The sequence below is a fragment of the Mesoplodon densirostris genome, chromosome 15, assembly GCF_025265405.1.
Source record: "Mesoplodon densirostris isolate mMesDen1 chromosome 15, mMesDen1 primary haplotype, whole genome shotgun sequence".
NCBI classification, from domain to species: domain Eukaryota; kingdom Metazoa; phylum Chordata; class Mammalia; order Artiodactyla; family Ziphiidae; genus Mesoplodon; species Mesoplodon densirostris.
The window spans coordinates 51,253,733-51,397,911 of NC_082675.1; the positions used below are offsets into that span (position 1 = coordinate 51,253,733).

The following is a 144,179-nucleotide window of genomic DNA, read 5'->3' on the forward strand; positions in this document are numbered from 1 at the left end:
TCAATGCAGGGGACACAGGTTCGTGCCCTGGTCCAGGAAGATCCCACATGCCATGGAGTAGCTAGGCCCATGAGCTATGGCCACTGAGCCTGTGCGTCCAGAGCCTGTGCTCTGCAACGGGAGAGGCCACAACAGTGAGAGGCAAGTTGTTAAGATGATAAATTTAATGTTATGTGTTTTTACACCCCCCCACACAAAAAAAAGAAATCAGAAGTGGCTATATTAATATTTGACAAAATAGACTTTAAGACAGAATATTATTAGAGATAAAAAGGGAAATTTCATAATTGTAAAAGGTCAATCCAGACAGAGAAAAACAAATACTGTATGATATCACTTACATGTGGAATCTAAAAAATACATACTGAATATAACAAAAAATAAACAGATACAGAGAACAAACTAGTAGGGAGAGGGAAGGGGGAGGGGCAATATAAGAAATTAAGAGATAACAAACAATTATGTATAAAATAAGCTACAAGGATATACCGTACAACACAGGGAATGGAATATAGCCAATATTTTATAATAACTATAAATGGAGTATAACCTTTAAAAATTGTGAATCACTATATTGTACACTTGTAACTTATATAATATTGTACATCAACTAAACTTCCAGCTTAAAAAGGGGTTAATCCATCAGAAAAACTTAACAATTATAAGTTTTTATGCACCTAAAGTCAGAGCTTCAAAATAACCTTAAGCAAAACTAACAGAACTGAAGGGAGAAATAAGCAAACCCACAATCACAGTGAAAGATTTTAAGACCCTGCTTTTGATAATTGATTGAATTAGACACAAAAACTCAGTAAATATATAGAATATCTTCAAAACACTATAGTCCAGGGATTGGTGAACTATGGTCTCTGACCAAATCCCATGAATAAAGTTTTATTGGAAAATACCTACATCCATTTGTTTATGTACTGTTTATGGCTATCTATGGCTGTTTTCATAGAACTGAGCAGATGAATCAGATCCAAATGGTTTGCAAAGCCTAAAAATATTTACTACCTAGCTCTTCATGGGAAATTTTGCTGTCTTTCTACTTTTCAAGAGTGTTCTTGTTGAAGCATTTGTACTATAGGTACTTTAAAGTCTTTGTCAGATAATTCCAACATCTGTGTCAATCTCAGCTTTGATGTCTGTTGATTTTTTGGCCATGTGAGTTGAGAATTTTCTCGTTTTTCTTAATATATATACCAAGAATTTTTTTACTGTCTCCTGGAAAATTTTAATACTGTGCAATGAGACTCTAGGTCTTGTTTAAATTCTATGGAGAATGGACATATTTTTGTCTTAGGCAATAGACTTGCTTAGGTTTGGGCTACAAGTTCACCCTGCCTTCTGTGGGTTGTGGGTTCAAATGTAAATTCAGTTTTCAAAGCCCTTGCAGTACCGTTTGGATAGATCCTGAACATGTGACACTCAGTCATCTGGAACCTGGTCGATTGTCTGTTAGTTCAGTTTTCAAAGTCACAGCTATCCTGATCAGACCCATGTGTGCAGAGCCTAGTGGTGAGCCCAGAAATTCATGTACAACTTTATGAGATTTTTCTATAAAATTAAGAAAGAGCACCTCTTTCTACACAATCTCCCCAGTACTGTGCCATTTTCTACAATTCCCCTTTTGGATCCTATGGCCAGAAAGTTACTTCACTCTGTGTACTCCTGTGACTGCTGCTATCTTTGGCCAAGTGGCAGAAGACAGAAAGAGGACAAAGAAGCAATAGGGGGCTTCCCTGGTGGCGCAGTGGTTGGGAATCTGCCTGCCAATGCAGGGGACACGGGTTCAAGCCTTGGTCTGGGAAGATCTCACATGCCGCGGAGCAACTAAGCCCGTGAGCCACAACTACTGAGCCTGCGTGTCTGGAGCCTGTGCTCTGCAACGGGAGAGGCCACGACAGTGAGAGGCCTGCGCACCGCGATGAAGAGTGGCCCCCACCCGTCGCAACTGGAGAAAGCCGTCGCACAGAAACGAAGACCCAACACAGACAAAAATAAATAAATAAATAAACAAACAAACAAATAAATAAAAAAGAAGCAGTAGGGCTTGGTCAAATTGGGGAGGAATGTTCCCCTTCCTCAGAGTTTTGGCTCCTGCTGGTTCTTGTTGTGGCCTTTGCTGCTGTCACCACAGGTAGGCTTGGGGGCTGGGGCTCCAGAAAATTGGGAGAAGAAAAAACATGGAGAATTCCCCACACACTCTCTCTGAGTGTTAGGAGTTTCCTGATAATCAGCCAGAACTAAAGGGCATCCCCTGGAGCTCCCTCTACCTGCATCCCAGGCTACATTGCATTCAGGTTAGTAAACACCAAAGGAACAAAAATGATAAACTCACATCTAGCTCACTGGTACTTCAAGTTGTCTTCCCATTTAGCCTGCTACTATTCACTTTTCAGTCTTCCTGTAGGTGCCCTATGCATTCTGTCCAGGTTTTACAGTTACATTCAGTGGAGGGACAGAATGGAGTGCGCTCACTCAATCCTTACCCAGAACCACAATATCAAAGATTAAAGCAGGATATCACTACAGATTTTACAGACATGAAAAAGATAATGTTAGTATTATAAATAATTTTATGCCAATAAAGTTGACAGTTTAGATGAAACAGACAAATTGCTTAAAATAAAACTTACCTAAAGTAACACAAAAAGAAATGGAGTATCTGAATAGCCTTATATTTTTTTAATTAAAGTATAATTAACTTCCAATATTATATTAGTTTCAGGTGTACAACATAGTGATTCGATATTTTTATGCTTACTAAATGATCACCACTATAAGTCTAATTACCATCTGTTACCAAGTTGTCACAATATTATCAACTATATTCCTTATGCTGTACATTATGTGCCCATGATTTATTTATTTAATAACTAGACGTTTGTAACTCTCTTAGAACCCTTTACCTACTTCACCCATCTCCCCATTCCTTCCCCTCTGGCAACCACCAGTTTGTTCTCTGTAGCTATGGGTCTGTTTCTGTTTTTTTTTTTTTTTTTTTTGCGGTATGCGGGCCTCTCACTGTTGTGGCCTCTCCCGTTGCGGAGCACAGGCTCCGGATGCGCAGGCCCAGCGGCCATGGCTCACGGGCCCAGCCGCTCCACGGCATATGGGATCCTCCCAGACCGGGGCACGAACCCGTATCCCCTGCATCGGCAGGCGGATTCTCAACCACTGCGCCACCAGGGAGGCCCTGTTTCTGTTTTATCTTTGTTCAGTTGTTGTTTTTTAGATTCCATATAAGTGAAATCATAAGGTATTTGTCTTTCTCTGTCTGACTTATTTCATTTAGCATAATACCCTCTAGGTCCAACCATGTTGTCACAAATGGCAAGATTTCATTCTTTTTATGGCTCCGTAATGTTCCACTGTGTGTGTGTGTGTACCACATCTTCTTTATCCATTAATCTATTGATAGACACTTAGTCTGCTTACATATCTTGGCTATTGTAAATAATGCTACAATGAACATTGGGGTGCATTTATTTTTTTCCAATCAGTGTTTTTGTTTTCTTTGGATAAATACCCATAAGTGGAATTGCTGGATCATATAATAGTTCTATTTTTAATTTTTTGAGGAAACTCCATATTTTTTTCCACAGTGGATGTACCAAATTACATTTTTACCAACAGTGCACAAGGGTTCCCTTTTCTCCACACCCTCACCAACATTTGCCACTTACCTTTTAGATAGTAGCCATTCTGACAGGTGTGAGATGATACCTCACTGTGTTTTTTATTTGCATTTGCCTGATGACTAGTGATGTTGAGCCTCTTTTCATATACCTGTTAGCCATTTGTATGTCTCCTTCGGAAATATGTCTATTCAGATCCTCTGCCCATTTTTTTAATTTGCTTGGGTTTATTTAGGTTGTTGTTGTTGAGTTGAATGAGTTCTTTATATATTTTGGATATTAACCCCTTATCAGACATATCAATTGCAAATATCTTCTCCCATTCAGTAGGTTGTCATAGATTAATATAAGCATGGGTTCACTTTGGGCTCTCTATTCTGTTTCATTGTGTGAAAGACACATCTGTGTCTATTTTTGTGCCATACCATACTGTTTTGATTATTAAAGCTTGGCAGTATAGTTTGAAATCAGGGAGCATAATACCTCCAGCTTTGTTCTTCTTTCTTAAAATTGCTTTGGCTATTTGGGGTCTGTTTTGGTTTCATATAAATTTTAGGATTGTTTGGTCCAGATCTGTTGAAAAATGCCTTTGGTATTTCGATAGGGATTGCACTGAATCTGTAGATGCCTTGGGTAATATGGTCATTTTAACAATATTAATGCTTCCAATGCATGAGCCTGGTATATCTTTCCATCTTCAAATTCTTTGCATCATCTTCAAATTCTTTCATCAATGCTTATAGTTTTCTGAGTACACATCTTTACCTCCTTAGGTAGGTATTTTGTTCTTTTTACTGCAATTGTAAATGGGACTGTTTTCTAATTTCTCCTTCTGATAGTTTGTTATTAGTGTATAGAAATGCAACAGATTTCTGTATGTTAATTTTGTATGCTGCAATTTTACTGAATTAATTTATTATTTCTAATAGTTTTTTGGTGGAGTCTTTAGGGTTTCTATATATAGGATCATCATCTGCAAACAGTGACAATTTTACTTCTTCCTTTCTTATTTGGATGGTTTTTATTTCTTTTTCTTCTCTGATTGCTGTAACCAGGACTTCCAATCCTATGTTGAATAAAAGTGTCAAGAGTGGGCTTCCTTGTCTTGTTCCTGATCTTAGCAGAGATGATTTCCATTTTTGACAATTGTTGACCATTGGGTATGATGTGTGCTGTGGTTTTGTCATAAATGGCCTATATTATTTTGAGATATGTTCCCTCTATGCCCACTTTGTTGAGAGTTTTTACCATAAGTGGATGTTGAATTTTGTCAAATGATTTTTCTCCATCTATTGAAATGATCATATGATTTTTATCATCTTGTTAATGTGGTGTATCACACTGATTGATTTGCAGATACTGAACCATCCTTGCATCCCTGGAATAAATTCCACTTGGTCATGGAGTATGATCCTTTTAATGTATTATTGAATTCAGTTTGCTAATATTTTGTTAAGGATTTTTGCATCTATTTCATTAGGGATATTGCCCTGTAATTTTCTTTTTTTGTAGTGTCTTTGTCTGGCTTTGGCAATGCTGGCCTTGTAGAATGAGTTCAGAAGCATTCCTTCCTCTTCAATTTTTTGTAGTAGTTTGAGAAAGATAGGTGTTGACTCTTCCTTAAATGTTTAGTAGAATTCACTTCTGAAGCCATCTGATCCTGGGCTTTCTTTTGTTGGGAGTTTTTGGATTACTGATTCAATTTCATTACTTGTTTTTTGTTTTTAATTTATTTATTTTATTTATTTTTGGCTGCTTTGGGTCTTGTTGCTGGGCACTGGCTTTCTCTAGTTGCAGAGAGTGGGGGCTACTCTTCGTTGTGGTGCATGGGCTTCTTCTTGTGGTGGCTTCTCTTGTTGCAGAGCACAGGCTCTAGGTGCACAGGCTTCAGTAGTTGTGGCTCATGGGCTCAGTAGTTGTGGCTCATGGGCTCAATAGTTGTGGCTCATGGGATCTAGAGTGCAGGCTCAGTAGTTGTGGCGCATGGGCTTAGTTGCTCCGTGGCATGTGGGATCTTCCCCGACCAGGGCTTGAACCCATGTCCCCTGCATTGACAGGCAGACTCTTAACCACTGCACCACCAGGGAAGCCTCAATTTCATTACTTGTAATTGGTCTGTTCAGATTTTCAATTTCTTCCTGATTCAGTCTTGGAAGACTGTATGTTTCTAGGAATTTAGCTTTCTCTGGATTGTCCAATTTGTTGGCATATAATTGCTTATAGTAGTCCCATGATTCTTTGTGTTTCTGTAGTATCAGTTGTAATTTCTCCTTTCAGTTCTGAATCTATTTAAGCCCTCTATCTCTCCCTCTTTTGATAAGTGTGGCTAAAGTTTATTTTTTCATAGTTTCAAAGAACCAGGTCTTAGTTTCATATATCTTTTCTATTATTTCTTACTCTCTATTTCTGATCTTTATTATTGCCTTCATTCTACTAATTTTGCAGCTTTGTTTCTTCTTTTTCTATTCCTTTAGGTGTAAAGTCCAGTTGTTTATTCAAGATTTTTCTTGTTTCTTGAGGTAGGTCTGTATCAGTAGGAACTTCCATCTGAGAACCGCTTTTGCTGTGTCCCATAGATTTTGGAAAAGTGTGTTTCCACTTTTATTTATCGCAAGGTATCTTTTATTTCCCCTTTGATTTCTTCATTGATTCATTGGTTGTTTAGCAGCATGTTATTTAGTCTCCACATATTTGTGGATTTTACAGTTTTCTTCTTGTAAGTGATTTCCAGTTTGATATCATTGTGGTCAGAAAAGATGCTTGATATGATTTCAATCTTCTTAAATTTTTTGAGACTTGTTTTGTGGCCTAACGTGTTCTATCCTGGAGAACATTTCATGTGCACTTGAAAAGAATGTGTATTCAGCAGTTTGGGGATGGAATGTTCTGTATATTCCATCTAGTATAATGTGTCATTTAAGGACAGTTTTCCTTATTGGATGAGTAGATGATCTCTCCATTGATGTAAGTGGGGTGTTAAAACTCCCCTTCTATTATTGTATTATTGTCAATTTCTCTCTTTATGTTTGTTAATATCTGCTGTATATATTTAGGTGCTCCTCTATTAGGTGCATATATGTTTACAAATATTATATCCCCTTCTTGTATTGATCCTTTATTATTATATAATGTCCTTCTTTGTCTTTTATTGTAGACTTTGTTTTAAAGTCTACCTTGTCTGAAATGAGTATTGCTACCCCAACTTTCTGTTCATTTCCATTTGCATGGAATATCTTTTTCCAACTCCTCACTTTCAGTCTCTGCGTGTCTTTAAATGTGAAGAGAGTCTCTTGTAGGCAGTATATAGATGGGTCTTCTTTTTTTATTCATTCAGCCACCCTACGTCTTTTGATTGGAACATTCAGTCCATTTACATTTAAAGTAATTATTGGTAGGCATGTACTTTTTGCCATCTTGTTAACTGTTTTCTGGTAGTTTTCATAGTTCTTCCCTGTTATTTTCTTCTCTTGGTCTCTCCCCTTTCTATTTGATGATTTTCTTTATTGTTATTTTTGGCTTCCTGTCTCTTCATTTTTGTGTATCTATTGTAGGTTTTTCGTTTGTGGTTACCATGAAGTTCCTAAATATTGACTTATATGTATAGTTGTTTATTTTAAGCTGATAGTCCTTAACTTTGAATGCATTCTAAAAGCACCTAAGGTTTTACTCCATCACCGCCACAGTGTTTTATTTTTGATGTCTTATTTTATATCTTTTAATTTTGAGTATCCCTTAACTACTTACTGTAGTTATAGTTGATTTTAGTACTTTTGTCATTTAACCTTCAAACTAGCTTTTTAAGTGGCTGGTCCATTCCCTTTACTGTATATTTGCCTTTACCAGTGAGATTTTTTCTTTCACATATTTTCTTTTTTTTTTTAACATCTTTATTGGAATATAATTCATATATTTTCTTATTTCTGCTTATGGCCTTTTCTTTTTTACTTAAAGAAGACTCTTTAACAAATAGCTTAAAAATACAACTTACAGGGCTTCCCTGGTGGCGCAGTGGTTGAGAGTCCGCCTGCCGATGCAGGGGATGCGGGTTCGTGCCCCGGTCTGGGAGGATCCCACATGCCGTGGAGCGGCCAGGCCCGTGAGCCGTGGCTGCTGAGCCTGCGCGTCCGGGGCCTGTGCTCCGCTACGGGAGAGGCCACAACAGTGAGAGGCCCGCGAACCACAGAAAAAAAAAAAAAAAAAAATACAACTTACAAAAAGTAGAATATCTGAGTAACTTTATATTTATTAATGAAATTTAATTTATTACCAAAAACTCTCAGAGAAAACCTAAGCCTAAGATGGTTTCACTAGTAAATTCTATCAAACATTTAAGGAAGAAATAGTATCAATCTTAAACTCTTTCAGAACACAAAGGATAAAGGCACACTTTCCAACTTGTTTTATGAGATCAGCATAACCCTGATACCAAAGACCTTATAAGATATGAATACAAAAATTATTCACAAACTATCAGTAAATCAAAGATAACAATACATAAATCCATCATGAAAAAGTAGGGTTTAATCCTAGGAATACAAAGTTTGTTTAGCATTCAGAGACCAATCAGTGTAACCCACCATATTTAGGTAATAAAGAAAAACATATGACTATCTCAACTGATGCAAAGAAAGCATCTGACAAAATTCAATACCTGTTCATTACGAAAAAAATGTTTTTAACTCTCAGTAAACTGGGAACAAAAGAGAGTTTGTTTAATTTGATTGCAGATATCTGTGAAAAACCTACAACTAATTAATTCTTAATGGTGAAACACTAAACACACTTTCCCTAATAATAGAAAGAAAGTAAGGTTTTCTGCTCTTGCCAATTCTATTGTATTGGAGGTCTTTGCCAGTTCAATAAGGGAAGAAAAAAAACAGAAGGCACGTAGATTGAAAAAGAAGAACTATATATACCCCTATTTGCATGTGGCATGATCATTTGTATAGAAAATCCTAAGGAATCAACTATAAAACAAACTTTCTAGATCTAATACATGAGTTTAACTAGGTTATTCGTAAACTAATGTGTGAGTTTAACTAAGTCAATATATTAAAATCAATAGTATGTCTATATTGGGAAAGTGGAATTAAAGAATAATCTTGGGGACTTCCCTGGTGGTCCAGTGGCTAAGATTCTGTGCTCCCAATGCAGGGGCCCTGGGTTCGATCCCTAGTCAGGGAACTAGATCCCACATGCGGCAACTAAAGATCCCACATGTCGCAATGAATATCCCACGTGCTGCAATGAAGATCCAGCATGCCGCAATGAAGATCCAGCATGCTGCAACTAAGACCCTGTGCAGCCAAATAAATGAGTAAATAAATAAATAAATAAATAAATAAATAATCTCATTTACAATACTGCCAAAAGCATAAAGTATTTGGAATAAATTTCATAAAAGACATGTAAGCCCTATACACTGAAAACAACAAAACATTGCAAAGATAAATTAATGAAGACCTAAATAAATGGAGATATATACTACATTTATAGATTTAAATTCAACATTTTTTAGCTGTCAATTCTCCCCACAGTGGTCTCCCTACAATTCAATGTCAATAGGCTCCTTTTAGAAATTAGCAGGAAAATTCTAAAATGCATATGGAAAGGCAAAGGATGTGGAATAGCCAAAGCAATCTTGGGAAAGTAGAACAAAGCTGGAGCACTTATACTACCCGACTTCAAGGTTTATTACAAAATTATAGTAATTAAGACAGTATGGTATCTACATAAGGGTAGACAAATAGATCCATACAACAGACTAGAGAGTCCAGAAATAGACTCACAGTTAAGTGATCAACTGGTTTTGACAAAGGTGTTAGATAAATTCAATGGGGAAAGGCTAGTCTTTACAACAAATGTTGCTGGAACTACTAACACCCTGCCTTCACACTACACAAAAATTAATTTGAGATATCTCATTGACCTAAACATAAAAACAAAATTACCAAGCTTTTAGAAGACAATATAGGAGAATATCTTACAATCTGGGGCTAGATGAGCAACAACCATACAAGAAAAATAACAAAAATTAACAAATTAGATTTCATCAAAATTAAAACTTCTGCTCATCAAAAGACACCATTAAGAAAATGGGTAGTCAAGACTTTTATTAAAAATATATAATGGGGGGGCTTTCCTGGTGGCGCAGTGGTTGAGAATCTGCCTGCCAATGCAGGGGACATGGGTTTGAGCCCCGGTCTGGGAAGATCCCACATGCCGCGGAGCAACTGGGCCCGTGAGTCATAACTACTGAGCCTGCACGTCTGGAGCCTGTGCTCTGCAACAAGAGAGGCCGCGATAGTGAGAGGCCCGCACACCGCGATGAAGAGTGGCCCCCGCTAGCCGCAACTAGAGAAAGCCCTCGCACAGAAACGAAGACCCAACATAGCCAAAAACAAATAAATAAATTTATTTTTTAAAAAAGAAGAATATATAATGGGAAATTCCCTGGTGGTCCAGCGGTTAGGACTCCACACACTCACTGCCAAGGGCCCAGGTTTAATCCCTGGTCAGGGAACTAAGATTCCATAAGCCGCGTGGTGCGGCAAAATGAAATGAAATGAAATAAAATAAAATAAACTCCTACAATTTGATAATAAAAACAAACACAATTTTTTAAATGGGCAAAAGACTTGAATAGACACTTCACAATGGAAGTCACACAAATGACCAATAAGCACACGAAAAAAGTGCTCAATATCATTATTCACCAGTCAAGTGAATATTGAAACCACAAAGAGATATCACTCCATACCATTACAATAGTTCAAAAGTTAAAAGACTGACAACACCAAATATTAGGAAAAATGTGGAGCAACTGGAACTCTCATACATTCTTTTTTTTTTTTTTTTTTTTTTGCGGTATGCGGGCCTCTCACTGTTGTGGCCTCCCCCGCCGCGGAGCACAGGCCCCGGACGCGCAGGCTCCGGACGCGCAGGCTCAGCGGCCATGGCTCACGGGCCCAGCCGCTCCGCGGCACATGGGATCCTCCCAGACCGGGGCACGAACCCGCATCCCCTGCATCGGCAGGCGGACCCCCAACCACTTGCGCCACCAGGGAGGCCCTCTCATACATTCTTGATGAGAATCCAAAGTGATCCAAATACCTTGGAAAAATATTTGCCCATTTCTTATAAAGTTAAACATGCTCATTTGACCAAGAAATTCTACTGTTATTTACCCAAGAAAAGTGAAAATATAGGTTACAAAAAGACTTGTGTAACAATGTTAATCACAGCTCTATTTAAAATAGACAAAAACTGGAAACAGTCCAAATGTTCATCAACAGGTGAATAAACTAAATGTAGTATAACCATAAAATGGAATGCCACCCAGCAATAAAAACAGTAAAAGAAGTACATACTATTTCAATCCATTAATGTGAAGTTCTAGAAAGTCATAACTAATTTATGTGAAAAGTGTATATCATATGATTCCACTTGTATGAAATTCTGGACAGATGAAACTAATATATGATAGAAGAAAAGAAGAAGGAGGAGGAGAAGAGAAGGAGAGGGAAGAGGAGGAGGAGGGGGAGGAGGAGGAGAAGAAAAGTGGTGCCTCTTTGAGGGGCAGGTGACTGGGAAAGATCACTACGGGCGGGGACTTAGGGGATGAGGAAAATCTTGATAGAGTGTAGTTCCTCTTCCAGGGGGTTGGAAATGTTCTATATCTTGATAGGAGTATACTCACTTTTTAAATTGTACATTTAAGATTTGTACATTTCAACATAGGTACATTTTTCCTTAAAAATGTTTACAATTGTTATCATAATTGAAGGGGAGTAGGGAGAGTTAGAGATGAAACAAGAATGCCAGGATGCTGAGAGTTGCTGTGTGATGTATATATGAAGGTTCATTATATTATGGTGATTATTCTGTATATGTTTGAGATTTTTCATAATAAAAGGTTTATAATAAATAAATAAACATAACAAACTCACTGCCAACAACTGTCAACTCATGGCCAATCTAGTTTTATTTTCAACCCCTTCAACTTCCTTTCCTTCCAGTATGATTTTGCAGCTCCTTATTGAGCCCCTGCTCTGTTGCCAGGCCCTGGGCTGGGGTCCACGTAAAGAGCAACAAAAAGGACAGACCAAGTCCTGCTGCCAAGGCATTCAGGAGGAGAACAGGAGGAGAACAGGTAAACCATGAATGAATAAGGCAATTTCAGATAGTGAGGTTACTATGACAACAGTAACAACTAGTTATGGCAGAGAGTGACTTGGCGGGTGGGCCAGGAGCAGTTCTTTATTGGATGGTCAAGGAACGCCTCTCTGAGAGAGTGATATTTGAGCCAAGATTGAATGAGGAGGAAAAGTAGCTATGGAAAGGATCCTCATTCAAAGCCAAGGCCCTGGGGTGGGTCTGAGCAGGATATGTTGAGTGACAGAAAGAAGGCTGGCAAGGCAGGAGCAGTATGAGTATAGGTAGGTGAGACAAGGTGAAGTCTGCGGTGGGGCAGTGACCAGCCACATGGGGCCCTGGAGAGCAGGGCAAGGAGCTTGTGTTCCAAGTGCAATGAGGAGCTTGCAGAGGACACTCCATGTCCCCCCAAATGATTTACATTTTAAGAATGCCACTTTGTCTGCCCTGTGAAGAATGGACTGGGAGAAAGGAAGCAGGAAAAGAATGTAGGAGCCAAGGTAGGGATGCAGGCAAAAGAAGAGAGGATGGCCAAGGTGTGAGGAGAAGTGGGCAGAGTCATGATTTGCCTCTGATTGGGAGCCCACAGAGCTTGTGGGTGGAGTGGCTACAAGGGGTGGGAAGCAGCAGCAGTAAAGGCTCTTTGGTGGGGGAAGCCAAGGGTGCTATCTGGGCCCCACGGCGTCTGAGAAAACAAGTTGTGATGCAAGTAGTGGTGCTGACGAGGCATCTGGATATAGGAGTGCAGTGTTCAGAGCAGATAGAAGGAAACAGCTGAAGGAAAGTGTGCTGGGGGCCAGGGGAGTATGTACACATGTGTATACAATGCGTTTCTCCTCTTCTGCTTTACTGGCTAGTGAAACAGAAAAAAAATCTAGAAGTAGATGCAACTTTATTTTAAAAAAACTTATATAGATAAACTGACATTTCACCTATGCCACAGGGTTATGAGGATGACGTGAATTAATACAAGTAAGACACTTTAAAAAGTGCCTGGCACATATGCAGTGTTCAGTGCATATTTTTTTTAACTTCAATTCCAGTAGAAAAAGACTAGTTTAGCTAGTAAAGGATCTTTGCATAACTTGCTGTCCATCTGGAAAAAATTCCAGTTATATGTTCTACCTCATATTTAAGTGAAAATACAGTTCATATGGTTTAAAGATGTACATGGAAGAGGGACTTCCCTGGTGGCGCAGTGGTTGAGAATCCATCTGCCAATGCAGGGTACACGGGTTCAAGCCCTGGTCCAGGAGGATACCACATGTCATGGAGCTACTAAGCCCCATGACTACTGAGCCTGCGCTCTAGAGGCCATGAGCCACAACTACTGAGCCCACGTGCCACAGCTACTGAGATCCGTGCACCTAGAACCCGTGCTTGGCAACAAGAGAAGCCACCTCACTGAGAAGACCGCGCACTGCAACGAAGAGTAGCCCCTGCTTGCTGCAACTAGAGAAAGCCCACACGCAGTAACGAAGACCCAACGCAGCCAAAAATAAATAAATAAAATAAATAAATTTTTTTAAAAAGATGTATATGGAAGAAACCAAACTAGAAAAGTATGAGAAAAACATTTGGATGAATAGTCAGTTGTCTAGCTTCAGCATAAACGAGGCCTTTTAACACTATACAGAAAACCCAGACCCAATCGTGCAGATTTTGACCACATACAAAATCTTGTGTGGCAAAAATGCTATAAACCTTGCCAAGGATAAGAGTTAAGTAAGGAAACATTGTGTCATAAATGACAAGCAGAGGATGAATTTCACCAAAATACAAAGATTCCTAGAAATTGATAAACAACCCAGTGAAGATTTCTTTTCACAAAAGAAAATGCAAACCATCAAGAAATAATGAATAGAGGCTTTATCTCACTGGTATTTAAGTGAACTAATGACCTTCGCCTTTTCACTCATCCAGTTTGACCCAGCTCTCTCAGATATTGATGCTGGGAGTGTGAATTGCTACAAACTTTTTTGAATGATCTAGCAAATTAAAATATGGATATCATTCCACTCAGTGATTTCTCTTTTAGGAATTCAGACAAAAGAAATAAAAAGCATTAGCATATACAAGATATTTGCTGGTATACTAGTTGAACTAGCAAAGCACTGAAAAAAATCGAATGTTCATCAATAGGAAAATAAATTATGGTTCATTACATTTTGTAATATTGTCAGCTATTAGAAAGTACATGTGAGAACTGTATATACTGGAGAGATGTTTGTGGCCTGTTGTTAAGGAAAAAGGCAAGTTATATCGTAAAGGACTAACATTCTATTTTTGGTTTTTGGTTTTTGTGTATGTCTTGGTTTGTTGTTGTTGTTGTTGTTGTTTGTGTGGTGATGGTAATTGGGGATATTTATACATTCATACAAGTGTTTACATGTGTAAGGTCATAGAAGGAGAAGAGACCCAACTGCTAATGTTGATCACCTCACAGAAGCAGGATGGAAAGGTGGGAAGAGCAGACGTAATAACTTTTCTTCTGAAAAATTAAAATATGTCTATATAGGGGTAAATATATAGTTTCTCTTTACAAACTTTTGCATCATTTGACTCCTTCCTGAACTTAAAAATGAAGGATAAATAAGGGTCTAGTATCCAGAATATATTTTTTAAAAACTCTTAACAACTCAACAACAAAAGGCAAATAATCCAATTTAAACATGGGCAAAGAAGTGGAACAGACATTTCTTCAAAGATATACAAATTGCCAACACATGAAAAGATGCTTAACATCATTAGCCCTTAGACAAATGCAAATCAAAACCACAAAGAGATGCTACTTCACACTTACTAGGATGGTTAGAATTAAAAAAACAGAAAATGAGTGTTGGTGAGGATGTGGAGAAACTGGAATCCTTGCTAAAAATGGAATTACAGTATAACCCAGCAATTTCACTGCTAGGTATAAATCCAAAAGAATAGAAAACAGATACAGTAGCAAATACATGTTCAAGTTCATAGCAGCATTATTCACAATATCCAAAAGGTAAAACAACTCACATGTCTATCAATGGATGAATGGATAAACAATACATGGTACATACATACAACGTAATATTACTCAGCCATAAAAAGGTACGAAGTTCTGATATAGGCTGCAAAGTGGATGAACCTCAAAAACATTATACTAAATGGAAGAGCCTCACACAAGAGATTCCATGCATGATTCCATTTATATGATATGTTCAGAATAGGTAAATCCATATGGACAAAAAGCAGACTAGTGGTTGCCAGGGGCTGAGAGGGAGGGAAGAATGGGGAGTAACTGCTAATGGGGTACCGGTAGGCTGATAGAAATGTTTCCAAACTAGTAACAGTGGTGTTTGCACAACACTGCAATTGTACTAAACATCGCTGAGTTGTTCACCTAAAATTGGTTAACGTTATGTCATGTGAATTTCAGTTGAAGGAAGGAAGGAAGGGAAGGAAGGAAGGAAGCTCGAGGCCTCGCTTCTCCCAGCTGCCCCCCTGCGGACCGCGCTTCCGTCCGCCGCGGCCCAAGTCAGTACCCCAGCACGCAAATTTAGAGGGCGACGGGGGCTGATGAAATGACAACAGGGGTGTGGTAAAGGAGGCTACCAGACAAAGACGGAGAGGCGGGCGGCACCCTCGGGTCCTGACGCTGCCACCCCTGCCCAGTCAAGCTGCTCCGCCCAGACTATCGCCTGAGGTGATCGCCGGACCCGGGGCGGGGCCAACGGCAGGGGGAGGGTCGCCTGCGCGCCGGACCGGACGCGAAGGCACCGGAACCCTTCAGCCTAGGGCACCTGTTTCCGGAAGGAGCTCTTATCCCGACGTCAAAGTCCGCCACGTTGGGAAGCCGGTTTCCGGAGTCTCTTTTTGTCACCGGGTCTCAGCGGCGCAGAGGTGGCGGTGGCTATGAGGCAGAAGCATTACCTTGAGGCTGCGGCGCGGAAACTGCAAGATAGCTGCCCGGGCCAGGCCCGCTATCTCCTGTAAGAGAGGGAGGGAGGGGGAGCGGGAGGCTAGCCGCTAGGGGGTGCTTCCTCGTCCCTTATGAGTCTCTTTCTCTTTTGCAGGTGGGCCTACAGTTCGTCACACGGTAGGGAGGACGCCCGTTGGTTGTGGGTCAGGCTGTCGTCGCCCCGCTCGCCTTCATTCCCCACAACGCTCAGGATGATCCAAAAGAATCGGATCGATCCACTGCCATAATAAACCCCCTCTAGAGGCTTCTCAGTTTCGTAAAAAACCCAAATTCCTTAACGTGTCTTATCTTGCCTGCCCTATTAGCGGCATTTGACGCATTGATTAGTCTACTCGGAATAGTTTCCTCACTTGGCTTCCGGACCATCACAAAGTTCACCTCCTAGCTTTTTAGCCAGTACTTCTGTTTTGCTGGTTTCTTCTAATTTCCCCAACTTACAAATGTTGGAGTGTCCCAGGACTCATCCCTTGGACGTCTTTTCTAGCTACACTCAATTCCTTGGTGACAGTTTTTCAACCACTCTCATGGCCTTTAAATTCTGCATACTGAGGACTTGCAAATTTATATCCCCAGTCCAGACCACTCCCGCGAATCCTAGACTCACCCAGATACGTTGACAACTTTTTTTGAATATTATGTTAGGCGAAAATTCAAGCTTTATCCCCCAACACGACAACCCACTTCCTCCAGTTATTCCCATTTCAGTAAATGGTAACCCCATCCTTAAGAATTAGCCCAAAAACCTAGGAGCCACTCTTGACTCACTAACAGCCTTCTTCCCCAAGCCAGTACGCCAGCAAATCCCACTGGCTTTAAAGTATATCCAATATCTAGCCACTTCTCTCCACATCGAACTTACCACCCTGGTCCAAGCCATCAGTTTCTCTCCTGGATTATTGGCAGTAGCTCCCATGCATTTCTACAGTCCAGTCTCAATCCAGCAGCCAACGTGAGCCTAATAGAAACCTAAGCTAGATCATGTCACTTCTCTGCTACCAACTCTGAAATAACTGCCCATCTCAGAGTAAAAGTGAAAATCTTTTAAAGGGACTCCATGGCCCTATGTTACAGGTCTGCATTACCTCTCTGACCTGCTCTCCCTTTTGTTCACTGAACTCCAACCACTGCCAGGCCCCCGTGCTGTTTCACGGCCTTTTCACCTGCCCTTCCTTCTACCTGGAAATCTTACCTCACATATCTCCTTGGATTCCTCCTTCACTTCCTTCTGGTCTCTTGCAAATGTCACCCCACAAAGCCTTCCCTGGCTGCCCTATTTAAGATTATAGCAGCTCCATCGCTACGCCCCATTCCCCTTTTCCTGTATTTCTTTTTTCTCCCCAGCACTTAACATTTGGCATTGTTGTATTCATTGTCTCTCTGCATGAATTGTCCTTTGTTCACGGTGGTATTTCCCACACCCAGATCAGTGCTTGGCACTTAACTGTCACTCAGTAAATATGAATGAATTTTACATTTGGCAGAGCTAAGTTACAAACATGGTCTTTGGCTTTTTGTAGTGCTGTCTATCCCTAGCACTTAACACAGGGCTCACCAATAAATATTTATTGAATAACAGATAGTGTGCCCACCTTCCTTTCCAGCAGCATCACCTTCACACCTCACCTTTCCCTAAATAACCATGCTTGCTTTTTCACTGTACTTGTACCTGAAAGCCCATTACCAATAATAGATGCCATTTCCAAATACAGATAAGAGTTTACAATCACCTGTGATGACTTTTTTCAAGCCTGTTGGAAGTGTTTCTGGCTAGTCTATGCAGAGTTTAATAATTTTCAGGGCATTTTAATCATATTCTGTTGCAGTTTTTACCAGTCTTATCTTTATTTGTTTAGGGATCCCCAAGAGCGTGAGTTCTATAAAGATAGCAACTCCTTTACTTCCATATTTATGTCTCCACAGCCTAGCATGGTAGATGGTCAGTGAATGCTTTCTTGATTGCATAAAGATCCTGGGACAAGTCTGTTGTCCTGTTACCTTGTACTGCAGACAAAGCCCAGCTCACAACCACAAAATTGTGCTAATTGTTTAAAAAAGAAAAGTCACAATATAATTTGTTATTTTGTGATAAATGTGTTTGTAAAATTGATGAGACATACAGCCTTTTTTACTTGGTAGCAAGTAATGAACAATGTAGCAAAGGGTGGGGACTTACCTATCTGTTGCTAAAAGGAGTGAATGGATAGAATTATAGTGTTTTGTAAAATAAATTATTGCTGATTTATGTTTTTGTAAATTCTCATATTTTGAGTGTGCTTAAGGAAAATGTATATTTGCTTGTATTAAATAATATACTCTTTTGCATTTATAATATTGATAGTTTGCAGTAACAAAATATTCTGTGTGCTGACTCGTGAGTTTCATTTGTATAATTTTAGATGATAAAAGCACTTTTGAAGGAACATGTCCATACTGTTTCCAGTTGCTGATTCAGGATAAGTCTCGAGTACGTCTCAAACCCAAATCCAAACTGACACCCAAAATACAGAAACTTCTTAATCGAGAAGCAAGAAGTTATACACTCAGTTTTAAAGAAGCAAAAATTTTGAAAAAGTACAAAGACTCCAAAAGTGTATTGGTAAGATTTCAATTCCAGTATGTATAAATAAACCAGAATTTTCTTTTCTTTCACTTAAGATGAGGTTAAGAATTAGCCTGAATATAACTCAGAGGTTTGTAGTAGTATATTTAGATTGTCAAAATATACATAGAATTTCTTTCTAGTGATTACTGTTTCATCAAGAGTACCGCTTATTTTTGTTTTTCACAATTACCTAAAACCAAACATCGTGAACTCTCAATTGCCCAGATCTTATTGCTGAGCACAGTTATTTTCACAAAGTTGAGAATTTCTTGAGCTCACCAGTGTGACTTCACCTGAACTGCAGTTACCACTAAATTATTTTTTCAGCTAATGGTTTTTTTCTTCGAACAGCAGTATGTATTAGGTATACCTAAGGCTCTTGCCTTATGTATTAGGTACCAGTGTTACTTCTTCAGTCACCTCTGCTCCATGTCACAGTATGTATTTAAGTTTATGCCCAACAAAGGTAAGTGCGTCTTACATTCATTCATCATTTATTGAGGATCTATCTTATGCCAGACAGTGCTGTGTATTGGGGATGTTAAGTGCAGTAAAACAACCAAAAGCAAATTACTCTGGTTTACTGTATAGAGATCAGTATCAGATACACTTTATCTGCATGTTTTGTGTTAACACTTATCAACTATTCGAGTGCTTGCTTACTACCAGGCACTGTGCTGGGCATTCTGGACATTATGACAGATTATGTCTGGCCCAAGACTACAGTTGGTAATAACTTAGACTAGAACTGCCATATTTAGGAGTTTACCATAATTGGACAGGTAAATGAATTTTGCTTTGTCATAAAGTTGATTGTTTATATAAAGCAACTTAAATAGACCTCTGTAAATGCATTTTTACCTGCTCATGAACATCAGAGTATTTCTCAGCTAAACTAGTTTCTGTTAATTTTGTTGAGGCCTGGGCTGAATCCTGTGCCTTGTGAGTCAGATATGTAGAAGAAAGGCATTTAGCTATTATAATAAACTGAACCATGTGTTGAAAAATGAATCCTGAAAAGAAAGTCAACCTCTATCGCTAATGAAGTGAAGAAGTATGAGAATGTGAGGATTCATTTGATTGGTTTTATAAATTGCTTTAGACCTGTATTTACAGAATAAAGGTTTGAAGGAGTCAATTAAATTTTCAGTGATATTTTGCCATGTTTTATTGGGAAAAGGCTTGGAGTTTGTCTGCAAAAAAATGCTAAATGTCTACTATTGTTATAAAGAACAACTTTCCAGATGTTAAAGAGTATCATTCCCAGTCTCCTCCATTCCCCCCTGAACACGATTTTACATTGAGAAAGTAAAGACTTTATCATCTTTAAAAAGGTGTTTTAAATTATATACAGGTGTTTAGCCATTAACTTTTTATTGAAGATTTTCTTTTAAATTTGTGTCTTGTCTGATTCCTGCTGCTAGTTTACAAGCTTGCTGAGGGCAGCCTTTGTTACTCACCCTGTAGTACCTGGTTTAGTACCTTATGTATATGAATTTAATGAACATGCAGTTTATTGGATTAAATTATAAGAGAAATCAGACCCACTATTTCTTCTTTTTATGGCAGTTGATTACTTGTAAAACATGCAACAGAACAGTTAAACATCATGGTGAAAGTAGAAGCTTTCTATCAACATTGAAGAGCAATCCTACCACTCCTGCAAGTAAACTCAGCCTAAAGACCCCAGAGAGAAAGACTCTAAGTTCTGCAAAGATAAATCATGATATGTCTGGTTCCAAAGCCAAGAGCCCATCATTGATTTTCAGGTATCAATCCACTAAGCTATTTAAATTACCAGTGTTAACCCATGAGTTCTAATTTCTCTGTTAATACACCCCCTGAAATTGCCATGCAGTTGAGGAAGTCATCACTGCACTGACTCCCAGGTGTGTTCCTCTACTTCCAGTCTCTCCCTGGGCCTGTTCCCAGCTGCCTATTAAATATATCCACTTCCCACCCCTACATGTCCCCACAGGTAACTACTCAAACCCGCCCATCCTCCTAAGTTCCTTATTCTATAAATGAACATGCCCTTCTAGACATTCTGACCTGAAATGGTGAGTATAGTTGACAATCCTACTCCCTCAGGCTTAGTCCAGTTAGTCGCCAGTTTCTATCCATCCTGCTTCCAAGGTGTCTGCAGCTATTCTTTCCTTTTTCTCCCTGCTGCTGCTATATGTTCAGGTCATTATTCATTCTTTGTCAGGACTACTACAATAATTCCCTGAGTCTTCCTGCTCCTAGTTTCAAGCCTTCTAGTCTGATATTTTTTATTTTTATTTTTTATAAATTTATTTATTTGTTTACTTATCTTTCACTGCGTTGGGTCTTCATTGCTGCATGCAGGCTTTCTCTAGTTGTGGCGAGCAGGGGCTCCTCTTCGTTGTGATGCGCGGTCTTCTCCTTGCAGTGGCTTCTCTTGTGGAGCATGGGCTCTAGGCTTACGGGGTTGTTTCTCTTGTTGCAGAGTACGGGCGCTGGGCGTGAGGGCTTCAGTAGTTGTGGCACATGGGCTCAGTAGTTGTGGCTCATGGGCTGTAGAGTGCAGGCTCAGTAGTTGTGGCACTTGGGCTCTATAACACAGGCTCAGTAGTTGTGGCGCACGGGCTTAGTTGCTCCACAGCATGTGGGATCTTCCCGGACCAGGGCACAAACCTGTGATGCCTGCATTGGCAGGCGGATTCTTAACCACCGTGCCACCAGGAAGTCCAAGTCTGATATTTTTTAAAAGCACAGTTCTGATTAGAAGCTTTAGCACCTCACTCTGTAGCATATGGAACAAATACTCCAGCATGGATTTCCAGCCCCCACTACCCGGCACCAATCTGTCTGCCTCTCTTGCTTGCCTTAATTCATCTTATGTGTCAGCAAAACTGAACCACTCACAGTTTACTTTCCTGCTCTAAACCTTTGTTCTTGCTGTTTCCTGTATCAGAAATTCCTGTGGAAATCTAACTGAATAGGGATTTGTAAAATGATACTAAGTTAACTGTGTGACTGGGCACATGTTTTATTTTTAGTAATCCTCAATACACTCTTCACTATGCTGATCAATAAATTTAACTCCATAGAAACTGTGAAAGGAATTTTTAAACAAACATTTTGTTACAAAAGAGTCTGGTAGTTTCTTGAAAATCAATAACAAAATTCAGCAAGGACTGGATTACTTGTTTTTACTGAATTGAGGTGTTTTGTTTTTTTTTTTTTTTTGAGGTACGTGGGTCTCTCACTGTTGTGGCCTCTCCCGTTGCGGAGCACAGGCTCTGGATGCCCAGGCTCAGCGGCCACGGCTCACGGGCCCAGCCGCTCCGCGGCATGTGGGATCTTCCCGGACCGGGGCAGGAACCCGTGTCGCCTGCATCGGCAGGCGGACTCTCAACCACTGCGCCACCAGGGAAGCCCCTGAATTGAGGTTTTTTATATTGGGTTTGACATTTAAATTTTCAAGTCCAGTTTTCTCTATATTCCTAGTTACTTTGATGTTTGGTACAATAGGAATTCATCATGGAAGTTTCTACTTTATTGGACATTTGCAGATAAAAGAACATTTGGCATATTTAAAATAATTCAGTTGCATTTAGGCCAGACTCCTTCTTAGATATATGCAGGAAAGAGAAAGCTATTTCATATTTATCATGGATGGGGAGTCAGAAGAGGGATGAGACTGACAAACCCCAAATATTGTTTGGGGGGATGAACACAATTAGAAGGAAGGAAATAGAACGAGGCATAAATACACACATACCAGATGGGGAATCATCTATTCAGTGGGTATTTTTAGAGGGCATCCTCTGTGCTTGGCACTGTTAAAAAGCACTGGAATATACAGCTAGTCGTACAAAGTGCCCCATGGAGCTTATATTGTAGGGGCAAAAATACAATGGAATGGTACCTATATGTGTAGGTTGATATTCTTCACTTTTGAGAAAGAAGTGGTCTTGAGCTTTGAAGAAAAAGTATGTTTTTAAAGTCCTTGCTTAGAACTGTCATGAATCTTGGTGTCAGACTTACAAGAACTCAGACCTGATGACACTTTGCCTTTAGCTTTCTCTTTCAGGTGGTGATAGAAGCTTCCAGAACCACCCATTATACCTCCTAAATGTTGCCTGTAGCCTGTTTAGTGAGGAGATTTTTTTTTTTTTTTTGCGGTACACGGGCCTCTCACTGTTGCGGCCTCTCCTCCCATTGCGGAGCACAGGCTCTGGACGCACAGTCTCAGCAGCCATGGCTCACGGGCCTAGCTGCTCCGCGGCATGTGGGATCTTCCCAGACCGGGGCATGAACCTGTGTCCCCTGCATCAGCAGGCGGACTCAACCACTGCGCCACCAGGGAAGCCCGTGAGGAGATTTTTTAATAAAATGGGAATGACTTTTCTGGGTACAGCCACTGCTCATATATGGCCATAATTATGGAAGAGTAGAAAACGATTCTAGTAGCAGGTATCTAGGCTAAGAAGGAAGAACTGTTGTTTGTCAGTATACCTAAGTGTGGCTTTATGTTTCTTTTCAGAACAGCTACATCTGGACACTCAACACCCATTTGCTCCTCAAGGAATGTGAGCAAAACAAAGAAACACTTCTCTCAACTAAAAATGTTGCTTAGTCAGAGTGAATCTGAAAAGAATCCAAAGGTGGACTTCAGAAATTTCTTATCTTCTTTGTAAAGGATCGACTATGAAAATAAGAAATGTTTAATGTAATTTCTGAAACTAAAGTTAGTCAGAAAACCTGCTTTTTTTTTGCTGTACGCGGGCCTCTCACTGTTGTGGCCTCTCCCGTTGCGGAGCACAGGCTCCGGACGCGCAGCCCCAGCGACCACGGCTCATGGGCCCAGCCGCTCCACTGCATGTGGGATCTTCCCGGACCGGGGCACGAACCCGTGTCCCCTGCATTGGCAGGCGGACTCTCAACCACTGCGCCACCAGGGAAGCCCAGAAAACCTGCTTTTTAAAGAACTTATTTATTCTTAAAATACATGGAAACTAGGGTTCAAGAGCAAACTTTTCTTGTCATTCTTCAGTGTTTATGGGGAAAATACCTCATTAGAATGAAAAACTGAAACCTGCCTACCTCACCAGGTGATTGTGAGGATCAAAAATATATGAAAGATCCTTGTAAGTAGTAAAGATATGTATGGAATTGAGTGGTTATATTATTATTTTCTCCTCCCTTAAGTTTTCATTATGTCATTTTCTTTCATAAGGAAATTGAGACCTTTGTGAGAGGTGTGCTTACTCCTTTCTAGGTGTCTGTAACCTTATTGATAATTGAGAAAAACTATAAAGTATAATATTTCACCATAAGTGGCATTTCATTTGCTCTGGTGAAGACTTATTTTTAGGTTAAAATTTACATCAGAACATAACATGGGAAGGCAGAGTCAAGATGGCGGAGTAGGAGGACGCAGAGTCCGCGTCTCCTCACAACTAGGGCACCTACCAGATGCTGGTGGGGGACCTCGACACCCAAGGGTATGGGAGGAACCCCCAAAAGACAAGGCGGAACATGGGAGGTGGAGCGATGGGGGAGGAGAAGTGGAGGTGGATTGAGACTGGCACCCCTGAGGGGTGGTGGTAGGGGAGGGGTTCCCACGCCTCGAGAGGCCCACTCACTGCAAGGGGATCAACAGGGATGCGGAGAGACCCTCGGGGGTTCAGAGGATTGGAGAGGAGCACAGCTAGCATTTCCCCTGCCCACTTGGGCCCCAGGGAGCCTGATGGGGTCACGGGCCTGGTCCTCCACCCTCAGGGGCCCCCTCTGGCTATGTGGGGGCATTGGAGGATGGGAGAGGAAGAGTAGAGGTGAATGGGGAGGGACCCTTGGGGGTATGAGGATTGGGGGTGGAACGTAGCTAGCATTTCCCACACCCACTTGGGCCCTGGCGAGCCTGCTGAGGTCCTGGCCCTGATACTCTGCACTCCAAGGCTGGTGGCACTCCAGGGCCCCATCCACGCCCTGCCTAAGCCAAGTCCTTTTCTGGCTTTTTTTTTTTTTTGCTATTGTGGCTCTGTTTTACCTTCCAGTTGTTTCATTTATACTTTTATTGTTTCTAATATATCTGTTAGTTTTCTAATTTTATTTTATTTCTTATTCTTTGTTATTGTTCTGCGCCACGTTGGGTTGTTTTTTTTTTTTTTTTTGCCATGTGGCTTGTGGGATCTTGGTTCACGGGCCAAGGGTCAGGCCTGAGCTCCTGTGGTGGGAGCACTGAGTCCAAACCACTGGACTAACAGACCACCTCAGACCCCAGGGAATATTCCTCGGAGTCAAGTCTCCCAGAGTTCCTCATCTGTGCACCAAGACCCAGCTCTACCCAACTGCCTGCAAACTCCAGTGCTGGAAGCCTCAGGCCAAACAACCAGTAAGACAGGAGCACAGTCCCACCCATCAAAAAAAATGAGATGACAAAAAAATATACTACAGATGAAGGAGCAAGGTTAAAAACCTACAAGACCAAATAAATGAAGAGGAAATAGGCAAACTACCTGAAAAAGAATTTAGAGTAATGATAGGAAAGATGATCCAAAATCTCAGAAATAGAATGGAGGCACAGACTGAGAAAATACAAGAAATGTTTAACAAGGACCTAGAAGAACTAAAGAACAAACAAATAGAGATGGACAACACAATAACTGAAATGAAAAACACACTAGAAGGAATCAACAGGATTATAACAGGCAGAAGAACAAATAAGTGAGCTGGAGATAGAATGGTGGAAATAACTGCCAGGGAGCAGAGTAAAGAAAAAAGAATGAAAAGAATGGAAAACAGTCTCAGAGACCTCTGGGACAACACTAAACTCACCAACATTCAAATAACAGGGGTCCCAGAAGAAGAAGAGAAATAGAAAGTGTCTGAGAAAATATTCAAAGAGATTATAGTTGAAAACTTCCCTAAATTGGGAAAGGAAATAGCCACCCAAGTCCAGGAAGCTCAGAGAGTCTCATACAGGATAAACCATAGGAGAAACACACAAAGACACATATTAATCAAACTAACAAAAATTAAATTCAAAGAAAAAAATATTAAAAGCAGCAAGGGGAAAGCAAAAAATAACATATAAGGGAATCCCCATAAGGTTATCAGCTGATTTTTCAGCAGAAACTCTGCAAGCCAAGAGGGAGGGGCAGGACATATTTAAAGGGATGAAAGGGAAATACCTACAACCAAGATTAGTCTTCCCAGCAAGGATCTCATTCAAATTTGATAGAGAAATCAAAAGCTTTACAAATAGGCAAAAGCTAAGAGAATTCAGCACCACCAAACCAGCTTTACAACAAATGCTAAAGGAACTTCTCTAGGCAGGAAACACAAGAGAAGAAAAAGACCCACAAAAACAAACCCAAGACAATTAAGAAAATGGTAATAGGAACATACATATCGATAATTACCTCAAATGTAAATGGCTTAAATGCTCCAACCAAAAGACACAGACTGGCTGAATGCATACAAAAATAAGACCCATATATATGCTGTGTACAAGAGACCCACTTCAGACCTAGGGACACATACAGACTAAAAGTGAGGGGATGACAAAAGATATTCTATGCAAACGGGAATCACAAGAAAGCTGGAGGGCTTCCCTGGTGGCGCAGTGGTTGAGAGTCCGCCTGCCGATGCAGGGGACACGGGTTCGTGCCCCGGTCTGGGAAGATCCCACATGCCGCGGAGCGGCTGGGCCCGTGAGCCATGGCTGCTGAGCCTGCGCATCCGGAGCCTGTGCTCCGCAACGGGAGAGGCCACAACAGTGAGAGGCCCGTGTACCGCAAAAAAAAAAAAAAAAAGCTGGAGTAGCAATACTCATATCAGATAAAATAGACTTTAAAATAAAGCCTGTTACAAGAGATAAGAAAGGACACTACCTAATGATCAAGGGATCAATCCAAAAGAAGATATAACAATTATAAATATTTATGCACCCAAAATAGGAGCACCTCAATACATAAGGAAAGTGCTAACAGCTATAAAAGGGGAAATCGACAGTAACACAAAAATATTGGGGGACCTTAACATCCCACTTACACCAACAGATCATCCAGACAGAAAATTAATAAGGAAACACAAGCTTGAAATGACACAATAGACCAGATAGATTTAATTGATATTTATAAGACATTCTACCCAAAAGTGGCAGAACACACTTTCTCCTCAAGTGTACACAGCACATTCTCCAGGATAGATCACATCTTGGGTCACAAATCAATCCTCGGAAAATTTAAGAAAATTGAAATCATATCAAGTATCTTTTCTGACCACAACGCTATGAGATTAGAAATCAATTACAGGAAAAAAACTGTAAAAAAAACCCCACAAACACATGGAGGCTAGACAGTGTGCTGCTAAATAATCAAGAGATCAAAGAGGAAATTTAAAAATACCTAGAAAAAAATGACAGTGAAAACACGACAACACAAAACCTATGGCATGCAGCAAAAGCAGTTCTAAGAGGGAAGTTTATAGCAATTCAATCTCACCTCAAGAAACAAGAAAAATCTCAAACAATCTAATCTTACACCTAAAGCACCTAGAAAAAGAACAAAAACAAAAAACCCCAAAGTCAGTAGAAGGAAAGAAATCATAAAGATCAGAGCAGAAATAAATGAAATAGAAACAGAGAAAAAAATAGCAAAGATCAATAAAACTAAAAGCTGGTTCTTTGAGAAGATAAACAAAATTGGTAAACCTTAGGCCAGACTCATCAAGAAAAAATGGGAGAAGATGCAAATCAATAAAATTAGAAACGAGAAAGGAAAAATTACAACTGACACTGCAGAAATAGAAAGGATCATAAGAGACTACTACAAACAACTACATGCCAATAAAATGGACAACCTGGAAGAAACTGACAAATTCTTAGAAAGGTACAAATTTCCAAGACTGAATCAGGAAGAATTACAAAATATAAATGGACAAATCACAAGTAATGAAATTGAAACTGTGATTAAAAATCTTCCAACAAACAAAAGTCCAGGACCACATGGCTTTACAGGAGAATTCTATCAAACATTCAGAGAAGAGCTAACACCTATCCTTCTGAAACTCTTCCCAAAAAATTGCAGAGGGAGGAACACTCCCACTTTCATTTTACGAGGCCACCATCACCCTGATACCAAAACCATAGAAAGATATCACAGAAAAAGAAAATTACAGACCAATAACACTGATGAACATAGACGCAAAAATAATCAACAAAATACTAGCAAACAGAATCCAACAACACATTAAAAGGATCATACATCATGATCAAGTGGGATTTATCCCAGGGATGCAAGGATTCTTCAATACACGCAAATCAATTTATATGATACAGCATATTAACAAATTGAAGAATAAAACCCATATGATCATCTCAATAGATGCAGAAAAAGCTTTTAACAAAATTCAACACCCATTTATGATAAAAACTCTCCAGATAGTTGGCATAGAGGAAACCTACCTCAACATAATAAAGGCCATATATGACAAACCCACAGCAAACATCATTCTCAGTGGTGAAAAATGAAAGCATTTCCTCTAAGATCAGGAATAAGATCGGGGTGTCTACCCTCCACTATTACTCAACATAGTTTTGGAAGTCCTAGCCATGGCAATCAGAGAAGGAAAAGAAATAAAAGGAATCCAAATTGGAAAAGAAGTAAAACTCACTGTTTGCAGATGACATGATATTTCTAAATACATAGAAAATCCTAAAGATGCCACCAGAAAACTACTAGAGCTAATCAATGAATTTGGTAAAGTTGCAGGATACAAAATTAATGCACAGAAATCTCTTGCATTCCTATACACTAACAATGAGAGATCAGAAAGAGAAATTAAGGAAACAATCCCATTTACGATTGCAACAAAAAGAATAAAATACCTAGAAATAAACCTACCTAAGGAGGCAAAAGACCCGTACTCAGAAAACTATATACTGTATAGCACAGGGAACTCTACTCAGTGCTCTGTGGTGACCTAAATGAGAAGGAAAACCAAAAAAGAGGGATATATTATATGTTTAGCTGATTCTCTTTGCTGTACATTATAAACTAACACAATATTGTAAAGCAGCTAGGCTCCAATTAAAAAAAAGAAAACTATAAAATACCAATGAAAGAAGTCAAAGATGACACAAACAGATGGAAAAATATACCATGTTCTTGGACTGGAGGAATCAATATTGTGAAAATGACTATACTACCCAAAGCAATCTACAGATTCAGTGCAATCCCTATCAAATTAGCCATGGCATTCTTCACAGAATTAGGACAAAAAGTTTAATAATTTGTATGGAGACACAAAAGACCCCAAATAGCCAAAGCAATCTTGAGAAAGAAAAAGGAACTCGAGAAATCAGGCTCCCCAACTTCAAACTATTACACAAAGCTACAGTAATCAAGACAGTATGTACTAGCAAAAAACAGAAATACAGATCAATGGTACAGGATAGAAAGTCCAGAGATAAACCCACATACCTATGGTCACCAAATCTATGACAAAGGAGGCAAGAACATACAATGGAGAAAAGACAGCCTCTTTGGTAAGTGGTGCTGGGAAAACTGGACAGCTACCTGTGAAAGAATGAAATTAGAACACTCCCTAACACCATACACAAAAATAAACTCAAAATGGATTAAAGACCTAAATGTAAGATCAGACACTATAAAACTCTTAGAGGAAAACATAGGAAAAACACTCTTTGACATAAACCAGGGCAAGATCTTTTTTGACCCACCTCCTAGAGTAATGAAAATAAAAACAAAAATAAACAAATGGGACTTAAACTTAAAAGCTTTTGCACAGCAAAGGAAACCATAAACAAGACAAAAAGACAACCCTCAGAATGGGAGAAAATATTTGCAAAGAAAGCAAGGAACAAAGGATTAATCTCCAAAATATACAAACAGCTCATGGAGCTCAATATCAAAAAAACAAAAAAAAAACCCAATCAAAAAATGGGCAAAAGACCTAAATAGACACTTCTCTAAAGAAGACATACAGAGGGCCAAGAGGGACATGAAAAGATGCTCAACATCACTGATTATTAGAGAAATGATATCAAAACTACAACAAGGTATCACCTCACATTGGTCAGAATGGCCATCATCAAAATATCTATAAGCAATAAATGCTGGAGGGGGGGTGGAGAAAGGAACCCTCTTGCACTCTTGGTGGCAATATAAATTGATACAGCCACTGTGGAGAACGGTATGGAGGTTCCTTGAAAAACTAAAAATAGAACTACCATATGACCCAGCAACCCCACTCCTGGGCATATACCCTGAGAAAACCGTAATTCAAAAGGACATGTGCCTCAGTGTTCATTGCAACACTATTTACAATAGCCAGGATATGGAAACAACCTAAATGTCCAATGACAGATGAATGGAAAAAGAAGAGGTGGTACATATATACAATGGAATATTACTCGGCCATAAAAAGGAACGAAATTGGGTCATTTGTAGAGATGTGGATGGACCTAGAGACTGTCATATGAGTAAAGTAAGTCAGAAAGAGAAAAACAAATATCGTATATTAACACATATATATGGAATCTAGAAAAATGGTACAGATGAACCTATTTCCAGGGCAGGAATAGAGACGCAGATGTAGAGAAGAAACATGTGGATGCAGTCAGGGAAGGGGAGGGTGGGACCAACTTGGAGATTAGGATTGACATATATACACTACCATGTGTAAAATAGCTAGCTAGTGGGAACCTGCTATAAAGCACAGGAAGCTCAGCTCTGTGCTCTGTGATGACCTAGATGGGTGGGATGGGGGATGGGGTGGGAGGGAGGTCCAAGCGGGAGGTATGTATACATATAGCTGATTCACTTCATTGTACAGCAGAAACTAACACAACATTGTAAAGCAATTATACTCCAATTAAGAAAAAAACATAGTAACAGTTTATCTTAAGTCTTTCCTGGAACATAGATAAACATTTTTTAAATGATAGGCTAGGACTGTATTCAACCTTTTAAAAGCTCTTTAAATAAACAATTTAGATACTTTATAATACGTTTCCAAGCCTCTTTGCTGCTTAAAAGTTTAAAACTTAAATTTTCTTAAGAACAGACAATGAAGAAAGGTTAGTTTCTTCAATAAATTGTGCTAGGAAAACTGGACAACCACATGCAAAAAAATGAAACTACCATTATCACACCATACATAAAAATGAACTCAAGGGCTTCCCTGGTGGTGCAGTGGTTGAGAGTCCGCCTGCTGATGCAGGGGACACGGGTTTGTGCCCCGGTCCGGGTAGATCCCACATGCTGCGGAGCGGCTGGGCCCGTGAGCTATGGCCGCTGAGCCTGCGCGTCCGGAACCTGTGCTCCGCAACGGGAAGGCCACAACAGTGAGAGGCCCGCGTACTGCAAAAAAAAAAAAAAAAAAGAACTCAAAATGGATTAAAGACTTGAATGTTAAGACCTGAAACCACAAAACTCCTAGAAGAAATCATAGACAATATGCTCTTTGACATCAGTCTTAGCATTATCTTTCTAGATATGTCTCCTCAGGCAAAGGAAACAAAAGCAAAAATAAATGGGATTACATCAAACTAAGAAGCTTCTACACAGAAAGGGAAACCATCAATAAAATGAAAAAACCTGAATGGGAGAAGATATTTGCAAATGATATATCTGATAAGGGATTAATATATAAAGGACTCATATAACTCAAATACAACAGCAAAAATAACCTGTTAAAAAATGGGCAGAGAAGCTGAATAGACATTTTTCCAAAGAAGACATACAGATGGTCAACAGACACATGAAAAGATGCTCAACATCATTAATTATTAGGGAAATGAAAATCAAAACCACAATGAGATATCACTTCACACCTGTCAGAACTGTGAGTATCAAAAAAAGGCAACAAAGTGTTGGCAAGGCTGTGGAGAAGAGGAAAGACTTGTACACTGTTTGTTAGTAGGAATGTAAATTGGTGTAGACACTGTGGAAGACAGTATAGAGATTTCTCCAAAAATTAAGAATAGAATTACCACAAGATCTCCCTATCCCACTTCTTGGTATTTATCCAAAGAATACAAAAACACTGATCTGAAAAGATACCTGTACCCCCCATGTTCATCGCAGCATTATTTACAATAGCCAAGATATGGAAATAACCTAAGTGCCCATCAACAGATGAAGATAAAAAAGATGTGGTAAAGCTGTTATTTAAAAAATGAAAATTAAAAATTACCTAAAAATATTACAGCGTATGTTGACGGCAATGTAAATTGGTGCAGCCAGTATAGAAAAGGGTATGTAGGTTCCTTAAAAACCTAAAAACAGAACTACCATATGATCCAGCAATTCCACTCCTGGGTATCTTCTGGAAAAAATGAAAATACTGATTCGAAAAGATACATGCATCCCAATGCTCATAGCAGCACTATTTACAATAGCCAATACATGGCTATTGTAACATGGCATTGCACATTTGAGACATTGCTCTACTTTTAAGCTGAGTTCTCTCACTTTCTCACCAGTGCCTCTCTTGCTTCCCCCCTGTTCCAGAAGAGGCAGCTTTCCTCCTCCCCAGTAAGGCCAGTCTGGCCATCGATCCTGGATTTCGCCCCTTCTCTGAACCAGGGCCGTTGGCCAGTGGAATAGCCCTGCCTTCTTCATCTCCCTCTACTTGATCCTTACTCTCAGCCTTTTTAATTTGCTTTTAGTAAGCCATTTATTGATGTATAACACAGAGAGAAATGCTCAAAGCCCCGATCACAAGCCTTTGCACAGCTCTTCCCACACAGGAGCCTGGTGAGACTTGTGCCTGTGTGCCTCCCAGTCTGAGCTGTGAGGGCTGTAACCCCCGGGTGTAACTCAGCTAGAAAGTGTTCAATATGCTTCCATCTGTCCTGGGACTAAACATACAATTAAATATAAATAGGAATTTTTATGAATAAAAATCAATTGTATATAATACTAGTTATTTGAAAAGAAAATCCCAATTTTTCTATAGACTACTTGTTTTAATTAAGTACAGTTTCTATTTTGTATTTTGATGCTTAAATTGTTACATCTTGGCCAATGAGAGGCCCTTTTAAGCTGACTTCTTTTTTCTTTCAACCCCATCAGAACTTTGAAAGCATCTGCCTTGCTTTCTTGCAAAGAAAAGTTCCAGACTATCTTCATTCTCTCAGTCATAAGATGTGGAAGCAGTCCCTCTCCAAGAAAGGCTGCTACTTTTGAGCACAAATTAGTAGTGATGCCAGAAATAGGATGTTGGTGATACTTCTACTGAGGAATAGTAATAGTACCTAGACCACTGCAGAGGCAGAGTTGGAAAAGATAAATTCTTAAAAATCCTGAGTTCTTATACTTAAAATTTAATTCTAATATTACCAAATGCCTACTTGAATGTTTTAATGCTGCAACCAAATATAAGTATCTTTTCTTTTATAATCTGACAAGCCATATATTGTTCATTTAAATAAAATTAATTCTAAGAATTACTTGTTTGTTCTTAAAAACAAGTACGACCTTCTGGTTAAGACTGTAGTCTTTATGGTCCTGCCTTGCAGAACCTGGCTGTGCCATTTATTAACTGTGTAATCTTTTGCAAATTCTTGATTTCTCTGAGTCTGTTTCCTAATATGTAAAATGAGGGTAACGATAGTACTTACCACATAAGGGTGCTGTGAGGACTCCATGAGATGGTACGTGAAAAACACCTAAAAGGGTGGATGGCATGTTGAAAGTGCTCAAGAAATTTGTGGTATTATCATAATTGATCAAAAAAATTGAAAAACTATGAACACCAACAATAAAACCACTAGATGAATAACAAGATCTAGCATTACCCTGTGGTGGTTGTCCTTTGAAAGCATCTCGTTAATGATGTAGGCAAATTGTTTTGAGGTATTTGTAAACATTTTTTGGTTTTACTTATATGGACAAAGACCCTCTTCTTGACCAAACTTTAGACAAGATTCTCTGAGCCCTCTTTTTGACTAGGCCTCATCCTTGGGCTTTGTATTTGGCCGGCCTAGCCCAGTTTTAGCAAAAATCCTGCTAACTCTGTTTAGCAAGAATTTCCCCACCCTCAACATCTCCTTTTAGTAATTTTCCATCCACCGATCCTCTTACTCTGCTCCTTGGCCATAAATCTCCAGCTGTCTTTAGCACAGAGTTGAGCTCCAACTTTCTCCCCTGTTGGAATAGTCTTGATACCTATCACAAAGGTCCTGAATAAAGTCTTTTAACAAGTGTTAGATTGTTTTTTTTCTTTAACAATATCAACACTTGTCTAATATATCTTCAGTCTAAGTTCAGGTTCAATTCAAGGCAATTTGGTGTTCTAACAAGTTACAGATTTACTTTGGTGACTGCTTTCTTGAGGTGGCATGTAGGTAGTGGAGGTTAATGGAAGTCTGACCTATGAATTCATTTCATGAAATGCAGAAAATCCAAGTGGTTCTATCTCCAGAGTTATGTACAAGAGGTCCTTACAGCCTCAACTGGGTCTTCCTGTAATGGCTCTATCCAAAGTTGTAAATACAAGATTTATATACATGTCTCCTTGGAATAATTGCAAATCATCTTTTACTTTTCTCAAGGACAGAAACTGTAGCAACACTTGTGGAATCAACATATTCTTTTATATATTGTGCACCCCAAAATGTTGGTTATAAATCTTGAGGTCAATTATCAATTGTCATTAAAGTTAACAGACAAAAGAGAACGCAGTGGTACAGGTGTTTAAAGTATATAGTTTTTGATATATTCAATTCAACCTAAGTCTTTTTAACCTTTTCTTGATATGAAATATTTAAAGTTTATCTTTTTGGAACTATTAGCTTTTTAGAGAATATTTTCTTACTATTTTAATATGCAATCACACACATACATCAAATATACATATAATTTACACTATTTAAAGTATGTCTTTGAATCCTTAACTTTTAAAAATGTAAAATCACCAGTCATAGCATTAGATCTTATTCATTTCAGATTAGTTATTACAAAATATCACTCTGAATTTAGGGAAACTTCGCACAAAGATTGGGTAGTGGTTGGAATCTTAAATATCTGTATTTGGGATTTTCGTTTCAGTATCTTGGAATTACATTTACAGTGTATGGATCTAAATAATTCTCCCTGTATAACTAGCTAGCTATAGTACCAGCTACTTTTTTTCATATACCCTCAGGGGCACACCAGGCACGATACCTGGTATTTAAATATAATTGATAATTATACGATTAATGAAAAGAGATGAAAGTTTTTTAGGTAGGTAAAATTTAACTTTTTAATTTTGTGGCCAAAAGCAGGACTATTTATTTAATAGTGACAGTTTTGGGGAGGTTTAAAGCAGTTTTTGTTGAACTCCCAAGTCAATACAGGCAATGCTTCTGAATTTTAAATATCTCCTAAACTTCTGCTGTTGTCTTGATGAAATACATGACTGTTTGACAAATGGAATATAAAGGAGCAGTTGGGTGGCAGTATAGCTGACTTCAAACTTCTGTTTAAAAATCTAACTTGGGGGAGTTCCTGGTGGCCTAGTGGTCGGGATTCCAGGCTTTCACTACTGTGGCCTGGGTTCAATCCCTGGTCAGGGAACTGGGATCCTGCAAACCGTATGGTGTGGCCAAAAAGTTAAAAAATAAAAATAAAAATCTAACTTGACTTTTGGGTTTTGGGGAGAGCACGCTCCACGGCTAAGATTCCAATCAGTGCTGTGTTGCTCCCTCACATCAATTCAGTAAGAATTTCACGATTCCCCTGAGCTTCAAGTATCTCTCTCTAAGGTGCAGCATCTTGCCTAGGATAAAAGTGCTCAGAGAGGATGGTCTACCTAAACTATTGCTGGCATACCAATTCTATTCTAAAGAATTTACAAACTTTCTAACCACAGTCTTATATACACACATCAAATATGATAATACTCCCTCTAGGCACTTCCTTGAAAATTATAGTACCTAAATTCTGACAAGAGAAAAACACTTACTTACTCAGATCAGTAAGCCTAATGAAACCTGAGGCTATGAAACCTGGGGGAGTTTCATAACCTCAATTAAATATGTAAGCCTTTAGGCTCATGCAGGGGAATTATTAATCCAATAAAAGCAGAAAAATATAGTAGATTCCAACAAATCAGTCCTTAGATTAATCGGTGAACAGAGCCCTCACTTGAGTCTTTAACTTAAAGGTCCAGGTCTGAGAGACACAGCCAAAGCTGGATGAGGGATGCTCCTCCAAGGAGAATTCAAGTATTTTACCTCAGCCAGTACGTAGTTCTGGCTGTTGCCTCAAATCCTTTACACAGTCAGAAACGGCATCCCTCAAATTATGTGGTTAAACAAACTAGCTGCTGCATTTACCCAAGAGTAAATCTAGCTAGTTAGCAGCAAGAACAAGTGGCATGCTCCTTGGTCTACAGTTCAGGCAGATAGCTGCAATCTGTCCCACTCTCCCTGTCAGATAGTCAATCCCAGTCATGACAATATAGTGAAAGAAATCAGACTGCACATCATGTTTCATTTTTATATGCTACAGTCTTTATTTTACTGGTCCATACTTTAAAAATTGTTGCAATTCAGTTCAGACACAGAGTTGGGTTTTATGAAACTAAACATCATGTTCTATCTATTACAGAATTTCCAACAACATGAATAGAATACAAAAACTGAATCACCTTTTTAGCCACAGAGAAATGTGTGTGTGTATATATACATACAAACATAGGTGTACTTACACATATAGCTGTGGCTTGGGGTAGGGGCTGGGGGGCAAGGAACAATCCTCAAGACAGCTTCTCTCATTTGGCCCATGCAGCACATGCTTGAAATCAGGTAACTACGTTCTTCCTTAAAATCTTACCCTTCTTTCTAGTAGACCTACCCTAAACTTAGCCATGTTATTCAACATGAGTAAGATCTAATGCCTTCAGATTTCCACTGAGCAAAAGGTATGTTTATATATACTATTTCATTTAGTTTAATTTTCATTTAATTCATCAGTATTGTTGTGTTCAGGTACAGAACACATTAAAAAAAATCTTTTTCATTGCTTATTTGACCCATGGTTAGTTGACAGAGATGAATTCAAATGTCCTTCATCTTTTCTATTAAGCTCTAGCCAACGGTTCCCCATAGACATCAACCATTCTTTTCTCAGTGTTCCACAACATTTTTCATACCACTTGTGTAGAACTTATGACATTATAATATAGTCAGTATCTGTTTCCCACATTAGATTCTGAGTTCTGTAAGGGCAGAGCTGCATCTTACTCATGTTTGAATTCTCTCAGTTTCTGGTGTGGTAATTTCCATATATTAAAGGCTCAACACATAGCAACTACATTTGCTGTATTAAATGGAAAGGAGGTATTTATTTAGACACTATGCATCCCTATTAATTGGGCTTCTGACAACTTAGGTCAATGAAATCTTGAAAAGCTGGACTGGGAATTTTGGACTGGGAAACTACAGTTTTCTTGGGAATCTACAAACTCTGAGACCACCTTCCTCTTACTAGTCACTACAGTTTAGTTGGCGCCATTTTTGAAACTGTAAAGAACTCATTACACTTCTTCCTAGACAGCAAAGAAACGTATTTCAATCGCTGTTCCAACTCCAGCTGAATTTTGTTGGCTCTTGATAGTATGTCTTTCGAAATAGAAAGCAAGACTGCTTAATTTTTTTAATCTGAAGACCTCTGCAAACAATTACTGACAGTTTTCATCCTTTAGAAAAGTACACTGTGCATTCTTAGAGGACATAAAATACAAATTACAATTTCACTAAGTGACATACAATGAAACAAGTCTATATATCCTTAATACTATACTTTAACAACAAATGAGATTTCTACTACAGTACCAAGAAATTATAAAGTGCCTACAGAATGCTATCATATCCATGTAGTGTACTCAGTAATATAACAAAAATGGAAACCAAATCAATGTTCAAAAACAAATATGAAATAGAGGAATATTTTAACCAAATGATGCTTAACACTGCCTCTAACTTTTTATAATGAAAGTAACTGTTTAGAATTTCTAAAATGACAGCAAACAAGCACTTGGGAAATCTCTTCATTATATCTAACCTCATCAAAGTATTCAAAGGTAACTATTAAGCTGCAAAATATATATCTAGTGAACATTTAATTTCATATATGACTATGATTAAGTAACATCTAAAAATAAAATTGCATACCTATTGCCCTGGGTTATTTGAAGTACCAATTGTTACATTGTATAACTACAAGGATTTTTAAACTAATTTAAATAATATGGAGCTTTTTAAAAATGACCTTGGGGCTTCCCTGGTGGCGCAGTGGTTGAGAGTCCGCCTGCCGATACAGGGGACACAGGTTCGTGCCCCGGTCTGGGGAGATCCCACATGCCGTGGAGCGGCTGGGCCCGTGAGCCATGGCCGCTGAGCCTGAGCGTCCGGAGCCTGTGCTCCGCAACGGGAGAGGCCACAACAGTGAGAGGCCCGCGTACCGCAAATAAAAAACAAAACAAAACAAAAAACGCCCTTAAAAACACTTCCACTATATTAAAATAATTAGGTTTTCTGTTTAAATATTATTTCTAAAACACTTCCACTATATTAAAATAATTAGGTTTTCTGTTTAAATATTATTTCTAAGTCATACATTTTGAAAAACATACTAGTCTTAAAAAAAAAAAAAAAGCTCTAAGCCATGTTGCAAAACCTGCTGGTTAAGAAAAAATTATATTTTAACCAATCAATAAGCTCCATCATTAGTAGTTTGCTTCTTATTGGTTCCTGGTGGGAAAATTACACCCAACTAGAAAAAGAGCTTTATTCTGTTGATGTAAAACTTTACCACAATTGTAATTGCTCTGTCCATCAATGGACATAAAAGCAAGGAAGAAAAGACAAAGGAACTAGAAAGAAGTTAGTCTTTCTTCCTCATGCTAGCCAAGGTAGGGAGAGACTAGTAACTCTAACAGGGAGAATGCTAAGCACTAAAGACTAGGATAGGGTATCAAGAGCTATCAATTAGATAAAGGTACAAGGAACTGGGCATGGACATGAAGTGTGCCCGAGGTCCTGCAGAGCTCAAATACCAGCTCAAAAAGAGGAATGAAAACTGAATTTCCCTCTGTTAAGCACACTTCAGCTGCAGTCTAACAGTTCAAATCACAAAACCACAACCAAAACCACAACCACCTTATGGCAGTTAACACTAAATTATGCAAAGACCCTTAAGAATCAAGTAGCATTGTGAGCTCTCTGCTAGTAACTCGATCCCATAAAAGTACTACAAGATTTTATAACATAAATATCAAGAGCTGGAAAAAGGAGACACTAAATACTCATGTAATAATGTATTAATATATGATTTAAACCTCTTAGAATTTCTTGTTTAACTTGTATTTCCATAAATAAACACGTTTTATTCTAAAAAAATATTTCTTTGTATATTTGAAATATGACTTTAAGACAATCAACCAAACTAAACAATACCAATACAATTGAATTTATCTAGATACATCTGAATAAGCTAATGGCTCTGCATAACAATTTCACTTAAATTAATTCAAAATTTCAATTTTTTACCTTTTCCATGATGCATAGAATTCAAATGTGAAATGTGTAATTCTAAAATTCACTTTAGTCATTCCATTTTAGTCAGTGATCCATTTATAAAAGGGGCAGTAAAATACAGTTTTCATTTTTGATGGCATCCAACAAGTTGGAAATAAAATCACAGGGACTTCAGCAATTAAAATGGCTAAACCTGTGGCGGTGTAATTATACCAAGGGCTAATCAGTCTTTTAGATAAGGCAGATGATGGTCAGAGCCCAGACTGCATTACTGTTCCTCCTTCACTCTACCACCCTCAGAAGAATGACAAGAGATGCACTAGACAGAGAAATGAAATAAGAAAATACGGAGAAATTTGCCAGGGTGGACAGAGTGGGGCTCCTAAGAGTAGAAATAAGGCAGATAAAAAGCATTCCTTGGCTTGTCAGGAAAAGCACACTTTTTTACAATTGCTTTTGTTGGACCAAGTCCTTTTATTCCCTCTAAAGTTTTCCCATACTTGAGAATAAAGTGTTGAGGTAAGGTGTTGGATGCCTAGAACAGTGGTACACAAAACAAACCTGGAACTTGCGTGTGCATCAGAATTACCTACAGGGCTTGTTTAAAAGATACATTGCTGGTCCCCAACCTTAGATTTTCTAATTCAGTAGGTCTGGAGCCTGAGACTTCAGCACTTCAAAGAAGTTCCCAGCTGAGGCTAATAATGCTGGCCTATGGAACCACTGGCTTGGAAGAAATATGCTAGTTTAAAAATAAAAGCAAGCTTTGGTCAATTCTAAAAATTGTTACTGTATCCATTCCCACTAGATTGTAAATTTTTTGAGAGCAGCCATGCAGTTGAATAATCTCTGTATATCTCACAAGATTTAACACCATCCCTTAAACATAGTAGGTATTTATTAAAATGTTGTCTAGACTATCCCTATCAAGTGTTCATTCTAACTCTACTTCGTTGATACGAATACAAATAATTGCTTTGAAAAAACCAATTGGAAATCAAAGCAGGGACTTGCACAGATACTTGTACACCCATGTTTATAGATGTGTTATTCACAATAGTCAAAAGGTGGAAGCAATCCAGGGTCCATCAACAGACGAATGGATAAACAAAATGTGGATAAACAAAATATCCATTGGATAAACAACATATTCCATTCTATATCTAAACAATGGAATACTACTGAGCCTTAAAAAGGGAAATTCAAGGACTTAACCACTGCTGGTGACGCAGTGGTTAAGAATCTGCCTGCCAATGCAGGGGACACGGGTTCGAGCCCTGGTCCGGGAAGATCCCACATGCCGCGAAGCAACTAAGCCCGTGAGTCACATGTACTGATTCTGCGCTCTAGAGCCCATGTGCCACAACTACTGAGCCCGTGTGCCTCAACTACTGAAGCCCGCGCGCCTAGAGCCCGTGCTCCGCAACAAGAGAAGCCACCTCAATGAGAGACCCGTGCACTGCCACGAAGAGTAGCCCCGCTCGATGCAACTAAAGAAAGCTTGAACAGCAACAAAGACCCAACGCAGCCAAAACTAAATAAATTAATTAATTAAAAAAAAAGTCTGTGGTGAGAAACTTTTAAAAAAAAAAGGAAATCCTGACACATGATACAACATGAACGAACCTAGAGGAGATTATGCTAAGTTTAATAAGCCAAGCACAAAAGAACAAATATTTTATAATTCCACTTATATGACGTACCTGGAGAAGTCAAATTCATAGAGACAGAAAGTAAAATGGTTGCAAGGGGCTGGAGGGATAGGGGGTTATAGTTTAATGGGTAGAGTTTTAAATGGGGAAGATGAAAATGTTCTAAAGATGGATGGTGGTGATGGTTGCACAACAGTGTTAATCATCAATGTATTGAATGCCAGAGTACACTTTAAAATGGTGAATTTTATGTTACATACATTTTACCTCAATAAAAACAACACACAACTGCGTATAATATCTTTTCATGAGCCCCTCTCCTTCACCACACTTCTAGCTAAGATGTTACTTTTTAATTTGAATATTTGCATGTTATAATTTCACTGTAACTTCACATGTTATGCAAAATGTGGATATGGTGATGATGGAGCTGCTACACAACATATCAGTATAACAGGCAGCACTATGTAGTGGCAGAAGCACAGGCTCAGAGTCAAACTTGGAGCTGGGTCTGAATCCCAGCTTCACCATTTGACTTGCTCAGGGTCACACAGAATTTACACTGTGCCTTAGCTTCCCCATATGTAAAACTAGAATAATCAGAGCATCTATTGCAAAGGATATGTGAAGTGCTTAGAGAAGCCCTGGTGTACAGTAAGTACCATAAATGCGTGACCTACCATCATTGTATGTTATAGACCATAATTTGCTTTGCAGGGCATTGTTTCTCAAAGTGCAGTCAAGAATAACCTGCATCAGAATCATCTTGGTAGCTTGTTTAAAATGCAGATTTCCAAATCTATCCCAAATCTTCTGAAACAGAATCTCTGGATACAGGTCCCACTGTATAAAACCTACTGCTGCAAGGGGGGGAGATTGGAATGAGAATGGGAAGCACCCAGATTCAGATAAAGTGACCAGAGGCCATCCAGGAATGGAGAACCAGGGGCACTAGCCTAAGGACTAGAACTCCCAGACTTTCTAGATAAGAATCACAGAGAACTCTGATTCAGGAGGTATGTGCCCTTTTTGCAAATGTCCCAAGTGAGTCTTATAAAAGGAGTTTGGCAAACACTGCCCTAGAGATTCCCTCAGATTTCTAGTATTTTCCAACTCTGCTTTAAATTCGAGATGTGGTGAGAGGACCTGTACTCCAGGGATTTCAAGGTACCAAGTGAATCTGTTCACTCAAAAGCACTACTTCTGTGCAGTAGGTCACAAAACAAGATATGGTCTCGTTCTCTGCCCAAAGGAACCTGCTATATGCGGAACTGTAAAACCCATACTTTATTATCTTATTACTTGGAATTGCCTGAAATTACCTGGAATTTTAAATCATGAAGCAAGTCACGGACTTGAAAGTTACTCTAGAGCAGTGGTTGTCAAAATGTGGTCCCTAAACTCAGTGGCATTAGCATCAAATTGTTAGAAATGTAAACTATCAGGCCTTATCCCAGAACCTCTGGGGGTGGGGCCCAGCAACCTATAATTTAATAAGCCCTCCAGGTGATTCGGATGTTCGCTCAAGTTTGGTTCCCATTGACCGAGCAAATAGAATCTCGTTTGGCAGTTTCTCCACGGTAACATTGCTGGACACTTCCAGTACTTTGGTTCCCTCCCAGTCCATCAATGTCTCCTTCCCCACCCCATATCCAATTAAACAAATTCACAAAAATAATCTACACATCTCAAAAAGAACGTAAAACTTTATTAAGAACATCTTATGTTGTCATCAGATACTACCAAAGAAAAAGGGGTAAAGAAACAGGGAAACTTCATCTTCCCGTGTGCTACTGCGGCCTCAGAACAGACTCGTGTGTGGCTGGAATTACAGACGGCAACAAATGCTCTGTATAAATAAATTCAGTAAGTAACACAATGCTCCCTTTCTATACAGAGAAGAACTGGATTTACACTTTAAAAAGCTTTGATACAGTGCAACAACTATTAAACAAGACTACATCTTAGGAGCTACTTCTTAATAGAATACAAAGCAGTATAGAGCTTTATGTTATTTCATATAATATAAATTTTTTGAATGGAAAATTCAGAAAGGACATTCTAACTTTCCTAATTAATTTGTACTTTTGAGTGTTTTCTTTCTAAAGATTTCTCAGAACCAGTTCAATAATGATAATAGATGAGTTGCTCATCTACAGTGACAATTGACAACCTAGGTTTATTATTTTAATTTTGCAAGTCAGGATGACAAGGTCATCCCAGCTGTTGCTGATCCTGAAGGAGTTCTTACAGAAAAACCCTGATTCAGAGTGCATGTGAGAAGAGGTACCAAAATAGCTGCACCTGGACTGGTTTTCCTAGAAAGGGAGGTTGGCTATTAAGCACAGCTCATTTTCTCGGACTCCCGGGTTCCCCCATGTGGTTCTTTTACTTACTGTAATGATGGAAGGAGCAGAGGGAACACCAGGGAATCTGTTCTGCCACTCCAGACAGCTCTCTGCGCTGTGTGTGGAGAAAAGAGTGATGGTATCCATTCAAACCAAAATGCCCCTACTGCAAGTATGGTGACGTGCTTTTCTCTTGAGGGGCCAGGCCAAGCTGCACTCAAAAGTGCGTGATTTGCCTCACGTACACAGTGAAGAAAATGCTCATGATTCAGAATCTGGTATTATAATACCCCCAGCTAGCCCCATTTCTTGAGAAAATGTAGTCTCCCTTTTAGAAAGGAAAGCTGTTTACTGCTAAGGCTTACCATGTTAATTATCATAAGGCTGAAAACAGAACTTCTAAACCAGACCATATCATTTGTGTTTACAGTCAGTCAATCAACCAACAACTGAAGGCTTGTGGAGGATTGGTCAAAGGGTGAAATTGGGAGTAGGATTCAGGTTGAGTACTATCTCTTATCACAAATCGCATCAAGCTCTTTAAAAAATAATGCGTTTTTATCATAAATATTTAGAGCAGATACTGGCATTAAAATCAGTATCTAAGTCAGAAGTCTGTCTTAAAGTCTGTCTTAAATTTTGTTGAAAATATTTCAACAAACTTCTAATAGGTTTCAAATCTTCCCAGGAGCACACAGTTTATAAATTAGTTTTAAATGGAAAAAAATGCATTCTGAATAGATAAATCAACACTTCAGCAGATCATTAATAAGGTCAAGATGCTGAAAATAAATTAATACACAAGTTTTTGCTTTCACTTTAACAAAAATTAACTTATGTGGCATACTTTTACAACAGGTATAACCAGGTTTTAATAATTGTGCATTGGTTACACCCTCCACCACCATGCTGAATCTTTTTCTTACAAATCCTACACCTAGGGACAGAAGTACACAAGACAGACATACACTCCAATGTGTAAGTCTGGCTGCTACACACCATTTTCTTAGTGACGTTACAAATGTTGGTCAGGATCTACTACCAGTAATTTGTCAACCACATTACAAGTTAAGTACATTCATGGTTAAGTGGATTAGATTCCTGGGTGAGCTTTCTGTGGTAGTGTTCACAGGGAATCTAATTACTACCATTCCTGTGAAAAAATGTGCCCCGAGTCCCAAAAGTTGACTAAAAAGCTTTGGAATATAAGCCATATGTGGGAACTACTTCTCTGTGTGTCTGTTTCGGAGAGGTCAAACTGTTAAAAGCACTGTTCCCAGAACTACTGGCTACTAAAAATAAATATTTGTCTTCTCCTTCACATATAAATTCATTTTAGCTATAATCTCTAATACTGAGAAAGAGTGAAGCCATTCAGACTAGTGAGACATAACTGGCTTGCGGGATCTAAAAGATGTTTTATTGACTACCTAAGTTGAATCTTCTTACAACGAAAAGAAAAATGTCTAATATGTAAAGTAATGAATGAAAAAAATGTTCATCCTAAGTCATCACTGAGTACAAAATCCACAGCTTAACAATGTGATTTAAAGAGAAAGCAGGAGAGCATGCAACTGCTCTAACACACAGGGTTAGAAATAAAAGGTAAAAAAAAAGTACATTTGTTTTGGTAATTCTAAATATACAAATATAATATTTATCAGATCTACCCTGTAGTGTAGCACTGCTTAATTTCCAAATATACAGTCATTCAAAAACCTTAAGGAAACATTAAAAATGTTCCAGGCTACTTTACTGAACATTAATAAATATTGTGTTCTTGAGATATTAAAGCTAAAAATACTATTGTTTTTAAAGTTAAATGGCTAAGAGAATAATAAAGTATCATTATTTTACACTTCTTTTAATCCCACAGATGGCTTTATGTTAAAGGGATCAATTATGTTAAAAGGAGCCTGATTTGACAACTAGAAATCAGTTCTAGAATCAGAGTTGCTCTCTTGGTACAATGTCAAAATTTATAACATTTCCAAAGCATTTTCATATTAATCTATCCAAATAATAATAAACAGTTTATTCAAGGGGGTCCCTATTTTACACTCCTTTTATTCTACACTGTGGCAGTTGGAATGGAACCCCTATAGTGCTATTGTGGAAAAGTTCTCTAGGTTCTGATCTGACTCTCAAAATGACATCCATGTTTACTGTTAACTTACTGACCTCTAGGAAACAGGAACCAAAGGCATTGAGAGGCACAGAACTGATACTTTGGTTGGGGAGAAGGGTGAAAATTAAGTTGGAACACTTAGTCCCTTCTACAATCAAGTCCTAACTATACCATAATAAATTCTCAACGAACTCCCGAATAGTTCTTACTCTTTAGGAATTACATACTATACAGTGATTAGATACTGAAGAAAATAAAGAAAATCATTTGAAAATACATGAAGAAATAGAAACATGGAATTTCTCACAAGGCCCTGAATCAAAAAAATTTACAAAAAGATCTTTTGAAAATAATCACTATTTGTGAGCTTATTAATACACAGAGATTCACTTTGTTTAAACTAAGTCATGTTAACTTACCAATAAAATAGTAAACAAACCAACATTTTAAACAATTTTATAAATTACTTATTTCTTTCTGTTAATGTCACTCTCTCAACAATATACAAAAATAACACTACAGGACTATCCACCTAACCTGTCTCCATCTCTTACAAAGTCCTGGGCCCTGGAAAGAGACTGGTCATCAATCTTCACTGTAGATGTCCCCCGCAAAGGGCAGGTGCATGTGGCTGCCAGTGACATTGGGCAATCGAGATAAGTCCGGCAGGCTCTGGATCCGGGACCTGAGTTCTTTTCGCACCAGGGAAACTCTGGCTAACTTGCGCTTGTATTCCTGTAACATCAAACCACTCTCATTAGCATTTCTGGGAGTTCAGAGAAGAGCTATCTAGCTTATCTAGCTAATGCTCTACATTAAATCTGGTAAAACATTCAGTTTATGCTGAATAACAAGATTATAATGTGAGCTTTAGGATCAAAAGAGGGACTTGGGAAATACTCAAGTAGGTAAACTCATTATTATTATTATTATGAAAAACCACAATCGTAAGCTCTTGTTTCACATTTGTAAAGAGAAGACTAAAATATTAATATTCTTAACCGCAGCATATAAGATTTTCAGGTATACAGGAGCTTGGATATGAAAAAGTATATATTTATTTTCACAAACAAACTGAAATTTAGCACTGTTTTCAATTCTGAATGTTGGCAGCAGACCACAGGAGCATTATCAGTATCTGTGAGTTTAATAGAAACCAGTTGCTTCAATATTACTTTACAGTTTTTCACATCTATCTTAAAATATTGTTTATATTTATGACTACTTTGAAATTATTAGACCAACTGCTACATGTAATTTAATATATCAGTAAAGAAGCATATATTACTGTACAAATTTTATCATTTCAATAACTCTACTTCAATATAACTTGTTTCCATTGTAATGCTATGCATTTTATTTTCTACATTTAAAATATTTAACTTGAGAAGGGGTCCAAGGCTTCGCCAGATCACCAAAGGATTACAATGGCACCAAAAAAAAAAGTCAGGAAACCCTGCAAACAGCAGCCTAAGGAGTCAGAGACTGGAAACTAATTAAGATCATGTTTTGCTTAGGGGGGAAACAGCCCATTCTCTGTAGTGGAAATATCTTTTAACTGAAGTTTCCAGACTTCAACAAGGAGAGAGGAACCTTCTTTACTCCATCACCTAGTAGAGGTGGGATGTGAAGAGGGGAACCTAGAAAGTGGGTTTTATTCCCTCTATAAAGCCTACAACCCTCTCCTTCCCTCTGACCAAGGGTGATCTCAAACAAGACAGACCAGGTGAGTGATAAGCTTTCGTCTGGGGTAGCAGGTCTATCCACAAAGAGCCCTTCTTCTTTAGCTGTTTCTCTGACTGAATCACCTAGGAAATTTTTGAAGAAACTCAGAATTTTCAAGAGAACTCCAGCCTCACTATCTATCAATTAAATGAGAATCTCTGGCAGTGGATCCAGAACTCTCAAATTTTGTAAAAGCTCCCCCAAAGGATGCTAATACACAGCCAACTTGTGAGCTACTTCTCTACAGTTTTTCTGTCTAAAATGAAATCAGTTAGCGAACTTTCTTTGTGTTACTGAGCCTCCTCTTTTAAAGAATAACTACACCTGGGGAAAGGAGTTTGTCAGAATTACTATAACCCAACTGCTCTAAGGGAATGGGGGAAAGGAGAAGATTTCTGAAGCATGGGGAACTGGGCACAATGGCAGACAAAGCAGACAAGGTTGAAAGCTGGACATGTTCTAGGATAGCTTTGGGCACATAAGAGAGGGGTCAATCTTTGCCATGTCTGCTTGTTCCTGAATTTCTAATCCATCATGAAGATCAAGGTTGAGTAAAAGAGAGTTTAATTGGGATCTATAACCTCAAGGTAAGATTTTCCTGTTCCCTTTTCGCCTTTGCCAGTGACACACTGGAACACCAGGTAGGTTTCAGCATAACAGCTCAGAGTGGCAAACAAAAGAGAAGCACCAGAGTATTTCATTCTAGATGCATACTTTCCAGTCGGATCTCCACACACATCTCATTTAGCTCACGTGTCTTCCTCAGAACATGCTGATAGGGGGGCAAACACATATTTCCATCTGTCCCTCTGTTCTTACTAAATCATTCTTTAATAAGTAACACCTAAAGTACTCTAGGGTCAGCATGACATATCCAGATGCTGTTCAAACATGCTCAAAACTAATTATTCTCTGCTCCTCTCGAGGCTAGATGTTTTGAGAAGTGTCTTATGTGCCTTTAGTGGTCATTACTGCTCACCCTAATTTCTAGTTTCTAGCATCCAGATAGGCTGTACTTCAATTATTAAGGTTTATATTAATCCTTTGATTCAAAGGATCTGTGGCAATTATTGATAAAAGCCTTCTACCAATTGGCAACACTGCATACAAAAAAATTGGTAAACATAATCAAAAGCTGCCATTTATTGAATGCCCATAATATGCCAGGCATTAAAGTATGAATTCATTTAATCCTCTCAATAATCCTGTGAGAAGAGTGATTATCCTTCATAAGCGAGTAAAATTGTGCTTTACTATATTAGGAACAAAAGTAGTAATCAAAAGCTTTCTGCTACTGTCAAAGGCAGACTTTCATCTGAAAGACAAAAGATTTAAGTAGCTCTGGTTAACTATTTGATGTTAGCCTGAAGAAAAAACCAGATGAAACCTGACGAACTACCCAATTCTATGATCCAGGCCATAGTCCCAAAATTTTTCAATTGCCTCACTGGTGGTCTAGAAAGAGGCTCCAAGATTCCACAAGTTGGCTTCCTATGGCAACGATGCTTACAATAAGATGTGAATATTGTTTTGATTCTGATGTACAATAATGATAGTAATTCTCTTAGGTCAGAATCATCACAGCACCACGAATGCACTCTCCTCTTTCACAGCACCTTTAGAAAAATGTTGTTGACTGTCTATTTACAATCCTCCTCTCTGCCCTACAAGACTGCGAGTGTTGTGATGGCGGTCCCCAGCATATGGCCAGTATATATTTATTAAGCACTGGAGGTAACAGTGTTAAACAAAACAGATGAGGTCTCTTGCCTTTACAAAGCTAACATTTCAGGGGGAAGGAGGCATAAAATTACATAAATATCAATATTATTTCAGGTATAAATACAATGAAGAAAATAAAGTTGGGCAATAGGAGAATAAATACGGCAATGTGGGGGGGAAGTCAAGGCTACTTTACAAGTAAACAAAAAAAGAAAGGATTAAGTGTTCAAAAATTTTAAGTTTAAGAGCCTGAGGGCGCCCTTCTGCTCAGCCCCACTCCGTGAAACAGAGGCTCTACCTTAGATGCAGAAGCTGAGAATACTGGGGCACGGATAACCCTTGCCCCCGATTCAGGAGGTGGTGGTCTTCACGAGAAGAGGCAAGCCAAGAGGAACACAGGCTCCTGCACCCCTTCCCTTCACCAACAGCTCAGCTCCTATAGCAGGGGCATCACTTAAAGAAAAGCTTGCCATTGTCCCACTCCTAGTTCCACAGACCTGACTCAAAGATTTTGCATGAGAAACAGGTAATAAAACAGCGCCCTCCTGGTGTCAGAACAAATATCTAACACTGACCTCAAAACAAAATCAGTGTATGGAAGAGATATCTGCACTCCCATGTTCATCGCAGCATTATTCACAGTAGCTAAGATACGAAAACAACCCAACTCTTTGTCAACAGGTGAATGGATAAAGACATGGTACATATATACAATGGAATATTCAGCTATGAGAATGAAGGAAATTCTGTCATTTGCAACAACCTGGACAAACCTAGAAGACATCACGTTAACTGAAATTAGCCAGACAGAGAAAGACAAATACTATATAATCTCACTTATATGTGGACCCTTAAAGAAAAGATGAACTCACAGAAATAGAATAGAATGATGGTGACCAGGGACTGGGGTGGAGGGGGGGTGGGAGATGGGGAGACACTGGTCAAAAGGTACAAGCCTTCAGTTATAAAATGAATATGCTCTGGGGACCTAATGTACAGATGGTGATTATAGTTAATAATACTGTGTTGTACACTTGATAATCTGCTAAGAGAGTAGACCTTGTGCTCTCATCACCAAAGTAATCATGTGAAGTGATGAATATATTAACCTGATTGTGGTAATTATTTCACAAATACATGTGTTAAATCATCCCGTCGTAGACTTTAAATATATACAATTTTATGTGCCAATTTTACTTCAATAAAGCTGGAGTGGGAGAAAAGAAATATCTTTTTATTCTCAGTAAACCAAAAAAATTACCCTAAGCATGAAAGAGAAAACACAAACGTGGATCCAGTGGCATGCATGTATCAGGGAAAGTCTAAGGTGTGGTGGTCTAATCTGATAAACGCATCAATAGGTAAGGCCACTACATAAGTCCCTTTCAGTTTTCTCATTCTTTTTTTAACTAAACCTGCATCTTGCAAAAACAGCTTTCAAAAGACTTATTTTGTTTTAACCTAAATAACCTTTTTTTTCCCTAAAAGAATTTAGCTCTGTTCCAGCCCCAAAGAAGGGGAAGGACCTGAATTTTAAATTAAAAAAAAAAAAAAAAAAACTGCTGAAAAGCCAAAGCATTAAAAAATTAAGCCCCTTCCCTCAGCAATAAATACTGAACTGCTTTTACTGCAAAGGTATAGTGTTCTGACTATTCTGTGTATTTAAGTCTTTTTTTAATTTTTATTTTTTAATTGTAGTTGATTTACAATGTTTCAGATGTACAGCAAGTGGTTCAGTTATATACAATATATATTTAAAGAATATATCTATATATATTCTTTTAGATTCTTTTCCACTATAGGTTATTACAAGATATTGAATATAGTTCCCTGTGCCATACAGTAGGTCCTTGTTATCTATTTTATAGTCTGTATCTGTTAATCTCAAATTCCAAATTTATCCCTCCCACCCTGTCCCCTTTGGTCTCTTTCTTCTTTTGTTCTCTTCTCCTGTGATCTGATGACTATTTTTAGTATTGTTTGGACTCATTCTTTTTTGTGTTTATATCTATTATAGATTTTCTGGTTTGTGGTTACCTTGAGGTTTTGGAATAGCAGTCTATATATATACGTGATTGCTCTAAGTTGCTGATCTCTTAATTTCAAATGCATTTAAAATACCCTGCATTTGTACTCTCCTCCCCTCACAATTACTGTTTTTGATATAATATCTTACATCTTGTTTTGTGCATCCCTTACCTCCTTATTGTGGATAATTTTACTACTTTTGTCTAACTTCCCTACTAGCTTTGTGTATGGATGATTTCCTACCTTTACTGTATGTTCGCCTTTATCTGTGAGCTTTTTCATTCTGTAATTTTGTTTCTAGTTGTAGCCTTTTCTTTTTTACCCAGAGTTCCATTAACAGCCGTAAAGCTGGTTTGGTGGTGCTGAAATCTTTTACCTGTTACTTGTCTGTAAAGCTTTTGATTTCTCCATCAAATCTGAATGAGCGTCTTGCTGGGTAGAGTATTCTTGGTTGTAGGTTCTTCCCTTTTGTCACTTTACATGCATCATGCCACTCCTTTCTGGCCTGCAGAATTTCTGCTGAAAGATCAGCTGCCACTTTGGGAGCCAATGCTTCACCTCATTTCCTGTTGACTGTTTACATGAGTCATTTTACTTCTCCCTCACTATTCCCTCCATTCAACAAGGTCTGTATTTTTGTTCTTAATTTACTTGCCAGTATCACCACCATCACCCTAAAACCGCAAACCCTCGTCTGACTATATTTCAACATTAATGAATCAGGTGTTATCTATCTTGTGTGCAGTTAGAGTGGGTTAGAGCTAGGTTGAAATCTGAACCACTAGAAAAGCTTTTCTTTACAGCTAATGTTGAGTATATAGTGTCCAAATCTCCATTTTACAAGACCTATTTTAAGACCAAACTTTGCCATAGAAACTTTTCCCACTTTAGTTTCACACTTCCTATGATCTGCTACTATTCAAGTTATTTCTGAACTTAAATACTACTATACTGTTTTCTAGTTTTCATAATTAGGGGGAAACACACTTTGTGTGTATCTATATTCCTTACAGTGTTCAGCAGAGCACTGGGTGTGAACAGGTCCCCCGTCGATTCTCCTGGGCATTAGGTCAAAAGATCTGGATATAAGTACCACCTCCTCAATTTACTACCTGTAATCTTAGGCAAGGGCACCCTAAGATTATCTAAGCTGCTTCCATTGTAAAATATGGGTATCTATTTTATTGGGCTGTGAGGCTTAAATAAGTTAATGTGGAAGTTTTCAAATTATGAAGTGCCATAAAACTGCAGTTATCATTCTGGGATGGTATCAGAACCATCTTGCACCAAAAACAGCTAAGAGGATAAATTTCCTAAAATTTGGAGTTCTTATTCATTTTAGAGCTGATCCAGATAGTTGTTCTAATATTTCAGCTGCTTAAAATAAATAGCTTAACTATTTCTGAATTTAAATATATAGGGCTTCCCTGGTGGCGCAGTGGTTGAGAGTGCCCCTGCCGATGCAGGGGACACGGGTTTGTGCCCCGGTCTGGGAAGGTACCACATGCCGCGGAGCGGCTGGGTCCATGAGCCATGGCCGCTGGGCCTGCGCGTCCAGAGCCTGTGCTCCGCAACGGGAGAGGCCACAACAGTGAGAGGCCCGTGTACCGCAAAAAAAAAAAAAAAAATATATATATATATATATATATATATATATATATGGGCTGCCTTTATCTTGCACATGCTACTAATAATTCTGCTCTCTTCCTTCATACATGACTCTGACTTAAAAAAAAATTTGGAGAAGTTCAACTGTACCCACATGTGCATCTTTAGTGGCCATTAAGGGCTGTGGTCAACAATTTCAAGCATCATGCCTACCATATTACAGCCCCTTCCTTCCTACCCACTTCCTGAGAGACAACTGCTGCAGCAGAAAAAGGAATATATCAAGTTAGGAAGCCCAATCCTGATTCTAGTGAGTAAGCTGTGTAGCTTTTGTAGGAATCAAGTTTGAGTGTAATCCAGATTCCAGAATGCTCTGAAAACAAGGCTCTGATAATGCATTCTCTCTCTTTTCATTTGTGAAATCAATGTTTAGGGTGCCTTTCAAGTATAACAATATGGGCTGGACAACCCCCCGTTTTAAAAGACCTATGAGGATATTTTTTTCAGCCAAAAAAAATGGACATCCTAGCATTAAAGACTTTCTCCACAATAGCATTTCTTAAAGATGGAGTGATGTAGTATTTCCACACGACATCTTATTTCCATAGTATTCCACAAGCTGTACGTATGCAAACACCTAAGCAATTTAATTTCTCCCTTTATATCTCACTGTATGTATTCTTAGTCTGAAATCTGGTTGATTCAGTTTGGGCTACTTAAAATTTACCTGTTACATCATTTTTAATCAGTCGTCATAGTAACTACATATTTGAGAATAAAATAAGTTGATCCTTGGGTCACAAAAGCACAAATTAACGTTGAAGGTGGAGCTAGTTATCTTCATTCAAAATAGTATCAAGACATAATCTTCAGAACATATTATAGAACCCCTTAGGTTGATGGTAATCTTCATAATCCTGGTTCCTTTTATTTGTTCTTCTGCAGACCCTTAAATGGTTTTGTTCTTTGATAGGTATTTCATTACGTCTTCTGCCTCTCTTTAAATGTTAACAAGTCTTTCTTAAGTGACTTTCTTCAATATAACTATTTAGAAGCTCTGATTCTCATTTTTCACGATCCACCATAATTTACTTCATTTTGCATACCCTGGGGTTGGGGCTCTTTGCTAGATTAGACAGGAAAAGTTAATTGAACTATCAATCAATATTTTTAAAATACCACTTATTTTCTTAAAGGCGGCCAAGAAATTCCATGATGTCGGGGAGATGTCAAGGCTGTTGCCATCTCCAGGTAACAGTGTAAAGCAAGTAAAGATCTCAGTGGTTTGCCCTAATTTGTCTTCTAGAAAACAAATACCCAAACTTAGCTTGGGAATCTAGTCCTGCAATTGTTAAAAACTATTGTATATATAATTAAAATATTTTAAAAGTAAAATATCAAATCCTTTCTCATCTCTTTTCACATTAACCCACACATCTCTGATGGAACCATTTTTCCTTGACCATCTGCAGAAAAGTTACCTTTTAGTGGGAAATACTTTAGTGTAAATGAATGTCATCTAACAGACTGTCTTATATCTTGCAGTTCCTTTGAGGGCTTACTATCATTCTCTTAAATAAATATTCTACAATAAAAGCAGATTTTACTTCTAAAATATTCTTGGAATAGGTAATTCCCACCTGTTAATAAATTATAATTCTATTACCATGAAGGCTCATCAGCCTTCTGGATTAACAAGCAGAAAAAAGATTTAATATTTTCTCAGGGACTTAGTTTTCTGCAAGGAACCCAATGCCTACCTGGCTATCGACTGGGTTTTAAAAAATCAAAAATGCTAAATTGTAATGAGGGTAGATACTGTTATAAATAAGCTTTATACATTTCTAGATTGTGACCCTAACCAAAATTTTGATGTGCTTACTAAATGCCAAATGCTGTTCTAAGTGGTCCATTTAATCTTCATAGGTAGAGACTCTTATTATCCATGCATTACAGATAATAAAACTAAAGCACAATTAACCACTAATTAAGAAACTTCCTCTTAAGTCAAAAGACAAGGTCAAAAAAGCTTGAAACCTAGACAGTCTGGCTTCAGAGTCCTCATGCTTAAACATTATGCTATCCTGTCTCTCGTATCTTGGAATTGTTATTGGGATGGGTATTCTTTAGAAGTGTGTTAGCCAACTGAAATCTACCTTACATGAAATATAGGATCACTACAGTCACAGGACTAACAGCTATGTCCCTAAAACTCAAAATCCAACATGTTTAGGAAACAAACTGTGACTTGTATTAGGTAGTCTAATTCTGGAATCCCCAGTAATGGAGAGGAGCTGTCATTTTCTCATGAATAACAGCATATGGGCCTAGAGACTTAAAAAAAAAAAAAGACTAATAATAATAGCAGCAACATACAGAAGACACAAGGGAAAAGAAACAAGAAAAGGCAAGGGGCTAGTCCAATCAGGAACGATGACCAATATTCCAGGAAAACTGAACCTATCACTAATCATCAGTTTTGACCTTGGAGAGGGAGGGGGAGCCAGGAGCTGATAGGCAGCATATAACTGAGGTCATTTATCTGTAAGCAACTTCAAAATCAAGTGGGAAAAGGAATTTAAGGAAGTGAGATATAACAAATTAATTTTTCTACTTGTCTGATATTCAAATTAGGAAGTAGACTTAATTACGCTTTCTATAAATTTTCATTTTGTGTGACCTTTTAGCCTATTTTCATTTTCTGTGTGACCTACTAGTCTCACTCCCTTAGTATGTATTACTCAGTTACTAAAGAATCACACTATTTCAGGGTCATGGAGGTCAGCCAATTTGATATTTCCCAAATTAGGTGTCCCATGGAACACTGTTACACAAGGCTTTAACAGGCAGGCCATAAATCAGAGGTTCTGGGCTGTTTGGGAGCACACATAGTTTCTCTGCTACATCCCTGCTCCAATCTCCAATATGCTCATGTCCAGAGTGAAGCTCCAAGAAGGGAATCAGGCTTGTAACACTCCTCAAAAACCTGAAATACATGTTTGCTGAATATATACTACCATCTCCCAGAGCCAGTTTATATATAGAATACAGTGAGGCAAACATTAAACCCAACATTTCTCTTGTCCTTGTCATTCAACCTCTTCTTGACCACCTTCAGTAACAGCAAACACTACTTTATCCTTCACTTTTAAAGAACAGTTTCACTGGATATAGAATTTTAGGTTGGCGTTTTTCCTTGAACACTTTTCACCCCACTCCCTTCTTGCTTGTGTGATTCTACTGAGAAGTGTACTGTAATTCTTAGCCTACACGTAAGATGTTTTTTCCCTCTGGCTTTTTTCAAGGTTTTCTCTTTGCCTTTTGTTTTCTGCAGTTTGAATATGACACGCCTCAGTGCAGACTAGATTTTTTGATATCCTGTCAGGTGTTTGTTCTGCATTTCCTGGGTCAGTGGTTTGATGTCTGTCATTAACTCTGGAATTTCTTGGCCATTATTACTTCAAATATTTCTGCTTCATTTGTTCTTCTGGTATTCCAAGCACATGTATGTTACACTTTTCCAAACTGTCCCACAATTATTGAATGCTCTGTGTTTGGTTTTTGTTTTGTTCGGGAGGGGAGGTTGCTGCTTGTTGTTGTTCTATTTTCTTTTTGCATTTCAGTTTGGAAAGTTTCTACTATCAAGCTCATTGATTTTTTCCTCAGCAGTGTCCAGTCTACTGAGGTGATCATCAAAGGCACTTTTCATTTGTCAGTGTTTATTTCTAACATTTAAAATTTGCTTTTGATTCTTTCTTAAGCATGTTCACCTCTACTTAGATCTGTTCTTGAATGGTGTCTACTTTTCATTAGAGCTGTTAACATATTAATCAGTTATTTTAAATTCCTGAACTGGTGATTCCAGAATTTGTGTCATACAAGAATTTGTTTCTGATCCTTGTTTTGTCTCTTCAGGCTGTTTCTTGCCTTTGGCATGCTTTGTAATTTTTTCAGAAGCTGAATGTGATTACCAGGCAATAAAAACTGAGGTAAATAATCTTTATTGTGAGGTTTTACAATAATCTGGCCAGGATTGGGGCTGTATTTAAGGTTTGCTGTAGATGTAGGTAGCTGAGGCTGAAACATTAAGTAATCCTTTCACATTGGGCCAGTTCTAATTGCCAGAATGGTCTTGTCACCTGGAACATATCCACTGGTCCTAGGTTCTGCCTTCTTATGTAAACCCAACTCTTCTCTTCGGATAGCTTTCAAAGCATCTGAAGACAGGTAGCACATAAATTATGCCTGTCCTCAAGTCTGATCTCTGATATCCCCATTTGTTCAACTGTTCTCCCATGTATTTTGTTTCCATTTCCTTTGCCATCCTGGCCTCTGCCTCTGAGTAAACACTGTGGTCAGTTAATTCCCTTTGCTAACGCAGAATCCAGCCTGAGTTCAATACATAAATCTGGCTGTTGTTTAACCAGCATCCAATAAAATAGAATGTCCTTTCCATATTCTGAATTTAGTGTAGCTTAACAGTGTTTATGTTACCACAGCTGTATCACCATGCTGACTAACAGCTACATGACCGCTGCTTTCTTCCATGAAGTGATGCCAAGCCAGGTCCTGATCATGTTGATGCAGTTAGCTTAGAGGAATCTAAATGAAGGAACTGACAGTAGAAATTTTTAAGCAGAGAAAAGTGATAATGAAAGCAATGCAAGATTCACACTGATTCCCATTCAATTTGCACTAGTTATGGACCAATGGTTATTAAACTGTGAGCCAAAGATGCATATTAGAGGCAGCTCTAATTCAACTGAAGTTGTAAGCAAATTTGTGCACGTGTGCATTTTTCAAACCTGTTGGCAACTCAAAAATGATTAAAAAGGGCCATGTTCTCATATTTCTGCAATCTTCCTGATGTTTCATGAATACACCTTTTTAATCAAAGAAAACTGAACACATTTAGCTATGGTCTCAAAAGTCAAAAGGTAACTTAAATCTCATTAGGAATTAGAATATAAAGCACATTACTGTAGCATAATGTGTTTAGCATCTAATAAGTTATCAAAATTTATCAAATTTACTGATAATTACCTAAGTTAATATATGTGTATTTTCATTGTATGTAAATTACCTCAATTTAAAAATGTACTAAGTTTACTAATCCTAAAAAACACCCAAGACTATTACTTTATATTGGAATAAGATCACTGGTATTAGAAAGATTCCAAGAATGGAACTGGCTTTACTTTGAAGCAGTGCCTTTCTCCATAACCTGATCTAAGCATGACCAAATTTGGCAGATGCTTTACAAAGAATTTTTGCTTTAGGAAGTTATGCCTGACAGAATTCTTTCTGTGAGATTATTAGTGTGAATGACATAAGGCACTCCTTAAAATTTTGATTAACTATCTAAGAGGTTCACATTTTACTTTATCAAATCTTATGTGTGCAATGATATCAAAATTACCAAGATAAATTCTAGTTCTAACATGAATCTTACTTCAAAAGTAAGGAGTGGATAAATTAGAAGGTATAGCTATCAAAAATACCACTCCCCCAATAAATTAAAATGGTGTACTGAAGGACTGAACTTAGAGAGGCAATGAGGACTTGTAGTAAATAGATAACTTCCAATATTCTTGATAGTAAATATCCCCCCCACCCCAATCTGTCACATGGACCTAGTTCTTTCAGTAAATCCAGTAAGTACAACTTATTTATCCTGATGTGGATAAATGGACCTTTTTTAAAGTTTCACCCCTGTTTGAAATAAAGGAAACAAAAGATACAATAAATGCTAGCCACCTACAATGTTGTTAAAAAATCACTTCCACAAACATTTTTTAAAAGATGAGACTGAATATACACAATTATTTAAAACAAACAAAAAACCCAGAGTGGAGTGAAATACATTAAAATATTAATAATAAGTGTTTTCAGAGGTTGGTGTAAACTTTTGAGTTGGGTTTTTTTTCAGTATTTTCCAAATTTTCTTTAATAAACATGTATTGTTTTTATGATGGGAAAGTGTTTTAGGAATAAAAGGCAAGGAAAAAAGTTTAAACTCTGCATATTGCTTTCAAAAGATGAATTTCTAAAGTACTCAGAAGTTTCTAACTATAAGAAGGGAATAGGGAAAAGTCAAAAGCACTGAATTTTAGAACTTAAATAGATCTCACAAATCATTAGGTTTGATATCTACATTTTGAAAAAAAGGGCCTGATATTGCACAATTTCTTCAAGTTCACAATTTAAGTTCTAGAACCCATAACTCTCAGTTCATTATTCTAATCCATACTCCATACTCACTGAAGACTAACCAAGATAAATACCTGAGTTGGATGTAAATTTGTACATACAGTATGGCTACAACTCTTTAACATTTTTTATAATTATGCTTACAATGGTGTTTTTAATCTATGATTTTTATAAGATTAAGGAAATACATTGAAGTGTTATCAGGAGCTAAGTGGTTTTAATGTATTCATTTTAATGTAATTAATGTATTTTTCAAATTTCCTTTGAAGATAATGTTAATACTTCTGTGCCTCAGTGTTCTCATTCATAAAACAGGTATAGTAATAGTAATCCACCTCATATAGTCACAAATAAAAATACGATCAGTACCTAGAATGGTACCTTCACACAGAGTAAATGCTAAGTATCAGTTATTATTTTATGATAAAAATTTAAATTATCTCCCTTACAATGGAGTTTAAGTGCAATAGCAGGTATCAGGTTAGGCACTGGTAATTTTTCACCCACATAATGTATGGAAATGTTTCCCTTATGCAGGATTGGGATATTGCATTCAAGAGGCCAAAGAATTCTGGGTATCTAAAAACTAATCATCTCTAAGAGGCTTCAAGAGCAGGGTTTCTTGATGAATAGGAGTTTTTGTTGTTGTTTTCATTATGAGTGTAGACACTCAAATGAAGGAAAATGGTGCACACTGATGAGTCAGGAAGGAGTAACACCATGGGATTGCAGAGAGAATGAAATCTAGCAGGCAGAGCCCAAGCTGACGTCCTAAAAGTCAATCTACCTCACTAGCACTAATCATCTAGATGCTCCACTCCTTCCTACAGATAAATTCTCGGACAGGTCTAGGTAGCAAGCTGAGGAAAAACAGTCATCTGGCAATACCAGCTGCTGGATGAGAACCAACATTAAATTCTGGCAGGTGTGAAGAAAGCTGTACTCTTTGTTCCTATCTTCTTTCTTTTTCCCAGTTTTCCTTCTTTCCATCTTTTTTTCTCTCCTCTGTTTTTGTTCCTTTGCCTCATGCTGAGTTCTACTGTCAAAGGAAACTCTTAACTCTGTTATCATTTACAATACAAAGTTCATTTTGTGTGAAATGTATATATACTATATACCAGTAAACCTAATACTCACTATGTATATACACTATATACAGATAATCCTAAACAGCTTTTGTGACACCAAATTCAGATTTTCACACATTCGTTAGCAAAGAGGTCATAGCTACCCTATCATGATACTACTGTCAACATTTCAGTTTTGTACAGCAGTCTGAGGAGGTACGTGGGTGCTAATACTTGTGATAAAAACAAACAAAAAAAATACAAGGATAGAAATCAGACATGCTATGAGTGGCAAATACTTGCCACACAGATACTCCCTGGACTTTGGCTGGCTTGCTGTATGTTCCATGCTAAAAGATAATGAAAACAGAATTTTACTATTCTGAATTGGGATTCAACATCAAAAACTCCAGTGATCTAAAAGTAAAGGGAATTTCACAAATCCAGAGAGAGGACGATAATGCTTCTTTACATTTCATAAGAAAGCAAGAGAAGATGGCAAATTGTTACACATCTTTTGCTTGACAGATTGAAGTTGATGAGACTGCTGTCAAAATGTCAAAATCAGCACTGCAATATCCAGTTCAATAAAAACGAAATCCTTCAACCTGAAGATCAGTTCTTCCTGACTATATTATTTTTAAATTGCATTGTCTATAATAATTAATTAATGTCCTTACTAACTTTATATCTCAAATAATACATGGGGGCTTAAAAAAATCAATAACTACAGCAAGGAAGTTTGTAATTTAAAAAAATCTCTGGGCAAAAATTGTCCCTCTTAATATATGCTTTTGTTGCTAAAATTTAGTATAATTTATTTTTATTCATTTTTAGGAATGCATCATGTGCCAACAATGGAGCACTGACTTACTAAACTACGTTTAAACTTCATCAGCACAATTTTAGTTTTTCAAAAACTCACAAAGTATCTCACTTGTTCGACTGTTCCACTCTCACCTACTCTCATTTCATAGCCATTGAGGTTTTTCTGTCATTGCTTACATTGTTTCCTTGCTTACTTGCCTAGAATTCCCAAACATTCCTTTGTTGATCAGAATAAAACAGTACAGAGCTTTTCATAACATGGCTGTGAGGACACCCTGTTTTCTGATGAATACCAATTAGGGATGGGACAGGATCTCGAGGTGTTTAGGCATTTTCAGTAGTTTACATTACTGTGCTGAATTCTCTATCAACTATTTCCTAGGGGAAAAGTTCTTCCCTCTGAATCTGCTGTCTTACGTACTGTCCTTTCAAAAATGTTTGATGGTTCCAGTGATGTTACTATCTTTATGTAATTAGACTGTATGTACAACCTACTTGGGTTGTCAGTAAAGTGGACAAGATCCAACATGAATTATCCCAGGGAATGGTTTTCCAGATACAGATGATCCCCATCACTCCTGGGCTTCACCAGCCTGGAGGAGACACTACCCGTTTCCCCTGTTCCAAGCTCCTACAAAGACACAGACACCTCACCACTGCTACCTGGCCCAGGAAGGGGGAATGCACAGGAGTCGACCTTCCTGATTGTTTCCACTGCAACACCCTTAGTCACTGTGTGTTGTTCCAACCTCCTTCTTCCCGGTGTTCCACTTTTGAGCATAGAGCATTTGTGTAAATGAGGTGCTCCCACCTTTAAGAGGGCACATGCCAGGATGTGGTTTATTTCTTCAATTCCTGTCAGTAATCCACCTTCTAAGAAGACTGCCATTTGAGGGAGGGGGTCACCTACAGCATTCCTTCTATTAGAGTGGAGTTATTACATACCTCATATGTAATAAATATAATTTCCCCACTTTATCTACATCTATTTTTTAAGCTATCTTTATCAATCATTATGAATAGAACTGTGACAATGGAAATGTTCCACATCTGCACTATCCAACAGAGTAGCCAAGAGCCACATGTGGCTACTAAGCATCTGAAATATGGCTAGTGCTGATAATTTAAATTTTACTTAATTGTAATTAATTTAAATATCACTGTGGCTAGTGGCCACCTATTGAACAGTGCAGCTCCTTATCTCTCTACATTTCAACTCAACCCTCCCATTTCATCTCTCCATTTCATTTCTCTTCCTGTTTCATCTCCCTCTCTTCATTATATCTTTATATTTATGTAATATATATGTAACATAAGATGTATACATCTTTATTATATAATTATATGATAAAGACAGACTACACTAGGTTTTATAATTTATTTTAATATATATTATCTTTTCTATAAGTTCTAGGAGGTGGGAAAAGCTGCCACTCAGTCTAACATCGTAAAAAGAAATCTATTCTGCTTTTGTTTTCTCTACAGAATAGAGTGAAAATCTAAATTAGGCAAGGAAATAATGTGAACACCACACTTTAATTATGTCCAAGTCTCTTAACAGAATCAATTACATTCCAGAACGCTGGGGTAAAAGGTAAAAAACACTTCAGACCAACTTGATTTCTGAGACAATTACATCTCAGATGTCATGAAGAACTACCAAGAAGGTACACACCAGCAAATACTGTACCTAATTCTGAAAAGAGGTAGACTCTATAAACAACAGAGAGGTAGGCCTGGTGCAGATTAAGTCAGAATCTTAGAAAATGATTCAACGTATTGTTTAAAAGAACTTAGGAATCCAGCTGCCATCACTGAGATGCTAAGAATATAACTAGGAATATAAACACTTCTTGAGAGGACTATAAACGCTTTTTGAGAGGACTATAGATATAAAAACATTGCAGACATTTTATACTCTTTTTAGAGTATCCCTATAAATAAAACATAAATTCACTGGTTAAATGATAGAACAGATAGAAACTAGTTAGAAAACCTCCAAGTCTTTTTGTTTTGGGCTGAAACTTCTGAGGTACTTCCTATATGCTGGGCAGTTTAGCACCCAACTCATTTAAATCTCATGATAACCATATAAAGCAGGTGTAATTTTTATTATCTCTATTTTACAGACAAGGAAACTGAGGTACAGAGAGGTCAAACGCTTTGCCAAATGGCACTCAGCTAGTAAGTGGTGAAGCCAGAATCTAATCTCAAGTAATCCAGTTCCAGAGTCCTTACTCTTCAACACAAGGCTAAGCTGCCTCTCTATGTGTTCACTAATCAAAGACCAAGTCAATTAACGGAGAAAAATTTCTAACCACAGGCATGTTTTTAGCTTTATCTCTTGAACACATAAAAAAGATTTTTATCTATAATTTAGAATATATCCTTAAGAAATCTGAAGAAGAAACAAAACCAAGAGAACCAAAACAAGAAATAACAAAAGTCAAGTTTTAAAAAAAACTCTACAGGCTTAAACATTGACTCAATTAATTAATATAGACATACATATTTTAAAAACTAATTACGTAAGAATCTGACAAACAACTCCAAGATTAAGAATGGCTGACGTGGGTCTTCCCTGGTGGCGCAGTGGTTGAGGGTCTGCCTGCCGATGCAGGGGACATGGGTTCGAGCCCTGGTCCGGGAGGGTCCCACGTGCCGCAGAGCAACTAGGCCCGTGAGCCACAACTGCTGAGCCTGCGCGTCTGGAGCCTGTGCTCCGCAACAAGAGAAGCCACAGCAATGACAGGCCCGCGCACCGCAACGAAGAGTGGCCCCCGCTCACCGTAACTGGAGAAAGCCTGCGTGCAGCAACAAAGACCCAATGCGGCCAAAAATAAATAAGTAAATAAATTTATTAAAAAAAAAAAAAAAAAAAGAATGGCTGACGTGGACTTCCCTGGTGGCGCAGTTGGTTAAGAATCCGCCTGCCCTGCAGGGGACACAGGTTCAAGCCCTGGTCCGTGAAGATCCTACATGCTACGGAGCAACTAAGCCCGTGGGCTTCAACTACTGAGCCTGTGCTCTAGAGCCTGCGAGTCACAACTACTGACCCCGTGTGCCACAACTACTGAGGCCCACATGACTAGAGCCTGTGCTCCACAACAAGAAAAGCTAACACAATGAGAAGCCCATGCACCACAACGAAGAGCAGCCCCTGCTTGCCGCAACTAGAGAAAGCCGGTGCCCAGCAACAAAGTCCCAATGCAGATGAAAATAAATTAATTTTTTTAAAAAATTAAAAAAAAAATAAAAAAGAATGGCTGACGTTTAAGAAGTTAGAGGTAGTCCCAAAATTAGCATAAGCAAAAAAATGCCAGTGCTATATTGTCAAAAATATACGCCACCGGGCCTCCCTGGTGGCGCAAGTGGTTGAGAGTCCGCCTGCCGATGCAGGGGATACGGGTTCGTGCCCCGGTCTGGGAGGATCCCATATGCCGCGGAGCGGCTGGGCCCGTGAGCCATGGCCGCTGAGCCTGCGCGTCCGGAGCCTGCGCGTCCGGAGCCTGTGCTCCGCAACGGGGGAGGCCACAACAGTGAGAGGCCCGCATACCGCAAAAAAAAAAAAAAAAAAAAAAAAAAAAAAAAAAAAAAAAAAAAAAAAAAAAAAATATACGCCACCAAAAAAAAAAAAAAACCCTCAGAACCTAGAAAAAAGTTTATATGCAGCCAAAAAAGCTCTACATTATTTATGTTGTAATAAATATTTTATTTACTGGAAATAACTTAAATATTCTTTAAAGAATAAAAAATATAAGGACTCATTATATATTTACTTTGCTTACTGAAATGATCCTTAAGATCCTTTCTCAGAGCCCATTTTCACCAAACATATACTTTCAAATACCTATTTACTTGCACAATTCCTAAACCCATGGATTAGGAAAAGTAATCTAAAAGCAGGGAGAGATTGACCCACCTCCCAGAATAACGGAAATAAAAACAAAAATAAACAAATGGGACCCAATGAAAATTAAAAGCTTTTTCACAGCAAAGGAAACTATAAATGATGAAAATACAACCCTCAGAATGGGAGAAAATATTTGCAAACAAATCAATGGACAAAGGATTAACCTCCAAAATATATAAACAGCTCATGCAGCTCAATATTAAAAAAAACAAACAACCCAATCAAAAGATGGGCAGAAGACCTAAATAGACATTTCTCCAAAGAAGACATACAGATGGCCAAGAGGCACATAAAAAGCTGCTCAACATTACTAATTAGAGAAATGCAAATGAAAACTACAATGAGGTATCACCTCACACCAATTAGAATGGGCATCATCAGAAATCTACAAACAACAAATGCTGGAGAGGGTGTGGAGAAAAGGGAACCCTCCTGCACTGTTGGTGGGAATGTAAATTGATACAGCCACTATGGAGAACAGTATGGAGGTTCCTTAAAAAACTAAAAATAGAATTACCATATGACCCAGCAATCCCACTACTGGGCATATACCCAGAGAAGACCATAATTCAAAAAGACACATGCACCCCAATGTTCACTGCAGCACTATTTACAATAGCCAGGTCATGAAAGCAACTTAAATGCCCATCGACAGACGAATGGATAAAGAAGATGTGGTACATATATACAATGGAGTATTACTCAGCCATGAAAAGGAATGAAATTGAGTCATTTGTAGAGACGTGGATGGACCTAGAGACTGTCATATGAGTAAAGTAAGTTAGAAAGAGAAAAACAAATATCGCATATTAACACATATATATGGAATCTAGAAAAATGGTACAGATGAACTGGTTTGCAGGGCAGAAATAGAGACACAGACGTAGAGAACAAACGTATGGACACCAAAGGGGAAAAGTGAGGGGCCGGTGGTGGTGGGATGAATTGGGAGATTGGGATTGACACATATACACTAATATGTATAAAATAGACAACTAATAAGAAGCTGCTGTATAAAAAAATAAATAAATAGGGACTCCCCTGGTGGCACAGTGGTTAAGAATCCACCTGCCAATGCAGGGGACACAGGTTCCAGCCCTGGTCTGGGACGATCCCAAATGCCGCGGAGGAACTAAGCCAGTGAGCCACTACCGAGCCTACACTCTAGAGCCCGCGAGCCACAAGTACTGAAGCCCATGCACCTAGTCTGTGCTCCACAACAAGAGAAGCTACTGCAATGAGAAGCCTGCACACCGCAACGAAGAGTAGCCCCCACTCACTGCAACCAGAGAAAGCCTGTGCGCGGCAACGAAGACCCAATGCAGCCAAAAATAAATAAATAAAATTCAAATAAAAAATGAATTTTGCTACAAAAATAAAAGTAGGGAGAGAAAATGCTTTAAGCACTCATTGCTAGCAATAAAAAATATAAGAAGCTAACCTACAAAGAAACACATATGAAGGTTTATAAAAAGTAGACAGCAAATTAAGCAGTATTTTACATTTACATTGAATAGGTTCAAACACTCCTGTAGACTTCACAAAGCTCTGGAGGCAGGACTATTTTACAGTCGTTACAGATATTTATACTGCAGACTCTCGTATGTGTCACTTTAACAAAGCAACCTGCGCCCATGAGGACTCCAGCAGCATGGAGGGGGCCCAAGGACCACAATGACTAAAGACGTACTGGATGGTGCAGCTGGTGGGCTGGCAAAAGAGAGGCAAAGCTCCAGTGAGGTCTGGGCTGACTGGGCAAGCTCACAAAACTCTGGCCCTAACATCTCCTCTGACTCTGATTTCCTATGCACTTGCCTCAGAGTTGCAGAATCTGTGAACTGGCCAAGTAAAAAGCTGTAATAAATCTCTTTTTTTCAATAGAGACCGATAAAAAACTGACAAAACTCTCCACTCCCACCATCAGACAAGCATGCTGCGAGGAAGGACAACTACAACAAAAACAACAGCAACATCAACAAAAACTCATGGGAAAAACTGAAGGAAAATAACAGAAAGGAGAAAAAATGATGAAAAAAGATAAGCAATGTGGAATAAATATTAGCAATGTGGAATAAAGATTCAAAAGATTCAATACATATGTAATAGGAATTTAAAGAGAAACTATAAAAAATTAACAAAAAGAAAAGGCAACATGCATTTTTCCAATAAAAGGGCATATCAATGTCAAGCCAAATTAATGAAAGGCCAATATCCTAGACATATGATAGTCAAACTGTTAAATGTGTATGAGAAAGGAAAAAATACAGTAATTAGGCCAAAAGAAAAAAAGTGACCCAAGAATTCTATATTCAGCCAAGCAGATATTCACAGGTGAGCAGAAAGGAGAGGCACTCTCAGACACGCCAGGACTTGCACTATTTTGTTATTTTTCATGACTTCCACATCTCTGTCCTTTATTTTGACATAGTTGACTGGAATAGCTTTTCAAGTAAATTTTTTAATGACAAATACTATATGAATAATGTAATAAAATCTAAAAATAAGAAAAATATGATTCTCTAAAGACCACTAAAAGGATCTAGGATTCTATAAATAAAACTGGTCGGTAAGGAAGAAAGAGAAGAGAGGGAGAAACTAAAAGAGGGCTACTATTTCAAATTATGCAGTTTCAATATCAGTAGTAGGTTGTGGTTTTTATCTACCATTCTGGATTTCTGGTATATTCCACGTTTTCCCCAACGAATAAATGTGAATGTACACACACACACACACACAGGTGAACAAATACTTTTGTGAAATTTCATAAATAAAAGTATATAATAAATTTCTAGCAACTGTCCAGAAAATGGAGAAGACTACTCTCAAAACCGTATGCTCCCTTCACATCAGAAACATTCAAGCAGATAGATTAATCTATCTTTTGGGAAGAAAGATTAATCTTTCTTCTGGGAAGAAAGATTAATCTATCTTTCAGGAAGTATGCTAGAATAATTTCCAGCACTGGGTAGGTTAGATGATCTCCCAACTATTTTGAGTAACAAATATCAATCTAAGACTATAACCATCACTTTTCAATGAATATTGAAAAGTGATGTCGTTTAAAAAATGGACAAAGGGGGCTTCCCTGGTGGCGCAGTGGTTGAGAGTCCGCCTGCCGATGTGGGGGACAAGAGTTCGTACCTCGGTCCGGGAAGATCCCACATGCCGCAGAGCGGCTGGGCCCGTGAGCCATGGCCACTGAGCCTGCGCGCCTGGAGCCTGTGCTCCGCAACGGGAGAGGCCAAAACAGTGAGAGGCCTGCGTACCGCAAAAAAAAAAAAAAAAAAAAAGGACAAAGGATTTCTCCAAAGGTGGTAGACAAATGGCCAACAATAGGAAAGTGCAAAGCAAAACCACAGTGAGATACCGCCTCACATCCATTAGGATGGCTACTGACCAACAAAAACAGAAACAAGTGTTGGCAAGGATGTGGAGAAACTGGAACCCTGTGCATTGTTGGTGGGAATCTAAAATAGTTGTCATTATAGATGGTATAGTATGGTAATAACATTTTCCCAGAAAAATGGAAAACAGAATTACCATAATATCCAACAATCCCTTTTGGGTACACACCCAAAAGATGTGAAGCAAGGACTCAAAAGAGATATCTGCTATGAACCCATGTTCACAGCAGCATCATTCACAATAGCCAAAAGGTGGAAGCTACTCAAGTGTCCACTGATGGATAACTGGGAAAACAAAATGTGGTATTATACATATTATGAAATATTATTCAGCCTTAAAAAAGAAAATTCTGGCACATGGTATGACACAGATGAACCTAGAGAACATAATGCTAAGTGAAATAAGCCAGTCACAAAAGGACAAATACTGTATGATTCCACATATATTAGATACCTAACATAGATAAATTCATAGAGACAGGCAGCCGGGGCAGTAGGCAATGGGGAGTTGATGAATGGGTATAGTTTCAGTTTTGCAACATGAAAAGAGTTCTGGAGACTGGTTACACAAGAACATGAATATACTTAACACAACTGAACTGTACACTTTTAAAAATGGTTAATATGATCAATTGTATGTCTATCTTAACTACAATTTTTTTTAATGTAAAAGAAAAAAAAACTATACCATCACTTTAAGTGCTCCCAGAATTTTTCCCACTAACTACTTTTAGAGTACTATGCAATTTAAAATGATCTGGTAGAAGGCCAAAAGCAGAAAAAAATCATTATGTAAAATAAGGGCTCTGTCCTTCACATAGAATGGGTGATATACGAATTTGTATCAATGCAAGAGTCCCCACTTCCACCTTCCCTTGCCATCGCAGAGGACGTTCATTTCATTTTCTTAAACTGTAGCTGACTTGAGCATGAAAATCACATCGCTTACTTTTTGTTTTCCCCTACTAGGAATTAGAGAAAATTATCACAGATAAGCAAAGATTTTTAGCTAAAAGGTGATTCAAAACAATGTTTTTCAATGGCAAGAAACTGGAAAATACAAATGCTAAACAGGTAGCTGGCTAAAGAAATACTTCTTTAAAGCAGAATATGATCTAGCTATTAAAATGAGAATATCTGTAATCATGGGAAAACGTTTACAGTAAATGTGTAAAAAGAATAATGTGTAAAAATGTCATTAGATGCTCACATAATAACTGATTCCATCTTCCAAATCTCGTCAAGGGTTATTTAAGGGGTAATGAGACTTTTGGGGGCCTCTGTACTTACCAATGGTTTCTAAACCATGAGGAGCACATACTACTTCTACACTTTTTAAAAAAGAACTAAAATTTATTGACCTACTTAAAACCAAAACCATCCTCCCCCCCCAAACTAGTTCCCTAGTTTAATATTTAATACCCTCTTAGTCAGTGCCAGAATTATGTGCCCCATCGTTTTCAATATCTCATTTATCACTGATTCCTCCTAGTTCTCAGACTCAATTAACACATTATGGTGATTTAATTGTTCCCCATACCTGCCCATTCCTTTATTTTCTCACTGCTATCATCAACTATGGTTCAGGCCTTCATTACACACAATATAAAATTTACCAGTCAAGTCATATCTTGGTCTCCCTACTGTAAATCTCTCGCCATTCTAATCCACTTAGCAACTATAACCAGGTCTCCGAACACTACTACTACCAGTCCTCTTTGTCCTCTGGACTATTATAACCATCTGCTCGGCCAGCCATTCACTGCCCTTCGCAATTTGGTTCCAACCTACTTATCAATCTCATCTCATTCCTAGTAATTCTCAGCTGCTACAGCAATAACAAATATAGTAGCTGTCAGTTACTGAGCACTTACTTTGCCTCACACAGGGTGCTAACTGCTTTATATGCATAAATTCCTTAATCACAATGCCTCTCTTGAAGGATATTACTATTATGAGTTCTATTCCACGAAGGAGTTAACAAGCAGAGAGCAATTAGAGCCTAGTGAACAAACACAGGCTTAAGGACTGATTTTATTTGTAGCTCCAGTTCTTCCACCAGGTAGCACTGTGACGCTTACAAATTCTGCACTTATGGACTCATGAGTACTACTGTTCATTTGTCATTCATGTTTTCTAACATGTTGTTAATGTGTTATTCTACTAAAGGGAAAAAAAGGGCAAACTGGTAAAATAATTTTAAAGTTTCAAAATGGTCATTCATTCTTTTGTTCAAAATGCTCAGCTGCAATTCTAGAATTCACAGTCCTTGAACACACAACCACTTTTTTTTAAGTACTGGGCTATACTAATATGACTTAAAATTAGTTAACCTATTTTGTGCTGGATACGACTTTCTTCAAAAACCTCAAGTATCTTTAATCATTTTATCAAAGCATCATTCTTTTGTAATTTAATTACAAAAGAAATCACCAATTTAAAATATAAACATTACATACTCCTTGCAAACTACATTTGTACTAGCATTCATTCATTCATTCATCATTCGATGGCCAACTATCATTTACTCACTCAACAAAAACACCTGCCTACCAGGACAAAAGTACTGCTCCAAGCACTTAGGATATAGCAATAAACATGAACAATAAAACAAAGTTCTTCTTCTCACGATGCTCACATTCCAGGCAGGTAGAGATGATAACTAAGTATACAACGTTTTAAATTTCAAACAGTGGTAAGTTCCATGAAGAAAAAATTAAAAAAAACAAAAATGACAATGTAATACAGTGGTAGGGAGCAATGTACTGGCATGAATCAGCAATGTAATACAGGAGAAGAGTAGTACGTGGAATCAAATGAAATGGATAGAGAAGGGCTCTAAAGAGGTGACAGAGGAACTTAAACCTGAATGAAAAAAGGAACCAGCTAAGTAAAGATTAGGAGAGAGCACTCCAGCCACCTTGTTAGCAATCAGCAAAGCAAAAGCTCTGGTGTGAGAACTTGCTTCATCTGCTTAAAGAGCAAAATGGATGCCTTTGAGATGGTTACAAGATGAGGTTAAATGGAGACTCAAGACTAGTGATCTCATAGGCCATATATGGAGTTTAAAATAATATCCAAAAGTGTAATGGGAAGCATTGGAGAGTTTTACATAGGGGAATGATGAGACCTGTTTTCTTAAAAGATCTATCTGGCTCCAGTGATGTAGATAGTTAAGAGAGGGAATAGGAATATCAGTTGTTAACAATCCAGGCAACAGACAAGAGTAATTTGGCAGGAGTTATGAAACATATTATTAGTTCTATTTAATTAGACACAAAAGGTCTTCCATTTATATAACAAACTGAACTCATGTTTATCTCCACTCCTCCCAAAAAGTCACTAAAATAATAAAACAATTTATAAGGGCAGAAACCCACAAAGACAGAGAAGAGGGAACCACAGTACACAAATGTCCTGAAATTTTTGGAAAATGGAAAAAAATGAAACAGGGATAATGACCAAAAATAATGTAATTCATCCTGAGTCATTTTGGATACTCTCAGGACTTTGGGGCATCAACCGCCTTGAAACGTAATGGTGAGTCTTAAGGTTGACAATGAAGATCAAATAGATATCTTTACATCAATCTGTTAAAACTCATCCTATAGAGCCAAAAAATGAGGGATAAGAAACTAAGCCAAAGATCTGCATTTGGAGATTCAAATCACACAGATAAGAGGTGAGGCACTGTTCTGAACACGCATGCCCTATGTTAGCTACCCAGCAAATTTAAAACATTTTCTCTAGAGAAAAGGAATGGCTCAGAAGAGAAGACCTATATAGATAACGATTATCTGGGAATCACTGAAGACAATGATCTAGAATAATCTTATTGAAAGTCTTTAACATGAATCAGCAATTTCATCTTTAGGGATTTATCATGAGATGATATAAGTGAGTAAAGGGGGCTTCCCTGGTGGTGCAGTGGTTAAGAATCTGCCTGTCAATTCAAGGGACACGGGTTCGAACCCTGGCCCGGGAAGATCCCACATGCCACGGAGCAACTAAGCCCGTACACCACAACTACTGAGCCTGAGCTCTAGAGCCCACAAGCCGCAACTACTGAGCCCAAGTGCCACAACTACTGAAGCCTGCATGCCTAGAGCCCGTGCTCCACAACAAGAGAAGCCACAATGAGAAGCCTCCACTTGCCACAACTAGAGAAAGCCTGTGCTCAGCAATGAAGACCCAACACAGCCATAAATAAATAAATAAATAAATAAATAAATAAATAAATTTATTTATTTAAAAAAAATAAGTGAGTAAAGGGTTAATAAAAGAGACATTAACTGGGAATTCCCTGGCGGTCCAGTGGTTAGGACTTGGTGCTTTCACTGTTGAGGGCATGGGTTCAATCCCCGGTCAGGGAACTAAGACCCCACAGGCCGTGTGGCATGGCCAAAACAAACAAAAAAAAAACCCCAAAAGATGTTCACTGCAATACTGTTTATAATACCAAACCAATGAAAGCAATTAGTCATAAAGAACAGATAGCTATGATACATCCATACATTAAAAAGGAAAACACTGACATGATAAGATGAACATAAAATATTACATGAAAAGGACAATATGCAAAATAATACATGGACCCAATACATGGCGCTAAGCCTTTTGCGTATGTAGTTTTCTTATGATGAAAATAGCTTATTTGCATAATTAAGATTACATGATTCTTGAATAATGGATAAATTAACCATAAAAAGTTTTTAGACTTAATGATATTTCGATCTCAAAAAATTATCTAAGAAATCATTAAGAAACTAGTAACATTTGCTTCTTTAAAAAATCCATAGCTCCATCTTATCAAATTAATTTTAAATTTAAATGAAACCAATATGATTTCAATGGAAAAACAAAGTAAAATATAAAGAAATAACTGAACCACAGATGAAAGATTCCATAAGCAGTTCTCCATATTCTTCCTACTATCCCCTTGAATGATACTTGTAATTTGATAAATCAATAACCATCAGAAAAGCTACATGAAAATAACACCTTCAGCAACCGACTTTAAATTTGCATTTTCAGTGCTATATATTTCAAACATTCTTATATCCTATATTGGGAGATGACATTAAGCATTTCTAATCACTAATGTCTCAGGCAAAACAAAATTGATCTTTAAGCATTTTTTAAAAATGGAAATTAAACTTTTTGGAAAACAAAATTTTATAAAAGCAAGCACTCTTGAAAAGACCAATTAAGAAATGTCTACTGGGCTTCCCTGGTGGCGCAGTGGTTGAGAGTCCGCCTGCCGATGCAGGGGACGCGGGTTCGTGCCCCGGTCTGGGAAGATCCCACATGCTGCGGAGTGGCTGGGCCCGTGAGCCATGGCCACTGAGCCTGCGCGTCCGGAGCCCGTGCTCCACAACGGGAGAGGCCACAACAGTGAGAGGCCCGTGTACCAAAAAAAAAAAAAAAAAAAAAAAAAAAATTCTACTTAGCAAAATGTCATTTAAAATATTAATTATGAAGGCAAATATATATAAGATAATAAGTGGGAAGAAAATATAATTCATATGCACAATAATCATGATTAGCTAAAATTACAGACATGAAAAATACTGAAAATAAAAACAAAAATCTACCAAGTGGCTAAATGTGGGTAAGACAAATGAGCCAGTAGAACAGAAAACTGACCACAATCATGTATACACATGTATATATAGAAATAAATATGACAAAAATGGCATTTTACAATATAGTAAAATATAGACTGTCATTAATTGACTAATCGTTAATCAATAAATGACGGGACATTTACTATCACTTTCAGATAATTAGTTATATCCCTACATCATATATACCATGAACAAAAAAATCTTAATGGATAAAATTATTAGGAAAAAAACTATAGAAAACTTGTATTTTTGTAGTTATGAATTGAGAAGGTGATCTTAACTGTATCCAAAAAATCTAGAATTATAAAGGCAAAGACAAATATTAATTTGTCTTAGAACCATAAACTTAGAACCAAACAGAAAAGTAGCCAAAGGATATAGGAAATTTGCAGCAGAAATAAAAAGGCTAATAAATATTTTTAAATGACCAACCTGAGTGAATAAAAAAAAATTTTTTTAACCTATCAGATATGCAAAAATTTTAAAGATCACTGACATTCAGTGTTGGGTGAGGTTGTGCAGGAAAAGATGCACTTATACTTCAAGGAGTTTAAAAAGGCAAAACCTTTTGGAGGGCTTGAGTACATTATCAACATTTAAACACATTCTTTTTGACCCACCTATTCTACTTCTGAGAATCAATCCAACAGATATACTAGCACAGCTGTACAAACCTGCATCACCAGGACGTTCTCTCTGGTACTACCTATAATGCACAAAACTTCAAGCAACTCAATGGATGCAATCTGACACCATGAGAAGGGACTGACTTAAACAAACAACATTCATACATTGATTATGCCCTTTTTATTAAATGAGGTAAATTTGAATATACTGATGTAAGACTACAAAAGATAAACACTATCCTTTCTGACAGCTGTCCCATCCTGACTTCTAGAACTTGGAACTATGATTTGATTTCTCCTTTTAAGAGCCATCAAACTTTTCAAATTTTCTATGGAAGTCTAAATTGGGATTTTATAAAAGCATATTTTCTTATACCAATTGTATCATGAAAATAAGTATTAAAAATTGAGCAACGAAGATGTTATCATGGCGAATGATTCCCATAGCAATCTATGAAATAGATTTTTAAACATAAATTAGGTTTATTAATTAGGTTTATTAGTCTATTTTAAGCTATCTGCTTTAATAACCAGCTGAAGGTAGTTACAAGTTTAAAAAATGATTAATAATTTTCAAAAAATTTTAAAACACTTCATGTTTTCATTCATTACAAATGCTTTAACAGTGGCTTCCTTAAGAAATATGAAATAGGGCCTCCCTGGTGGCGCAGTGGTTAAGAGTCCGCCTGCCGATGCAGGTGATACGGGTTCGTGCCCCGGTCTGGGAGGATCCCATATGCCGCGGAGCGGCTGGGCCCGTGAGCCATGGCCGCTGGGCCTGCGCATCCGGAGCCTGTGCTCCGCAACGGGAGAGGCCACAACAGTGAGAGGCCCACATACCGCAAAAAGAAAAAAAAAAAAAAAAAAAAAAAAGAAATATGAAATAGCCAATTCCTGAACTGATACTTTAAATTTACATCCTTTTTTTTTTTAAAGAGCAATTAATGACATGTCAATACCTAGTCAGTCACAGTTGATGTTCAAAGATGCCTGCTAAGTGAAAACTATGTGATGCTATCACAGCTGATATGGTAAGTATAAATCCTGACCTCTCAGCCTCAACTTCAAAGGGATGCCACCTACTTGGTACAAAAAAGTGTCTAAATAACTCATTTTCACATCTCCTGACACAAGAATCACGTAGTTATAAATGATAATTTACGAAGAGTTCTATGGAATAACTTCCTAGTTTATTAGAAATCTAAATATCTTTTACTTGTAAGAAACGTTTGACATAATTTAGGTGGTTTATTTATAATATGAAAATCCAGTCATGCTAAAAAACAACAAAAAAGTTCCTAGAACACTTTAGTTTGAGAAAGTGATTACCTCCGAGGAGGGAGGAAACAGAGTTGGAGAGAGGGCTTTAGCTGTTGCTGTAATCTTACATTTAAGCAAAAACTGAAAGCAAAATTGTCATTTTGCAGGCAGACTCCCTAGGTTCTAAACAACTCACTAACTCTTTGTGACCTTTAGCAAGTTATTTAATCTCCCAGTACCTCAGTTTCCTTTATCTGTAAAATCTGGATAATAACATTTCCTGCTACATAGGATTAAATGAGTTGATATATGTGAAGTGCTTAGAATAGTACCTGACACATGGTAAATTTTACTGCCATTATTATCATCAGCCTCACCACCTATAATTATCAATCATGAACTCTGGCTGGAAGGCACTGGGAAAAGAGGGGGTTAAGGTGGGATGGTATCTGATCTTTTTTCTACACGTTTCAAACATAAATGCTATTTTTGTAACGAGTGATAAACAGTTTAAGTGAGAAAGCAGTATGCAGTAGAATAACAAAGCTTCAGTCTTCAATTTTCAAAAACATGAGACAATTCAGGCTTTGGATTTTGATATTTATTTTTAGCAGGAAGAATATGCTAATGATGATGACATCGTTAGAAGATACGCCCATGTCCAATACCTGCAACAGAAGCTCAATAGAAGTTAAAGAAACCATACCAAAGACTAAAGACAAAAATTGTATGACATTACTTACCCTTAATTCTGCTAACAATAAAACAAGGAACAGTATGTTTAGGATTGAAGTTCCATCACAAGATCAAAAACTGGCAAGTTAACTATGAAGTGTATTTTTTTTGAAAAATTCTATCTTTTCCTTTCTATGTAAAATTGGGCAGCCTCTCTAAAGGTAGAGTACAATGCCAACAACTATGAGTGTGTATACGTGAGCAGAGTGGGGGCAGACTGAAAAGGTGCAATGCTAAACAGTGCTACAATTTGGGGTGGGAGAGCTCTGCTGCTGATACTGATTAACTGCTAACACAGGTAGAGATGGCAATCATCTTTGGCACAATTAGAGACTGCTGAAACAAGAACTAAACTCTAATAAATAAAAGCAACTTAACAGAGGCAGCATCATAACATACCTACAAATTTAAAGAGAACTGTCTTAAAAAAGGGATCCAGACATATGAGAAATTCTCCTACATATTATTAGAAAAAGAAATTGCTACAGCAGCAAACAATTTAAACAAGAACTAATCAAATGAAAGATTCTTTTAAATAAAACCAAATCTGGTTCATCCACCCCTGACAACGGCTACTCTGCTCAAAGGCAATTTGAGAGTGTTTCTTTTTTTAACCCCTGCACCTTCCAGGGGTGTCCAGACTTCCACCTGTCCAGGTAGAAGTCCACTTGTCCAGACTTCTCATCAACAGTATCAATCATCATTCAATTTAAAGAAGCAACAATAACTTTCTACCTAAGGGTGTGTCTGAGCCAAGAGTGGGGTAGGAATATGTTAAGCATCAGAATCAGGGATGAGAATAAAGGAGTAACGTGAAGACTGCCTTCCCAAACAAAAATGATGTTCAGGAACAGGGAGACTGGGGATACTCATAACAAAAAGTCTTTATTTCATAACTGTATACCCAAAAGACTGCATGTACTCAGACAGAAATTAAGTAAGTCCAACCATAATTTACTGTAGTTGACACCAGACTTTATACCAACTGCTATTTTCCCATTATTTTTGTTCTTGAAGATAAAGGTTTAAGCTCAGAAGACGAAATACTATTACTGGAATTTCACGTGAATAATTTTAAAATGCAACCAATTTTGCTAATTCCAAATTTCTAAATTTACTTAGACAGATTGATTTGGTTCAAATAAAAAGAAACCAATTAATGCAAGGAATAGCTTACCTGGGCCATTGTCTAAAAACGTCTAGGTCCAAAAAATGCAAAATGTTCAGGAATATTAAGCTATTTTTAAATTCCTACCAAAAATAAATTAAATAAATAAACACTAAATAAGGAAAAGGTTACGCACTTCCAATTTATGCTCTTTCTCTGCAAGGGCTTCCTTTTGACAACGAAGAAAATCTGCTAACATTCGAGTGAGTTGCTTCCTATCATCTATTTCAGCCGCCAATCTGCCATTGTAATCTGCCAGCAACATACAAGCATCCTCTACCATTTTAGAAAGTCTTTCTCCAGATTCTTTATCTAAGAAAAGCACAGAATAACAAAATTATTACACCGCAAAAACAATGCCATATGTGGTTTCCTTACTCCAACTCCCAAAAAAGTTCCAGATCCCATTTTCTTTTCTTACCTGTTATTTTATCTAGTAGGGATACTTCTTGAACTTCAACAGGCAAAGAAGCTATCCTTTGATGAACTGCTGCATCACCAGAAGCTGCATTTTCTAGATCTTGTAATGCTCTAACGAGATCTAGAGTCTAAAAAGTTATACAACTTTAGAACCAAAATTAGTGAAGCTTAAACAAATATAAAAGACTTGAAATTTATTTCATATTCCTTAATCCTTATGGGCTATTTGTTAGTTTAAACTGCTTTCAGAGACAGTCCAATTCTTTCATATGTAAGAAAAAAGCTACACTATATTAGGTATTGGAAATATATAAACTGGAAACATATAGATATTTCTAGTGGTGGAGACAGATAGTATAAAAATAATTATCTATTAAAATGATGTGATTCATTTATAAGCCAAATACATACAGTGGTAAAAGGCAGGCTATAATTTCAACCTGGAGAATACAAGTTTTATGTATGCTATAGTCATTGTATTATCATTATACATAAGAATTTTTTGTATTAAATTGGATATTGGGGGATGCGGGATACAAATCATCATCTACCACAACATACAAGAGCCCCCCAAATTCCATTTCTCAATAAAGTAGTTAAAGCATAAGAGAAATGTAATTTTGGAATATGTATGTTCAAATATGGCACCTTAACTATTCTATGGTTTGTTACTAAGATCATTAAAATATTACGAAGTTCCATATATCTGGTGACTAATATTTATATAATGCTTAACCAGTATTTTATCATCAGAATATTTTAGTTGCACTGTTTTCATACCAGCTATAATTAGGACGGAAGGGCAAGTCTCTGCTGATGATTTCATAATTCTTAATATATCTAAAGTTATTCCAAAGAAAATGGAGTAAATTTTCTTTTTGCTAGTCTCCATTCCCATCCCACCTCCCTTTTTCTTTTTTTCTTTCTTTTTTTCATCTCTAAGCCTAGATCCTAGAACACTAGGAAATTACAGGCATACATGAAAAATACAGGATATTCAAATTCTGTGTATATATTTAGATGACATTGACAGCCAGTAACTGATTTTTCTTTAAGCTATTCCCTTATAAAAAATGCTATCACTGGGGTCTAGCACATAGCAAATGATCAAACATGATAAGAATGAATGGAACCTAATAAGAAGTATACTATCCCAAGTGTGCTTTTAATTCACCACCACATGTTTAAAATCCCAATATTAAAAAAAATAATTTTGTTATATTTCCCCTCTACAATGAAAGTGAGCTTAAGAGCAATGACAATTACCGGGAAGCTTGTTTCTCATGGTGCCCCAAATAACTTACATATTTTTATTTTTTAATCAGTCTTAGAAAGTTCTAAAATTTTCTGGAGTTCTAAGAAACCTGGCTTTACGGTTTTGACAATGTACGCATGCTTTAATTACAACCTACTCTCATCGCACCTTCACACTCCTACACAAGCTAATTCTCCCAATGCTCAGTCAAGGATCCAGATAAGAAAGCAAAGTTGTCTGAAACAACACTAGCCTAGGACTTCCTGATAGAGGAGAATGAAATGAGTTCAACTACATTCTATAAAGAGAAATTTTAGCCATTCTTATAAAGAATGACATATATAAAATGGTAACTATAAGCTGAACCACTGAGAATTAAGCAGTACAACTAATCTGAAAATGGTCATTATAAAACAAAACATGATAGCATTTTACACAACAAGTACTAGGGAAGAGTCAGGTGGTTACTCAGAAACTCCTAGGAAGTACAACTTAGGTTACTCTTTCATGAGGTAGAATAGGAGAGGGTAAGATCCTATATTTAGAACTGGGGTAAAATACTGTTCATGGAGTCATTACAGGGCTCTTAGCAAAAAGTGATTCCTTGTCTTGAATTATTACCAAACAGAGAGAAATATAAGCCTTAGTGTTTGGTTGTTCCAAACATTATGTTCCTATTACATTTATTTTCAAGCTCTTATCCATGGTGACCATATGGGCTTTAGCATTCCTGTCATTAAGCCCCAACAGGGGCTTGACTCAGGTACTAGCTGAGACCTTCAGTCAAATTCTTTCTGCCTCCTGAGTACTAACACTGATATAAATCCACAATTCCAGGCAGTAATTGGTTGTATCTTTATTTCAAGCTCTTTTCATGGCAGAAAGAGCTCCATCCACCTTCAGGTTTCACACAGTGAGTTCTGGTCCAGGTATCCAACTCCTTAAGTTCTTGTTACTCTACAGGATACTAATTTCTGCAAACCATGTCTGCTTCCAGACAAAAGCTCAGCAGGAACCATACTCTGGCTCACATTTTGAGTTATGTGTCTGTACCATTTGTAGCCCATGGCAATATTTACCTTGTTTTAAGAATATGGCTATGTCTTCATTTTCTCCTTTAAAATTTTATCTGTCCCTCCTATATGTTTGAAACATAGAAGCAGGAAGCTTTAAGACTCAATGCCCACATAATTAAGGTAAAAATGTCTTTTTGGAATCATCTGATGGTTAGAAAATGCTATATTGTATCAACCTGGAGGACATGGAGTATTAAGGTAATGATTCTGATTCATCTTATTTTATTACCATGGAACTACATGGTTTTATATAGTTACATAGAACTGTATGAATACATACTCGTTAACTCTAACATGCATTTTTACATGTTTAAAAGCAAAAATACTTAAAAGAGTGGTGCTTATCTCTAGGTATAGAATTTTTAGCATACTTAAATCAAACAAAATAGTCTTATCATATAATGTTTTATTTATTTAAAAGGAAATTGTTTAAATGGTAGATATCTCATCAGACCTAATCATACTTAGCAAATACTCTTTCTACGCAAAATGTAAGCGCCTAATATACAATATACAGCACACTACATTAACATAAGCAATGTATTAATCAGAAAAAAAGACTTATTCACATAGCTTCTTTCCTGTACCCAGAATTATAATAGAAGTCAATTTACAGAAGTAAAACATTGAAATTAGTAAAGCTTGATGGCTACATGAAGTACTAGCAATTAACTCCCTTAACAGAGAAAAACCACTACCTGTGGTGGTTCACTTGGAGATCCTAGAGAGGAACAGTTTTCATTCTCATCCACCTTTATCTGTTCATATGTTCGCTTCCTAGGCTTCTTATCGCCATCTGAATTGAAAGAACACTTAAGTTTTAATGAGAGAATACATTTTAATGAAGAGATAATGATAAAAGATTATATACTTACACAGAGCTTGCTTAAGTTGTTCTAATACATCATTTTCATAAACAGACCTTTCTTCCCAAATAGATAACACTCTTCCAAGGTGCTTCTTACAACTTTCATCAGTTTCACTAAAGAAAGATAAAAATATTAACAGTAAAATGCATAGTGCTATTGCAAAGACAATGGTGATTTTAAATACAATGACACTCATTCCCTGAAAAAAGCCGCCCAAATGTTTACTGAGTTCCACTATGTGACCAGCAGTTCAGAGGTGAAGTGACCAAGATAGACATATTCCCTGCTTCTCTTAAAGAGCTTAGAGACATATTATTAAACAAAAAATGATGAAAGTGTTAGTACTGGTGACTAGGGGTTATCAAGAAGGTACCCCTAACCTAATGGGGGATGAACATAAAGCTAAGGAAGATTTCTAATGGGTGATTTTTAAACTTATTTAACAAATATTTATTGATCAAGGTACTATCTCTAACACTGGAGATACAAATGGAGCTTTATGGCAGCTGTATTTTTATAAGTGCCACAAAAGAGAACAGGGTGTTAAAAACAGGCTTAACAGAGAGACACGGTCCACTTCAAGAGAGATCAGGAAGGGTATGTGAGGAAGGGTATTTGAGGAATGATGCATTTAATCTGAGTTCTAAAGACTGGATATACAGGGAAGTGGGAAACAGACTACTTCCAACCACTTCCCACCGCCTTCATCACTACCACTGTAGAATGAGCCACTATCATCTCTCGCCTGGATTGTTTTTTTTTAAGATTTATGATTTATTTATTTATTTAATTTATTTTTGGCTGCGGCACGCAGGATCTTCGCTGATCTTGCCTGGATTTTGGTAACAGTCTTCTCATTGGTCTCCCAGGCTCTACTTATTCATTCTATTCTCTACTAAAGTAAATCGTATCATACTGCTCTCAGTTCTCCAAGAACCACCAATCATACCAAGAATAAAAGCGAAATTCTTACCCTGGGCCACAAAGTGGACACATTCTGCTTCCTGGCTACCTCTCAGTCCACATTTCCTAAATACAAATCTCCTTGCTGATCCTCAAACATGCCCAGCACATGGCTATCTCACTGTTTCTGCCAAGTTTTTTCTCTACCTAGGATCCTTTCCTCCTAGAGTCAAATGGCTCGTTTCATCCCTCCCTTTAGTCTCTGTTCAAATGCTACCTCCCCAAAGCAGTCAATCTTTATCTCATAAAACTGAGCACCATCACACTCTCTAGCTCCTTCCCTGCTTTACGTTTCTTCACAGTACTTATCTTTTGACATTTTAATATATATTCACTTGTCTATTACTTTGTCATCCACTGAAATGTAAGCTCTACTAGAACAGAACTTTGTCTCTTTCACTACTGTATCCTCGCTGACTAGCACATAGTAGGTGGTCAGTAAATATTTTATTGAATTCTAGGGAGAAGCAACATATATTAAAAAGCCTAAGGCAGAAAGAACTAAAAGAGATTCAGTTAGCTTAAACTGTATAGTGTATAGAGTGTGTGTGAGAGAGTGTGGTGGTGGGGGAATGGCCACGGGTAATGTGAGACAGGAGACTGAACAGGTAGCCTGGGCCATGAAGGAACACCTGAAGTCTTACTCAGGACCTGAGACTTGATGTCTAGGACAAATGAGAACCACTCAAAGGCAAGAGAGTGTTGTATCAGCTCTGCAACTCTGGCTACAGCTTCCTAAATGGATTAAACAACACTGGAGGCTACTGTAATTATACAGAAATGACATTATGGTAATTGGAATGGAAAGAAATCTAAAGAACCGAGGGAACTATATGTACTATAAGGGATAAGGGGTGTGAAGGAGAAAGGACAGTTGATATATTATAAATCACTATATCACAGAGAGTTCAAGATAACACCTAGTTTCTCACATGGGCATCTGGATAGATGGAGTTGCCATTCATCAACAGAGAGAACCCAGAGAGGAAGCAAGTTTGACAGGGAGGAAGGACATAGTGAGTTCAGTAACAGACACAGTGAGTCTGAGATGTTTGGAGGCATACAACTAGAAATCAGTAGGCAATTGGATATACAGGACTAAAAGGAAAAACATCTGGACTGAAGCATAAGATTGCCAGCTTTTAGGGTATGGTTAATAACTAAATACTTGTAATGTATGAAATCACCCAGAGGGCTAGTAAAGAATATGACACCAGAAGAAGGCCCAGGACTAAACTCTAAGAAACACCAGCACCTGAAAAGATGGTAAGAGTATCTAAATTGAAGGATAAATAATATTAATTTAAGAAAGCAATATACTGCAGTGTTTCACACTCTGTAATTTTTTTTTCCACACTCTATAATTTTTTTAAAAAATGCATCTACTGTGACTAAACCTGCAGGGCATGTGGTAAGTATGTTTTCATCCTTAAATCATTCAACACAGATCATCATTCACCACTGAATTCTATAATTTAGATTGATTTAATCGCCTACCCCAATAATGTTTACCCAGTAATCTACCAAATATTTGCATATAATGTTTGGAAATAAGCATTTTAAAAGTACAGATTTCTACCTTCAGAATTTTTCTGTAGCAAAATTTTCAACAGGCTTATGATTATTTTAAATATTCTGTATTTCCAAAGCATTTAAAAATGTTATGACATACACCCACACACTAGAAAACCTTAAAATCATTATAAGCAATATGAGAGAAAGGGGTACTAAGTTTTTCCAGAAATATTAGTTGGAAGATTGATAGTTTTATTAGCACACAAATTTTCAATTCAACACATTCATTCATTCTTAACGAATTTCATTCCAAAATGGCAGTTGCTTTTGGTTACTTAAGGAAAAGGTGAAATTCAAGTACTCCAAATGCCCACCTTAGTAACAGCTCAAAAAATGTTTCCTTCACAGCAAGTATTTAACACATTTACAAATGCCATTACAGGTAAGTCTTTTCAAGTGAAAACTTCAAAGAAATATATACTTTGCTTTTTTATTTTAATGTCTTAAGGCAAGTTTTAGCAAAAGGACACATTAGGCATTTACAACAGGTTACCTAGTACCCAAAACAATTATCATACCTTGAAACATGCTTAAAAGCCTCCACTATAACTGGTGCAAAATCTTTTGTAAACTCTGGCCCCTTCCTTTTGCTGTTCTGAATGACATCATTAGCTAGGTAGAGAAAAGTAAGCTTCCTGTTTGGTTTGGCTGAAAAAAAAAAAAAAATTTAACCTAATTAAAATATCCTCACTTAATTTAGACAAACTTTCTCAATACCTGAATTAAGCAGTTTGAGAACTACGACAAACTTACTAACCTTTGTGTATTATGTTCAACCCTAGCTTCTCATTCTACTACCAAACTTAGCAAGTCATTATTCTTTAAAAGATAACTACTCTGGTTTCTGAAGATCACTCATGTGAGGAAAAAAGAGAACTAAAGAGGCAGAGATAGTCAATGAAATATCTGTTTCCTTACAGTTCTAAGTCACCCAAACCACTTATCCTTGATTAGTCTTTTTTTTCCCAAAACAGAATTATTTATTTACTCCAAATTATTTATTTAATCCAAAATTAAAAAGAAATCGGTGGTAAGGAAATATACTGTTACATGACACAAGATAAAAAGCCTAATTCTATATTAAAAAAAAAAAATCAAACCTTAAAAATAAAAATACTACCACCTCGTGTCGTGCACACGAGCACCACAGGGCCAGGGATGTACCAGCTGTCAGGTGGGCAGGCGGGCGGGGAGGAAGCCAAGGCCACAGCTTGAGGGAGGCCCTGGCCCCTCCTAGCCTGTGTCTGGCAGAGTCGGTGTGAGATGAAGAGACTGTTAAAGGAAACACTGACCAAAACCTCCCGCCCTGTCCAGGCAAGATAGTAACCACCTGCATGAGTTATCTTACAACAGAAGGCCCTGGTTCAGAACGTGGAACTAACAAGTTACCACAAACCAGAAGAATTTGGGAAAGGTCAAAAGAGAGAGGAGATGCCAGTCCATATGTCCTGCCAACCTCCCAGAATCCTTCTCACTGGAATCCATCTTGGCTGAGCGATCCTTGATTGCTAGTCTTTTTTTTTTTTTTTTTTTTTTTTTTGCTGTACGCGGGCCTCTCACTGCTGTGGCCTCTCCCGTTGCGGAGCACAGGCTCCGGACACACAGGCCCCGCGGCCATGGCTCGCGGGCCCAGCCGCTCCGCGGCATGTGGGATCCTCCGGGATCGGGTCACGAACCCGTGTCCCCTGCATCGGCAGGCGGACTCTCAACCACTGCGCCACCAGGGAGGCCCGATTGCTAGTCTTAATTGTTTCCAAACTAATAGTTTTATACACAGAAATCCTCACATCTGACTATCCTGTACTAAATTTTATTAAAACTATTAAACACTACATGAAATACAGCCACTTAAGGTGGTGATTGGTCATGTTATTAAAATGGTACCCTAAATCTTAACTGAATTTATGACTATTTTAATACCCATGTTGATTTAAAACTCAATATTATTGTCAAACAAAATACAAAATGTAAAATAGGTTGAAAGAGATATCACTTCAATCAATTACATATTTTTTGTTTATGAAATAAATATTTGCCAAGCTAACAGAGTAAATGTTAGGGAAACCAAATGGACAAAGTTTAGATTTTTTCCCCCCTTTGGATTACATGGCCTTAAATAACTGATTCATCTTGATAAAAATATGCCCCTACTCACTATATTCTGTGGGTATAGTCATACTCCTAAAAGAGCAGATAAGATTTCACTAATTGCTGACCAGAATCCATTTTTTACTGGTTACAATAAGTGGCATAGTAGTATTGAATATGACTTAAGATTCATATATAAAAGGAAAACCTATTAGTTGAACACAATCTTTTATATTGACTATTTTCATAATACAATTTTACTAGAATTAAAATTGAATCATTCAAAGTTGTACAATTATATTCAGAAACAATATACTTTGTGGCATCCACATTACGATGGTGTAGGGGACTTATGATCAGGACTGATAATCCAGTGCACTATTCATGTGGGCCAGTTTATTGGATTTAAGACAAATATTTGGGCCAGGTGCATTTGGTCCTCAAGATTTGAGTATTCAATTTAAAATTTAACCCACTTTTGAGTTCACATTTTTCTTTTAGGGGAAACTAGCATCCCAACCTTCTCATAAGAAACTGTAAAATACTGAGTCACAACTGATCAGACCTTACAAACCTGTGCCGGCCACTGCATAACCTGGTTTGCCTGTCTAAAGTTGCAGCCCACCAATTTTCGTGCTCTTGAAAGTTGCTGGCATAGAATAAAGATAAGGGAGAGATGGCAATAACAGAGATCAATTTCTGATTCTTCTGGCTTGTCTGGTTAGTCAAGCCATAGAGTATAACTGGTTAAGATACTAGGACCCTTTCCCATGAAAATGATAATAATGGTAACTTTCCCAGTATTCAACCCTATCTTTTTTTTTTTTTGTACCTACCCCTGCCTCTGCCCACAAAAAAACCTCACACAAAGAAAAGGGCTTATTTAATCCAAGTATTAGAAGTATTATTTAATCCAAGTATTTGCCTTCTTAGCATCAAAATGAGTTTAAATACTCAAATCTGTTCTAAGCACTCTCTCTCTCTCTCTCTCTCTCTCTCTCTCTCTCTATATATATATATATATATATATATAAAAGACCTAATTTAATCCATATAATGTAAGGTACCATTATTATCTGCATTTGGCAGTTGAATAAAACTAGACATCAAAATGGTTATCTGCCCACAGTGAAATAGACAGGAAGGGATCAGTCATGATTTGAATCCTAAAAGTCCAACTCCAAAGCATTCCCTCTTTACAACTGGACTATGCCTACTGTCATAAATGAAAGAGGATACTACCTTTAGAGAAGATTTAGTAGCAACTCAACCAAAATATTTTAGAATGTTAGCAGTATTATTCACAACAGCCAAAAACTGGAAGCAATCCAAGTGTCTGTCAAAAGATGAATGGATAAGCAAAAGGTGGTATATACATACAAATAGAATACTACTCAGCCTTAAAAAGAAAGGACATTCTGACACATGCTACAATATGAATGAACCCAGAGGACATCAAGTTAAACGAAACAAGCCAGTCACAGAAAGACATATACTGTATGATTCCATTTATATCAGGTGCCTAGAATAGTCAAATTCAAAGAAAAAGTAGAATGGTGATTGCCAGGGGCTAGGGTGAGGGAGATATGGAGAGTTACTGTTTAATGGGTATAGAGTTCCAGTTTTATAAGAGGAAAAGAGTTCTGGAGATGGATGCTAATGATAGTTGCATAACAGGATAAATGTACTTAATACCATTAAACTTCACACTTAAAAATGATTAAAGCAGTCAATTTTTTGTTATGTTTATTTTACCACAAATATTTAAAAGTATACATTTTACACTGTTTTTAAAAATTTGTGAGCTACTAATCTCTTGAAAATAATTCAGAATCATTTCTGCAATGTACACTAAAGTAAAAATTTTCAAGATTTCAACATACATTTCCCAGTATATTCCAAAGAATGAACTCTGTACCAGGAGCACGGCTTTAGTATGGAATCCAAATACCAAAGCATCATTTTCATTTCTTTCCTTGTGGAACCCAGGCTAAAATATGAGAAAAACTAGAAACTGCCATAAATTATACCCTTCTCCAAATTTTCAGGGAAAAAAGTTTACTTCCATTTAAAACTTTATGTAGAATAATAAACTAATGCAACAAATCACAACAAGCAATTCCAGAAGAAAATCACAAAAATGATTTTCAAATAAATTTTTATAAATTATATATAACAGAGCCATAAATTGTTACTAAGACATGCGAAGTTAACAGAAAGGGCAAACAAGCCATTTCATAATTTCCTAAAGAAATAACTCTATTGGCAACAGAATATAAGGCCAAATAATGGGTCTGATGTAATCAACTTCTACGTTTTTACAGTTCACAGTTTCCTTATAAATACACCTATTTTCTCAATCTTCCATTCAATTTAACTAGCGTTTATTTAATGTTTTGCTATGTGCCAGGGACCATGCTGGGCACAGACCAAAAATAACCTTTCCTGTTCAATCAGGAGTTTGCAAGCACCATACAAACTGGCACATGATAGGTGACATGACTAAGTATGTTAGTTCTCTTTTTTTAATTCTTTCTCTTCACTAATATATGACACCACCTGAGAAAGCAACCATAAATTCAATACTATACCCCCATTAGTCTGTGTGTATACTGCTATGTTTGTACCAATATAAGCCAAGTAAGGACTAGTCAACGTATTGTGAGAAACCATTTTCTTATATCTCACCTCACTGAACTAAATCTTAAGCTCCTGTAGGTACTAAGTATAGCCCTTTTCCAGGGGCTTTGTATATGAATAGGTACATCAAAACAAATAATAATAATAAAATCCGGCTGGCTAATATAAGAGAACATAGTATTACCTAAAAAGTTGAGCATACTCCCCAAAAAGGGCAATACAAGTTTAGTTCATCGCACAAGTAAGAAATGGATACGCAATAATTCACAAACAATTCAAATAAGGATCAATTACAAAGCTTCAGAAAGAAGAATCCAGACTAGTAAACAATAGGAAACAAACTTATTCAAAGGATTACAGAAATGCCATCTAGTCTCACTAATTCACACTGAGGTCATAATCTAGTTTTACTTCTTCATAATCAGAAAGTGATAGGATCATTACTTATTTTCTTACCCTGTTCAGACCATATGCCTACTTGTTTTGATATGATACAGAATATCATAATCTAATTTAATCACTGTGTTTTTATGTAGATTGAAATTTACAACCACAGTAGATGATAATGCTCATAAATATAACAAATAGCTAAAAAAATTTTGTTTTATCTGTAAATACAGGAACCTTTCCAAGGGAAGCATTCTATGTAGAGAAGCAGCAAAAAAATTTAATAAACAAATATATATATATATACATACATGCACGTATACACACACACCAATGAGCATTACTGCAGTTCTTGTAGGACATCAGAAGAAAAGCCATTATCTTGAAACAAAAATCTATTAAGGATTTATTAACAACTGTTGGACAGCCTTATTTATTTATTTCACTGATAAACTGAATCACAGACTAGAAAACATGTTCATATGGATGGATAGGTGGCTGTAAGGCAGAAACTGCTTTAACTTAGTAATATTCTTTGCCACAGAAAATGCATAATCAACAGATGGTTCTTGAATGGATCCTATCGATCCCAGACAGGACAAACAGTTCAGTCAGACACAGATGGCTGCTTCTTAATGGCTGAGGTGGGTGAAAAATGGATAGAGCTGGCATACTCCTGTATCACTGCCAGGATGCCTCACACTTTTGGTAGCCCATTCCTTGCTTAAAATCCTTCAAAGATTTTCTACTGTTCTCCAGATAACATTTTAAATCCTTAACATGAACCAAAGGCCCAAAAAGGTCTGTCTCCACCTCTACACTACTCTCTCTTCATGCCCAACACTATTACTCCTCCAATTTCCCCAACTCCTACCCATGCTTTAGACCGCAGTTAAATGGTTTCCTCTAATTTTTCCCTGACCACCCACTACACATAAGTTAGGCAGCCCTGATATGCTCTCATACCACCTCATATTTTTCCTATGGAGCATTTACTCCAACTATAATTGTTTTTATTTAATCTGGTGCTTCCCAACTAAATTCCATCTAAAGCAACAATTGTCAGTCTCATCTACCAATCTATGGAATCAAGGCCAGCAGCCGATTCATAATTTGCTCAACATTTACTAAATCAATAAATTTTGGCCTAAACCTATGTCTTTAATTATCTGTTCTACTAACTTAGCTTCTGGTCTTAACCTCACCCAGCAGCTGAAAGGAGAACACATGTAAAATTACACTACTTTCAGAAACTTCAACTTCAAATTCTGATTACGGAAGACAAACTTTCTTACAGATCTAGCACTCTTTTTTATTTTCAGTGTATTGAGTTCAAATATTTTCCTTTCCCCTCCTCCATTCTAGAGTTCTCACAAATCATAACCCCATTGAAAAATACACAAGTAGTGTGAAGGGGAAGGTCAGAAAGTACAAATGTTAAGCAATTAAAACCAACTATTATTTTCTACCTGTTATATTGATCAAGATGAACGTCTGACACTAACTAAAGTTGGCAAGAATATGGGTAAGATTATCACCTTTAGATACCTTCAGACATTGTAATTAAAATATAAATTAGTGCAACTTCTTAGAAAAATAATTTGGCAATATCTATGAAAAATGTAAATGCACAAATCCCTTGACCCTGCAAATTTCACTTCTAGAAATTTATCCTATGGGTATCTTCTCATAAATGCACAAAGAAATCACTAAGGATATTAATGATAAAACACAAAAGAGAGAACTAATTAAATCATGGTACATTCATACAATCCAATCCTCTATAGCTGTTAAAAAATGAGACAGATTTATATACAAATATAGAAAGATATCTAATAGTATTGAATTACACACATCCAAACAAACACACACATAGTAGATAGCTTTACTCTGGGGGAAGATCAAGAAAGAATTTGAGGGAGATCAAGAGTTACCAACAAAGAAGTCATAACATGGAAACATATGAGCTATATATTAAATGATTAACTTGAGCCTCCATGCTGAAAAGAGCTTCTGAGTAGTACTGACTTGGTGCTCCACCAACTGACTTTGTCCTGCAAGGGCATTTACCCATGATCTCTCCTGTCTCAATGTCTGGTTTAAAAAAAAACTCCACCTAGGCCCAGACAAATGGACACCTTTCCCATTCTAAAAGGCCCAAGGCAATTCTGCTTCCTCAAATTTTAAAAACCTTCATTTTGGTATACACAACAAATGAATTCTTAAAATCTTTTTTTTTTTTTTTTTTTGCAGTATGCGGGCCTCTCACTGTTGTGGCCTCTCCTGTTGTGGAGCACAGGCTCCGGACGCACAGGCTCAGCTGCCGTGGCTCTCGGGCCCAGCCGCTCCGTGGCATGTGGGATCTTCCCAGACTGGGGCACGAACCCGTGTCCCCTGCATCAGCAGGCGGACTCTCAACCACTGCGCCACCAGGGAAGCCCGAATTCTTAAAATCTTGAAAAGCACAAACTTCATCCTGGACCATTACACCACTATGAGAGACACTGTGAACTGGAACAGAGTTCTAAAGAATACACATCACAATGTATATTCATATTATGCTTATAGAGTGGAACTGAAACTAAAACTTTTTGGCCTATTAAGAATATCTTTAAAATAATATTGACTAGTTTCTTATGACCTAGGCACTGTTCTAAAAGTTTATTACGTATCTCATTTAGTCTTCAGAACAACCCTACAGGGCTTCCCTGGTGGCGCAGTGGTTGAGAGTCTGCCTGCCGATGCAGGGGACACGGGTTCGTGCCCCGGTCTGGGAGGATCCCACGTGCCACGGAGCGGCTGGGCCCGTGAGCCATGGCCGCTGAGTCTGCGCGTCCGGAGCCTGTGCTCCGCAACGGGAGAGGCCACAACAGGGAGAGGCCACAACAGTGAGAGGCCCGCGTACCGCAAAAAAAACAAAAACAAAAACAAAAAAAACAACCCTACAGAATAAGTTATTATCCCCATTTACCAATGAAAGAAGTAGTAAAGTAATTAAATGCACTCAAAGAAATGCACTGAAATCAATCAACACATACTACAGTCTCTAAATAACATTTTATTAATAAAAGCAGGAACTACATAAGATGAGCCTGTAACGTCTCGTCATGATAGAAAGTAAGAAAGTTATTTTAAAAACAACCAAGGTTGTATCCAAAGGACACAAGCAATGCCCCAAGATGCTGCCACTGGCAAAAGAGTATCAAAAAGAACGACTACAATGGTCTGAAACACAAACAGCTAAAAATCCATAAGTTCATAAAAAATACTTAAAAAAAAAAGGTTGCTGAAGAACTAATTCAGCTGACAAGGGGGAAAAAATAAGCCATTTATCCTCCTTTTCCTGGATGAACTGTATTTCAGAGTCAACAATGGCTGATGAAGAAAGTTCTTATGCAACAAATGCTCAAACTGCAGCATGCCTCAGAACCACTTAGAGGGCTTGTTAATACGCAGATAACTGGTTCCTACCAATAGTTTCTGATGTAGGTCTGGGACAGGACCCAAGATTTTGCATTTCCAACAAATTCCCAGGTGATACTGATGCTGCAGAGGCCTACACTTTTTGAGAACCACTGTTAGAAAAGAATTCTGCATAATAAACACAGAAAGAATAAAAGAACTAGAAATTCATAATTTTGCAACTCCTGGTAAATTAAAATAAGGAGTCTAACCAACCACCATCAGAAGCTGCTAAAATCACTGGGTGAAAGGTGCTGAGGAACTTCATAATGGATTCATAATGATAACAACTGAATCCACTGATCAATCTCATCCCTAAATATAGAACAACTTGACATTAGGTATCTCTTAATGTGATGCAGCAGGAAGTGCATAACACAGGCAATGCAGTATTCTTTGGGAATGACACCATAAGGATGGAATTACCCAAATGCCTAAGGAGGGAAATTCTATAGTCCATGTGACACAGTCTCCTCAACAAGTAAACTACATGAAAAAAATGTGGGGGGAGAGGGGACACAAATTAAAGAGAACTGTTAAACAAATGTCATGAGTGGACCTTTTTGGATTCTACTTTGAACATTAACTATAAAGAGACATTTTTCAAGGAATCTAGAATACTGAACATGGACTAGGTTCAAAAAAAAAATCAAAAATCAAAGTTAAGGGCTTTCCTCGTGGCGCAGTGGTTGACAGTCCGCCTGAGATCGATGCAGGGGACACGGTTTCGTGCCCCGGTCGGGGAATATCCCACAGGCTGCGGAGCAGCTAGGCCCGTGAGCCATGGCCGCTGAGTCTGCACGTCTGGAGCCTGTGCTCTGCAACGGGAGAGGCCACAACAGTGAGAGGCCTGCATACCGCAATTAAAAAAAAAAACAAAAAAAATTTTAATATAAGGCTTAATTTACCTATTATAAATATATACTGACATATCTGTTTTAAATGGTTTGAAGTCTGGGTTTTGCTTTAAAAAAACAAAACAAAACAGGAAAAACAGTAGGTATCAGGGTAGGAAAGATTTAGGTAGATGAAACCAGAAAGGTGTAACGTTAATAACAATGCAGCTGGGTGATGGGTTCATGGAAGTTCAAAATCTTATTGTCTTTACTTATTTTTGTATATAATTTTAAGTCTATCATGAACAGTTAATTTAAAAATTAAATAAAAATTGAGCATAAAAAGTGAAATCTCCTTTCATCTCCACACCCTCACCATGAATGAGTTAATTATTTAGTATGTGTATCCTTTTCAGACCATTTAATGTGCCTTTGCAAATACTATATACTTATTCACAGATACACACATACACAGAATTTTTTCTTCAGTAAGATCATGTTACACATAATGTTTTATACACAGTTTTCTTCACACTTCATATATCCAAAGTATTTTTGTGTTCATAAACAGATCTGTTACAAACTCTCTTTAAGAGCCTCATTCTTTTTAATAACTACTTAGTCACATGATATATATATATATATATATATATATTATATATATATAAATTGTTTCAAATCTTTAATACCTTTTATGTTTGTAAACCTGAGCAAGTATTTCTATGGGATTCTGACAGGCAGAGGTGATAGGTTAAAAGGTATGCAGTTTAAATTTTGTCAGATATTGTCAAGTTGCCCATCAAAAAGGCCAACTGTTTGAACTCCTACCACATGAAAATGCTCATTTCCCAACATCAACATAATACTATTAATATTTAAGATCTTTGCCAACCTCTCGGGAGTAAAATGATCCTGTTTTTATTTGCAATTCCCTATATATTACTAAAGCTGATTTCTCAGTTATTTATATTCCTTCTTTTGTAAATTGAAGGAATTCAATTCAAGTTCCCCACTCACATCATTTTCCCCATTTTCCTACTGAGCTGTTTGTTTTTTATCAACTCACAGGAGCATTTTATATGTTATGCATGTTAGTTTTTTCCTGTTTTAGGTAGTGCAAGTATTTTCTCCAAATCTGTTGCTTAAATTAAAATTTGATATTTTCTGCATTCAGGGATTTTATAACTTTATGTAGCCAAATCTATTTCCTATATGACTCATGGCCTATATTGTATTTAGAAAGTCCTTTCATGATCCAAAACTAGAAATGATTATAAATATGTATTTTTCTTACATGACTCCATAGTTGATTCTTTTCAATGTTATGTCTTTAATTCAACTGGATTAATTCCATATGATATTAGTTAGGAATCTAAGAATCATTTATTAATATTCCATCTCTCATCACATGAGTTTCAAGTGTCTAATTTACCAAATGCCCACATAAAATAGGTCTTCTCACAAATCTCTACTCTGTTCCTCTCATATATATATTTCTCTTCCTCTACCAACATCATACTCTTCTAATTTCAATGTCTTTACAGTCTGCGTGGATACCTAAAAGGGCACACAACTTCCATTATTGTTTTCCCTTCAAAACTGTCAAAATTCACAAGACAAAGATTGCCTTGGCTCTTCCTCCACATTCACTTTTCCCAATGATCTATAGAATTAGTTTTAAATTTCTTACAGACTGACCTGAATTTACAGATTAATCTGGGAATATCTGACCTCTCTGCAATCAATTTTTACTTAGCAGTTTTACATACTACTGTACTTTAAAACACAACAAATGTATGTTTTAAACCGATAAAAAGTAAAATTTAGTGTTTAGCATACACTTACATTAAAATAAGCTTGTTAAAATACTAACACAACAGGTAAACCTGAAAATATCCTATAATATCAAAGACAAGAAAATAGTGGTAGAAAACACTAGTCTCAGAGTTCCAAATGATGTGTACCAATTCCAATATAAAGCCCAATTTGTAGAGGACTTCTTCTGAGAAGATAGAGCTGACATACTTTTCCCTATTCCTCCTGCAAAGCACAACTACAAATCCTAGACATTATAAATAAACCAAACATAGGAAAAGAAAAGGCAGCAGACTGGCTAGGGACCTTGGGAGTTCAACACGAGGTGAGTTCCCAGAGTTTTCATTTTGCCTCATATATCTCAGATTCAAAGTTGAAGAGGCCAGCAACCCAGAAATCCTAACAGGTGCAGATATAAAAAGTTCCAACAAAAGCCTTCTCACTCTTGTCAAAGGAGCAGGAAAAGGGCAGCCTAGCAAGACAGAAAACTTTTAGAAAATACCCTATCTACTCCAACCAAACACACCACAGAAAGGAAAAGAGAAAAAAGAAAAATCTGTGACCCCATTTACATCCATGCCAGCAAAGGCTGTAATGTGGAACCCCAACACCTCTCCAGAGTAGTGTCAGAGAAGGCAAAGGAGGGAGCCTGGACTTCCACCCCACTCAGCAGTAAGGAGGCACTCCTCACTGGGATGGTGTCACAGAACGCCTAGTGGAAAGTCAGCACCTCCACCGTGGCCCAGCAACTCTGTGGTATCAATGGAAGTCTCGTGGGGAGCCAGAACTCCCACTCACACCCAACAGTAACAAAGAACACCTCCTTCCCCTGATGGGGTAGTGTCAGAGAAACCCAGCTTAAACAGGATTAAGTAAGGTCCAGAGTCTCATAACATAATACAAAAAAATCTATGGATAAAGCAAAATTTCCATCATACCAAGTACCAGGAGGCTCTCAAACTGAACCAAAAAAGTCAGTCAATAGATGCCAACACTAAGATGACAGAGATTTGAGAATTATTGACAAAGATTTTAAGGTAGCCATCATAAAAATGCTTCAACTAGCATATGCAAATATGTTGAAAATACAAAATTTGTGGGATAAAGCTGAAGCAGTGCTGAGAGAAACTTGCAGCACTAAATGCACACACTAGAAAAGATGAACAAGTCTAAAATCAATAATCTAAGCTCCCACCTCAAAAACCTAGAATAAGAACAAAATAAACACAAGGAAGCATGAGGAAATAATAAAAGTAAAAAAAAAAAAAAAAGAAATTGACACATAAAAATTTTAAAAAAGCTGCTTCCCCCACCCCAGTTTTTTGAGATATAATTGACATACAGCACTATATCAGTTTAAGGTGTACAGCATAACGGTTTGGTTTACATACACTGTGAACTGATTACCACAGTAAGTTAACTATCATCCCATATAGACTCAAAAACAAAAAGATAAAAAAATTTTCTTCTTGTGATGAGACCTCTTAGGCTTTATTTTCTTAACACTGTCATATATATCATACAACAGTGTTAATTATAGTCATCCTGTTGTACATTACATCCCTACTACTTATTTATCTCAGAACTGTTAGTTTGTACCTTTTGACTACCTTCTTCCAATTCCACCTCCTACACCTCAACCTCTGGCAACCACAAATCTGATTTCTTTTTCTGAGTTTGGGTTTGTGGCTTTTTTTTTTTTTTTTTTTTAAGATTCAACATATAAGTGAGATTGTACAGTATTTCCTTCTCTGATTTATTTCACATAGCATTACATCCTCAAGGTCCATCCACATTGTTAAAAATGGCAGCATTTCCTCACTTCTTTAAGGCTGAATGATATTCTGCTGTGTGTGTGTGTGTGTGTGTGTGTGTATATATACCTCACAACTTCTTTATCCATTCATCTCTCGATAGACACTCAGGTTGTTTCCATGTCTTGGCTATTATATCAGTTGTATTTCAATATATTAGGAATAAATATGAGAAAAATAAAATTAAAAATATAATATCCCTTTAAATTGCTCAAAATAATTGAAATACTTAAGTGTAAATAAAACAAAACACGTACAGGACTTGTATGCTGAAAGCTACATAATACTGATAAAAAAAGTCAAAGAAGATCTAAATAAATGGAGAAATATACCATGTTCATGGATTAGAAGATGTTACATAATAAAGAGGTCAATTTTCCCTAAACTGATATGCAGGATTAATGCAACTCTTATCAAAATCCCAGCAAAATAATTTTTATTGATATAGACCAGATTATTCTAAAGTCTACAGACACAGGCAAAAGAACCAGAGTAGCTAAAACAATTCTGCAAAGGAATACAGTGGAAGGAATCAATCTACCCAATTTCAAGACTTATCATATAGCTATCAAGATTACCTGTGGCATTGGTGGAGGGAGACACACATGGATCAAGGGAATAGGACAGAGAACCCAGAAACAGACTCACACAAATACGCTCAAGTCAATTTTGACAAAGGAGCAAAGTAATTCAATAAAGGAAAGACAGCCTGCCTTTTCAACAAATGGTGCTGGAGCATTTGAACCTTGACCTAAATTTCACACCTTATATAAAAATTAACTCAAAATGGATCATGGACTTAAATGCAAAACTATAAGTATTTTAGAACAAAACACAGGGAAAAAAATCTTTGGAATCCAGGGCTAAGCAGAGTTCTTAAACTTGACACTAAAAGCATAATGCATAAAAGAAAAATTCAATAAACTAGGGTTAAGTAGGGGTGTGCCGGGATTGAGGTGGATGTGGCTATTAAAAGGCAACATGGGGCCTCCCTGGTGGTGCAAGTGGTTGAGAGTCTGCCTGCCGATGCAGGGGATACGGGTTCGTGCCCCGGTCTGGGAGGATCCCATATGCCGCGGAGCGGCTGGGCCCGTGGGCCATGGCCGCTGAGCCTGCGCGTCCGGAGCCTGTGCTCCGCAGCGGGGGAGGCCACAGCAGTGAGAGGCCCGCGTACCGCAAAAAAAAAAAAGGCAACATGAGGGTTCCTCGTGGTGATGGAAATGTTCCATATTTTGACTATATCAATGTCAACATCACAGTTATGATGTTTTGCAATATATATAATTATAGAGATTTTATTTTAAACTAGTTTTCCATGATGCCATAATTGGGGGAAGCTGGAAATGGGTAAACAGGACCTCTCTGTATTATTTCTTACAACTGAGTGTGAATCTGTATTTATAGAAAAATAAACAGTATTTTCAAAAATCTCATGTTAAGTCCTCTAGTTTTGAAGCTAAAAAATCACTACAAAAGCACTCCCAGAAGAGGGTGGTTGAAACAAAATCCAGTGTTCACTCTACATATTTATTTATAAACATTAATATCAATTTCAGTGACTTAACTCCAAAAGAATATGAAAGCTAAAGCTTTAAAAATGAAAACAATTACTACATTAACCTAGGCAAGATAGAGATGAACTAAAAGAAAATTAATGCAAAACACCCATGGTCTCTGTTAATCTGAGAACAGCTCTCAAACTTTCTGGTTTCAGGACCCCTTCATACTCTTACAAATTCTTGAGAACCCCAAAAAACTTCTGTTTATCCACCAATACTTACCTTATTAAAAATTAAAACAGAGGCATTCTTAAGACATGCGCTAGTTCATTTAAAAGCAATTTTTAAAATTATATGTTAAAATAAATAACATTTGTTTAAAAACTATATTTCCACCAAAAGAATTTTAAGTGAGAGGAGTCATACTGTTTTACTTTTTTGCAAATCTCCAGTTCAGCAGAATACAGCTGGATTCTCATATCTGCTTCCCTATTAAACATACCACAATATATTGTTTTAGTAAAAGTAATGTAAAAAAAAAAGCAGACCACACCCAAATACAAACTTGGTAAGAGAAAAGTGTTTTAACAGTCTTTACAGATAATTGTGGATATTCTTTGAAACTACACCAAAATCCAACAAGTTGTAGTTTTTAAAAAGATTCTAAATTGTAATATGGAATCTGAAAACATATCAATGAACTGCTAAAACCCTCTTACATTAAAATACTTTAAGCTACCATGCTCTTTGAATGGATCTTTGACTCCTGTATAATTTTGTAACATCATGCATAAGTCTTTTGAAAAATACTGGTTTGCTGAGTTACACAAACATTCCAACTGCTGAAACATTTTATTAGACAATATAAAAAAATCACATTTGTAAGTATCACTATTGATTTCACTGGAAAAGTGTTTAAAAGCATTGGGAAGCTGTCAGGCTCATGAAGGCACATTTGAGTTTTTCAAAATTCTAATTTTTGCTGGAAAACTTGAATTTTATAATGGGCAACAAATACTGCCAGTTGTCTTCCTTGATGAAACAGGTTCATTATATTCATTTTTTGAGAAAACATCTGCCAAATATCTGTGTCTGAATAATCACAGTTTCTCTTGTCATTTTTTCAAATAAAATGGTGCTCTGTGAAAAAAGCATCTGGTTTAGCTCACAACTCAATCACACAAGCGTATTTCCTCCAGAATGTTCAGTATACGGTACTTTATGTAGACTTCTCATTTTGTCACACAGATTATTAAAAAGATATGTAATCACCTCTAATGCGATACTCAATAGTCAAAGACTGACAGCTTTTCCCCTAAGATCAGGAAAACGAGAAGGATGTTCACTTTTACCACTTTAATTCAACACAGTATTGGCACTTCCAGCCATAGCAATTAGGTAAGAAAAAGAAATAAGACATCCAAATTAGAAAGGAAGAGGTAAACTTATCTCTGTTCACAGATGTTACTTGTAAAAAACCCTAATGAGTCCAAAAAAACTGTTAGAGCTAATAAATGAATTCAGCAAAGTTGCAGAATACAAAACATTCAAAAATGAATTGCATTTCTATAGATTAACAATGAATGATCCAAAAAAGAAACTAAGAATTCTACTTACCATTATATCAAAAAGAATAAAATATTTAGGAATAAGTTTAACCAAAGAGGTGTAAGATTTGTACACTGAAAACTATAATAAGAAATAAAAGAAGATACAAATAAATTGAAAATCATCCCATTTTCACGGATTGGAAGACTTAATATTGCTAAGATAACACTGCTCAAAGCAACCTACAAATTAAATGCAATCCCTATCAAACTCCCAATGGCATTTTGGTAGAAATCGAAAAACCCATCTTAAAATTCATATAGATTCCCAAATGATCCCAAATAGCCAAAACAATATTTAAAAAGAAAATTAAAATTGAAAGACTCATACTTACTGATCTCAATACTTACTAGAAAACTATCGTAATCAGAATAGTGTAGTGTAGGCATAAGGACAGACATATAGACCAATAAAATAGAAGAGCGAGCCTAGCAAAAAACTCTTGCATATATAGTCATCACTAGTCATTATGGAACCGCAAATTAAAACCACAGATACCACTCCATTACGATTAGAATGTCTTTTTTCAAAACAAAAAAGAAAAAAACAAAATAACAGGCACTGATGAAAACGTGCAGAAATTGGAATCCTGGTGCACTGCAAGTAGGATGTAAAATGGCACAGCTAGTATGGAAAACAGTACAGTTGTTCCTCAAAAAATTAAATACAGAGAGCTTTCCTGGTGGCACAGTGGTTAAGAATCTGCCCGCCTATGCAGGGTACATGGGTTCGAGCCCTGGTCCAGGAAGATCCCACATGCCGCAGAGCAACTAAGCCCATGCGCCACAACTACTGAGCCTGCCTGCGTTCTAGAGCCTGTGAGCCACAACTACTGAGCCCATGTGTAGCAACTACTGAAGCCCACGCACCTAGAGCCCGTGCTCTGCAACAAGAGAAGCCACTGCAATGAGGAGCCCGAGCACCACAACAAAGAGTAGCCCCCGCTCGCTGCAACTAGAGAAAGCCCGCGCGCAGCAACTAAAGACCCAATGCAGCCAAAAATAAATGAGTAAAATAAATTTATTAAAAAAAATTAACATCGAATTACCATATGATTTACCAACTCCACTTCTCGGTACATGCTCAAAAGAAGAAGGGACTCAAACAGATATCTGTACAACCATGTTCATACCAGCATTATTCACAATAGCCAAAAAGTGGAAGCAACCCTAATGTCATCAACAGACAAATAAATAAAATGTGGTATATACATACAAGAGTATTATTCAGCCTTTTAAAAGGTAAGAAGTTCTGACACATGCTACAGCCTGGATGAACCTTGAATATATTATGCTAAGTTAAATAAGCCAGTCACAAAAGAATAAACTGTATGATTTCACTTAAATGAGGCAACTAGAGTAGCTGAATTCAAACTGACAGGAAGTAGGTGGGTGGTTGCCAGGTGCTGGGAGAGAAAAGGGAATTATTGTTTAATGGGAATGGAGTTTCAGTTTGGGAAAATGAAAAAAGTTCTGGAGGTGGATGGTGATGACGGTTGCAAAACAATGTGAACGGACTTAACTGCACTGAACTGTACACTTAAAAAATGGTTAAAATAGTAAATTTATATTATGTATATTTTACCACAATAAAGAGAAAGAAAAAAAAGGTTAAAACGTTAAATTTTATGTTATGTATATTTTACACAATGAAAGAAGTGCACGTGCACACACACACACAGAGACACATGCACTCAAGGGTCAAGATTTAACAAAATTAGTCCTCTGAGCTACGGTGATGAGCACTGTCAGGTAAGTGATTTTTTTTTTTTTTTTTTTTTGCTGTACGCAGGCCTCTCACTGTTGTGGCCTCTCCCGTTGCGGAGCACAGGCTCCGGACGTGCAGGCTCAGCGGCCATGGCTCACGGGCCCAGCCGCTCCGCGGCATGTGGGATCTTCCCGAACCGGGGCATGAACCCGTGTCCCCTGCATCGGCAGGCGGACTCTCAACCACTGCGCCACCAGGGAAGCCCAGTGATATATTTTTTAAGCTGTGAACGTGTGGTGTGAAAAATACAATGATTACTGGTACAGACTGGTGTCTCTGCCTTGACTACTCATTAGACACTACCAGTTTTCACCCACCTTTGCTTTTACACCACCACAGAACATGCCAACACAGTGAAAAGGGCCAGGGGAGAGAGAACATCTTAGTAGTACTATGAAAACATTTTTTACCTTGTCCCATATGCCTCTTAAAAGGGTCTTGGTGATCCACCAAGGGGGATCCAGTTACCACACTTTACGAACCACTTCTCTAAAGATGGATAAATATGGCAAGAGCAGAAGAATATGATAGAGTGAAAAAGCTGGAAATTTTTCAAGTCTTTCTCTCAATCAGGTAAATGTTTATAAACGTAGTTCAATATTTGCCTTAAGATGTCAGAAGTTCCAAATTCAGGCACTACGCTTAAAAAAAACAGGAAAACATTCTGTAATACTCCTTCTAGCTCTAAAAGTCTCAGATTCTATATACTTTGCAACATTCATTCAGTAACTCACTCAACACACACTTACTGTGTATCTACTGTATGCTACGTTGAGGAAACAAAGGAATAGGCTCAGTCCTCCAGTAATTAGAAACTCAACACAGAACCACTAAAATACTATATGTTAAATGCTATAATAATAGCAATAAAAAGTACATGGAGGTGACACCAGATAAAATGTCAAGAATAAAGAGAACTGACAAATGTGAAGATAAGACCATTGAAATAGAGTCTGGGGAGCAGAAAGAAAAAGAATAAAGGCAAGAGAACAGAGTGAAATGGACCTGTGGGACACCACCAAGCTAACAAACACATATTATAGGAGTCTGAGAAACAGAAGAGGGTGCATAAAGAATATTTGGAGAAATAATGGCCAAAAACTCCCCAAATTTTAAAAAAGGCATGAATCTACGAATCTAAGAAGCTCAATGAACTCCAGGTAGGAATAACTCAGAGACCCACACTGAGAAACATTATAATCAAACTGTCCAAAGACAAAGACAAAGAATTTTTGAAAGCAGCAATTAGCGACTCATTGTCATGTAAACACAAGGGAGCCTCAATAAAATTAACCATTTCTCATCAAACTGTGGAGGCCAGAAGGCTATGAGATGCCATATTTAAACCCCTGGCGGTGGGGGTGAGGTGGGGAATGTCAATCAAGAATTTTAAATCTGGCAAAACTACCCTTCAATACTGAAGAAGAAATTAAGACATTTCAAGGTAAACAAAACCTGAAGGACTTTATTGGTAGTAGATGTCTCCTACAAGAAATGCTAAAGAGAGTTCTTCAGACTGACATGAAAGGACACTAGATCGTAACTAGAAGCCATATAAAGAAATAATGAACATCAGTAAAGTATCTACATAAGTAAATATAAAAGCCAGTATGACTTTATATTTTGGTTGGTAACTTCTCTTTTTGTTTCCTATGTGAATTAAAATAGAAATGTATAAAATAAGTCTGATGATGGGCACACAACATATATAAGATGTAGTTTGTGGGATTTCCCTGGTGGTCCAGTGGTTAAGACTCTGTGTTTCCAATGCAGGGGGCCCAGGTTCAATCTCTGGTCAGGGAACTAAGACCCCACATGCTGCATACCGCACATGGTGCACCACGCAGCCAAAAAAAACAAAAAACAAAAAATGTAGTTTGTGACAACAACAATATAAAGACACATAAAAGTGCAATGTGTTTATATCACCTTTTTTTATTTTTATTTTTATATTTTTATTTTTATTTATTTATTTTTTTGGCCACACTGTGAGGCTTGTGGGATTTTAGTTCCCCCATGAGGGATCGAACCTGTGCCTTTGGCAATGAAAGCCCGGAGTCTCAACCACTGGACCGCTGAGTAATTCTCTATATCATCTTTTTTTTTAATTGAGAGAAAGTTCACATTACATTAAATTAACCATATTAAAGTGTATAATCCAGGAGCATTTACCATATGGTTGTGCAACTATCAACTACATCTATTTCCAAAACACGTCTGTTACCTCCAAAGACAACCTCATACCCATTAAACAGCCATTCATTTCCCATTACTCTTCTCCCCCCAGTCTCTGGCAATGACTTTCTCTCTTTGTGGATTCATCTATTCTATTGGTATTCAACAGATATTTCATATAAAATGAAATCCTACGATATGTGACCTTTTGTGTCTGGCTTCTTTCTCTTCATTTTTTCTTTTTTTCTTTTTGGCTGCTGTTGGGCCTTCGTTGCTGCACACAGGCTTCCTCTAGTTGCAGCAAGCAGGGGCTACTCTTCGTTGTGGTGCTCGGGCTCCTCACTGCAGTGGCTTCTCTTGTTACGGAGCACGGGCTCTAGGTGTGCAGGCTTCAGTAGTTGCGGCGCGTGGGCTCAGTAGTTGCAGCTCATGGGCTCTAGAGCATGGGCTCAGTAGTTGTGGCACACTGGCTTAGTTGCCCCGCAGCACATGGGATCTTCCTGGAGCAGGGATCGAACCCATGTCTCCTGCACTGGCAGGAGGATTATTAACCATTGGACCACCAGGTAAGTCCTCACTTCATATGTTTTTGAGGTTTATCCACATTGTACCATGAATCAGTATTTCATTCCTTTCTATGGCTGAATAATATTCCATTGCATGGATATACTACATAAATCTATTCATCCACTAATGGACGTTCAGGTTGTTTCCACCTTTTGAGTACTGTGAATAACACTGCTATGAACATTCTTGTATAGTATTTGTTTGAATACCTACTTTCAATTCTTCTGAATATATACCTAGGAGTAGGATTACTGCAAGAGTGCTAGTAAAAGATGAGGAGCTGGGCAGTGGGATGGGATAGCAGAGACAAACAGAATACTGCTAAAATAGCAATAAAAAAGCTGCAGGGCTCCCCTGGTGGTGCAGTGGTTGGGAGTCTGCCTGCCGGTGCAGGGGACGCGGGTTCGTGTCCCGGTCCGGGAGGATCCCACATGCTGCAGAGCGGCTGGGCCGGTGAGCCGTGGCCGCTGAGCCTGCGCGTCCAGAGCCTGTGCTCCGCAACGGGAGAAGCCAGAGCGGTGAGAGGCCCACGTACCGCAAAAAAAAAAAAAAAGCTGCAGGTGAGGCATGTATAAAGAGAGGGGTCAAGATAATCTTGAAGTTCTGAAATTAGGCAACTGGTAGACAGTAATTCCTTTCACTCAGATAGGAAATACAGGAAGAGTAACAGGGAAGTGGGACAAGAGTGGGGAAAGCTGACAAAGTGTTGCATCGTACATGCTGAGTTTGAGGTGCTCAAGAAATACAGTGACACTGAGACTGCTAAAAAAAAAAAGAATATTGAATCATCAGCATATTAATGGAAGAAAGCAAAAATTACACCTAAAGTGTCAATTATAAATATATAAAGTGGGACTTCCCTGGTGGCACAGTGGTTAAGAATCCACCTGCCAATGCAGGGGACACAGGTTCAATCCCTGATCCGGGAAGATCCCACATGCTGCGGAGCAACCAAGCCCATGCACCACAACTACTGAGCCTGTGCTCTAGAACCTGTGAGCCACAACTACTGAAGCCCGCGTGCTACAACTACTGAAGCCCACGCGCCTAGAGCCCGTGCTCCTCAAAGAGAAGCCACTGCAACGAGAAGCCTGTGCACTGCAACGAAGAGTAGCCCCCACTCGCTGCAACTAGAGAAAGCCCGCACACAGCAATGAACACCCAACGCAGCCAAAAAAATTAATAAAAGTAAATTTTAAAAAATTTTAAAAATAAAATATACAAAGTGAAATTATTCTTAATCATTAAGTGTTTTCTATGTGCTAGTTATAGCATATCAACTGCATTTTAAAAATTCTAAAACAATAACTTGGATTAAATCCACATTAAGTATTAGTTGATTTACTAATTAAATTGTTGTAAATCTGGATTATGTATACATTACTCAGGGTTTTCCAGAGAAACAGAACTAATAAGGTGTGTGTGCATGCACAAAGATATTATAAGGAGCTGGTTCATGTGATTATAGAGGCTGCCAAGTCCCAAGATCTGCAATCAGCAAACTGGAGACCCACGAGAGCTGATGGCATAGCACTTGTCAGAAAGCAGACTCAAGATCCAGGAAGAGCCCATGTTTCACTTTAAGTCCAAAGGCAGGAAAGAAGGCAGTCAGGCAGGACAAGTTTCCCTCTTACTCACAGAAGCGTCAGCCTTTTTGTTCTATTCCAGCCTTCAACTGACTGAAAGAGGCCCGTCAACATTAAGAAGGCCAACCTGCTTTACTCACTCTACAGATTAAAATGTTTTATCTCAGCCAGAAACATCTTCACAGACATACCCAAAATACTGTTTGACCAAATATCTAAAGCCACCTGTGGCCCAATCAATTTGACACATAAAATTAACCATCACAAGTGCTCTTCAAGATAACTCATGATTTTCTACTAAGAAAACTGAATTTTTTGGTAGTTCAGGAAAAATATGGTCCTTAAATACGCAGACCTCCTTGTTTAAAAGAATAATCTATAAAATAGAATACCGTACACATTATGATTTATTCCAATACTAAAGAGATGAAAACAGCATGTTGAATTAAATAGACAAGGGTTTTTTGTCATGTAGTTGATTTGCAATGTTGTGTTAATTTTTGCTATACAGCAAGGTGATTCAGTTATACATATATATACATTCTTTTTTATATTCTTTTCCATTATGGTTTATCACAGGATAGTGAATATAGTCCCTGTGCCATACAGTAGGACCTTGTTGTTTATCCATTCCATATATAATAGTTTGCATATACTAACCCTAAACTCCCAGATCCATCCCTCCCCTGCCCCCCTTAGCAACCACAAGTCTATTCTCTAGGTCTGTGAGTCTGTTTCTGTTTCACAGATAGGTTCATTTGTGTTATGTTTTAGATTCCACATACAAGTGATATCATACGGCATTTGTCATTCTCTTTCTGACTTACTTCACTTAGTATGACAATCTCTAAGTCCATCCATGTGGCTGCAAATGGCACTATTTCTTCTTTTTTATGGCTGAGTAGTATTCCATTGCATATATGTACCACATCTTCTTCAACCATTCATAAATAAATATGGTTTTTAAACCGCATGCTTGAAGAAGAATATTCCTTGAATTGGACCAAAATGTCATCACAAAAATCAACCAATGCAAACCATTTTCCCAATTTACAAAAAAACTAAAAACAAACAAACAAAAACTTAATGAATGTAAATGTTTTCAGTTTTAAGTGCTTTTGCATAACGTGACAATCCTTTGACACTTTCTTCTATCATTTAGTGCAAAGTTATAGTTACTGTAAACTTAAATGTGCATTTCGTGATGGTCTTCACAGGGCTTTACAAGGCATCATGAACTAATACCTGAACAAGTTTGAGAACCACTTACTTAAACAATTACAACAAATACATTTAGAATAAGACTGCACGGTTCTCAGCCTAAGAATATTAGCCATCATAAAGATGTAAATTCTCGGGAATTTCCTGGCAGTCCAGTGGTTAAGACTCTGAGCTTCCACTGCAGGGGGCACGGGTTCAATCCCTGGTCAGGGAACTAAGATCCCACATGCCATGCAGAAAGGAAAAAAAGAAAAAAAAAAAAGATGTGAATTCTCTTTGAGCTAATAAAATACCAAAATAATTTTTTTCTTGCAAATGACAAGTTGATTCTAGCATTTATATGGAAAAACAAAACAAGAAGACACAAGAAAACTCTGGGAAAAAAAAAAAAAAGAAGAGCAATTTGCAGGCCGGCAGGGGGTTGGAGCAGGATGTCCTACTAGATGTGAAAACATAATAAAGAGTGTGACAGTGATACATGAGCAGACCGATGAATGGAGCAGAGTGACAGTCTACAAATATGCCAAATATATATGAAAGCTGAGTGTATGTTAAAGAAGGCATTTCAAATGGGTGGAGGTAAAAAGAACTTTAAAAAAATAGTGTGATAAACCAATGCCTACCACTTCTATCAGCTGAAACCGTTAAGAAAATAACAAGAATATTTAGTAACATAAATTAATACTTATAAACTGTAAGATAAACTGACACATCCTAAATATTCATCAATAGAGAAACAGCTATATAAATTTTGGTGCATCCATAAAATGGAATACAGTGCAGTCATTTTTTTAATTGAGGCAACATCATATATATAAATACACCATAGGGGCTTCCCTGGTGGCGCAGTGGTTGGGAGTCCGTCTGCCGATGCAGGGGACGTGGGTTCGTGCCCCGGTCCGGGAGGATCCCACGTGCCGCGGAGCGGCTGGGCCCGTGTGCCATGGCCATTGGGCCTGAGCGTCCGGAGCCTGTGCTCCGCAGCGGGAGAGGCCACAACGGTGAGAGGCCCACGTACCAAAAAAAAATTAAATAAATAAATACATACATACATACATACATACATACATACATACACCACAATCTGAAAGATATATTAAAAAGAAAAAAAAAGAAAAAGCACAGAGAAATCTATATAATATCCAACCATTTGTCTAAACAGGAAAGAGAGAAAGAAATTGTAACATATGTAGATGACTATATATGCATAGAAAATTCTGGAAGAATAAACTTAACAGATTGATTCTGGGTAAGGAAAATGGGGGGGGAGAAGAGTGGAAAGGAGCCTTTGTGACTTTTCAATTTCGTATTACATGCATGTTATTACCTACTAAAATATACTGTATTTTAAAAAATACACGTGGAAACTATATAGAATGGTAATTTTTTTCTTAGTTTCTCAGTTATTCTAGATATAAAAGGGACTAAGGAAAAGCTATAAAAAGAAGAACAAGAGGGCTTCCCTGGTGGTGCAGTGGTTGAGAGTCCACCTGCCGATGCAGGGGACGCGGGTTCGTGCCCCGGTCTGGGAAGATCCCACATGCCGCGGAGTGGCTGGGCCCGTGAGCCATGGCCACTGAGCCTGAGCGTCCGGAGCCTGTGCTCCGCAACGGGAGAGGCCACAACAGTGAGAGGCCCGCGTACCGCGGAAAAAAAAAAAAAAAAAAAAGAAGAACAAGACTAACAGGTACCTGATAAAAGCCAAGAGTTAAGCTACAGAACCAAAAATGACTAAATAACCTAGATGACTGCAAGGTGACTACATAAATAATTCATTATTATAATCCTCTTCATACATTTTTACAAACAAAAGGATTTTAAAAATCTTAAATCACTTAAAGTTCTTTGCAGACATAAAACATTAAAAGTCTACCTAAAATATTTACTTTATTATCCTGTCTAGTTCCAAAAAGGAGTTGTGAACTGAAATGTTACATTTAAAATGTCAAATAACCTTTGTTTGACATAAAACCACATTCAAACGATTAAAGCAACAGTAAAAACTATGTCTACATACTTTGTACAGCTCCTAGTAAATTCTTTGCTTCAAATCTCAAATCAAAGAAGCCTTCCCTGATTGCCTAACTAAGCTAGTTTCCCAATTATATTGATATTTCTCTTTTGTATCACTATGAAGTTACTAATTTAGCAGAGTCTGTTGCCCTGGCTGATATGTAAGCTATGTCTCCCTTATCCACTGAATCATCCTTTGTCTAGCAACAGAGCAGGAGCTAAATAGGTATATGCTGAGTAAAGGAAACCAACAGGAGAAACTTTTACATATCAAATGAAACTTTCATTTTATTCAAAAATATACTTGTAAAATTATGAACTATAATTATGTTTGTTTAACGTAGGCACACACCTTTATTTTTATTAGAAATTTAAGGATAATTTCCTTAAATTTTGGAGCCGTAAAAACAACATCAAATCATCGATTTTTTAAAAAGCTGTATGTTATAGGAAAGAAAACCTAAAGAAAATTATATTATAACCCAAAGGGAAATTTCATAAATTTCGTTTAAGTTCACACTGAGTAGGAATTAACATTTTGGAGGGAATATGTCTGCTTAAGGCAAAGCATGTGTGCTAGCCTCTTGATCTAACTACCAATAATAGGAAATGGCCTAGTTCTTAGTATCTGGTTTGTGAATTGTTGGCAGGTCCTCAAAACCCTTTCATGGAGTCCATGAACTCAGAACTATTTTCACAATACTAAGACATTATTTGTCTTTTTCGCTCTCATCCTCTCACCTGTGTACAGTGGTATATTCCTGAGGTTATGTGATATACATCATAAGAAGACTGAATGCAAAAGCTGACATGAGAATTCAGCTGTCTTTAATGGTTGAGAATCTGCCTGCCAATGTAGGGGACACGGGTTCGAGCCCTGGTCTGGGAAGAATCCCACATGCCGCGGAGCAACTGGGCCCGTGAGCCACACCTACTGAGCCTGCGCTCCGCAACAAGAGAGGCCGCGGTAGTGAGAGGCCCGCGCACCGCGATGAAGAGCGGCTCCCGCTCGCCGCAACGAGAGAAAGCCCACGCATAGAAACGAAGACCCAACACAGCCAAAAATAAATTAATTAATTAATAAGTATAAAAAAAAAAAAGATTTGCAAAAATGTAAAACAATCACTCCTTTCTCTAATATTTTTAACAGTTTTCATTAAAAATGTCATTTATGTTGACATAAAATCAATTTAAATAATTTTCAATGTTTCACTTTCTAATATAACTCCCAATAAATATAAACCACATAAATGAAAGATCTGGGGCCTTTAATAATTTATACAAAAATAAAGGGATCCTTTAATCATACAGTCGATAATCCCTGGTCTAGACCCTGAGAATATCTATGGAACAACCAATGTGATTTTTTCAAAGAATAAATTTAAAATAAAAGAGGGAATACATAGACGTAAAGGAACTTAAATATAATAATCAAATGCAATGAAGAAACTTTCCTTGCATCCTGAGTCAAATAACTGGCTAAAATTAAAAAAATATGAGACAATCAAGGAAACAAATACTAGCTGGATATTTGATGATATTTTAAGAAATAAGCTTTTTTAAAGTTGTTAACAAAGAATATAATTGTTACAGCTGGATGATGACTACACTGAGGTGCATAAAAGTCACACAGATTTGACAAAAACAAATTCTTAGTGTAATTAACAAATATAAACACTGTCTAACTTACTTGTTTAATTCTAACTACAAAAAAGTATAATAGTATTGTCCAAAATAACAGCATTAGACAATATAAAAGCCAGTGAATTGTCAATTCAAAAACAGAATCTCTTCGTTTTAAGGATTTATATGGCTACATGCTTTTAAAGAGGATGAAAAATGTTTTTTAACCTTTTGTATTTTTCTAAAACCAAATTAGAGTATCTAAGAATATACTTATTTTAGCACCACTTGCAAACCTAAAGCCATATTCATGAACATAAATGTTAATTCGACATATTTAAGAACCTTTATCAAAGGCAATATGTTGAGATTATGCAGGCTAAAACTTGGAAAACAACCACCTATAGGAACCCACTATCTACTTCATAACCAACACATAACCCCCCAGTCTATAATACAATATAAAGTGATAATTAGTTCCCTGAAAGATGTCTAATACAGTTTATTGATAAAAAAGTACTGATTTTAACAAGTGATTACAAATAGAAGGAAAACCTAAACTTTAGGCATTTTAATATTTTAATTGTTGCCAGTTGGGGAAAAACAGTAACAAGCACTCAAGGGCTGAACGTTCCCAGGTTTGGCTCTTTGCGTTCCAAGCTATTTCTTGCCTCAGCATCTTCACATATCCCAGTAGCTGAATACCTCCTCCCCACTTATGGCATAGCTGGTTCAGAGAGGTCTTTAATTGAAGGTCACCTTACAGAGATCATTTCCCTCACCATCTAACTGCTTAAGGTTCTCCTCCCTTAAATGCACTTAATCCAAAATTTATATTTACAATTTTCTTGTTCATTGTTTGCCCTCCTCATGAGACTACAAATTCTATGAGGGCAGGGACCAACTTTCTTTCTTTGTATTTATTTTTTTAATTGAAATATATTTGATATATAAATATATCCCTGCCGGTCCAGTGGTTAGGACCTGGCACTTTCACTGCTGTGGCCCGGGTTCAATCCCTGGTCAGGGAACTAAGATCCCGCAAGGCATGCGGCATGGCCAAAACAAAACCAAAAAAACACGTTGTTTTATTACTGGAATATATCCAATGTTAGACATATATGAGATAATAAATACAGGGTGAATTAACATACTCTAAAGGGCTGAGGCAATTATGATTTTGTTAAGACTCAAATATGAATAACATACAAGAGGCAAGTGTAAAGGACTCAATCAACTAGACTACTGAAAGCAGCAACTCTAATCAACTGCAAAGAACTTCCTCCTATCTATTCGAATTCTTTCTACAACTCTTGCCAAGATTTGTTGTTCTTGTACTTGCATGTAGGAAAGAGCCTAGTGTTTGCATGTAGGAAAGAGCCTGTCAGTGTTGGTCCGTAAATTCTGGTACATTCATGGATGATATTTCTACAGCAATTAATGCAACATATAATTTAATTAGTGGGCTAATTTATAATTTAGTCCACTACTGAGAAGTTCATAGTTTAAAACAATCACCTTCAAAAGACAGTATTAAGAAAGTGAAAAGACAACCCAATGAATGGGAGAAAATATTTGCAAGTCATGGATCTGATAACAGACTTGTATGTAAAATACATAAAGATATATGTATATGTATAGCTGATTCACTTTGTTATAAAGCAGAAACTAACACACCATTGTAAAGCAATTATACTTCAATAAAGATGTAAAAATAAACTTTAAAAAATAATTTAATAAAATAAAATACATAAAGAACACTTAATAATAAAAGACAACCAATAAGAACCTGCTGTATAAAAAAAATAAAATTCTAAAATTAAAAAAAAAAGACAATGCAATTTTAAAATGGGTAAGGATCTGAATAGACAGTTCTCCAAAGATGACATACAAATGGCCAATAAGCAAATGAAAATATGCTCAACATCATTAGTCATCAGGGAAACACAAATCAAAACCACAAAACACTTTACACCCAACAGGGTGGTTATAATCAAAAAGACAGATAATAGTAAGTGTTGTTAAAGATGTGGAAAAATTGGACCCTCATACACTGCAGGCAAGAACGTATAATGATGCAGTCACTGTGGAAAACAGTCTGGCAACTCCCCAAAACGTTAAATGTAGAGCTCATATATGACCTAGCAATTCTATTCCTAGGTATATATCCAAGAAAAATTAAAACACATCCACACAAAAACTTGTACACAAATATTCATAGCAGTATTGTTCATAATAGCCAAAAAGTGGAACCAACCCAAATGTCTATCAACTGATGAATGGATAAATGCAAAAAATGGATTATTATTTGGCCATAAAAAGGGATGAAGTACTAAATACATGCTACAACAAGAATGAGCCTAAAGGATATTATCCTAACCAAAGGAAGCCTAGTCACAAAAGACTATATATCATATGATTCCATTTAAGGCAAATCTATAGAAACAAAGTAAATTAGTGGTTGCCTAGAGGTGGGGAAGCGGGAATGATGGCTAAAAGGCATGCGTTATGAAAATGTTGTACAATTTATTGTGGTGATGGTTTTACAATATATGATATACAAAAAACCAAATGGGTAAATTGTATGGTATCTTAATTATAACTCAATAGAGCTGTTACAAAACAACAAAATGGTCACTTATGTTTTTGGTTACACTCTATTGCATTTATCAGGGAAATTATAGCTACTTTGGTCTTCATAAGGGCCATGGGGTATATCCCTCCAAAAAGAAATTATCTTTCTTTAAAGGAGACAAAAAGAAGAAAAGTAGACCAAGGGGAAATCTTCACAACTGCATGATTACCATATCTGATGTATCATTTTACCTACTCATTCTCATATTTTGAGCAGTAATTTTTCCTACCAATGTCACATTTTTGTCTTCTTTAAACACTTCAAGCAACTAAAGAATGCCTAGCTTAATACAAAATGTTCAACTAATTTTCCTTAGTTTATTTCTTGACATTTCAAATTTGATCAATTCCTTTCAAAAATACTTACTTTGCAGAGATAATGTGAGGAGTCAAGATATCACAGTAAGATGTCTAAAACAATGCCTTGTACTCAGTAAATTTCTGTCACTATCATTATGCTAAAGGAAACAGAGGATCCCAAAGTTGATGAGCAAAACTGCAGAGAATGGGGAGGACATAATGGCTACACCCTACAAAGGCACAATCGTGTCAAGGAAAGGAAACCCATGGCAGAAAAGCCCAGAGCACACTGAGAACTGCAGCAGCAGCAGCAGCAGCAGCAGGAGAAGCACAATCATCACCTCCACTATTACTACCATTTCTATCATCACCATCATCACCCAACACTACTCTCCTCCTAAAGCATCTATTTATATATGCGTTTAATTCTATTTATTAAACATTTTAACATATGAAAACATCCCCAAACTCAGCTAATAGAACATCTTATCATTTTCCATTTGTTTCAAAAAATGTTTCATATATATGTACTATAAGCTAACACAGATCCATTTTCATTCCCTCTCTTCCTTATGGTAGCCACTATCTTGGACTATGATGTTAATCATTTCTATGCATGTTCTAGCTACAGATATCTGTTAACAATATAGAGTATTGTTCTGCACGTTTTCAAACTTTCACTATATAACATATTGGTCTGCACCTTGCTTTCTTAGCCCAACATTCATGTCATGTTGTTTCATGCAGCTCTAGTTCATTCACAAAAACTGTTGGACAGTATTATATTGTATGAAAGACAAAATATATTTGTCCATACTCTAACTAATGAGATGTTTAAAGTGTTTATCTAATTTTGTTATTAAGAGGCTACAATAAACAAAATTTCTTGAGTTTCCAGGATATATTCATGGAACTGGTAGGCCAAAGGACATATACCTTCAACTTCTTTAGAGGTTGCTAAGTTCATCTCCTTTTTTACACTACAATCAGCAGTGTAAGAGAGTTCTTGTTTCCTGTCATCCTCACCAATCCTTGGTACTGTCACACCTTTTTTACTTTGGCTGTACCCCATGGGATCTTACTTCTCCAACCAGAAATCGAACTGGGGCCCCAGGCAGTGAAAACGCCGGGTCCTAACCACTGGACTGGCAGGGCATTTCCTATTATAATTTTAATTTTGCAAACCAAAGGGTCTAAAGTGGTACTTCACTGATTTATTTTTTCTTGATTAGTAAGATTGAGTATCATTTATTGGCCTTTCAGGTTTCCGCTTATGTAAAATGCCTTTAACAGTATGGCCATTTTTCTACTGATTTATGGTAGTTCTTAAGAACAATTTGGGTACCAATCCTTATGCTCTTTCTTCCCTCCCCACCCCATTCCCAAATATAAACCTGTTGCTGGTTTTCATATCTAGTAAGGTAGAAAAAGCAAAGACAGTTCCTGCCTTCTCAAAGTCCAAAGCTATTTGCCAGACATTTATATCTGTGTTTTTCAAACCTTTTCGGCCACTCACAGGTGAATTCCTCCATGAGAGCCAATACACATACACTTACATATGAAGTGAAAAACAGGGCTCTACATCAACTTATTCTAAGGCAGGGGTTCCCAACTGTTGGGCCACAGACCGGTACTGGTCCATGGCATGTTAGGAACTGGGCTGCACAGGAGAAGGTGAGCAGTGGGCAAGTGAGCGAAGCTTCATCTGTATTTACAGCCGCTCCCCGTCACTCGCATTACCACCTGAGCTCCACCTCCTGTCAGATCAGCAGCAGCATTAAATTCTCATAGGAGCACGAACCCTACTGTGAACTGCGCATGCTAGGTAGGGATCTAGGTTGCGTGCTCCTTATGAGAATCTAATGCCTGATGATCTGAGGTGGAGCTGAGGCGGTGATGCTAGCGCTGGGGAGCGGCTGCAAATACAGGTTATCATTAGCAGAGAGGTTTGACTGCACAGAGACCATAATAAATCAACTGCTTGCAGACTCATCAAAACGCTATCAGTGAGTGGCAAGTGACAATTAAGCTGCATCTTACCGAGTAGACTGGACATAAGCAACACACTTAGGGTATCAATGTCTCCCATCACCCCCAGATGGGACCATCTAGTTGCAGGAAAACAAGCTCAGGGCTCCCACTGATTCTGCATTATAGTGAGTTGTACAATTATTTCATTATGTATTACAACGTAATAATAATAGAAATAAAGTGCACAATAAATGTAATGCTCTTGAATCATCCCCAAACCATCCCGCTTCCCCCCAGGTCCGTGGAAAAACTGTCTTCCATGAAACCAGTCTCTGGTGTCAAAAAGGTTGGAGACCACTGTTCTAAGGGATTAACCACAAGCAAATACACAAGAAAACATACAGAATGTCTCCATTCTATATAGCCAATGCCACATTTTGGCTCTGATATTAATACATCATGTGGCTTTCATATGGATCAGTACACAAGCATCTACTTGATTAATAACGGCTTGTTCAAACAATTAATAAATAACCATCATATCAGGTACATCAGGATGTCTGAAACAACAATTAAGAGTGCCCATTCTCTTTATCCAATGAAATAAGAATTAAGGTACAAATTCAGACTAAGCAAATGAAATATTTTAATTTTCAGTCGTACCATCATACAATCAGTTCTTACGGATAAATCTGCTCTGCAGTAGTGAAATGATTCTTCTAGGTATTTTAGTGACAGCAGACTACAGCTGAAAAAAGTTAACTTCATTTACAGGAGCACTATAGAATGCTTTGTAAAATAAAGACGCTTCCCTAGAGGCATATAATCATAGAGCAAGAAAGGACCTTAGATCAACTTAATCTAATTCCCTCATTTTCAGGTGAGGCACTTGCAATTCAGAAATTAAGAAATTTCCCTAATCCATCTCCTCTAAAATCTACAAATTCAGAGTTCTTTCCATTGCATCACGCATCTTCTTATTTTACACTCCCCAGCTCTAAAACTATGATTCCCCTTAATTTTACAAGTTTCAGTTGATGTGTTATAGAAATAATGGCAGTATCTCCCCATACCAATCTTTTCCCTCCTCTATCCTCCATTATAATGTACCCAACGAAAAAAACCTGACTGCCTAAATTTCTGACTGTAATTAGGTGCGGAGTGCTGAGCCCCTAGCTACTGTTTCCGCGTTAAACCAATAGAAATGTTAATCCTTTATACAATACCTTCTTCAACAACACCTACTAAACGTCGACTTTGCAGGAAGCGCAGTACACGCCGCTCCTCCTGGCCCGCAGACCACCGACGCCAGGGAGCCCGGGGCGCTGGGGAGGCGGGGGTGCGGGGCAGGCGGGAGTTGGGGTTGCTAGGGGAGTGGGGCTCCTAAGGAGGGGGGTGGTCCCGGGGATGCCAGGAAACCGGCCGGGTGGCGGGGAGCGGCAGGGAGTGGCGGGGAGAGGCCGAGAGACGCGGCCGACTCACCTTTCCGCAGCTCCCGCTCCCACACTGTGACGATGGGCCGCGAGTGCTTGCGGTGGTGGATGAGCCACAGGGACAGGGTCTGCACGCTCTGCTGCGAGTTGCTCAACTCCGACAGCTTCTTCTCCAGCGCCGCCTCAGAGAAGGCGGACATCCCTCCGATACCGCACTCACGCCGTCCCACGCGGTGGGGCTGAAGAGGAGGAGAGTTTCACCGCCCCCGCCGCGGCCTCGCCCCCTCACCCCACCCTTCCCCACGCCCTCACCACCGCTGCCGCCACATCCAAGATCGGCCGCAAACCAGCAAGATGGCGTCCAGCCGGCAGTGACGTCACAGACTACCAACGCCCCGCCCACCGAACAGGCTCTGCCGAGGCCGAGCGGAAGGGGCGGGGAAGAGACGCGCCCTGGAGAGGCGGTCGGGGGGCGTGACCCCTGGGTCTGGGCCGGAGGCGGGGCGGGGTTTGCCAGGCTTACAACCCTCCTCCTGGGAGAAACTGTCTTTACCAAGGGGTAATTAAAAATCCCTCAAACACCAGCGTGTTTGCCCAAAGCGCCAAATGCTACTTGTGTGGTCCAGCTCAGTAACAGTGAAGAGCTGGGACTTTCTTCATGTAAATGGCTAAATCAGTTGTGATACTTAATCTTACAGAATACATGCAGCAGTTTAAAAGATTCATAAATCCAATGGTGGATTGTTTTTTTTTAAGTTGCAAAAAATAAGTACAGTATAACGTTTGTTTTATAAAAGTATATATTTTATAAGAATTCATAAGTATGCAAATAAGAGAGGATAAGAATTGGTGCCCTTAAGCTGTGTCTGAATTGTTTTCATTTTTTACAAGAACATATTCATATATTACATAGTTAAAAATTAATTTCAGAAATCTCATAATTCAGCACATTTGGACATAGCACTTGTCTTAACTATGATAATTCACAAAAGAAACAGAAGACAGATGCTGTCATATTCTAAATATTAATACAAGAAATTTCAAGAAAGGTATACAAGAAACCACAGGAATTCCTAAGCCATCTTTTGGGAAACACTGTTCAAGAACTTTGCCTATTTATTTGTTTGTTTGATTATAAGTATAGCTTCTCTTTCCCATTTTTAATGTCACTACAGCTTGAGGTTCAGAGATACCTCAAGAGGTGAGGTAACTCTCCTTCCTCTTCCTCTCACTCCAATATCAATTCCTATCTCTACATTCTTCTCTTTCCCTCATTTTACATCCTTTTCTTTATCCAATCTGCTTAGTCTAGTTCTAAGCCTTAACTTAGTCCAACTTTAACCTGTCTCCCAAGACCTAACAGTATCTTCAACACTATTCCCTGAGCCCTGAAGCCACCAAAATTGCTTCATATCTTCTCCCAAATTGTCTTCACCTGAGATTCCAACTCTTCCCACTCCCTTCTTCTCTATCTCATCTACCTTAACTTTATTTTTTTAATTAATTTATTTTATTTTTGGCTGCGTTGGGTCTCTGTTGCTGTGTGCGGGCTTTCTCTAGTTGCAGCAAGTAGAGGCTACTCTCTGTTGTGGTGCATGGGCTTCTTACTGTGGTGCCCTCTCTCTGTTTTGGAGCACGGGCTCCAGGTGCGTGGGCCCCAGCAGCTGTGGCACGCGGGCTCCAGTCGTTGTGGCACACAGGCTTCAGCAGTTGTGGTGCACAGGCTCCGTAGTTGTGGCGCACGGGCCACTCTGCAGCATGTGGAATCCTCCTGGACCAGGGCTCGAACCCACGTCCCCTGCATTGGCAAGTGGATTCTTAACCACTGCGCCACCAGGGAAGCCCCAAGTCTACCTTAACATTAAAGACCACCTTAAATTCTACCTTCTTTTCTTTCCCAACCAGTCCAATACGTGTAAGAATTTCCTTTCTATGTCATTAACTGACTTGAATGACTTATTTAGTACTTACACCACTAGTCTATGTTATTTATAATTATACATATTTACATATATGTCACTGAGAGCAAAATCTAGCTGCGGAGAGAATATATATAATTCATATGTCCACTTTATTGGGAACGGGCACCCGGTGGAGGGCAGCAGGGTAAGGGAACCCAGGAGAACTGCTCTGCCACGTGGCTCTCAGTCTCAGGCTTTATGGTAACTGGGTTAGTTTCCGGGTTGTCTCTGGCCAATCATTCTGACTCAGGGTCCTTCCAAATGGTTTGCGCACCATTCAGCCAAGATGGATTCCAGCAAGGATTCTAGGAGGCTGTTAGGACATATGGACTGACGTCTCCTCTCTCCTTTTGACCTTTCCCAAATTCTTCCAGCTGGTGGTAGCTTGTTAATTCCGTGTTCCTTAGTAGGACCCCCTGCTGTAATATAACTCATGCAAGTGATTACTATCGGCCTGGCTAAGGCGGGCAGTTTTAGTCCGTGGTTCCCCTAACAAGTATACCATGGCTTTCCACACCATGCAGTTAGATCTGTATTTATTGACATTGTTAATTATTGCTGTGTTTTCAAAATAGTGATTGTAACTGTTTATGCCCTTAGATAATTATGACTTATTTTCATATCTTGGGTCCTCTGACCATATTTCTCAATTTGTCTTCCCAAATACAGGCCTCAAATTTAGAACAATGCATTTTTTTCCATAAACTATCTTTGGCTTTCTTGGAATGGCCACCAAGTAACAAGAAGATATGCCCCTTCAACTTAAAAAAGAAAGACTATCACAAGAAGACACTGTAGACCAATAGCACTTATGAATATGTGGTATACAAGGAATACAAAATCCTTAACAAAATACTAGCAAACCAAATCCAGCATCATATTGAAAGATTATACATGAAGACCAAGTGGGATTTATCCCAAGAATGAAAGGGTGGTTCAAATACAAAAATCAATCAATATAATACACCATGTAAATAGAATGAAGAAGAAACACATGATCATCTCAATTAGTGGGGGAAAAAAAAGCATATGACAAAATCCAGCATCCTTATATGATAAGAAAAAAAAAAACCCTCATCAAAGTAGGAATATTTTTATTCTCAACATAATAAAGAACATGTATGGGAAAACCTACAGCTAACACTATATTTAATGGTGAAAGACTGAAAGCTTTCCCCCTAAGATCAGGAAAGACAAGGATACCTACTTTTGCCCCTTCTTTTCAACATTATACTGGAAGTTCTAGCCATAAAAATTAGGCAAGGAAAAAGAAATACAAGGTATCGAAATTGGAAAGGAGGAGGTAAATGTATAACTTTTTGCAGAAGATATGATCTTATATATAGAAAATTGTATATATAAGGAATCCATAAAAAATAATTAGAGCTAATAAATTAATTCAGCAAAATTACAAGATACCAGATGAACACACAAAAATCAGTTGTATTTCTATACACCAGCAATGAAAAATTTGACAATTAATTTAGGAAAACAGTCCCATTTATAGTAACATCAAAAATAATAAAATACCTAGGAATGCATTTAACCAAGAGGATTTTCAGGTGTACACTGAAAACTATAAAATACTGTTGAAAGAAATTAAAGACCTAAATAAGTAGAAAGACAAATCTTATTTATGGATAGGAAGGCATAATGTTAATATGGAAATACTACCCAAAGCAATTTTCAGGTTCAGTGCAATTCATTAAAATCCCAATGGTCTTTTGTGCAGAAATAGAAAAGCTGATCCTAAAATTCATATGGTATTGCAAGGGACACTGAATGACCAAAACAATCTTGAAAAAGGAAAGCAAAGTTGGAGAGCTCACAGTTTCTGATTTCAAAACTTCCTACAAAGCTACAATAATAAAAACAGTGTAGCATGTTATTCAGCCATAAAAATGAATGAAATAGTAATGCATGCTAGAAGATAGATGAACCTCAAAAACATTATACTAAGTGAAAGAAGCCAGACACAAAAGATCACATATTTATGATTCCATTTATATGTAAATATCCAGAATAGGTAAATCTAGAGACAGAAAGTGGTTGCTAGGGTACATGGGGGGTGGGGGACAGGAGTGAGTGTTTAATGTAGATTTTCCTTTGGGGTGATAAAAATGTTTTGGAACTAGAAGTGGTGGCTGCAACACATTGCACATGTACTAAATACCATTAAATTGTATGTTTTCAAAAGTTAATTCTATGTAATTAAGATGTTAATTCTATGCATCTTATTTCAGTATAAAAAAAAAGAAAACCTAATAGAAATAATTAAGTTTATTTCACATTCTCCACATTATAATGGAGCCAAAACTGCTATGAGAGCTCTTATGTTTATCAAACTTAGGATAAAAGAAAACTTACAAGCTAAAAGATTTCAGTTTTTCTAAGTTAAACTTTGTGTAAGTTATTTTTTTTACTTTAAAAATTTTTTAATTTTTAAGTATAAGTGATTTACAATATTATATTAGTTTCAGATGTACAGCATAGTGACTCGGCATTTTTGCAGATTATACTCCATTATAAGTTATTAGAAGATGATAGCTATAATTCCCTGTGCTATGTATAAGTAAGTCATTAATATACATATGTTTCTTTTTAAAAATATTTATTTATTTATTTATTTTGGCTGCACTGGGTCTTTGTTGCTGCTCACAGGATCTTTGTTGCGACATGCGGGCTTCTTAGTTGTGGCATGAGAATGCTTGGTTACGGCATGCATACAGGATCTAGTTCTCTGACCAGGGATCGAAGCTGGGCTCCCTGCATTGGGAGACTGGAGCCTACCCACTGTACCACCAGGGAAGTCCCTACATATGTTTCAATAATGTATTTCTCAGGTTTAAAAAAAGCATACTAATGTTCATATACAAAGACCGTACTAAAACAGTCTACAAAAGATTTTACTTACAGATTTCAGGTTTAAATGTTCTTGTCCACTGATAGCATGTGTAATACATTTTATGAACTAAATTAAAGACTATGGAGTTTTTTTCGATGCTCTCAGGATAATTATGAATTAATCCTCAATAGAGTATACTACTCTCCTCTATTCTGATAATGGTACTAAATATAATAAATTAGGGAAAGCTGTTTAGTCTTGCTACCAAAAGGTATGCATGGCCATTGTCCTCACCAGTCACCTAATCAGCTTCTACATAATCTTTTAGAACCAGGAGCTTTTAGATTATGAAGAAGATCAGGGAACAATTTCAATAGAAAAGAACTTAGCAAGTGCTATTATCAAGTTACATGACAGTAAAATTCCAAGGTACTGATCCCTGGATTCAAGTCTCTCAATTAGATGGACACAAGCCATCATCAATTCATTGTGTTCTGGTAGTCTCTTGGAACATAACAAACCACCCTAAAAGAGCGACTTCAAACAATAACAACCATTTTATTTTGCTCAAAAATCTGGGGGATTGGGCTTCCCTGGCGGCACAGTGGTTAAGAATCCGCCTGCCAGTGCATGGGGCATGGCCTCGAGCCCTGGTCCGGGAAGATCCCACATGTCGCGGAGCAACAAAGCCCGTGTGCCATAACTACTGAGCCTGTGCTCTAGAGCCCGCGAGCCACAACTACTGAGCCTGCACACCACAACTACTGAAGCCTGCGCACCTAGAGCCCGTGCCCTGCAACAAGAGAAGCCACTGCAATGAGAAGCCCGTGCACCACTATGAAGAGTAGCCACTGCTTGCTGCAACTAGAGGAAGCCCGTGTACAGCAGCGAAGACCCAACGCAGCCAAAAATAAATAAATAAAATAAATAAATTTTTTTAAAAATCTGGGGAATTAACTGAGCTCAGCTAGGCAGTTAGCATTTAGAGTCTCATATGAGGTCACAGCCAGATTGTGGCTAGTGTCATCTCAAAGGCTTCTTCACTCATGTTTGGTCCCTGGGCTGGGAAGACTCAAACAACTGGGAGTTGAAAGAGCTAGGACCCTCAGACCCATCTCTTCTCCCCTTCCCTTCCCTGTCCTCCCCTCCCCTCCCCTTTCTTTCCTTCCCCTCTCATCTCTCCCCCTCCTCCCCCTCCCATTCTTCTTCTCCTTCTTCTTTTTCTTCTTCTTCTTCTTTCTCTCCTCCTCCTCCTTCTTCTTCTTCTTTTCCTCATCTCTCTCTCTCCTTCCCTCCTTCTCATCTTCACATGATCTCTCCACATGGCAGCCCCAGGATAAGCAGATCGCTTAGAGAACTGCAGAAGCCTCCTAGAGTGAGTGCCCCAGGGGCAACTGGAAGTCATACAACATTGCTTCTATCTTATTCTATTAGACAAGATAGTCAAAGCCCACCCCAGTTCATGGGTGTAGGGACATAGACTCCACCTCTTGATGGAAGGAGCGCCAACAACTCACAGACATGTTTTGGAACCACCACACTGGAAGACTGTTACAGGCAAAGACCTTCATCTGAGGAGTCTTAGGAATCCGCAGAAGTAGAAAACTCCAGATAGGAGAAACATCCACCCAAGCCCTTCAGATCAAGTTAAAAACTGCATGAAGTAAACAGCTCCTACTCAAGACCCACAGAACTAGACCCAAATACCAAGAACCACAGATTATCATGCTTTAATATGTATGCTCTTGTTCTTTATTTTTCTAGTTATTTTTCTTCTTCTCTTTTGGTTTAAGACTCTGGGTACCTCTTGACCACAATACTTGTAAGTAATATTGCTCTTTTTATCTTCAGTTAGTCCTTGGTATGAGTCTAATACCTAATGTGATTTTCTTGTGATTTAGCTAAAACATATAATAAAACTAACTGTTGGGTTTGTATCCACTTTTCTTTGAGTGCTACCCAGTTCCCTCTAGTATCTTTCCCTTGTAAAAAATCAGTTGATTCCCTGGTTAATTAGATTCAATTACTAACAACTTTTTTTTGGCTGCGCCTTGTGGCTTACAGGATATAAGTTCCCCAACGAGGGGCTGAACCCATGCCCCCTGCAGTGGAAGTGTGGAGCCCTAACCACTGGACCACCAGGGAATGCCCCACTAACAACTTATTATATGGCTTACACTTATTATATATTATATGGCTTACACCACAACAGTCAAGACATTCAAAAGTCTAAAATCCCTATCATTTCACACCTAGGAAGGGATGTTTCTCCACCAAAAAGTAGGAGGGGGATGCTATGTGTTAGGGTAGGGAAGTAGCAAGAAAGGTAAACGAATACCACCAGTCATAGAACCCCTCTTTCAAAATTTCATAAGCTTGGATAGGCAGTGATCAAAATAGAGTTGCTCTAGATATAATATTGACCCCTCAAGGTGGAATATATGTTATCTTAAAAGAAAAATGTACTTACATTCCTACATACTTCTCTGAAATCTTTAATAGTACCAAAATGTTTCAGGAAGCGAGAAATTAGGTAAGGTACTTCGGCTGATTTTCCCCTATATGTAGACACTGCCATGCAGCCATTGTCACCTCAGATGATTCAACAGCTCATCTTCTAACAAATTATGAAGTACTGACTTTAATTCAACAACAGATAGTGTCCTCTAAACAACGTTTTGATGAATGGAATCTTAACAGCGGATCTGAACTTCACAGAATAAAATATCCTGCAGGCTGACTTCATCTGCCCTTGATTAAAACAGGGAACTGAGAAAGTAAAAAGATAATCCTGGAAGCTGATAGCTAGTGTTAACCTAAAACTATAGGTTTTATAAAACATCCGGTTATTTTTAGTGGCAAAATGAGTTTATGTGGGAACAGCAAAGAAGTACAATTCAGGACATGCGACTATGGCAAACCACAGGCAAGCCCAGTAAAACAAAAGAGAGAAAACTCTTTCATAGAGGAGAAGGAGAAGTTGGGAGGGGCTGTTAGAAACAAGAAGTCCATTGGAAGGAACTGGGAGTTTGAAGTATAGTGGCTTTTTCATTGGCTGGGCTGTTGCCAGGCAAGGAGAAATTATTTCTTTTCCTCCTGCTGGTGGTAGTAATGTCACTTCTGCTGGAGTGATAGGGTTTGTCTCTTCCTTTTGGGATCTGTATTGAGGTCTAGTGGTAAGTGTGTGAGAGCTCCCCCTTTTGACCTCCCGACTCCATTTTGGTGACTTTTCCCTTTATTAATTTTCACACTAATCTATAATGTTCCTAACAAAACATCAGCTAGGCTTCGCAAGATATAAACAATAATCAGAAAAGGCTATTCTGAGACTGTCGTAGAACAACACAGAGTCAAGGCCACCCTGAAACTGTGAAAATGGCTAATATCTTTTTCTTATATTGTAAATACATAAATAATTACAGCTCCTTTACCAGTGGTATCTCTAGCCCAATATTAATCCTTTGGCATTTCAGATAAAGATTACCAAAGATCTACTCAGTCACCAAACTGCCCCTGCTTCCTGCAGTGCCCAATCCAGAACAGGATCCTGCTTTCCCTAAAACCTCCTTAAAATCAGCACAAGATCAAATCTTGTAATAAACCCTTCCTAATTCCATTTTTTTTTTTTTTGGCCATGCCACGAGGCTTGCAGGATCTTAGTTCCCAAACCAGGGATTGAACCCGGGCCTCACGGCAGTAAAACTGCCAGGGAATTCCCCCCAATTCCTTCTTAATGATCAATCCCCACAGTTTCTCTGGCATGTGCTCTTCCTTGCTGCAGCAAGCTAAATAAACCAAACTTTAACTTTAGGTGGTTCTTGTGGTCTTCAGCTGGTGAATTTTGATAATGAATATACATCAAACTTTTAATAGTGGTTAGCTGTATGGATAAGAAAATAGTGATTTCTTCTTTCCAATGTTTATATTTCAGTATGGTTTGAATTTTTGACTACAAGCATGTATTAATTGTATAATGAGAAAAAATAATAAATATATTTTGATTGGGGCAGGGGAGGGAACTCCATTGATTCTCCCTTGCCTATAAGAAAAATGTCATAGCCTTAGTATGGCATACAAGACTCATATTAACTCAGTTCTAGCATTCTCAGCAGCCCCATCAGCCACAGTCCCCCTCTTTGTGTTCTTGAGCTCCCAGCAGTGACAAACTTCTCTATTTCCCCAATCCTATACAATTCCATTTTCCACTGCTTTTAAAAAATATTTATTTATTTTCTTTATTTATTTACTTTATTATTATTATTTTTTTGGCTATGTCGGGTCTTAGGTGCAGCATGAGGGATCATCGTTGAGGCATGTGGGATCTTTCACTGCAGCACTCAGTCTTCTCTCTAGCTGTGGCATGTAGGTTTTCTTTCTCTAGTTGTAGTGAGTGGGCTCCAGGGCACGTGGGCTCTGTAGTTTGCAGCGCATGAGCTCAGTAGTTGTGGCGCGTGGGCTTAGTTGCCCTGCGGCATGTGGGATCTTAGTTCCCTGACCAGGGATCGAACCTGCATCCCCTGCATTTGGAGGCGGATTCTTTACTACTGGACCACCAGGTAAGTCCCCTCCACTGCTTTCTATCCATTTAAACATGCAAACAATATCCCTCCTGCAACCACCTGCCCCCACCTCCCCCAAATAAAGAATTTCCTTTTAAAATTGGTTTAAATCAACAGATGAATGGACAAACAAAATGTAGTATATGCAAACAATGTGATATTGTTCAGCCATAAAAGGGAATGAAATTCTGATACATGTTACAACATGGGTAAACTTTGAAAACACGCTTAGTGAAATAAGCCTGACACAAAAGGACAAATATATGATTTCAACTATATGAAGTACCTAGAATAGGCAAATCCATAGAGACACAAAGTAGAACAGAGGTTACCGAAGTTGGGGGGAGTAGGGAATGGGGAGTTATTGTTTAACGGGTACAGAATTTCTGTTTGGGATGGTGAGAAAGTTCTGGAAATAGATAGTGGTGATGGTTGTTCAACATTGTGAATGTATTTAATGCCACTGAATTGTACACTTTAAAAAATGGTTCAAATGGTAAATCTTATGCTATGTATATTTTACCACAATATAAAAAGAAAAAACTTGATTGGAATTTTTGTTACAGAAAATTTCAAGAACATAAAAAAATGAAGAATATTATGAACCTCCACGTATCCATCCATAGTTTCAACAATGTTCAACTCCTGGCCAAACTTTGACTATTTCTCACACCACCCCTACACCCACTAAATTATTTGCAGTGAATTATGCATTTTTTTTCTTTTTTTTTGCCAAGCTGCTTGCAGGATCTTAGTTCCCCAACCAGGGATTGAACCCAGGCCCTCGGCAGTGAAAGCGTGAAGTCCTAACCACTGGACTGCCAGGGAATTCACAGACATCATATCATTTATCAATAAATATTTCAGATTGTTTCTCTAAAATAATTAGGCACTTCTTTTTTAACCAAGGAATCCCTATCCCATCTTCAAAACCCAGCTCAGTTATGACCTCCTCTGTAAAACCTTTCGTTATGTTCCCTAGAGCTAGCATGACCCATTCCTCCCTCTATGTATCTTTCATTTTTTTCCCCTCCCTCTAGAACAGGGTTTCTCAACACTGGCACTGTTGACATTCTGAGACGAATGACAGATCCTTTGATGTGGGGCTGACCTGTGCACTGTAGGATGCTTGGCAACATCCATGGCCTCTATCAACTAGATGTAAGTAGTACCGCTCCACCCTTCCCCACCTTGGTGACAATCAGAAATGTCTCCAGACATTGCCAGATGTCCCATGGGGGGTGAAATTGCCTCCAGTGAGAACTATTCTTCAGAACTGCCCTTAAGAACTACACTGCACATGTTTGCTTCCATGTCTGTCTCCACTTCTAGACTGTGAAATCCTAAAAGGCCCTAGACAGCTTTTTCTTCATCTTAGTGGAGCCAGTGTCTGATTCTTACTGGGAACTCCATAAGAAGAATGCTGGAAGGCCAAGCAGGTTTTGGGAGATCATCCCAGAACTGCACAAAAATCTGAGGCTTATTAGTCCAGCCTTCCATTCAGTGTCTTAGTCACATCTATAATATCCCAATCCATTAACTCTCCAGTCACCACTGAGAAGTCAAATCATTGGAATTCATCTTCCTGTTGAGGGGCTCATTTTGTTAAAGCCTTTACAGTGAGTGGAAGCTTGCTCACTCTGTGACTTTCCCCAGTGTCCCAACTCTACCCTCTGAATTCTTATAAAATGAGCCTATTTCATGGGACAGCCCTTCAGGTATATGAAGACCACCATTATATTCATTCATTAAATCATTAAAAAATATATACTTGAACAAGATAAAAGCAACCACTGACCTTGGGAACTAGCTTGGTCCTATCAGGCAGGTCTAGGTGGCATTAGCCTTTAGCCTGGCATTCACAGATAGACATGTATTTTCCCTAGTGGACATAAACAATTTCACAGAACACCTACATCAATCAAGACCACTCTATGACCTTGGTAAAGTAGGATAAAACAAAGCAAAAACAAGACCACTTCATAAATCTTATCTAAGCAGAGATAAAAAATGAGGTCACTGTGTAAACCACAAAAATACTGAGCATCCCCCTCTCCCTGCTAATATAACTGCTGCTGCTTTACCTACAGTTTTTAGCCTTGCACTCTTCCCTCTATCCAGAAAATTCATTACGATACCCAACCAGGGAATTATTACTGTTTCCTGACAGCATCCAATCCAGAGCAAAGTCCCACTTCCTTGAAACCTCCCCCCAAATCACCTAATATACGCAAGCCTTATTGCTCTAAGTCAGTGCTAACATCTGCTGAGTCGCTCCATGGTTCCCCTTGGTGTGCGTTCTCCCTCATCGCAACAAGCCAACAGCCCAACTGTTCACCAGTGGGTGTGTGACTGGTGGGCTGGCTGGTGGACGTTGACATACTGAACACCTAATATGAGCCAGGCCCTAGGGATACAGCAATGAATAAAGTGGACAAAAATCCCTGCCCCTGGGCTTCCCTGGTGGCGCAGTGGTTGAGAGTCCGCCTGCCGATGCCCTGGGGTTCGTGCCCCTGTCCGGGAAGATCCCACATGCCGCGGAGCGGCTGGGTCCGTGAGCCATGGCCGCCGAGCCTGAGCATCTGGAGCCTGTGCTCCGCAACGGGAGAGGCCACAACAGTGAGAGGCCTGCATACAGCCAAAAAAAAAAAAAAAAAAAAAAAATCCCTGCCCCTCATAAAACTTACAGAGAGGTGAAGAATGAATCATGTATGTAAATGTTATATGGTGTTAGGTTAAGTGCCATCGGGAAAAGTAAAGGGGGGGGGGTTTGATGTGACTTGGAAGTTTTAAATTGGTTAGCCAGGGAAAGCCCCACCGAGATGACACTTTAGAATCTGAAGGAGTGGAAGCATGAGTCAAGCAGTTATTTCAGGGTGAACCAAGCAGAGGGAAGAGCAAATGCAAAGGTCCTAAGATGGGAGTGTGTCTGTTGTGGCTCAAGAAACAGCAAGAACTCATGTGGCTGGAGTGGGGTTATCAGAGAGGAGAGAATAGGAGACAGTAAGACAGGGCCGGGGAGGGAAGAATGCTCATATAGAGCCTTACGGACCACTGTGAGGACTCGCACTTGGCTTTTACTCTGAGATAGAAAGTTGTTGAGAAGTGTTGAACAGAAAAAGGACATGATCTTATTTACATTTTAATTAAAAAAGCAAACACTCTAGCTGCCATTTTAAGAAAAGATTGAGGGAGTGGGGACGAAGGTGTTAGAAGGGAGACCAGGTACAGGTTTGCCCTGCTCTCCGAAAGCAGAGCGATCCTATGAAACTTTTTCTAAACCGAAATGGCGGAAGGCGAAAAAGCAATCGCCTTAGGACACATCTTGCTAACAGATGAACAAAATAAATCGAGATAAAGTGCAGATGCTCACAGACACAGTGCAAAGCTCTGGCGGCTTGATGCTGAGATGCTGAGTGTATTTCCGGAGGAAGGAGCTTGGCGGTGTCATTCTCCGAGCTTCGGGTGCAGCCTCTATAACCAGCTAGCTGTAAAACAAATTTGAACACTATTTTCGCTTTTTTTTTTTTTTTTTGTGAAAGTGAAAATCCTCTTTGGATTTTTTTCAGTTAGCGAAAATAGGGACTAATGTAGGTTTTTCCAAGAAGTGAAGTGGCAAAACTAGAAGTTTTTGAAAAGCAGAGGAAACCTGTACTTGTGATAATCCAGTAAGAGATGATGGTAATTTGAACTAGGCTGGAAATATCGAAGGTGAGAAGCTGGCAGATTCTGGATATATTTGGCAAGTACAACAGGCCAAATATACTGGTAAGAAGGCAGGGGTGAAAGAGAAAAGTCAAGGAAGACATTAGGGTTTGCAGCCCGAGCTGAAACTGGAAGGCTGACAGTTGCCATGAACTGTGGGAAGACAGTGGCAAGGGCAGGTTTCTTAGGAGGAAAGAACAGAAATTCGTATTAAATTTGCAATTACAAGTGGAGACATTGGGTAAGCAATTGAATAGCTTACAATTCAGAGGAGGGGTCTGGGCTGTAGTTATAATTTTGGAGTTTGGCAATATACAGTATTTAAATCATGGGACTGGATGAGATCACCAAGCAAGGGAGTGCAGACTGACAGAGAAGGTCTCAGGGCACTACTATGTTTAGAGGTTGGGGAAATGAGAAGAAATAACCTAAAAACAGCCAAAGGATCTCAGCCACTGAGATAAGAGGAAAGCAGCAGTGTGGAATCCTGGAACCCAGAATGCATTTGAAGAAGGGAATGATCAACTATATCAAATGCTGCTAATTGACCAACATGAGGATGAGAATTAACTAGCAATTTTGTTATGTTGACTAGCAAGATATAGCAACATTTTCCTTTGGCCTTTTCTTTTCAGGAGAAACATCTGATTCTGTAATCCTTTTTTTAAAATATCACTTTCCAATGCATGCCATAATTTACCTATTTATCTTATTGTCTGCCTATTCTTACTAGAATGAAAGCTCTATTAGGGCAGGGATTTTTGTCTGTTCTGATACTTAACAAAATATTACATAGAACAGTCATAGTAGGAACTCAGTAAGTATTTGTTGACTGTATGGTTTTCCGATCCATAACTATGTTGGCCTGACATCTATGAACATGCCCATTTGGCAATGTTTCTCTAAAACTATTAGAATATGTCCTAGCCAAGTCCTGGAATACTAGAATGGTTCCCCTTTGTTCAAAGCCTGGCATTTTATGGTGCAGCCCAGCAAGCTCAGCCTGTTTAGCAGGCAGCCACCCTGCTACATCACGCCTCCCTGTTCAGCACCATATACTTTCCTATGAACTGGGGAAAATAATCCACAACGAGCCAGCCCCGCAGAGCTTGGGATATGAGCCACATCTCTAATGTGGAACCATGTGTTTCAAAGGAAATGGAGAAAAAGGACATCAGACAACAGATTGGGAAATCCCTTTTAAGGTGAGATGCCCAATGGGAACTCCCCAGTGTTTCAGCTTTGGAAACTGACAGGACTTAAAGCCCTTTCTGTGGCATGAAGTGGTGCTGAGACTTTTGTTACACCAATGAATTTTATTGAGCTTCATTTTCCTCATCTGCAATATGTAACTAATCAGGTCTATATTGCAGGGTTGTTATGAGGATTGAGAGAATTATGTTCAGGCCTACAACAGACTTTAATAAATGCTATTATTCTTACTTCATAACTCCTTCCCATTTGCTAAATGTTTTCAGGTAAGATAAAGTGGAAGTAAAGAGCTTATTTATTTATTTTTAAAATTTTTATTTATTTATTTATTTTTGGCTGCGTTCGGTCTTCGTTGCTGTGTGCAGGCTTTCTCTAGTTGCGGTGAGCAGGGGCTACTCTTCGTTGCGGTGCGCAGGCTTTTCATTGCGGTGGCTTCTCTTGTTGCGGAGCACGGGCTCCAGGCGTGCGGGGTTCAGTAGCTGTGGCTCATGGGCTATAGAGCTCAGGCTCAGTAGTTGTGGTGCACGGGCTTAGTTGCTCTGTGGCATGTGGGATCTTCCCAGACCAGGGCTCGAACCCGTTTCTCCTGCATTGGCAGGCGGATTCTTAACCATTGCGCCCCCAGGAAGCCCAAGAGTTTATTTTGTAATGGTAACCCCATACAATAAAAAAGGACAAATACAATATTTGTCCTCTTGTGTCTGGCTTATTTCACTTTAGCATAATGTTTTCAAGGTTCATACGAGTTGTAAACAATTTTATTTTTAAATTGCATTTTTTCTTAAGAGTGAGAAGTTTTGCAATATGCAATCTTTTATATGTTAAAAAGCGATTTGAATCTTTTTCCATGACCACTCAATGCATGTGTTTTGTGTATTCCTCCTAGACAAGAACATAAAATACCTTTACATTTATTCAAATATTTGTGTCCATTAGCAACACTTTAAGTTATCCTCATATAGATCTTGCATAGATATGTTAACTAAAACTGGTTCTTTAAATTGACGCTGGAAAAACACTTAATGGTTAAACACAAGTGGCATCATTTCTAAGTTGCAGCCATCCTCTCAATTTGTAAAATTGGAAGTTGCATTAAAATTCCACAAGGCGGCAGACTGGTTCCATTAAATCAGGTTTACTGCACTGATTTAAATACAGTCTAGATATTTATACTTGGCATCCCCAAGTATAAAAAACTTTCTAAGCCAACACAAGGGATCGATGAAGGCATATTCTCCCAGAAGCAACTTTACAAATGATGGTTAATTTTGTAAATCATTTCACAAATCTTACTTACCATTAAATTAGTTGTAAAAGAACCATAGAATTTTACACTTAAACTTAAAAATAATTTAATTATATAATTCTTGCCCCAATGCAAATATACTTATTCTTGGCTTTAAAAAAAACATGGCAGTTCACCAATGGACAGATCATCCAAAATGAAAATAAATAAGGAAACACAAGCTTTAAATGATACATTAAACAAGATGGACTTAATTGATATTTATAGGACATTCCATCCAAAAACAACAGAATACACATTTTTCTCAAGTGCTCATGGAACATTCTCCAGGATAGATCATATCTTGGGTCACAAATCAAGCCTTGGTAAATTTAAGAAAATTGAAATTGTATCAAGTATCTTTTCTGACCACAATGCTATGAGACTAGATATCAATTACAGGAAAAGAGCTGTAAAAAATACAAACACATGGAGGCTAAACAATACACTACTTAATAACGAAGTGATCACTGAAGAAATCAAAGAGGAAATAAAAAAATACCTAGAAACAAATGACAATGGAGACACGACGACCCAAAACCTATGGGATGCAGCAAAAGCAGTTCTAAGAGGGAAGTTTATAGCAATACAATCCCACCTTAAGAAACAGGAAACATCTCGAATAAACAACCTAACCTTGCACCTAAAGCAATTAGAGAAAGAAGAACAAAAACATCCCAAAGTTAGCAGAAGGAAAGAAATCATAAAAATCAGATCAGAAATAAATGAAAAAGAAATGAAGGAAACGATAGCAAAGATCAATAAAACTAAAAGCTGGTTCTTTCAGAAGATAAACAAAATTGATAAACCATTAGCCAGACTCATCAAGAAAAAAAGGGAGAAGACTCAAATCAATAGAATTAGAAATGAAAAAGGAGAAGTAACAACTGACACTGCAGAAATACAAAAGATCATGAGAGATTACTATAAGCAACTCTATGCCAATAAAATGGACAACCTGGAAGAAATGGACAAATTCTTAGAAATGCACAACCTGCCAAGACTGAATCAGGAAGAAATAGAAAATATGAACAGACCAATCACAAGCACTGAAATTGAAACTGTGATTAAAAATCTTCCAACAAACAAAAGCCCAGGACCAGATGGCTTCACAGGTGAATTCTATCAAGCATTTAGAGACGAGCTAACACCTATCCTTCTGAAACTCTTCCAAAATATAGCAGAGGGAGGAACACTCCCAAACTCATTCTACGAGGCCACCATCACCTTGATACCAAAACCAGACAAGGATGTCACAAAGAAAGAAAACTACAGGCCAATATCACTGATGAACATAGACGTAAAAATCCTCAACAAAATACTAGCAAACAGAATCTAACAGCACATTAAAAGGATCATATAACATGATCAAGTGGGGTTTATTCCAGGAATGCAAGGATTCTTCAATATACGCAAATCAATCAACGTGATACACCATATTAACAAGTTGAAGGAGAAAAACCATATGATCATCTCAATAGATGCAGAGAAAGCTTTCGACAAAATTCAACACCCATTTATGATAAAAACCCTGCAGAAAGTAGGCATAGAGGGAACTTTCCTCAACATAATAAAGGCCATATATGACAAACCCACAGCCAGCATCGTCCTCAATGGTGAAAAACTGAAACCATTTCCACTAAGATCAGGAACAAGACAAGGTTGCCCACTATCACCACTCTTAATCAACATAGTTTTGGAAGTTTTAGCCACAGCAATCAGAGAAGAAAAGGAAATAAAAGGAATCCAAATGGGAAAAGAAGAAGTAAAGCTGTCACTGTTTGCAGATGACATGATACTATACATAGAGAATCCTAAAGATGCTACCAGAAAACTACTAGAGTTAATCAATGAATTTGGTAAAGTAGCAGGATACAAAATTAATGCACAGAAATCTCTGGCATTCCTATATACTAATGATGAAAAATCTGAAAGTGAAATCAAGGAAACACTCCCATTTACCACTGCAACAAAAAGAATAAAATCTCTAGGAATAAACCTACCTAAGGAGATAAAAGACCTGTATGCAGAAAATTATAAGACACTGATGAAAGAAATTAAAGATGATACAAATAGATGGAGAGATGTACCATGTTCTTGGATTGGAAGAATCAACATTGTGAAAATGACTCTACTACCCAAAGCAATCTACAGATTCAATGCAATCCCTATCAAACTACCACTGGCATTTTTCACAGAACTAGAACAAAAAATTTCACAATTTGTATGGAAACACAAAAGACCCCGAATAGCCAAAGCAATCTTGAGAATGAAAAATGGAGCTGGAGGAATCAGGCTCCCTGACTTTGGACTATACTACAAAGCTACAGTAATCAAGACAGTATGGTACTGGCACAAAAACAGAAAGATAGATCAATGGAACAGGATAGAAAGCCCAGAGATAAACCCACGGACATATGGTCACCTTATCTTTGATAAAGGAGGCAGGAATGTACAGTGGAGAAAGGACAGTCTCTTCAATAAGTGGTGCTGGGAAAACTGGACAGGGACATGTAAAAGTATGAGATTAGATCAATCCCTAACACCATACACAAAAATAAGCTCAAAATGGATTAAAGACCTAAATGTAAGGCCAGACACTATCAAACTCTTAGAGGAAAACATAGGCAGAACACTCTATGACATAAATCACAGCAAGATCCTTTTTGACCCACCTCCTAGAGAAATGGAAATAAAGACAAAAATAAACACATGGGACCTAATGAAACTTAAAAGCTTTTGCACAGCAAAGGAAACCATAAACAAGACCAAAAGACAACCCTCAGAATGGGAGAAAGTATTTGCAAATGAAGCAACTGACAAAGGATTGATCTCCAAAATTTATAAGCAGCTCATGCAGCTCAATAACAAAAAAACAAACAACCCAATCCAAAAATGGGCAGAAGACCTAAATAGACATTTCTCCACAGAAGATATACAGACTGCCAACAAACACATGAAAGGATGCTCAACATCTTTACTCATTAGAGAAATGCAAATCAAAACTACAATGAGATATCATCTCACACCAGTCAGAATGGCCATCATCAAAAAATCTAGAAACAATAAATGCTGGAGAGGGTGTGGAGAAAAGGGAACACTCTTGCACTGCTGGTGGGAATGTGAATTGGTACAGCCACTATGGAGAACAGTATGGAGGTTCCTTAAAAAACTACAAATAGAACTACCATATGACCCAGCAATCCCACTACTGGGCATATACCCTGAGAAAACCATAATTCAAAAAGAGACATGTACCAAAATGTTCATAGCAGCCCTATATACAATAGCCCGGAGATGGAAACAACCTAAGTGTCCATCATCGGATGAATGGATAAAGAAGATGTGGCACATATATACAATGGAATATTACTCAGCCATAAAAAGAAATGAAATTGAGCTATTTGTAATGAGGTGGATAGACCTAGAGTCTGTCATACAGAGTGAAGTAAGTCAGAAAGAGAAAGACAAATACTGTATGCTAACACATATATATGGAATTTAAGAAAAAAAATGTCATGAAGAACATAGGGGTAAGGCAGGAATAAAGACACAGACCTACTAGAGAATGGACTTGAGGATATGGGGAGGGGGAAGGGTAAGCTGTGACAAAGTGAAAGAGCGGCATGGACATATATACACTACCAAACATAAGGTAGATAGCTAGTGGGAAGCAGCCGCATAGCACAGGGAGATCAGCTCGGTGCTTTGTGACCACCTGGAGGGGTGGGATAGGGAGGGTGGGAGGGAGACGCAAAAGGGAGGGGATATGGAAACATATGTATATGTATAACTGATTAAATTTGTTATAAAGCAAAAAATAAAAAATAAAAAATAAAAAATTAAAAAAAACATGGCAGTTCTATTGTATAACACAGGGAACTCTACTCAGTATTCTGTAATAACCTAAATGGGAAAAGAATCTGAAAAAAGAATAGATATATGTTTATGTAGAACTGAATCCCTTTGCTGTACACCTGAAACTAATGCAACATTGTAAATCAACTATACTCCAATATAAAAGTTTTAAAAAAAGGACCCTTAGATTTACCTTTCCTGTAAAAAAAGTAATTTTAAAAAACCACACAAAGAAACATGGCATTGGAAGTTTAAAATTGTACGGTTTGCTGTGGAAAACAGTATGGCAGGTCCTCAAAATATTAAACATATAATTATGATTCAGCAATTCCACTTCTGGACATATACCCAGAAGAATGGAAGCAGAGACTCAAGCAGATATCAATGTTTGTGCACCTATGTTCATAGCAGCATTGTTCACAATAGCCAAAATGTGGAAGCAATCCTACATCACTGGATGAATGGATAAATACAGTATGGTACATAGATATAGTGGATATTATTCAGCCTTAAAAAGGAAGGACATTCTGACACATGCTACAACATGGATGAACCTTTAAGGTTCATTATACTAAGTAAAATAAGCCAGACTCAAAAGGACAGATATTGTATGATTCCATTTATATGGTGCACCTAGAATAGTTAAATACATGGAAACAGAAAGTAGGACCATGGTTTCCAAGGGCTGGGGGTAGGGAGAATAGGGAATTATTCTTTAATGGATACAGAGTTCCCCAGAATAGGATGGTGAAAAGGTTTTGGAGATGGGTGGTGACGATGCTTTCACAACAATATAAATGTATTTAATGTCAGTGAACTGTCCACTTAAAAATGGTTGAACAGTACCATTTATGAGATGTATATTTTACCCCCAAAATAAGGCCTGGTAAAGAAAATAAAATTCAAGTAGAGAAAATTTATAAAGAATAATAGGGCCTCCCTGGTGGCGCAGTGGTTGAGAGTCCGCCTGCCGATGCAGGGGATACGGGTTCGTGCCCCGGTCTGGGAGGATCCCATATGCCGCGGAGTGGCTGGGCCCGTGAGCCATGGCCGCTGGGCCTGCGCATCCGGAGCCTGTGCTCCGCAACGGGAGAGGCCACAACAGTGAGAGGCCCACATACCGCAAAAAGAAAAAAAAAAAAGAATAATAAATGGGAGTCCCCTGCGCGGCCAAAAAAAAAAAAGAATACTAAACTCTCCCACTTTACTGTATATACTTCCAAAATCTATAAGCACACATCCACACTCTTGCATAAATAAGTAACTTGATATTATTCACTGTATAACTAAATCAACAGAAGTTTTACAGGAAAATTACTTTTGAAATTTTCAGTAGAGTTCTATAAGTTTTATTACATGTATAGATTTGTGTAATCATCATCAGAATCAGGATATAGAGTGGTTCCATCACCTCAAAAAAAAAAACTCTGTGTGTTAACACTTTATGGTCACACCCTCCCCACAACACTAACCCTGGGAAACTACTGGCCTGTTCTCCCTCTGGTTGTTTTTTTTTTAATTTTTTATTTATTTATTTATTTTTGGCTGTGTTTGGTCTTCGTTGCTGCGTGCGGGGTTTCTCTAGTTGCGGCGAGTGGGGGCTACTCCTCGTTGCGGTGCGTGGGCTTCTCATTGAGGTGGCTTCTCTTGTTGTGGAGCACGGGCTCTAGGCGCATGGGCTTCAGTAGTCGTGGTACACAGGCTCAGTAGTTGTGGTGTGTGGGCTCTAGAGCACAGGCTCAGTAGTTGTGGTGCACAGGCTTAGTTGCTCCGCGGCATGTGGGATCTTCCCAGACCAGGGCTCGAACCCATGTCCCCTACATTGGCAGGCCGATTCTTAACCATTGCGCCACCAGGGAAGTCCCTCCCTCTCATATTATTTCCTCCAGAATGTCGTATAAATGGAAACATCTAATATGTAACCTTTTGTATCTTTTTCCACTTAGCACAATGCCTTTGATATTGATGGAAATTGCTATATATATCAATTGTCCATTCCTTTTAATACTGAATAGTATTCCATTGAGTAAATACACCAGAGTATGATGTATTCAACTGTTGAGGATATTTGGGTAGTTTCCAGTTTCTGGCAATTACGTATAGAACTGTTATACAAGTTTTTGTGTAAATCTAAGTTTTAATTAGGGTACATACACAGAGAGGGATTGCTGGGTCATAATATAGGTGTATGTTTACTGTTATAAGAAATTGCCAAATAGTCTTTCATAGTGGCTGTACCATTTTGCACACCTGCCAGCAGCGTATGAAAGTCCCAGTTGTTCTACATCCTTGCCATTAATTGGTATTGTCAGTGTTTTTTATTTTAGCCATTCTAGTAGGTGAGTAGTGATATCATGGTTTGAATTTGCATTTTCCTAATGGTTAATGATGTTGAACATCTTTTCATGTGCTTATTTACCACCATGTGTCCTATTTGGTGACATATCTATTCAAGTTTTTTGCCCATTTAAAAAAATTGGGTTGTTTTATTAGTGTTTGAGTTCTTTATATGTTCTAGATATTAGACCTTTGTTGAACATGTGATTTGCAAATATTTTTCTTCCAGTCTGTAGCATCTCTTGCATCCCCAAAGAACAAAATTTTTCAATTTTGATGAAGTTCAAATTATCAATTTGTTCTTTATAGACTGTGTTTTTGGTGTCATGTCTAAAAATTCTTTGCCTAACCCCAGGTCCTGAAGATTTTCTCCTGTGTTTTTTTCCTAAAAGTTTTATGGTTTTATACTTATATTTATTATCTATTTTGGGTAAAATTTTGTACAAGTTGTAAGGTTTAGGTAGATAATGTTCAATTGTCCCTACACCATTTGTTGGAAACTACTGAGTTCTCCATTGAATTGCCTTTTCACATTTGTAAAAAATTAAGTTGGCCAGGATTTCCCTGGTGGTGCAGTGGTTAAGACTCCACACTCCCAATGCAGGGTTTGATCCCTGGTTGGGGAACTAAGATCCCACATGCAGTGCAGCCAAAAAAAAAAAAAAAGCAAAAAAGTTGGCCATATTTGTGTATATCTATTTCTGGGCTCTCTGTTCTGCTCCATTTAATTTATATATTAATCCCTTGGCCAATACCACAGATTCTGGATTATAGTAGGTTTATAGTTAGCCTTAAAGTCAGATAATATGATTCAATCAACTTTACTCATCTTCAAATTTGTTTTGGTTATTCTAGTTCCTTTGCCTTTCTATACAACTTTTATAATCAGTTTTTCTATCTAAAATGATCCTGCTGGGATTTTGATTGAAATGGACATATTTACTATATTGAGCTTTCCAATCCATGAACATGGGATAGCTCTCATTTAGCTTTCCTTCCTCCCTCTCCCCCTCCCCCTCCCTCCCTTCCTCCCTCCCTTCCTTCCTTCCTTCCTTCATTTCTATCAGCATTTTGTAGCTTTCAGCATAAAAATTCTGTACATGTTTTGTTAGATTTATACCTAAAGGTTGCATTTTGGTGGGAGTTATTGTAAACAGAATTTTATTTTAAAATTTCAGTTTCCAATTGTCCACTGCCAAAAAATAGAATAACGATTGACTTGTGTTGTTGACACACACTGTAACCTTGCTAAAATCACTTATTAGTGCTAGGAGGGTTTTTTTTGTAGATTCCTTGGGATTTTATATGTAGACAATCATGTCATATGTGATTAGGAACAATTTTATATTTTCTTTTCCAATCTTTATGCATTTTAATTGTTTTCTCCCCTTATTGTACTAGCTAGGATTTCCAGTAAGCTGTTGAAAATGAGTAGTAAGAGTGGAAATCCTTGCTTTATATCTGATTTTAGGGGAAAGCATTTGGTCTTTCACCAATAAGTATGATGTAAAGCATAGTCTGCTGAATTGTATTTTCTTAATCATAAATGGCTAATATTTGTCAAATATTTTTTCTGCATCAATTGATATGATCATGTGATTTTTCTTGTAGTTTTCTTGTACTGACCTGTTTTTTTTTTTTCCTTTTTTTTTTTTTTTTTTTGCGATACTCGGGCCTCTCACTGTTGTGGCCTCTCCTGTTGTGGAGCACAGGCTCCGGACGCACAGGCTCAGCGGCCATGGCTCATGGTCCCAGCTGCTCCGTGGCATGTGGGATCCTCCCGGACCGGGGCACGAACCCGTGTCCCCTGCATCGGCAGGCGGACTCTCAACCACTGTGCCACCAGGGAAGCCCCTGTTTTGTTTTGTTTTTTTCACTTTGGCTGCACCACATGGTTTGTGGGATGGTAGTTCCCCAACCAGGGATTGAACCTTGGCCCACAGCACTGAAAGTGCTGCATCCTAACCACTGGACCACTAGGGAATTCCTGGACATGTCTGTTTGATATCAGTAATGTTGGTCTCATAAGATGAGTTGGGAAGTGTTCCCTCCTATTTTCTAAGAGACATCATTTACTTTTGGTATTATTCTTCTTTATATATTTGGTAGAATTCACCAATGAAACCACCTCAGCCTGTAAATCTCTTTTTCAGAAGGTGTTAACTACAAATTCAATTTCTTTAATCGTTACAATACTACTTAGGTTGCTTATTTATCTTGGGTGAGTTTTGGTAATTTGTGGTTTTTGAGGAATTGATCCATTTGATCTAAGTTGCCAAATTTATGTCAGTATGGTATTCTTTTATCCTTTTATTTTTAACTGAAGAAAAATGAAAATGCAATGTATCAAAATTTGTAGGAGGCAGTTAAAGCAACAGCTAGAGGGAAATTTATAGCATTAAATGTTTATATTAGAAAAGAAGAAAGATTTCAAATCAATGATCTAAGGCTTCCACTTTAATAAGTTAGGGAACAAAAAACCAAAATAAACTGGAAACAAGGAGAATGAAGGAAATAATAAACTATAGAAATTAATGCAATTGAAAACAGATAAACAATAGAGAAAATCAATGAAACTAAAAGTTTGTTTTTTGAGAAAATCACTAAGATTGACAAACCTGTAGTCTGACTGACTAAGAAAAAAGAAGACACACATTACCAATAGTAGAAATGATATCATTACAGACCTACTGTTGTTGTTAAGAGGATAAATGAATACTATAAACAACTTTATGCTTATAAATATGGCAACTTAGATAAAATGGACCAGTTTCTTGAAAGACATAAATAAATTACCAAAACTCATTCAAGATGAAATAGATGAACTGAATATTTCTATATCTATTAAAGGAATTGAATAGATAGATTAAAAACCTTGAAAGAAAACTCTAGGCCCAGATTGTTTCAGTGGTGAGTTCTAACAAAAACTTAAGGAAGAAATAATACCAATTCAATACACAATCATTTCCAGAAGATAAAAAAGGAGGAAACACTTCCCTATTCATTTTATGCAGTCAGCATTATTCTGACACTAACATCAGACAAGGGCAAAAAGCTGAAGACCAATATCCATCATGAACATAACAGAAACAAAAATACTCAACAAAATATTTGTACACAGGGCCTCCCTGGTGGCGCAAGTGGTTGAGAGTCCGCCTGCCGATGCGGGGGATACGGGTTCGTGCCCCGGTCTGGGAGGATCCCATATGCCGCGGAGCGGCTGGGCCCGTGAGCCATGGCCGCTGAGCCTGCGCGTCCGGAGCCTGCGCGTCCGGAGCCTGTGCTCCGCAACGGGGGAGGCCACAACAGTGAGAGGCCCGCATACTGCAAAAAAAAAAAAAAAAAAAAAAAAAAAAAATATTTGTACACTGAATCCAGCAATATACAAAAAGGATAACATATCATGTACAATGAGATTTATCCTCGGAAGGCAAGGTTAGTTCATCATTTGAAAATTAATTAATGTAGTCTATCATATTAGAACCACACAGATCATATTAATTGATACCAAGAAAGCATTTGACAAAATTTAACATTCATTCATGATAAAAATTCTCAGCAAACTATGAGTGAAAGAGAATTTCCTCAAGCTGATAAAAGTGATCTACAAAAAACTTACAGCTAACACTACCTAATGGTAAAAAACTGACTGCCTCTCCTACTAAGATCAGAACAAAGCAAAGATGTCCACTTTCACCATTCCTATTCACCATCATACAGAAAGTCTTAGCCAGTGTAATAATAAAAGGAAAAGAAATAAAAGGCATAGAAGACAATACTACATAGAAAATCCCAAACTATCTACAAAAATCTCCTAGAATAAATGAGTTTAGCAAGGTTGTAGGATATAAGGTTAACACACAGAAATGAATTGCATTTCTACATACTAAAAAAGAAATTAGAAATTGAAATTGAAACAAGAATGACTTATAATGGCACCAAAACCACAAAATACTTAAGTATAATTCCAACAAAATGTGTGCAGAATTTGCACGCTGAACACTATACACCAATGAAAGAAAATTGTAAAGAACTAAATAAATGGGCAGATATACTGTTGTTCATTGATCTGAAGAATAAATATTGCTAAGCTGTCAATTCTTCCCAAATTTATCTATATTTTAACCTAATTCCAGTAAAAACCCAAGCACAATACTTTTGGAGATTGAAATACTGACTCTAAAATTTACACAGGAAAGGAAGGAAATAGTATAGCTTAAACATTTTTGAAGAAAAGTAAGCAAACTTGAAGAAGTCATAATTTCAAGATTTACTGATTTCAAGGATTATTATAAAGCTACAGTAATCAAGACAGAATAGAATCTTCAGTAGAATACTCAAATAAATATGGTCAGAAAGCTATAGTAATCAATAGTGTGACACTGGCCTTAGAACAGATACATAGACCAATGGAATAGAATGGAGAGCCCAGAAATAAACCCTTGCAAATATGGTTAAATGACTTTCAACAAAGGTGCCAAGACTATTCAGTGGAGGAAAGGATAACAACAAATGGTGCTGGGAAAACTGGATCCACATGCAAAAGAATGAAGTTGGACCCTTATGTAATACCATATGGAAAAATTAACTCAAAATGGATCAAAGAGCTAAAACCACAAGGCTCTTAGAAGAAAACATAGGGAAAAATCTTCATGATATTGGATGTGACAATGATTTCTTAGACATGACACCAAAGGTACAGGCAACTAAAGAAATAGACAAATTGGACTTAAATTTTTCTGTGCTCTGAAGGACAGTATGAACAGAGTAACAAAGCAACTCACAAAATGGGAGAAAATAGTTGTAAATTACATATCTCATAAGGGATTCATATTCCAAATATGTAAAGAACTCCTACAACTCAACAACAAAAAAACAAATCAGTTTAAGAATGGGCAAAGAATTTGAATAAATTCTCCAAAGAACATATACAAATGGCCAACAAGCACATGAAAATATTCTCATCATTAGTCATTATGGAAATGCAAATAAAAAACACAATAAGACATGACTTAACTCCCCCATAAGGATGGCTATTATCAAAAAGCAACAAACAAACAAGACAGAAACAAATGTTGGTGAGGATGTGGAAAAATTGGAACCCTTGTGCTAGTGGGAATGTGAAATTGTGCAGTCACTGTGGGAAATGGTATGGCGGCTCTTCAAAAGATTAAACATAGAATTACCATATGATCCAGCAATTTCACTTCTGTGTACATACCTCCCAATGAATACTTCCTTCAGTATTCATTATACTTTATATGTAAGCATGCAAGTGAGGAGTTTCAAGCTCCACTCCATCTTTGGAGTTGAAGTTTCTTTTTGGTCTCCATCAGTTCCTCCCTCTCTTCACATTTCCCCTCCCCACTCCACTGCTACTTTTTCTTAAATCCTTGACTTCACAGGATGGGAATATTCAAGGAGACAAGTTTTTAGACTTACCAAATTCTAATAATTTTCTTGTTTCTAAAGAAATGTTTTTCTTTAATCCTGAATGAGAATTATAGTAAATAAATTTGATTGTATTTTTCCACTGCAATCTGTTAACATGGTATATTACAGTAATGGGTTTTCTGATGAACCATCTTTGTATTCCTAGGACCACTTACCTGATCATAACATACACTGCCGAGTTTGATTTGCTGTTTCATTTAAGATTCTTATATCTATATTCATTTTTGCTCTCCCTATACTATACTTTCCCTATACGTTATAAAACCCTGTGAGGTTTTGTAAGGGTCTGACATTTTATCCAGTTTAGAAGCTAGAAGTTAGCCTGTCTGTTTTGTGGATAGGGGCATAAGACATGGGACTCCTGGACACAAAGGACTTTACTGCTCACAGAATAGCAAGCAGCATGAGCAGCATTTGCATCAGTCCCTCTTG

General features: G+C 37.9%; 2 protein-coding genes across 6 annotated transcripts; one reads left to right on the forward strand and one right to left on the reverse strand.

The window, feature by feature from the left end:
* The first annotated feature begins 15,605 nt into the window (after nucleotides 1–15,605).
* Nucleotides 15,606–23,651, forward strand: C15H18orf21 (chromosome 15 C18orf21 homolog). 3 transcript variants are annotated; one of them, XM_060119399.1, is made up of 6 exons: nucleotides 15,606–15,766; nucleotides 15,851–15,873; nucleotides 18,153–18,352; nucleotides 19,928–20,127; nucleotides 21,575–21,773; nucleotides 22,872–22,952. In XM_060119399.1, the coding sequence occupies exons 1-5, from the start codon at nucleotides 15,690–15,692 to the stop codon at nucleotides 21,765–21,767; spliced, it is 693 nt and encodes a 230-aa protein (XP_059975382.1). In that variant the 5' UTR covers nucleotides 15,606–15,689; the 3' UTR covers nucleotides 21,768–21,773; nucleotides 22,872–22,952. The 3 variants fall into 3 exon arrangements, with proteins under 3 accessions (XP_059975382.1, XP_059975384.1, XP_059975383.1); XM_060119401.1 differs by lacking the exon at nucleotides 21,575–21,773 and having other exon boundaries at nucleotides 15,610–15,766; nucleotides 22,877–23,651; XM_060119400.1 differs by lacking the exon at nucleotides 21,575–21,773 and having other exon boundaries at nucleotides 15,612–15,766; nucleotides 22,872–23,647.
* Nucleotides 23,652–42,225: 18,574 nt separating this feature from the next.
* RPRD1A (regulation of nuclear pre-mRNA domain containing 1A) lies at nucleotides 42,226–116,903 on the reverse strand. Of its 3 annotated transcripts, XM_060119387.1 has the most exons (8): nucleotides 116,844–116,903; nucleotides 116,581–116,770; nucleotides 83,611–83,740; nucleotides 80,561–80,667; nucleotides 80,384–80,481; nucleotides 77,356–77,482; nucleotides 77,071–77,246; nucleotides 42,226–45,748 (listed from the first exon to the last, which is right to left on the reverse strand). In XM_060119387.1, the coding sequence occupies exons 2-8, from the start codon at nucleotides 116,729–116,731 to the stop codon at nucleotides 45,599–45,601; spliced, it is 939 nt and encodes a 312-aa protein (XP_059975370.1). In that variant the 5' UTR covers nucleotides 116,732–116,770; nucleotides 116,844–116,903; the 3' UTR covers nucleotides 42,226–45,598. The 3 variants fall into 3 exon arrangements, with proteins under 3 accessions (XP_059975370.1, XP_059975369.1, XP_059975371.1); XM_060119386.1 differs by lacking the exon at nucleotides 116,844–116,903 and having other exon boundaries at nucleotides 116,581–116,810; XM_060119388.1 differs by lacking the exons at nucleotides 42,226–45,748; nucleotides 116,844–116,903 and adding an exon at nucleotides 56,112–56,711 and having other exon boundaries at nucleotides 116,581–116,810.
* Between the last annotated feature and the right edge of the window lie 27,276 nt (nucleotides 116,904–144,179).

Excerpts from the sequence above, each read along its gene's own strand:
- C15H18orf21 (XM_060119399.1), top strand. The coding sequence starts at position 15,690 with ATGAGGCAGAAGCATTACCTTGAGGCTGCGGCGCGGAAACTGCAAGAT. Across the intron at positions 15,874-18,152 it reads GGCCTACAGTTCGTCACACG|ATGATAAAAGCACTTTTGAA; the intron begins GTAGGGAGGACG and ends GTATAATTTTAG. Across the intron at positions 20,128-21,574 it reads AGCCCATCATTGATTTTCAG|GTACGTGGGTCTCTCACTGT; the intron begins GTATCAATCCAC and ends TTTTTTTTTGAG.
- RPRD1A (XM_060119387.1), bottom strand. The coding sequence starts at position 116,731 with ATGTCCGCCTTCTCTGAGGCGGCGCTGGAGAAGAAGCTGTCGGAGTTG. Across the intron at positions 77,483-80,383 it reads CTCCAAGTGAACCACCACAG|ACTCTAGATCTCGTTAGAGC; the intron begins GTAGTGGTTTTT and ends ATAACTTTTTAG. Across the intron at positions 45,749-77,070 it reads AGAAAGAGCATAAATTGGAA|GAATACAAGCGCAAGTTAGC; the intron begins GTGCGTAACCTT and ends TTGATGTTACAG.